Source organism: Lissotriton helveticus, chromosome 3_1 (assembly GCF_964261635.1).
Source record: "Lissotriton helveticus chromosome 3_1, aLisHel1.1, whole genome shotgun sequence".
Classification (NCBI taxonomy): domain Eukaryota; kingdom Metazoa; phylum Chordata; class Amphibia; order Caudata; family Salamandridae; genus Lissotriton; species Lissotriton helveticus.
In genome coordinates, this window is record NC_136061.1 from 1,752,567,093 (window position 1) to 1,752,711,271 (window position 144,179).

At 43.5% G+C, this 144,179-nt stretch overlaps 1 protein-coding gene across 2 annotated transcripts; it reads left to right on the top strand.

The window, feature by feature from the left end:
- Window positions 1-52,186: 52,186 nt before the first annotated feature.
- Window positions 52,187-115,257, top strand: LOC144823754 (uncharacterized). 2 transcript variants are annotated; one of them, XM_078682557.1, is made up of 4 exons: window positions 52,187-52,655; window positions 88,333-88,514; window positions 90,882-91,030; window positions 111,908-115,257. In XM_078682557.1, exons 2-4 carry the CDS (start codon window positions 88,348-88,350, stop codon window positions 113,917-113,919), a joined length of 2,328 nt encoding a protein of 775 aa, XP_078538683.1. In that variant the 5' UTR covers window positions 52,187-52,655; window positions 88,333-88,347; the 3' UTR covers window positions 113,920-115,257. The 2 variants fall into 2 exon arrangements, with proteins under 2 accessions (XP_078538683.1, XP_078538684.1); XM_078682558.1 differs by having other exon boundaries at window positions 52,220-52,651.
- Window positions 115,258-144,179: the final 28,922 nt, after the last annotated feature.

The window sequence follows — 144,179 nt, forward strand, 5'->3', positions numbered from 1 at the left end:
GACAGTCCAGACAGATCGCTTTCAAACAGGAGATGAAACAAATAGGGAATGCATTGACGAAACCTAGGATCTTCTGCATACAATCGTAAAGTACGGTATTCAGAAGCAGGAATTTGATCAGGTCGCTCATCATATCTTCCTCCTTCACCTGTTGGAAATAGCTGTGGGAAACACAGAGCTTCCAAACTTTCCTCCCAAACACTAATGGGACTCCCTTTGGCTTGTTTCATTTGAAACAACTCAATAGCATTCCCCATGACTTCCTTGGAATGCAAAGGATGAACACTATAATGTTCATATATTCCTTCATTTTTAGAGGCTTCTACTTTCTCAATTTGACCAGCACACAAATCGCTATCCTCTTCTTCACTTACTTCCTCTTCTGCAACATATACATTCTTATAGTACTTATTTTTTTTCTTCAAATACAATGTTGCCTTTTTGACTTTCCTAACATCCACTAAATCTTGCCATATTTTCTTACTCTTTGTCGGAACCCCATTAACTAAGATAACCAGAGGTTCCTCTTCCACTTTCTCTACTCCAATTGTATTAATGTTTTTCTTCAAATCTAGAGGCAAATAAACAACTCTTCCCTTTAATCCTCTCTGTAAATCTGATGGAGGCAATTTCCCTGTCTTTGGCTCCATTCGTACAATAGCCTGAAAGGGATGAACACTTTGAATCAAAATAGATTCATAAGTATTTAAATCCTTCAATTCAGAAGGAATCTCAACCAATTCCAGATTATTATGAACCGCTCTAGCAGGCATCCGGTTTTGATTTAATTTGTTACAACAATAAGTACACACACGTTGATCCAATCCCAAATCAAAACAATTTTCTACCATCAAGTATGTTGCGAAATCCTTCCATTCACTATTATTTTCTCTTTCACTTTTTGCATATAAATCCACTAACTTAGTCTGATTCTTATAATAAGTGCGTCGACAACACACACAAGTGAAATTAGGCCTCTCACTTGATTTCACCTGAAACGTGGCAATTTCCTTCTGAAAATTATCTGTACACTCTCTTCCACATTACCTTCTTCTTCTGGGTCAATTTCAACATTCTCCTCTTTACTTGCAAAGTAACAAAACTCAATTTCTGCACAAATATTCTTCACATCTACTTCTGAACCATGCAAAAGAGCAGTGCATAATTGTTTAAGCATAATTGCTGGACTCTTAGCATAATACAACATTCTAACTAATTTCCTCACTTTATTATGATGCACTGCTAGCATCCTGAAATGATGAAAAACACTCTGGCATACTCTCCTGGAAAGACAAGCCAATGAATGACCATGCAAACCTGTCAGTTCTCTCAATCTGCAAGGATCTAAGTCTTGCAACAACTTAATTTTTTGTTTCAGACTTTTCTTACTATATGTACGCAAGAAATTACAAAACAAATCAATTGATTCCTGTCGCACACTGCAAATACTACTACACTCCCAGGTGTACACTGGACCCTTGGGACGTCTCCCTAAAACTTCATCACCTAACACCTCTTCTGCCTCTGTTGTCACAAGTTTTTCTTTTTCAACCACACATCCATCTTTCACCTCATATGCTCGACCACTGGTGTCAACTGCATGCACCAAATCATTATCCTGGAAATAACTCTCCTCATTAAAAAATGCCTCACAACTTGAACTATGCATCCATTCTCCTGAAAAAACTTCACAAAAATTACTACGATTAACTGTTCTCTTCCATCTACTATTTGATTTGAAATCATAAATTGCCTTGTTTAGTTTCCTAATTCTATTGATTATCAAAATAAATAACTTTCGCTTAATTTCGAAAGCCTGATCAATAATTTTCTCTACATCTTTCTTTCTCTTATAAAAAGCCACTTTCTGTTGACTTTTCTTAATATTTTTTAACAAATTGCCAATTATCCTATTGCGGAACATTCGTCTACGAATGTCCCAAAACTGATTTTTCCTTCTACTACCATGCACAGAGTTATCTCCTGCTCTAGCAGTAACATTTTTGAGTGGCCTTTCCTTCCCATTTAAATTGGCTCTCTTTTTCTGGACTAAAACATGTTCTGTACTGATACTTTTTCGTCTGCAAATGTTTCTTAAAAAAGATTTCGTTGTCTTACCCGGAGCTTTCTTGGTGACTTGACAAGTTTTTATTGTAGAGGACTGCTGCAAGCATTTAGTAAGCTGCTGTGTTTGACGTTTTGTAGCCTTTTTCCTCCTGTCCTTCGAAGGCATCGTATAATTTTGAAATGATCTGCAGTTGAATCTGTGGTAAAATATAATAAAAATGTTATTAACCACTACTACCAAACAGTAAATCAATAACAGTCGTCAAAAAATTAACAGACTAGTTGTCAATTCTACATACAATAATTTTTAGTGCATTAGCAAATTTAAAACTCACAAATAGTAGCAAAGAAATGGAATGCTTCTACATTTGACCTGTGCTCTTTTATATGTGAATCTGAACTAATTTTATTAGCATATTTCACTATTTTAATAAAGACACTTCACACAATCTGTTTTTGAAGTTGTATTTAATTTTAAATGAAACGGTTTACATGGTTACTTTTCATTTCGAGTAACTTACATTTATTTTTAAAAGTCTTTATAGGTTAATAGGCTCGAGCAGGTCAGCTGCCCACCCTATGTCATACAATTCTGACAAATCAGCATCCTCATCATATTCTTCCTCATCCACAGGATATAAATCATCCAAGGGATCTACTTCCACTGACGTTTCAATAACAAGTTCAATGATAAGATCGAGATCAACAGATTGCTCATTATCACTCATGCTTGATGTTGTCGTGATCTTTAAAAAAAGAGAACAACAATGAGATGTTGCAGAGTAAGAGACAAATCTCAGAGACTATAATAGTAAAATTGTTTAACAAGAGTAACATTTTGCAGATATTATTTAACCATGTCCAGCGATGCTGAGGAGATGAGGCCTATGTCCAAGTTTTCAGTGAACAGGACTCATCTCTTCTTAACCTTGGATAAGCCTCACCAACACTGTGTCCCCTGCTAATACTTAAATTTAAAGGAGCAGATTTATGTTAACTGGCGCATCCCCAGGGATGCACAAGTTAAGGGGCGCCACTGCTCTGCCACCCATGATGTGCCGCATTTACAATGCAGAGCACCATTGAGCAAAAACAGCACAGATGCGTCACGCATCTGTTCCACAAAAACGGCGCATTGCAGGAATCACGTCATAAGCGCGACATATCTACTGCAATGCACAGGGGCAAGCCACACATTGCATGGTGCATCACTCCTTATGCCTGTTTCAAACAGGCGTAAGGATTTGATTGAGCAATGCCATAAAGGTGACTCAGTGAAATCTTCCTAATTTTACTGTGTTAGTTTTACAGGGCTTTCATGCAAATGACTGCCCACCCTACAACAAAACACTCACATGAAACCTGACGCAGGTTTCATGTGGCACAGGACTTTACAGCATGACACATCTGCCTAGATGCATCAAGTTGTAAATATGTCACAACATAGCACATCTTTTGCACCGCCGCTGCGTCACAAAAGTGACGCACAGCGGTGCAAAAGAGACACACAGCTATCATAAATCTGTCCCTAACATTTTAAATGATTGATTCAGGATGACGATAAGGTGTGGACTATTCAGAGGTTTGTTTGAGGTGAGGCCTACTCAGGGTTGCAGATGAAATTTACGTTTGTTGAAGAGTACAGAGGAGATAATAAATGTGCAGGCCTACCAATGAAGTGAGTCATGTCCACTGCACTCTTGAACAAAGGCCAGACCTCTTCTGTGTCCCTGGACAGGCCTAAACCTCATCTGCACAATGTGATTCATAATGTTAGGAAACACAGGTGATGTAATTGAAAAATGTGGAATTTCTTTTCCTCATTTCACAATCACATCACCTGTGTTTCCTTTGCTTAGGTATCTCATTGTGCAGATGAAGTCTAGCATATCAAAGAGTACGCTGAAGTTGAGCACTGTATGCAACAATTTTGACATTTACAGAAGATTCAGCTTCTCCATGCCCCCTACACAGTCCTAAATGTTTACAGTTTAAACTGACGGTATCTTGTTGGAGATGAAGTGAGGCCTATCTTGCAACATGGTGCATCTTTTGCATCACTGCTGCATCACAAAAGTGACGCAACAGCGGCACAAAAGAGGCGCACGGCCATCATAAATCTGCCCCTAACATTTTAAATGATTGATTCAGGATGACGATAAGGTGTGGACTATCCAGAGGTTTGTTTGAGGTGAGGCCTACTCAGGGTTGCAGATGAAATTTAGGCTTGTTGAAGAGTACAGAGGAGATAATACATGTGCAGGCCTACCAATGAAGTGAGTCATGTCCACTGCACTCTTGAACAAAGGCCAGACCTCTTCTGTGTCCCTGGACAGGCCTAAACCTCATCTGCACAGTGTGATTCGTAATGTTAGGAAACACAGGTGATGTAATTGAAAAATGTGGAATTTCTTTTGCTCATTTCACAATCACATCACCTGTGTTTTCTTTGCTTAGATATCTCATTGTGCAGATGGAGTCTAGCATATCAAAGACTACGCAGAAGGTGAGCACTGTATGGAACAATTTTGATATTTACAGAAGATTCAGCTTCTCCATGCCCCCTACACAGTCCTAAATGTTTACAGTTTAAACTGACGATATCTTGTTGGAGATGAAGTGAGGCCTATCTTGCAACATGGTGCATCTTTTGCATCACTGCTGCATCACAAAAGTGACGCAACAGCGGCACAAAAGAGGCGCACGGCCATCAAAAATGTGCCCCTAACATTTTAAATGATTGTTTCAAGATGACGATAAGGTGTGGCCTATCCAGAGGTTTATTTGAGGTGAGGCCTACTCAGGGTTGCAGATGAAATTTAGGCTTATTGAAGAGTACAGACAAGATAATACATGTGCAGGCCTAACAATAAAGTGAGTCATGTCCACTGCACTCTTGAACAAAGGCCAGACCTCTTCTGTGTCCCTGGACAGGCCTAAACCTCATCTGCACAATGTGATTCGTAATGTTAGGAAACACAGGTGATGTAATTGAAAAATGTGGAATTTCTTTTGCTCATTTCACAATCACATCACATGTGTTTCCTCAGCTTAGTTATCTCATTGTGCAGATGTAGTCTAGCATATCCAAGAGTACACAGAAGATGAGGACTGTATACAACAGAGCAATGTACATTACTCACCTCTCTTGACACTTACAGAAGCCTCAGTTTAATATTTCTCAGTTCAATATTTATTTAAAGAAGCAGACACCAATATGACCTTCTCATAAATGTGAAAAGTGTTTTTAAAAAAAAAAAAAAACGATTTTCTTGTCATAATTTGAAAACACAACACAGGTCCTATGTAGAAGCACACCCTATCAGTACTTAAATTAGCCAAGCACACATGGGGGCTTATTTACAAGGACCTTGCACCACGGGGAAATGTCTTAAATTAAAATGGGAAAAATAACATCAAAGGGACTCAAAGGCCTTGTAAATATGCCCCAAGCAACCTATGAAACTCTAGCAGTACATATGAAGAAACCTAATTGATTTCAAAAAACGTTTTTAAACACATCATGTTAAGCAATTATATACCTACATTCATGGGGAAGTGACTTAAAATGCCCTAAGACACATGAAAGCGTTTTTTAAGGCCCTTGCACCATTTTAGCGTCACTTTTAACATGGCTATGTAACTCAAAGAATCAAAATCTAAATTTGCCAAGCACACATGGGGGCGTATTTACAAGGACCTTGCACCACGGGGAAATGTCTTAAATTAAAATGGGAAAAATAACATCAAAGGAACTCAAAGGCCTTGTAAATATGCCCCAAGCAACCTATGAAACTCTAGCAGTACATATGAAGAAACCTAATTGATTTCAAAAAACGTTTTTAAACACATCATGTTAAGCAATTATATACCTACATTCATGGGGAAGTGACTTAAAATGCCCTAAGACACATGAAAACGTTTTTTAAGGCCCTTGCACCATTTTAGCGTCACTTTTAACATGGCTATGTAACTCAAAGAATCAAAATCTAAATTTGCCAAGCACACATGGGGGGTATTTACAAGGACCTTGCACCACGGGGAAATGTCTTAAATTAAAATGGGAAAAATAACATCAAAGGAACTCAAAGGCCTTGTAAATATGCCCCAAGCAACCTATGAAACTCTAGCAGTACATATCAAGAAACCTAATTGATTTCAAAAAACGTTTTTAAACACATCATGTTAAGCAATTATATACCTACATTCATGGGGAAGTCACTTTTAACATGGCTATGTAACTCAAAGAAACCAAATCTATTTGTAAAACACTTGACACAAAGCAACATTTTAAATACACAACTTTCTTCATAATTTTCTCCTTAAAGCATACTAATCTCTATTTAAATTAAATGAATCTTTTCTCACCTTAGCAAATACTTTTTGAGTTTCAAAACAGTCTCAGACACACACCAATTTGTCTTCAGCAGAACAAAGGGTATGCACTCCAGAGGCTGCAACCAACAATGGCACAGAAATGCTGTAATTCATCACACATATCTCTCATGTCACCCAATCAAAACTCTTCCCTCACTTTTTTCAAATCAACACCCTTCCCGCATCTGCCCTTTCTGCCTTTTTTCCATAGCAACCACCTCCTGAAAGACCTCTCATGTTTGCAACTTCACACAACAATGTTTCAATTGAACTCTGAACTCTCAGTACACCTGCGTATCCAGTGCAATCTTTCATAAAATTATTTTTTCTTGACCATTCAAATTACATCTTTCAAAGAACTCATCCAAGAACCCTAACTTTCTGTTTCCAGCAATCAAAATCCACCAATCACTGCTACTGATTCATTAGCACAGAAACTCCACAGTTTTTTTCATTACATACTCCTACTGTTTCAACTGCCATTTCATTACCACACTTCATCTGACTGCAGCAGAACCTCCTCTCACTATGTTTTCTGTCTGGATTGTTGGACATAGTTATATCCATTGGGCTCAAAGGTATGCTGATAACAGAAATTTACACAACCTCAATTTACAAAATGTGGAAATCAACTGGATTGGCCACAGAGGATTAAGATGTCACCAATTGATACCATTGGTGAAAACCTTTTTGCATTTGCCAAAACCTGACCTGTTAATTGTGCACTGTGGAGGAAATGATTTGGGCACTTTGACTGGGGTAGGTCTGGAAATGCTTTTAAAGGACACCTTTGAACAATTTATGGCACTTTTTCCTCAAACTGCCTTGGTATATTCAAATATATGCCAAAGACAGAAATGGAGGTGGTCCAAGCAATTTTCTCCACAAATTGAGAAATCGAGGAAGCATGTAAATAAGTCTGTTTCAGCTTACATGAGAGACCATGGAATGGGCTCCATCTACAACAATAACTTGCGTTACTACATGCAAGATATCTACAGAGAAGATGGAGTTCACTTCTCAGATGAGGGGAACAGAGTTTTCATCCTGAATTTAAGACTATGTATTGGTACCTACTTATAAGTACCTAAATCTACCACAGACCCAAAAGCTCTTCTCAGAGCTACCCTAACTATGATCACTATAAACAAATTTTAAATGTAACTTTTTTTTTACTAATTTTCACAATTTACGCTTTCCGGAGCGCTACCCGGTACGCGCACCGGACGCTAACCGCGCGAAAATTTTTAAAAAACTGTTTTTTTTTCGCACATATTTTTTTTCCTCAGCCACCCTCAGAAAACCTAGGGGGTCAGGATACATCTACCGTGCCCCCTTCTACCCATTCTGAACATTATTTGCCCTCCATCTTGTATCTCAATTCTACCGAAACACAAAATGGAGGACTCCCGTAAAGCGGGGCGCGCACCGGGAAGCGCTCGCTGAAAAAAGGTGGGAAAGTAATTCACAGAAAAACCACTGGAGACACTTTCACCAAATATAGATTAGCTCATACTACATACCAATCCCTACCATTTTCACAAATTTGATTGGAATTCCATTTAGCCATTTAGCCTGTAGACCTCTCTAAATACCCTGAGGTAAATTACTTCACAAAACACATCTGAAGTGTTGGAATTGACAACCAATTAAAATGTTACTTTCATTTTCTACTTTTTTTACCTGACATTTGATTGGTTATGTACCTGAATATATATAAAGAAAGAGAGAGAAACACAGCCATTTTGACTACTACTTCCTGAAGTACATTGCAAGAGCATTTTCACTGACAACTTAAACTTGTTTTTAAAAGGTAAGATGTTATTTTGAAAACTAAAGTATATTGTGCACTTTAAGTTAATATGGAAAACTTTTTCTGATAGTTATATACTATCCCTCTGTAATAGTTATAGATTTAGATAGATTTTTCTGTTATAGTTATGGATGGATTTAGGCTTGTCTTGTATAATTATGAATTTACTAAGGTTTCATCACATACACATTTTTATATTTCTACTACCAGTCTGATACTATACACTGCCCAAAGATAAATTCACTGTTAAATTAATCCCAACAGTGCCCTATCTCTACTGATATATATATTTTTTTATGCAAATTTCAGGCAAAATGGAAGAACAAAAAGTGTCATTTGAAATTGTCCTTGAAGAGACCAATCAAGAAAACATTGAACCAAATGACATTGAATTCATGGATAAATCACAGGACCATGAACTACTACAATGTGTACAATCTGTAGATTTCCTCCTTCAAAATGAGGACATTTCAGACACTCAAATGTTGCAAGTTATGTTCACTCAAAATAAGGCCATTTCGGACACTCAAATGTTGGAAGTTATGTTCACTGAAAATGACGACATTTCGGACAGTCAAATGTTAGACGTTCTATTAAATTTTGAAAAACAATCACAAAAATTGAAAAAAAAAAAACAACAAAACGAACAATCAATAAACATACAATATTTGAAAAGTCTATCATTCTTTTTTCCTCATAGTACGCTCCCCGACCGCTTCCCGGTGCGCGTACCGGGCGCTCCCCACGCAAAAAAAACCGCTTTTTTTTTTTTGGCCCCGCGGGGCCCTTTTCAAGCCTCCACATCAAACCTAGGGGGTCAGGGAGGATCTACTATGCCCCCTTATGGTCATTTCCCCCTTTGTTTTGGCCTCCTCTTGTCTCTCGATCCTACCGAGAGACAAGATGGCGGCCGCTCCGGACTGTTTAGAATGTTGACAGACACCGGAGAGCCAATCAGCTTCGCTTCGCGAAGTTCCGTTACGCGTCAAGTACGCGAACCGGGGCGCTAACCGGGGCGCGCTTACAGATATATATTTTTTTTAACGTTAATTTATCAAAATCCACTGGAGCACATATATTGAGACCTAGCAAAGGCACATCGGGCAAACAATATCTACAATTTTGCCAAGTTTCGTGGAAATCCATTCAGCCGTTCGAGCTAAAAGTGAGTCCAACCGCCCTATGGAAAATTGCATGGGAAAAACGCGTTTTGGGACCCCCCTTTTTTCTCGCCCCCCCCTTGACGAAACCCCCCCAAATTTTCAGGGGCTGCTCAGAAACAAAATGTTCCATTTTCCTGAAAATTTCAGCCAATTCCGTCCTCAAACGCCAACGTTATTTGACATAGAATCTTCAAAAATCCCACAGGAAAAAAATCCTAACTATATATACCTACTGGCGACCGCCAGTAGGTAATATATATATATATATATATATCTCCACCGATTTGGCTCCGTTACACAATCCTCTGGCGCTCTCTCCACCGGTGCAAAGACTCCTAAGCAGAGCCCCGCTTTCACAATATTTTATCCAACTCCCTTTCATCAAAGGAATGAGTCCGCACTCCCGGAATTAAGTATTCCCAAGTTCTTTATTTCAAATCGTCAAAGCTCCAAACACCAGCACAAAACCAACGCGTTTCGCAACAACAGTCGCTTGCTCACGGTCAATTAGCAATGTGTTTACTCCTCCTATATTTCGAGGAACCCGCCATGATTTGTGATCTCACTTCCTGTTAGTATACAGGAAGCGAGATGGGAAATGTAGTTTTCTTTCATTTCATAGATCGTGCTTTATACAATTGGTGAGATTTTAGCGATCACAAGTTTAAACATAATTGTCGGTGAACTAATTCTTAACAAGGCTCATTATATTGCTAAATTATTTGTGTGGATATTTACATTTCAAAAAAATATTCCGCATTGATTAGTCAAATAATTATTTAACTAAGGAGAAGTCGAGTTCTTGCCCTCTGGTGGGCGAGTTGGATATATACACTCTTAATGACTCTCTCATTTGATCTACATTAAGGCCCTCTGGTGGGCATATTTGTATATATAGTTATATTAATCCATTCAACTCTCCGTAATAATGAATCCATTTTCAAAAATCACATTACTTATATTATTATCACTTGTAAATGATCCCATTTGTTTCATCTCCCACTAGGGGTATCTATTTACCTTTTCATCATGAAAATTAACATTTATCTCATACCATTATATTTCTCATTATTGTATTACTTTTTCACTCCAATTTTTATATAAAAAGTTTTTGTTTAGTCTATGTTGCTTGCTCTCAATTTCGACAAAGTATCAACTTCACAATATTCCATCTGTCTTTTATAGGTGTACATATAATTCTTCGCTCTGGTTTAATCCCCAAGGGGTCATTGTTCGGAAATTTAGGATTTGTCTGGATTCTCTACATCTTAATTGTCTTTCCTGATCTCCACCCCTTTCATGTGGCAATATACATTCCAGTGCATAAGTTTTGAGCAATTTCCAATCACTGTTGTGTGCCAATTCCATATGTTTCGCGACTGCATTACTACGATCTTTGTTTGCAGTTGCTCTTATATGTTCCAAGATTCGTTGTTTGAATTCTTTTTTGGTGCTCCCAATGTATTTGAGTGAGCACGGGCACTCAATTACATACACTACGTGTGTGCTCTTGCAGTCAATCAATTGTTTTATTTGCCACATCTTTTTATTTGGTAACATCACTTCCTTTATATTGATCGCAATCTGGCAAACCTTACAATGTTGGCACTTTATGAATCCTTTGGTATTCAACCATTGTATTCCTTTTTTCTTTTTTGTGTGATCTTTATGGTGACTTTGGATAAGTCTGTCCTTTAAATTCCTAGCTCTTCTGAATGTGACCAATGGGTGTTTGCCCATTATTTTTCCAGTTGTCTGGTCAAGGTGTAGTAATTTCCAGTTTTTTCTTAGGATATTCATGATTTGTTTAGATTCTCTGCTGTAGTTGAGAATTAGTCTGATTTCTCTTTCGGAACTTGTACCATTCACTATTTTCTTAGTGGTTTCTTTTTTGGATGTTAAGGCATCCCTTCGTGTCTTCAAATTTGCTGTTTGCCATCCCTTCATTATGATCTTATTGTTGTATCCTCTATGTTTGAACCTACGGTCCATTTCTTTGCTAGTTTTTTTCCATTGTTCCTCCTCCGAACAGATTCTCCTCAGCCTGAGGAATTCCCCGTACGGTATATTTTCCTTTACCGACGGTTTGTGAAAGCTATCAAAGTTCAACGTGGAGTTCGTAGCAGTCTCTTTTCTATGTAATGTGGTCTCAACTCGGTTGTTCCGGATATATATTTCGGTGTCAAGAAAAATGGCTTTGTTGCTGCTAATGTTGTACGTGAATTTGATGTTGGCAGTAGAGGAATTAAGTATCTGGAAGTAACTTTCAAATTCTTCGGTTGTTCCTTCCCATATGATTAACAGGTCATCTATATACCTTATCCATTTTGCAATTTTTTCCACATAGAGGTCATTTTCGGGGTGCCAGGCCACTTGTTGTTCCCACCACCCCATTGTGAGGCAGGCGTATGCAGGACTGAAAGAAAAACCCATGGCACAGCCACAAGTTTGTTGATAAATTTCCTCTCCAAATAAGAATACATTTTGTGTCAGGCACATCTCCACCATGTCCATCAACATTTGATTGTGTCTGTTGTACTGGATGCCTCGTTTTTTTAGAAAAAAAGCTGTTGCATTCAGGCCAATATCATTGTCTATATTTGTATACAACGATACAACATCCATAGTCACCAATAAATAATTCGGCTGCCATGATAAATCCTCAAGATGTTTCAGTAGGTCTGTTGTGTCTCTTAGGTATGAACTTAAGTTGGTTACGAACGGCATAAGAAAAAAGTCTAAATAGTTCGCCACAGGTTCCATCAGAGATCCCTTTGATGACACTATAGGTCTACCTGGTGGTCTTAGTGGGTTTTTATGTAGCTTAGGTAGAAAATAAATAGTAGCTGTTACTGGGTGTTCCGTACTGAGGAATTTCATTTCATCTAGATCAATTAGATTGTTATTGTTCCAGACTTTAAGTTTTTGATCTAGTTTTTCCTTAAATATCTTGGTAGGATTACTTTGCAGTTTGTTATAGTATTTTTTATTGTCCAACTGAAGATGTGCCTCAGTTACATAATCCGTTGTGTTTAAAATTACGATGTTTCCACCTTTGTCTGCTGTTTTTAACGTGATAGTTTTGACATCCATTAGCTTTTTTAGGGCATTCCTTTCTTCCTTGGTTAGGTTGTCTTTGTAATTGGATCTTTTGATTTGATAAATATCCTTTATAACTGCTTCCTGGAATAGGTCAATTTTATTACCTTGAGGTAATTGTGGGTAATATTTAGATGATGCTTTCATCCCGCTTAAGCCTGCTCCTTCTTGGGGAATCACTCCTGAAACAGAGATGGTTTCCTCATCATTGTTTGTGTCTAGGTTTGTCAGTGCTACCAAGGTTGGTAGGTCCGCTGATGTTAACTCTTCTCCCACTGGGGTATTCTCCATACGTGTTTTCTTTCTATTTTTTGCATAATTGGCCATAGTTTCATTTTCTTCAAAGGTCTTCGCTAACTTTATTTTTCTGATATATTTGTATATATCAATTCTAGTTTGTGCCATATCCATACATTCGGTCGGGCAGAAATTTATTCCTTTTTCCAATAGGGATGTTTCACTTATGCTCATGTCTCGGTTGGACAGATTTACAACTAGAGATTTCCCTTCTTTTGCACAATTCATTTCTGTTTCTTCTGACGCATGGCTCTCGTTTCGGTTCCCACTTTTTCTGAGCCATCTTTTTCTTTGCCCTCTCCTTGTTGTTTTTTTGGGGGTATTCCTGATCTGGGCACCCATCTGCGTCCTCGTCCTCTTCCTCTTGTTGTTTGGTTTTGATTGAATTCCCAGGATCGTTGTTGGAGGACTAGCCTCATATCCCCTAAAAAATCCTTGCTGGTTTGATTTATGGATTCTACTCCTTCCTCACTTGTTCCAGTCGATGTTAATGATGTGACACTTGACGCACTTTGATAGTTTGGCCCTTTATTTTCCCGTTTTTTGAAAATGTCATATTTTCTGGCATATGTGAAGATACACCCTTGTGTGTAATCTTCCTCGTCACGTTGGAATTTTGATTGCTTGCGGTTTCTTACTACCTCCTCGTGCTTGCTCACATATTTGGCCAGATCCTCCTTTAGTTTAATTTGTTCCAGGTTTAGTACCAAGGTTGCTAATTCTTTTTCTAATTCACCCAATTCTTCCTTTATTTTCACCAAGGCAATCTCCAGATGTTTTATTAAAATCTTGATTAAACCCAATGATGATTCTAGCACATATTCTCCCCATTCACGTAATAAATCATCAGACACATCTTGTTGACTCGGCATTAAGGAAATTCTCAATCCCCTAGGAACTCGTTGTACTTCCACATACTTTTTCAGAGTTATTAGTTCCCACCATTTATTGATTTCTTTCTTGCTTAGTTTTTCCCACAGCTTAAGTTTGCTTTTCGTATCTGTTTTATGATTATCATCTTTACTTTTACTTTTAGTAGTTGTAGTTGACCTTTGTTCAAAAAACCGAGAGTCTAGCAATTCGGTTCTCTCTGCATCTCTTTTGTCCATTATTTTGTTCACTAATTGTGCTGACAGTTTGGAGACCTTATTTTTATTGGATTCGACAGTTATAATAGTGTACAAATCTCCCTCACTGTGTCAATTTAGAGATTTGTATCTTTTGGGAAAATTTTCATCTGTGCGCTTCGTCGATTGCAATAAGGTTACTATTCAGCCTTAATCCGCTTGGTTATATCTTCAACACAATTGCGGTAATTTTGCCAGTACCTTCGAATCGCTTACTGTCACGCAATGTAACCAAAGTCTTAAGATTCTCACACAGCTTATTTGGTAGCAGTCACAGGGTAACGCAACACGCTCCTCCGTGCTTACCTCCACCTTCCGATGTAAGTCCGCCGGGTCGCGTCCACGTCTCCTGTCTGCCGCTTCCTGAAATCAGCTGTTTAATCACAAGTTTGGCGTTCACCAGGATTGTATCTTACATCCACCGATTTGGCTCCGTTACACAATCCTCTGGTGCTCTCTCCACCGGTGCAAAGACTCCTAAGCAGAGCCCCGCTTTCACAATATTTTATCCAACTCCCTTTCATCAAAGGAATGAGTCCGCACTCCCGGAATTAAGTATTCCCAAGTTCTTTATTTCAAATCGTCAAAGCTCCACACACCAGCACAAAACCAACGCGTTTCGCAACAACAGTCGCTTGCTCACGGTCAATTAGCAATGTGTTTACTCCTCCTATATTTCGAGGAACCCGCCATGATTTGTGATCTCACTTCCTGTTAGTATACAGGAAGCGAGATGGGAAATGTAGTTTTCTTTCATTTCATAGATCGTGCTTTATACAATTGCTGAGATTTTAGCGATCACAAGTTTAAACATAATTGTCGGTGAACTAATTCTTAACAAGACTCATTATATTGCTAAATTATTTGTGTGGATATTTACATTTCAAAAAACTATTCCGCATTGATTAGTCAAATAATTATTTAACTAAGGAGAAGGCCTTAATGTAGATCAAATGAGAGAGTCATTAAGAGTGTATATATCCAACTCGCCCACCAGAGGGCAAGAACTCGACTTCTCCTTAGTTAAATAATTATTTGACTAATCAATGCGGAATATTTTTTTGAAATGTAAATATCCACACAAATAATTTAGCAATATAATGAGTCTTGTTAAGAATTAGTTCACCGACAATTATGTTTAAACTTGTGATCGCTAAAATCTCACCAATTGTATAAAGCACGATCTATGAAATGAAAGAAAACTACATTTCCCATCTCGCTTCCTGTATACTAACAGGAAGTGAGATCACAAATCATGGCGGGTTCCTTGAAATATAGGAGGAGTAAACACATTGCTAATTGACCGTGAGCAAGCGACTGTTGTTGCGAAACGCGTTGGTTTTGTGCTGGTGTTTGGAGCTTTGACGATTTGAAATAAAGAACTTGGGAATACTTAATTCCGGGAGTGCGGACTCATTCCTTTGATGAAAGGGAGTTGGATAAAATATTGTGAAAGCGGGGCTCTGCTTAGGAGTCTTTGCACCGGTGGAGAGAGCGCCAGAGGATTGTGTAACGGAGCCAAATCGGTGGATGTAAGATACAATCCTGGTGAACGCCAAACTTGTGATTAAACAGCTGATTTCAGGAAGCGGCAGACAGGAGACGTGGACGCGACCCGGCGGACTTACATCGGAAGGTGGAGGTAAGCACGGAGGAGCGTGTTACGTTACCCTGTGACTGCTACCGAATAAGCTGTGTGAGAATCTTAAGACTTTGGTTACATTGCGCGACAGTAAGCGATTCGAAGGTACTGGCAAAATTACCGCAATTGTGTTGAAGATATAACCAAGCGGATTAAGGCTGAATAGTAACCTTATTGCAATCGACGAAGCGCACGGATGAAAATTTTCCCAAAAGATACAAATCTCAAAATTGACACAGTGAGGGAGATTTGTACACTATTATAACTGTCGAATCCAATAAAAATAAGGTCTCCAAACTGTCAGCACAATTAGTGAACAAAATAATGGACAAAAGAGATGCAGAGAGAACCGAATTGCTAGACTCTCGGTTTTTTGAACAAAGGTCAACTACAACTACTAAAAGTAAAAGTAAAGATGATAATCATAAAACAGATACGAAAAGCAAACTTAAGCTCTCGGAAAAACTAAGTAAGAAAGAAATCAATAAATGGTGGGAACTAATAACTCTGAAAAAGTATGTGGAAGTACAACGAGTTCCTAGGGGATTGAGAATTTCCTTAATGCCGAGTCAACAAGATGTGTCTGATGATTTATTACGTGAATGGGGAGAATATGTGCTAGAATCATCATTGGGTTTAATCAAGATTTTAATAAAACATCTGGAGATTGCCTTGGTGAAAATAAAGGAAGAATTGGGTGAATTAGAAAAAGAATTAGCAACCTTGGTACTAAACCTGGAACAAATTAAACTAAAGGAGGATCTGGAAAAATATGTGAGCAAGCACGAGGAGGTAGTAAGAAACCGCAAGCAATCAAAATTCCAACGTGACGAGGAAGATTACACACAAGGGTGTATCTTCACAAATGCCAGAAAATATGACATTTTCAAAAAACGGGAAAATAAAGGGCCAAACTATCAAAGTGCGTCAAGTGTCACATCATTAACATCGACTGGAACAAGTGAGGAAGGAGTAGACTCCATAAATCAAACCAGCAAGGATTTTTTAGGGGATATGAGGCTAGTCCTCCAACAACGATCCTGGGAATTCAATCAAAACCAAACAACAAGAGGAAGAGGACGAGGACGCAGATGGGTGCCCAGATCAGGAATACCCCCAAAAAAACAACAAGGAGAGGGCAAAGAAAAAGATGGCTCAGAAAAAGTGGGAACCGAAACGAGAGCCATGCGTCAGAAGAAACAGAAATGAATTGTGCAAAAGAAGGGAAATCTCTACTTGTAAATCTGTCCAACCGAGACATGAGCACAAGTGAAACATCCCTATTGGAAAAAGGAATACATTTCTGCCCGACCGAATGTATGGATATGGCACAAACTAGAATTGATATATACAAATATATCAGAAAAATAAAGTTAGCGAAGACCTTTGAAGAAAATGAAACTATGGCCAAGTATGCAAAAAATAGCAAGAAAACACGTATGGAGAATACCCCAGTGGGAGAAGAGTTAACATCAGCGGACCTACCAACCTTGGTAGCACTGACAAACCTAGACACAAACAATGATGAGGAAACCATCTCTGTTTCAGGAGTGATTCCCCAAGAAGGAGCAGGCTTAAGCGGGATGAAAGCATCATCTAAATATTACCCACAATTACCTCAAGGTAATAAAATTGACCTATTCCAGGAAGCAGTCATAAAGGATATTTATCAAATCAAAAGATCCAATTACAAAGACAACCTAACCAAGGAATAAAGGAATGCCCTAAAAAAGCTAATGGATGACAAAACTATCACGTTAAAAACAGCATACAAAGGTGGAAACATCGTAATTTTAAACACAACGGATTATGTAACTGAGGCACATCTTCAGTTGGACAATAAAAAATACTATAACAAACTGCAAAGTAATCCTACCAAGATATTTAAGGAAAAACTAGATCAAAAACTTAAAGTCTGGAACAATAACAATCTAATTGATCTAGATGAAATGAAATTCCTCAGTACGGAACAGCCAGTAACAGCTACTATTTATTTTCTACCTAAGCTACATAAAAATCCACTAAGACCACCAGGTAGACCTATAGTGTCATCAAAGGGATCTCTGATGGAACCTGTGGCGAACTATTTAGACTTTTTTCTTATGCCCTTCGTAACCAACTTAAGTTCATACCTAAGAGACACAACAGACCTACTGAAACATCTTGAGGATTTATCATGGCAGCCGAATTATTTATTGGTGACTATGGATGTTGTATCGTTGTATACAAATATAGACATTGATATTGGCCTGAATGCAACAGCTTTTTTTCTAAAAAAACGAGGCATCCAGTACAACAGACACAATCAAATGTTGATGGACATGGTGCAGATGTGCCTGACACAAAATGTATTCTTATTTGGAGAGGAAATTTATCAACAAACTCGTGGCTGTGCCATGGGTTTTTCCTTTCAGTCCTGCATACGCCTGCCTCACAATGGGGTGGTGGGAACAACAAGTGGCCTGGCACCCAGAAAATGACCTCTATGTGGAAAAAATTGCAAAATGGATAAGGTATATAGATGACCTGTTAATCATATGGGAAGGAACAACCGAAGAATTTGAAAGTTACTTCCAGATACTTAATTCCTCTACTGTCAACATCAAATTCACGTACAACATTAGCAGCAACAAAGCCATTTTTCTTGACACCGAAATCTATATCCGGAACAACCGAGTTGAGACCACATTACATAGAAAAGAGACTGCTACGAACTCCACGTTGAACTTTGATAGCTTTCACAAACCGTCGGAAAAGGAAAATATACCATACGGGGAATTCCTCAGGCTGAGGAGAATCTGTTCGGAGGAGGAACAATGGGAAAAAACTAGCAAAGAAATGGCCCATAGGTTCAAACATAGAGGATACAACAATAAGATCATAATGAAGGGATGGCAAACAGCAAATTTGAAGACACGAAGGGATGCCTCAACATCCAAAAAAGAAACCACTAAGAAAATAGTGAATGGTACAAGTTCCGAAAGAGAAATCAGACTAATTCTCAACTACAGCAGAGAATCTAAACAAATCATGAATATCCTAAGAAAAAACTGGAAATTACTACACCTTGACCAGACAACTGGAAAAATAATGGGCAAACACCCATTGGTCACATTCAGAAGAGCTAGGAATTTAAAGGACTGACTTATCCAAAGTCACCATAAAGATCACACAAAAAAGAAAAAAGGAATACAATGGTTGAATACCAAAGGATTCATAAAGTGCCAACATTGTAAGGTTTGCCAGATTGCGATCAACATAAAGGAAGTGATGTTACCAAATAAAAAGATGTGGCAAATAAAACAATTGATTGACTGCAAGAGCACACACGTAGTGTATGTAATTGAGTGCCCGTGCTCACTCAAATACATTGGGAGCACCAAAAAAGAATTCAAACAACGAATCTTGGAACATATAAGAGCAACTGCAAACAAAGATCGTAGTAATGCAGTCGCGAAACATATGGAATTGGCACACAACAGTGATTGGAAATTGCTCAAAACTTATGCACTGGAATGTATATTGCCACATGAAAGGGGTGGAGATCAGGAAAGACAATTAAGATGTAGAGAATCCAGACAAATCCTAAATTTCCGAACAATTACCCCTTGGGGATTAAACCAGAGCGAAGAATTATATGTACACCTATAAAAGACAGATGGAATATTGTGAAGTTGATACTTTGTCGAAATTGAGAGCAAGCAACATAGACTAAACAAAAACTTTTTATATAAAAATTGTAGTGAAAAAGTAATTCAATAATGAGAAATATAATGGTATGAGATAAATGTTAATTTTCATGATGAAAAGGTAAATAGATACCCCTAGTGGGAGATGAAACAAATGTGATCATTTACAAGTGATAATAATATAAGTAATGTGATTTTTGAAAATGGATTCATTATTACGGAGAGTTGAATGGATTAATATAACTATATATACAAATATGCCCACCAGAGGGCCGTAATGTAGATCAAATGAGAGACTCATTAAGAGTGTATATATCCAACTCGCCCACCAGAGGGCAAGAACTCGACTTCTCCTTAGTTAAATAATTATTTGACTAATCAATGCGGAATATTTTTTTGAAATGTAAATATCCACACAAAGAATTTAGCAATATAATGAGTCTTGTTAAGAATTAGTTCACCGACAATTATGTTTAAACTTGTGATCGCTAAAATCTCACCAATTGTATAAAGCACGATCTATGAAATGAAAGAAAACTACATTTCCCATCTCGCTTCCTGTATACTAACAGGAAGTGAGATCACAAATCATGGCGGGTTCCTCGAAATATAGGAGGAGTAAACACATTGCTAATTGACCGTGAGCAAGCGACTGTTGTTGCGAAACGCGTTGGTTTTGTGCTGGTGTTTGGAGCTTTGACGATTTGAAATAAAGAACTTGGGAATACTTAATTCCGGGAGTGCGGACTCATTCCTTTGATGAAAGGGAGTTGGATAAAAAAAAAATATATATATATATATATATATCGCCCCATTCTTAAAAAATGCTAGAAGATATATGAATTATTAACGTTTTCAATCGGAATAGCACCACGAAGCATACAGTGCCAATGATAGTCAATTGTCACAGCCGACCAGGACCTAGGCATCATTTAACGGTGACTGCGATGGAGCACGGGTTGGATCCACCAACCAGGTTCGCCTTGGTCTAAGATTTTACCTTCTGACTTTGTCACTTTAGGTCCCAATATCCCGCGGGGATACACTTTGAAATCCTTCAAGTCCTCAGGGTTGTCGCAGTCCCACTCACCTGAATTCCAGGCACTCCAGAAACGCAGGTAGTCTGTCCTCTTATCTCAGGACTAACCCTCCACGCTGACTGGAAAACAGCCATGGGAGATTAGCCGTAAGGAGAAAGGAAGGAAAAGTAATATAGGAAAGAAACCTCCTGATGTGATGACACTCACTCAAGGTACAGAAATATAAGGGAGGTACCCTAATACTTAGAGAAGGGACGGGTCTATGAAGCACAAAACAAAGAAATCCCTTTTCAAAGAGATAAAAAATAAATAATAACTGAGGTGTTTGTACGAGTAAATGCTATAACCAACCAAAAATCAGGATCATGTGGTATAAGTACTTAGTGCAAGGGATATGGCAAAGGTGAAGCTACTACAATGACCACAACCGTAAGTTAAAAGAAACGTATACGTTTGCAAGTTGCTGTAATGTGTTACAAAGATACTCAAAATTCAAACTTATAATCAACTTTATATTAATTTTATTTAAAAACACTGTTAATTTAAAAACAAGTTGTTTTGAAATTCTTGAAGTGCAAATTCATGGAATACAAATTCATATGCTCACCAGCATATCTCAAAACAGTAATTTCCTTAATATATTGGTATCATTACCTATATCCACTTCATTCTTTCAAAAAGGCAGATAACAAATACAAGTTTAAAAAATACAACATTAAAAAGACAGAAAAACTGTCAATGCAGCGTTTAGGCGAAAGTTTGATAGTTCTTCGCCTTCTTCAGGACAACTTTCTTTTAGTTTATCTGAATGACAATAAAAACATTTATTATCAAAACTATAAATTCATAGAAAACATTATGCATTTGCAACACATTACCTAATAGAGCAACACTAAATTTGCCCCTAACTTAACACACATTCCAGTAACCTAATTCTCAATTATTAAATGTACAGCAACAATTTGATCTGTATGGACTGGCTCCCCAATAATTGTGTGTATATCACATGAACCATGTGGTTTTATGTTTGCTTGTTTACATTAACAGCCTCTAGATAAAAAGAACTAGATAAAAAGAACCTTACCAAATCATATTATATTGAGACCCTAGAAAAGTCGTCTCCTGCTTACAATGTCATAACACCCAGAGGAAGAGATCTGTATTATTCTCCCCTGATGCAATAATTGTGGTGTTCTATCATGAAATTGAAAGCTATTACGTTTTTGCATAAGTAATAACATATGCACCTTAATTAAACTTAGAAAACCCATCTATGTGGTCGTCTGTGGATTTTGAGCGACACACGATTTAATGTCGTTAGTAGATTTTGGACGATGCACGATTTATTGTTGTTAGTTCAAATAAGTGTGGTAGCGTGTAGAGAATATCTAAGAAAGGCACAGTTTAAGATATTTGCCCAAACGTGGTGAAACTACCAATCTCATCTTGAACGGAAACTCACCAATAATAAAAAGCTAAAAAAGACAGCTTATTTGTTGAAATGGTGCCTTCATTCAAATGACCATAATGTTCTTCACAATTGACCTTCCCTGTTATAAATAAAAGTGGAAGCATATTTAGTCGGAATGCTCAAATGATTTTATGAAAAACAATTTTCAGGTAGATAAAATTCTTACCTGGCAATTCGATCGGTATTGCTAAATTTCCACTTGGCTTTTGTGTATTGCAATGTGGTTGGATTACAGGTAGCAGAGTTAGATGGTCATTGGACTCTAGACTGACCCTGCACCCGAGAAGAATATATACCAGACTTTTGTGTATTAATGTGTATAGGTTCAGAGCGTCCTCATTATATCAGCACAGAAGGGAGAAAACACAGCTGCTTGGTATAACATGGTATTTTATATTTTGTATATCATAGTATATGGTAGAATGGAGCAACACTACTCAATAAATCACACTTTTGTATATAGTCTATCTCAAAGTTTAATGCCTTCTCATTGGTTTATACTATATAGACAGTGCTAGAGCTTAATATTGTGGTCTTATTTAAACATCAATATTTCCTAGGCCATAGGTCAAAAGCCAATATTCAATATATCATAGTCTACATCTCCTGATGTTGTAGATAAGTGACAATGACATGCTACAATAGACAGAAAATAGTTTTGGTTTTTTTGGAGCAATTATAATAAGTGCAACAACATGATGTTCTATATATTAAATGTTAATATATATTTGAATATGCTCTAAGAGTGATATGTAAAATATGTTTACTTGTAGATACAAGATTTATCGTGGTTGCTGCTAAGGTTAGCTTGGAGCCATACTTATCAACAACTTAAGAAACAGCACTACAATAAGGTATGATTGCGCTGATCACATTTGATGTTTTTCTACGAATTGTTCAATGTTTTGAGGCCAAACTGTAGTTCATCTAATATTGGCTTTTGATCTATGGCCTAGGAAATATTGATGTTTAAAAAAGACCACGATATTAAGCTCTAGCACTGTCTATATAGTATAAACCAATGAGAAGGCCTTAAACTTGGAGATAGACTATATACAAAAGTGTGATTTATTGAGTAGTGTTGCTCCATTCTCCCGTATACTATGATATACAAAATATAAAATACCATGTTATATCAAGCAGCTGTGTTTTCTCCCTTCTGTGCTGATAAAATGAGGACGCTCTGAACCTATACACATTAATACACAAAAGTCTGATGTGTCAAGTAGCTATGCTCCCCCCCACTCTGTTTATAAAATGTGTGATGTGTATATACACATTGTGTAAATGGCTTCCCTGTGCATTAACCTAAGGGAAAAAAAGACAATCATTGTGCCTAATGTTCTATATGCAGTCATAGAATATTGTTTAAATACATGATATTATTCTACCATGTATTTGTTACCAATTTAATATTTTTAACATGTATATACGGTAAATAGTGCTTTGTAATTGCCTCTGGCCCTGAAGAAGTCCCAAGAGGGATGAAACGTGTTGGCGGCAAAGCAATTGTGTGATGTTTTTAAAATCAAGAAAAAGGAGAATAATTGAATTTCAATAAAGGATTTGATATAACTAAATCAAGACATATGACTGCTTAATACTTTGTTTGGGAGGTCTTTTCTGTTTGTGACAATTTCTTCCATTAACTAACACATAGTGAACTACATCAGCTATACTAATAGGAATATATTCTTCTCGGGTGCAGGGTCAGTCTAGAGCTCAGAAACGGGGGTATTTTCTTACCGCCAAAGTGGGATGGATGTGTGTCACATCCCAAACCCATTGCACCGAGGTTAGGAACCAACCTAATAGGCCGATTTAGTAGTGACGACTGTTGCTGGAATCTTTAAAAGCTTTGGCCCTGATTCTCTATAACTATATTTAGATGATCATTGGACTCTGAACAATAAAAAGATGAACATTTTTCTTGAGTTTGTAGTTATATGGCTAAAGTGTGCCCTCAATATTTATACGTTTTGGGGTCTCCTGCTATATCGGGGCACCTCTCTTGCCTCTTTCTGCGCCTTTGTTTCTCTTTCTGCACGTCTTACCTATCTAGGTGTAGTTGGAATTTAGAATTTAAAACAACATTAGAAATCATTAGAAATCTTCTACAGTCTGATTGAATCTATTCCTTAATAATCAGATGAATTAAAGGTGAATTGTCTCTAAACATACCCCCAACAAATCACCATGAGCACATATTGAGATAATTAGGTTCAGACACTAAGACCTTCCTTAGTCTGCTTGATTTTTGTTGTGCTCTTAAATGGGTCTTAAGGGTTTCACACTGTGCATGTTTGTAGAATTGTCTCCGATCTGTGGCTGGAGCTTTACTAAGTCATGGTGACATTACTTTTCATGTCTGTTGAACACCAGATTGTTGTATGGTGTCACAATGGCCTGTTTTCATTTGTTTACTTAGCCTTGAAAAAGTCGCGAGACGATATCCCTTTGTGGCGACGAAACACGTGTTGGCTGGCTAAGAATTCCACACAGCAACAAGAATAAAAAAAAAAGAGTATTGCAACAACTTTCTTCTAATTTTGTGTATACACTATCAGATTCGATATTGTTTTACCGTGTGGACCTGTGCTGGGGATTGTGTATATTAGTTTGTGTTGGCCTAGGCGACATCATAGGGAGATTAGTGGTTCTCTCTACCCGACAGCACCGTCATCCAATACCTGTTAGCACAAATATATGTGTGTTTTCTCCAGAGTGGCGCCATCATACCTATAACATACCACTGACTTGCATTACTTCTATGATTGGAATCTACCTGCGTAGGGTAGGGGAATAAAGGAAGGTGTCAGCTAACAGTTGTCTGTGAGAGTGGAGACCTCTTTAAAGTGCACCCCATGTGTTATATGTAAAACCCAACCAGACCAATCAAGCAGGATTTGACATTCAAGCTGGATTTGACACAGGGATGCCCAAAAGATTCTCACAGCCCCACCCTGCATATTCTGTCAAGTTGTGAGAGTTCACTCTCTGCCCATTCATGTCAGCCTATTGTTTGCTCTTGGGAAGCACTCCACAACCAATCACACTGATTCAAATGCTAATTACTGGCTGGCAGAAGCAGAGGGTAAATCCAAATGTGAATCCAGATGCTTTAGGCCGGAAAAAGGTAACTTTGTAAAAGTACCTTTTCTGGAATATTTATAATAAACCTGTCTTCACCACTGAATTGGATTTTTATTAACTATTCAGCAAAGTTGTTTCATTCTTTTTTTAGTTGGTTCGAAACCAAAATTAGCATTAATAAATGTGATAGTGTAACCCAGTATTTTCCTATGGATACCATATGACAATAGGTTTGAGGGTTTTCCCTGTAAGGTTTTGTTTAACATTAAAGTCCTATATGTGTTTCTTTTAAATTAGATGCACCCTGCCTCATTGCCTACATAGTGGTGTGTAAGGAGTCTCTCCTTACCTTATGCATGCATGCGGGCTCTCTTGAGGCAGCTGTTGTCCTCCTCAGCTGCCACACATCTCCTCTCCCGACATGTTCACTGCACTGATTTGTCCTATAGTGAGGGCACAATGGCATCCTCTCTGGCGGCTATCTTAGGATCAGGCACTAGTGCAGTGGGGGTTTAGAGAGCTGGTAGTAGAAACTCCAAAGGCAATGATAATGGGACCACCTCAAAATTAAGTACGGCCAGGGAACAGAGGGGAATAAGGAAGGTACAACAACGAGAACAATGTTCCCTCAATGGCCAAAGAAAAAAGAACTGAGTCTAAATTGGCAGAAACATCCTGCCAATTTGCAGGTCTCAGGGTACTTTTATGAGACCCCGCACTTGGTTGACGCGCGTTTCGGCGGCGCAAGGCCACCTTCTTCAGGACCTCTTCCAGACACCCAAACCCATATATCCAGGGGACCTAAAATATATATAAAAAACACTGATGTTTCTGCCAATTTAGACTCAGTTCTTTTTTCAGATGTTGTGGTTATGAATGTAGTGAGGGTATGATTGTGTGTGACTGCTGAAATAGATTGTGAGTTACCAGGGGTATGATTGGGATGAATTGTTTTTGTGTTTATAGTTATTGTCATATTTACTTTACTATCTGTTATCTTTTTTGTATGAACCATGAAACTATTTATGAAATTTACATTGTCAAAATGTTTTTTATGAACTAAGTAATTATGAAAAAACATAAAAATAAATAAGCAATGATAAATTGAAAATAAAAAATTCTACATCTTTTGAAGAAAATAAATAAGACTATTTTTGCATTTGTCACCTGTACCATATCAGGAATGGGATATATACCGACATTGTAATACTGTGGCCATTGAGGGAACATTGTTCTCGTTGTAGTAGAAACTCCAAATACTTACATGAATTTATTTGAATAAGACATATACAAGAGGTTTAATATGATCTTCTTTATTGAAGCAAAAGTTATGTTACATATTCTTACTCATTTCCCTATTCAAAATGGCCAAACCTTTTTACTCCTAGAGTTATGTCATATCCTGTTATCTGCTCTATAAAGGCTCAATTTTCTGTTTCTGTACCACTGCTCGGTCACTGGACCTGTGTTCTCTTCAATTCCTGGGGTCTATACTCCTTGCACCTCTCTGATTGGCCTGGACAGTCTGAAGACCTTTTTGGCTTCCAGTAGTTTCCCTTCTTATTGATTTATTTTCTGGAGCATTGCAAGACTTCCTGTTGTAACCTGGCATCTGACACTTCCTCTGAGGATAAGAGGCCTTTTCTTTCAGCTAAATAGACACTACAAGCGTCGCCCAGAAGACCTTAACTTGACAGGGTGACTTAAAAATATTTAAAAGAAAGATTTTGAGCTCTGAAAAGGGTTATATTAACAGGTTACATTTGCAGTTTTAAACTGCAACAGCCAGTCATGTTTGCACCGTCACATTAGTGGATTGCACAATGGGTGCTGAAGTCCACAACTGACATTTAACTTGCAGGCCCTAGCTACACTTTGTACCATATACTAGGGACTTATAGGTAAGTTAAATATATCAATTAGGAATAGGCAAATTCAACCATGTTTAACGGGAGAGCAAAGGCACTTTATCACTGGTTAGCCGGGGTAAAGTGCATGGAGTTGTACAGCCAACAAACATGTAGTCCAGCAAACAGCAACAGAATGGTGACCCTGCAGAAAGCGAACATTTCAGACAAGTGCGGATTATGAAAGCAAGGGGTGCATCCAAGCGGTCAGAGAGTGCAAAGGACATACCGAAGAATCAGGGAGCAACATGAGACTTCTTTGGGGAAGGTCAAGTTGTGGGGGAGGCACTTGAGAAACACAGTGGCTAAACTCTCCCTTTAACCCCGAAGCAATGTAACTGTATAATAAAAGGATGCAATTACAGACTTGCACCCTGTTGTCACCAAGGAACTGGGCTTTTGATCCAAATGACTGGAAAAAGAAACATAACACGATTCAAAAGTCCAGGTACAGACTAATGCGGCCTTTTGTAATAGGCCTTAAGTCAGGTGAACACAATGATTCTGGAACACCGTTCTCGTTTGTGTTTTTCTTTTATTACAGTGCTGTTGTTTCTTGAGATGAAAATTGAAACAACAAATTACCATAAGTGATTGTTTGAGTTATCAAGCACTAGTAAGCAGGCACACAAATAACCAGGATGATCCTTCCACTAAGTTAGTAGTTCTGAGCGGAGTTCTATAAGCATGGTACCCTTTTGGGTGAAGCTGGAAATGGTGCAACAAACAAAATGAAAATTGTGTATTGTGCGTCTCCCTTCTATCCAGCTGTCCAACCCTCCAAAAAACAAAAGGGCTGAATTTGGTGGTCCCAGCTGCAATCTGGCTCTTGCTGACTCGTGCTGGTGGTGCACAGGTGTCACTTTCTACATTTATGGGTACATTGAAGGTGCAGTTATATTTGGATAGATCATAGGCAAACTGTTTGGCTTTTTTATTTTTTAAGTAAGAGGTGATCACGACTAACTAAAGTTAAAGGGGATATCCCACCTAAAAGGGATATCCCAGAAAAACGGCCTGGTTAATTATCTCTACGAACCTGATAATCTAGAGATCCAATATGCAGATATAGCATCCCATGTCCCTTTGCATTCCCCACCAGCATGTCCCCCTCCTGTCCAGTAATAAACACCTGTAATAAGACACCACAGACGTGCCGTGAGATAAGTTAGACACAGCTTGGCCAATGAGCACACAGCATGCTCCTCCTTTTATCTATCATTGGGTATGACTACCAGTATATTCGACAATCCTGCCCCCTTGCCCAGTATCTGAAATCACTCTAAAAACTTACCACATGATAAATATGGGCTGCAGACCGTGTAATGTTTGCTGCCTCAATTTGCATATGGTTATTTAATAGAGGGGTTTTCAAGTTCTCCTGTGGGAGTTATCAAATGCACTTTGTAAGAGTGGGCTGCCAGTGTCTCTTTCAGGGTTGCCTCCAGCCAGTTTTTGCAATATCTGAAACGACACCCCAGTATTGGTCGTCCACGCATTTCGAACCTCTCGTTTGTTTTGGGTTCTCATTAGGACCCTGAGTGGTTGATTCTGTAGGATAATGAATAAAGTTGGTGTTGGGTACCCATTTGTACTTCTGTGATTTTGTGGTTGGGCTGTAGTATCTGGTCTTGTGAATTATGACAAAGCATTGTTTAATTTGTAGCATTTAAAGCCCAGAGTAATAAACTACAATCAGCAACTTCGAGTGACACTGCATTTATGTTCTTCCTCCCATCATATTGTAAAATGCTCTGATATCCTTCGGGATCTTGTTTGCGCTATATAAAACTTTATAAATAAATGAAATAAAAATCAAGGAAACAAAACAGCATCATGTGTATGTATAAATTATTTACATTTTTCAATTATTAAAAAAACCTTCTTTCCTTCCCAGCCCTTCTCCCTCTGACTCATCCCAAACCTTCTGAGTACTTTGAACTCCAAAACATCCTTTTCAATCTTCCCCCTCCTTTTAAAATCGTGCTACTCAACTAACAAGCACACATGACCATTACTTACAAAACAACTTACTGCTTCTCCTTTTCAAATCCACTCCTATCATTCTATCCCTACCCCAAACTCTGCTAAACACACAAGAAATCAAGAGCACAATTCTAACACAGCTAACACAAAAGAAAAAACAATACACACATTTGACTAACCTACTAATTACTAATCTTGGGTTCCGGAGTAGGTAGCATGCTACTCACTGCAAAAATTGCTTCAATGTCTCGTCAGGGGTCGTAAGCACTATATAAATACATTTACAATGTACAAATGGTCCACTAAACTGTAGTAAGAAAAGAAACTGGGTGTGGTGTTCTGTACCTTCTTTTCAGTCACAGATTCCTGGTTCTAGAATGTGGTGAAGGTTGCCTAGCACTGTTTGAACTGTGAGAGCAGTTTTTTTTTTTTTACATATTTTTATTGACATTTTGCATTTACTGTGACATTTTGCATCATGTAACGAGTCATCAAACCACATATCCTGGTCATTAAGACATAATGCGTTGTTAATCGCACAGTTTTTAGTCCAGTGTTTTGTCACTGTGGAAGTGTTTCTGTAGGGAATTTCTGAGCATAACTGGGGTGAAGAAAAACTGGGGGGGGGGGGGTGTTCATGGAAACTTGGTCACAGGTGTTGTCTGAAGTCGCTGAGTGGCAGCTGCCCTGGTGGATGGTGAGTCCACATATTTCTAGGGGCGGGAAGCTGGGGGAAGGGGGGACCATGGTTGATCCGGCTCCGAGGTCTGGCCGTCTACCGAGGCATATAACGTAGCGCTTAAGAACTAATGGCTTTCTATACACGTTGCGGGAGGAGATCAGGCATCCATGGTCGTGGTCTGTGTCTGTAGTTGTGCGTCTTGTGGCGTATGGGGGACACCTTGCGAGTCGTCATGGGTCAGTGGTTGTTTGAATTGGTTTAGTAGGATAGCCCAGTCCAGTGATATGGGGTGTTTGCGCATTCCTTTTACCTCTTCTTCCTGTAATGTCTCTTCCTCCGCTAATGCCCATTTCGGAAACGCCCCTACCCAAGCAGCGGCCGGGGGGCCTGGAGGAGACCCCCAGTGCATGGCAATGTTGCATTTGGCCAGTAAAATGGCTAGTGAGGCAAATCTGAGGGACACTTTGTGTTGTTTTCTTTTCTGATGAATACCCAGTGCACAGGCTTCCCATGTATTTAAGTATGTGAGTCCAGTAAGATCTCTGAGTGACTTATGTATGTATTGCCAGTATGAATGTAGTTTGGGGCAGCTCCAGAACATGTGCTGGAAGTCTGCTGCTCGTGAGCGACACCTGGGGCATAGGAACTGGTGTCGGGATAAAAGCGTTGGCGGCGCGCTGATGTCAAATATGCTCTATGTAAGATGTAGAATTGTATAGTTTTGAAATGCGCATTACGCGACACCTAGAGACCTGTGAGAGCAGTTATCCCTGACTAGCTGCTGGATGGGGTCTCAAAGCTTCTTCTTGCTTGAATAAAGTCTACTCACTTTATCTACCTTAGCTTGGACCTTTTATTGTGAGAGACATACTTCTACATTTTGGCAACAATTTACCTACACAAATTCAGAGACCCCAACAGCCTATTTCTAAAGAAGACAGCTCTAAAATGTACTACTTGTAACGACTACCTCTCCTACCTCCCGGTGGGCCGATATTTATCTTCTTGTTCATCTGATGAAGAGGGGAAGGTTCCTATGGTTTCCAGCATCCTTCTACAGCGGCGGCCATCTTGGGTATCTCATACTAGCCTGACTTCCTGTGTGGCCTTATTCTTGTTGACTGGCCCCAACGTTGTCATGTACATACGCGGCGGCAATTTTCTGCTTGCCGTTGCCCCACATTATATCAAGTAAACGCAGCAGCCATCTTCGAGGGATCTTCCTGTTTGGACTGACAGTTGTAAAGTTGTGCGCTGACACGCACGGCTGATATTTCATTTCTTCAGTGCGGTGTCACTTTCAAGTAATGTTTCCACCTCCGCGCTGATGCGCACAGCTTGTACTCTTTCATCATTTGTTGTGCGCTGATACGCGCAGCTCTTTTCATCTGGCATCACCACTTCAGAGATCATGTAGTGGCACGTTCCATTATACACACTTCAGAATTCCATGTTGACAACTTCACTCATGAGCTGATGTGCACAGTCTGTTCTTTTATTTCATGCACATTAAGCACTGATTGGCAGTGTTTTTTAGGTCTCGCCTGAGCTAATGCGCTTGCGCATTGCTACGGCGAGATTATAGTAAGCGGAAAAGAAAAGTCTACCAAAACGGCTGCGGATCGCATACAGTTCATGTGATCTATGCGCGTGCACAGGACCAGCCACATAACACACCACCATTTGTGCCCCCCATCAGACTTGAAAGGAAGCCGCTCGCACACCACCATTTGTCTGAGCCTCGGCATCAGACTTCAAAGGAAGCCGCTCCCCCGCTCCCCCGCCCCCTATCAGACTTCAAAGGAATGCGCTCACGCTCACGCGCCATGCAATGCCGAGAGCTTTATTTTTTATTTTTAGCTTCAGTCTCTGTGCTGCTGCACCACTCTCCTCCCCCCGCCCTCACACTTTTTCTCTCCTTCACCCTGACTAGCATATTACTTTGTTGCATTCCACACGAAGGTTTCTGATTTTCAAACATGTCAACACCACAGTAATCTTGGGTGCCGGCACAATATCCTTACATCGCTTTCCGATGCGTTCTTTTCGTGTGCATTGCTTTATCCATTAGTTTCTTTTTCATGCCCTGTATTTTGCCTAGGAGCCATGCCGACTGCGGAAACCTCGCCGCATCAGGCCGTTTCCTACATTCCTGACGTTCCATCACACGCAGGATAACTAGCTGAGAGCGATACCTTCCGATGGATGAACGCCCCCTTGAGTCTCTCTTTCCACGTCTGTTCGGTGCGCGTTCTTTACTTGTTTAAGCTTTTCGTCATCACTCGTGTTGTTTACTGACGAACGTGCACTTTGCTCCAGCAAACATCATGCATGTATCGTGTGTGGGTGCGGTCCTCCCTGTTTTGTGACATTTCACGGTGGACTAGTTGCTTCCACTGTTGCCTTGACAATTGCACACCTGTTGTTGCCCGTATGCACTTAGCTTGTGGTATATACGTAGCCGCCTGACCAGAATACGCGTAACCTGGTGCACTGCACATCACTCAGGGACACCACCACATCACTCAGGGACACCACCACATCACTCAGGGACACCACCACATCACTCAGGGGCACCACTCAGGGGCACCACCCCATCACTCAGGGACACCACCACATCACTCAGGGACACCACCACATCACTCAGGAACAACACCACATCACTCAGGGACACCACCACATCACTCAGGACACCACCACATCACTCAGGAACACCACCACATCACTCAGGGGCACCACCACATCACTCAGGGGCACCACTCAGGGGCACCACCACATCACTCAGGGACACCACCACATCACTCAGGGACACCACCACATCACTCAGGAACACCACCACATCACTCAGGGACACCACCACATCACTCATGGGCACCACTCAGGGGCACCACCACATCACACAGGGACACCACCAAATCACTCAGGGACACCACACATCACTCAGGGACACCACCACATCACTCAGGGACACCACCACATCACTCTGGGGCACCACCACATGACTCAGGGACACCACCACATCACTCAGGGACACCAAAACAACACTCAGGGGCACCACTCAGGGGCACCACCACATCACTCAGGGACACCACCACATCACTCAGGGACACCACCACATCACTCAGGAACACCACCACATCACTCAGGGACACCACCACATCACTCTGGAACACCACCACATCACTCAGGGGCACCACCACATCGATCAGGGGCACCACCACATCACTTAGGGACACCACCACATCACTCAGGAACACCACCACATCACTTGGGGACACCACCACATCACTCGGGGACATCACCACATCACTCGGGGACATCACCACATCACTCAGGGGCACCACCACATCACTCAGGGGCACCACTCAGGGGCACCACCACATCACTTGGGGACACCACCACATCACTCGGGGACATCACCACATCACTCGGGGACATCACCACATCACTCGGGGACACCACCACATCACTCAGGGACACCACCACATCCCTCAGGGACACCACCACATCACTCGGGGACACCACCACATCACTCAAGGACACCACCACATCACTCAGGGACACCACCACATCACTGGGGGACACCACCACATCACTCAGGGACACCACCACATCACTCTGGGACACCACCACATCACTCTGGGACACCACCACATCCCTCTAATACACCACCACATCACTCTAATACACCACCACATCACCCAGCCCAACCACATCACCACTCAGCACCACAACAGCACTGTCCTTGCTTGCTACCAACAAGCATTGCCATAGCCAATAGGACTCGCATTAGGAAAGTGTAAGCTATTGGCTTCGTGAATAACAATGCTAATAATTTATATATTTTCAAAACCAACACATATTTAAAAAATTGTCATTTACAATACCAATAGCTCACACTTTCCTAATGCGAGACCTATTGCATTGCAAATGCTTGATATTATTTATGCTTGTTACTCACTTTAGCTGTGTTTCTGCCACTCTGTGTTTCTGCCACTGAGCTATTATAATAAGTCTTTCCTCAAATAGATGTGGGTCAATCTCGCTGATGCACACAGCATATTACTTTCTGACTCTCATTTTATGTGATAGTACAACATTAAAAGGATAATGCAAAATGTTCCAGCACCACCTTTTTTCTCTCTTCCCCAGGAGTACTTCCAATACTCTGGCTAAAGTAGAAGAAGGTGTTTTCTCACTATGCTCGAGTCTGTGGTACCTCCGTCAGTGCAGATAGGAAAACTTCTCTGCTAATGCACTGCCTAGGTTCTGAGAGACAGGAAGTATTTGAGCACCTACCTGATCTCACTGATAGTGATTCTGCATCGCTTAATAGTACGAAATTTGTATCAAAAAGCTTGATTTAAAATTCATGACACTATGCATAGGGTTTTGGGGGTCTCTTTGCTGGAGGTGAGGAGGTGCCTCCTAAATATATGGGAGCCAACCAACCTAAACTCTGCGCAGACACAGTGGGCTACACTGCGCTTTATGATAGCAAAAATAAATATCGCCCAACTTTGAGGAGCCACACAACCTCCCACCTTGGAAATATGGGAAAACAACGTAGACTGGTGTATGTTTAGGGAAAAAACTGTTTACCTGGCGAGGGGGCGCCCCAAAAAATGGGCGTTGGTATGGGGACCCTGGAATCGTTACAGAGGAGAGATTTGTGTACCACCCCAAAATGTTGAATTCGATGTACCCTCTTCCCCATGAAGTCCCTTATCATGTGGTTATGTCATTTTCTATTACCATCTGATGAGATACCGATTGTATGACATTACCTCTGTACTTTGATTGTCTGCTGACACTTTTTTAATAAAAAGAAATATTAAAAAAAGCTTGATTTAAACTACCTTCCTAAAATAAGTACTGTGCTTGAACGCTATCATTTTGGTAGAAGGATGCAGAGGCAGGATGAGTCGGTGGAGCAGTACATAACAATTGTGCACAAGTTAGCCTCAACCTCAACCCCGCAGTGCATGTAATTATAGCGCCGCCCGCCCTGCTTTGCATCTAGCTGTGTTTGCCTTCTTCTGCGCTTCTGCCAGCAACTTAAAACATTATTTTAGTCTTCTTTTCGGTGTCTCAGGCGATTTGCTACCCCTGCCTCGCCTCCCCTTTGAACTCCATTTTGTTTGCTGTTGTTGTTGTTCCCAGCCCCTCCTCCCCGCTACCGCCTCCCAGCTGCTGACCCTCCCACCCACGTTCACAGAGCTTACCTCCTCCTCTCAGCCCCTGTGACCGCCCGGACTCGCTCCTGACCGGTTGCTCCCTCCTCGCTCCTCTCCCAGTACTGCTGGTGCCTGCCTGGTGTTCTTCGCACTGCTCATTGGACTTCACGGTATCGCCTGCACTTAATTAATTAGCGGTATCGCCTGCATTTAATTAATTAGCGCTGTGGTATCTGAAAGCTGCTCACTGTAACGCTGTCCCCGCAGTGCATGTAATTATAGCGCCGCCCGCCCTGCTTTGCATCTAGCTGTGTTTGCCTTCTTCTGCGCTTCTGCCAGCAACTTAAAACATTATTTTAGTCTTCTTTTCGGTGTCTCAGGCGATTTGCTACCCCTGCCTCGCCTCCCCTTTGAACTCCATTTTGTTTGCTGTTGTTGTTGTTCCCAGCCCCTCCTCCCCGCTACCGCCTCCCAGCTGCTGACCCTCCCACGCTCCGCCCCCTCCACCATCCATTTATGGCCAATGCCCCCACGCGCAGCGTCCACGCGCTTCGGCCACGCCGAAGGTGCGCCAAAGGTAAGCCCGTCTACGCCCGTCCGCGCCTGGACCGCTCCCAGCGCCAGACCCCCTGCCCCTCGCGCTGCCCAGCCCTCCCGCATTACCTACGATGCCTCCACCCTCCTAGCCCTTAACCCCGGCCGCTCCCCCAACTGCGTCCAAGCCGCTCCTGGACACACCCATGGACCTTTCTCCTGCTACTCCTGCAAATTCATCGGCACCGTCTACAACTCCGCTACGGTCACACCTCAGATTCCCGACCCCAACCACCTACAATGCATCTTGCTCAACACCCGTTCGGTCCACAGGCACGCCATTGACCTATGGAACCTACTAGACACCATCTCTCCAGACGTCGCCTTCCTAACAGAAACATGGATGAACGCCTCCTCCGCCCCAGACATCACCATCGCCATCCCTGAAGACTATAAGATCACACGCAAGGACCGTACCGGCCACATAGGAGGAGGAATCGCTATCGTCCATAAAAAATCTATCCGCATCTCAACCAGCTCCGACGCCAACCTCGCCAACTCCGAACACCTTCACTTCCAGATCCACATCGACCCCAAGACCACTCTCAGAGGCACCCTCCTTTACAGGCCACCAGGACTTCGCGCAAAATTCAGTGAAGACATCACGGACTTCATCACTCCACACGCGCTCCCCTCCAAAGACTACATCCTTCTGGGAGACCTCAACTTTCACCTTGAAAAGATCAACGACCGCAACACCACCACCCTCTTGGACAACCTCGCCAACCTCGGACTTAAACAACTGGTCACTTCCCCCACCCACATCGCAGGTCACACACTCGACCCCATCTTCACCTCCAGCAATCATGTCTCCTTCAGCCACACTACGGATCTCCTCTGGACTGACCACAGCTGCGTTCACTTCACCTACAACAAGCCAAAACCCATCAACCACCTCCAACCAACTCTGCAAAGAAACTGGAACAAAATCACCATCGACCAGATCTCCTCATCGCTCCTTCTAAACACCCCAGCCCACTCTTCTAACCCAAACCAAGCCGCCGCCAACTTCACCCTATGGTTATCCAACACCGCCGACACCTTAGCACCACTGAAAAAACATCAAAGCAAACCTGGCAGCAAGAAGACCTCATGGTTCAACGATGATCTAAAGAAGTCCAAGAAACTCTGCCGCTCCCTTGAAAAGGCCTGGAAAAAAGACCCAACCACTAGCACCAAGGACGCCTTCAAAAACGCCACCCGCACACACCACCAACTAATCCGAAAGGCCAAGAAAACAGCATTCAAGGATCGACTTGACAACAACGCCCACAACAGCAAGGAACTTTTCAACATCGTCAAGGAATTTACCAATCCCTCGGCCAACTCCAACAACATCACCCCCTCTCAAGCCCTCTGCGACTCCCTAGCCTCATTCTTCCACAACAAAATTGCTGACATCCACAACAGCTTCGACAACCAACCCGGAGACCCACCCACCCAACCATATGCTGAACATTCTCCCCCCCTGAACACCCTCAACGACTGGAACCCAATCTCCACTGAGGACACCATCCGCCTGATGAACTCCATCCACTCAGGATCCCCCACAGACCCATGTCCTCACCACATCTTCAACAAAGCAGACTCCGTCATAGCACCGCACCTCCGAGATGTCATCAACTGCTCCTTCAACTCCGCCACCTTCCCGGAAAGCTGGAAACACGCCGAACTCACCGCCCTTCTGAAAAAACCCACAGCGGACCCCACCGAACTCAAAAATTACCGCCCCATCTCGCTCCTTCCATTCCCGGCCAAAGTAATCGAGAAAGCTGTCAACAACCAGCTCGCCGCTTTCCTCGAAGCCAACAAATCCCTCGACTCCTCACAATCTGGCTTCCGAGCAAAACACAGCACTGAGACCGCCCTCATCGCAGCAACAGACGACATTCGAACTCTACTGGACAATGGAGACACAGTCGCCCTCATCCTCCTCGACCTCTCTGCAGCCTTCGACACAGTCTGCCACAGCACCCTTTTACAACGCCTCAGAAACATCGGAATACAAGGAAAAGCACTTGAATGGATCACCTCGTTCCTCACCGGAAGAACCCAGAGAGTCCGCCTTCCACCATTCAAGTCCGAGGCCACTGAAGTCATCTGTGGCGTACCACAAGGATCCTCACTCAGTCCCACCCTCTTCAACGTATACATGAGCCCCCTCGCGGCCATCGCCCGCCAACACAACCTCAACATCATCTCCTACGCGGATGACACTCAACTGATCCTTTCTCTCACCAATGACCCCAGCACCGCCAAAACTAACCTACATGAAGGAATGAAAGAAGTTGCCGAATGGATGAAACACAGCCGTCTGAAACTGAACTCAGATAAAACAGAAGTCCTCATCTTAGGTACATCCCCCTCTGCATGGGACGACTCTTGGTGGCCGGAAGCCCTTGGAAAAGCACCCATCCCGACAGACCACGCACGGAACCTAGGCGTTATCCTGGATTCTTCACTCTCAATGAACAGACAAGTCAACGCCGTATCCTCATCCTGCTTCAACATTCTCCACATGCTCAAAAAAACATTTCGCTGGATCCCCACCGAAACCAGAAAAACAGTCACCCACGCTCTTGTCACGAGCCGACTGGACTACGGAAACACCCTCTACGCAGGTACTACCGCTAAACTCCAGAAGAAACTCCAACGAATCCAAAACGCCTCAGCCAGGATCATATTAGACATCCCGCGCAACGAACACATCTCTGGCCACCTGAAAGACCTCCACTGGCTACCCGTCAATAAGAGGATCACTTTCCGACTGCTAACCCACGCACACAAATCACTCTACGACATCGGACCAGAATGCCTCAACTCACGACTGTCCTTCTACACCCCCTCCCGCCAACTACGTTCTTCCAGCCAAGCCTTCGCCACTGTACCTCGCATCAACAAGACCACCATGGGAGGCAGATCCTTCTCATACCTGGCTGCTAAAACTTGGAACTCACTCCCCACTCACCTTCGCCTTACCCAGAACCACCTAGCATTCAGAAAGCAACTTAAAACGTGGATATTTGACAAGTAATCCTCCTCCCCTCCCTAAGCGCCTTGAAACCCTCTGGGTATGTAGTGCGCTATATAAATTCTTTGACTTGACTTGACTTGAACCTGTAACTTTGGTGCCACATTGGAGGAACGCCTGAGGGATCAGTTTATGTTGGGTTGTGTTCAAGACAAGACTAGGGATGCTCTATGGCAAACGAACGATCCCTCTCTAAAAGAGGTTATTACCATCGCAAAGAGCCATGAACATTCGAAAGCATGTGTTGACATCATAAAGAAAGAATGTTCTTGTGATAAGAACGATTACTCTGAGGTCAAGGTTGTTTCTGATAAGTCCATTAAATCTAAAAGTGTCTTAGATCAAAAACCTTCTTATCATCCTCAAAGAACCTCTTACCAAAATCAAAGGCCTTCTTATCAAGGTCAGAGATATTTTAATCCAAAGCAATTTAAGGCAAGTGTTAAAGGCGTGGTGACTCTGGTCACATGGCTGATTTTAAGAACTGTCCAGGTTGGAAAGTCATTTGCAAAATTTGTGGTGAGAAAGGTCATGTTTCCAAATGATGTAGATCTGGTAAAGATCACAAGCCTGTCAAAGAAGTTGATGTGTATGATGACAATGCTGAAGCAGTTATTATTTGTCAGGTTTCAAGGAATAAGCCTGATGGTCCTTATGAGGATGTTTTAGTTAATGATGCATCTGTCAAAATGCTGTTCGACTCTGGGGCCAAGATTACACTTGTCCCAAAGTCTTTCATGAGAGTAATTCACAAGATAAAGTTGTCCTTAAAAAACCTGACATCAGACCAAAAGGATATGGTGGAGTCACCATTGACATACTTGGTTACTTGTGGGGGTCAATTAATTTCAAGGGAAGCGTGATCTCTGGAAAAATTTATTTGTCAATGAAAGGTGACTCACTCATAAGTTGATTTCACCAAAGAGATCTGCATGTATTTCTTGACCCCAACGAAGATCCTCAGGTCTGTCTGAAAGAGTTGCCGCCTGTTAGGGTGGTTGACTATTTGGTTCATGATTTGATTAGAGCAGTGCTTAATTTGTAAAATATGAAGTCCAGGTGCTCAAATGTTTGTCAGAGGCCTCACCTACTTTCCCCCGGCTCCACCCACTTCCTCCACTGGCTCCCACAATTAACCATACGTATGTAAATCAACAAATAGGAAATGTTACATAAGACAGTCCCAGAGGACTACAAGGTGTTGGAGTGACATATCATCCGTATGGGTAGGCAGTAGATATTTAAGACTGCTTGGTCTGGTGTAGCACAACGTCTAAATTGAAAATGGAACACCATAATTGGGGGTTGTCTTTAATAATAAAACTTGATTTCTACCAAAATTAACCCTTTTTGCAACATGAATCTATGCTCTAACCTATACTTTGCACTGTGCATGCAGTTCTTTGACAAAAGTTAATAATTCACTGTTCTAAATTAGGATTTTTAACATATAAACAGTAACAAAAGGATGTCTCTTAGAAAAACTCTGACCTATTCACATTATGTGCACTTTTTATCTGCATGGTACACATTCTTTACAACAGGCATATAAACCCTCTGCGCTACCTACTGATGAGTCAAAACCTCTATTAGACACAGCTCCCATCGCTCTCCATGGCATGAAGAACATTAATCATGGAGTTATCTTGACATCTTTATTGTTGATTGGAAATTGCTGGAGGCAAGGATCTGAAACACTGCGCTCCCTGAAGCCAGCACCCAGTTTGGTGATACCGGTTGACCTATCCTAGAGCCCGCAATGAAACCAATTTAATACTGGGGTCACAGTGCTACCTCACCGTGGCACAGAGAGGGTGCAACACTGCCAGTAAACCCAAATTCACCTATGCAGCAGGCACTGCGTGTGTAGATTGTGTTGTGGAAGGACTTCAACGAAGACAAGGGACGAAATAAAATGAAAACATGCCCACAGCGTTTTGCTGAAACCAACAGCATTCACAGGGACTCGGTACAGAGATTGGTTTGGCTGCTGGCACAACACGTATTTCGACCTACATCATACATGAAAAAAGTAAATACAGAGTGAATTCTGTATGGGGTGTGCGCCAGTGCCAGCAAACAAATACAGCTGAGCTATGGGGTGTGTGTCATGCCCTCACAATGGAGGTTCCATGTGCTCACTAGAATGTAAAGCCTCACTCTAGTACCAGGGGTGAAGAATGCACTCCGTACCCAAAGCAACCACACCACTGCACAAACAACCTGGGCCACGAGGCTTGATGAGATTGAAAATAAACTTTCAACTGGAGCACTGGGGAGAATAGGTATTAAAATACCAAAAACAATGTCTATACGAAAGAGATATACACCACGGAAAAACAGCATTTCATGCAAGATAACTATGTCTACGATGAGACAGAAAAGGGTTAAGGCTGGCAATAAGACAAGGCCCTGCCCTGCGGCCACTAGGCCCAGAACATTCCACACGGTGCTGGCAGTATGATTGCTCGGACTCGAAGTCTAACAAACGGTGATTGTCACACCCGCTCAATAAAAAAATCAGCGTTTGTGTGGGTACTTACTGCTGGCACTGCCTTTGTTAAGCCGGCTGCTGCACACACACTGCTGCACGACATTGGCGTCTTCAAAAACTACAATACATCCTGCTGAACTGGCGGAGACTCGCGCAGTGCGTGGGTGCAGGCATCGCAATTTTGAAAAAAAGGTCCCGGAGACGCACGCACGCTGCTGCCGCTCCTACCCCACCGGCGACAGTGAACTGAAGGCAACCACGAATATGGATTTAGTATCGGCTCAGCACTGCAGCACTTTTCACCAGGGACTCACTCGGGAGACTGTGATAGAGAGTGAACTTCACCGCAGTGAGTCAAACATATAATGTGACATATCACGTGCAGTTGAGTCCTTCATGTGAATGGGATGTTAGGGATGTTACAAGATGCGAGACTCACCCTTCCAGCTGACAAATGTAAGTTCAATGTCAAGGAAATTGAGTACCTTGGACATTTTGTTTCAACAGCCGCCTGAAACTGAACTCGGACAAGACGGAAGTCCTCATCCTGGGATCCTCACCCTCCGCCTGGGACGACTCCTGATGGCCCCCCGCCCTGGGCAGCGCACCCAAACCAACAGACAACGCACGCAACCTGGGCTTCATCCTGGACTCCTCCCTCTCCATGACCAGACAAGTCAACGCCGTCTCCTCGTCGTGCTTCAACATCCTGCGCATGCTTCGTAAGATCTTCCGGTGGATCCCCACCGAGACCAGGAAGACGGTCACCCAGGCCCTCGTCACCAGCCGACTGGACTAGGTTCAGTGATCACGTTACCGTTGTCAGGAATGGATGTACTGCAGTTATTAGGCACAAGAACAACAGGATCAAGAGTCTGGTTCTCAGAGCCAAAAGAGTCAAACAAGGGAGCAGAAGATGCATCATTTTGATCACACAAAGTCTTAGCAGTGGTAAAATCATTATAAGAGGATGGTACAGAGTAGGATTCCACATTAGAAGGATTCGAACCTTTACACAAAGAAACCCTTCTGAAATTCCATATTTTCCCATCCTCAACTCTCACAGCCTTTGAAAATACTTCAACAACCTTGCAAGGATCCGACCACTTACTCCACTTATGGTCAAAAGCTCTGCCTAATTTCACACGGACGAAATCACCCACCCTGACCTTCTGACCGGAGCTTTTGGTAGACAAAAAGTTGGCTTTCATTTTTTCCTGATATTTCAAAACTCTGTCTTTGACACAAGCAGGGTCTACAGAGGGATCAACCGGTAATTTAACTTTCATCCACCAAGGCAAGAGTTTGGAGCCAGGCTTCCTGCCTCTAAGCAATTCAAAAGGTGAAAACCCGGTAACAGAGTTGGGTGAAGTGCGGTAAGACAGTAAGGTGGAACGCAAGGTTTTTTTCCAGTCTAGGTTGCTTTTAACAGCCAGTTGAATGGACTCTTTAATGACACGGTTAAAGCGTTCCGTTTGACCGTTAGCTTGTGGGTTATAATTCGACACCCTTTTGTGCACGATGCCGCACCTCTGGATGAATGACAGAAATTCTTTGCTTATAAATTGTGGGCCATTGTCCGACACTATCTCCGCGGGAATCCCTTCCCTGCAGAAAACTTCATCAAGAAATTGGATGATTTGAGTGGAACCAACCTTGTCGACAATTTTTAGTTCTGGCCACTTAGAAAAATAATCGATGAGGACCAGGCCAAATACATTTTGCTGGGAAGACAAATTAAGGGGTCCAATTATGTCAATGCCCAATTTCTTCCAGGGGCAAGAGGCAAATTCAATGGGAGTAGTGGTAACAGACAAGGGTTTGACGGTTTTGTCACTTTTGTCGCAAGGGGGGCATGAGCGAACCCATTTGTCAACCATTCTGTCAACACCAGGCCACCAGTAGAACTCGCGTATGCGCCTTTTTGTGCCAGACATGCCCATATGGCCTTCATGGGCCATGGAAATAATTCTTTCCCTCAAAGAAGTGGGGGGAATAATTTTGTCGCTACGAAACACGAAACCTTGATCAAACATGAGTTCGTCATTTACCTTAAAAAGGGAGAGAATGTCTCCAGATAAGTACCGCTCACGAGGCCAACCATATTGTAAGTACCTGGTTAAGGAAGCAAGGTCAGAATCATTCGCCATGGCTTCCCTCCAGTCAATTTCAGATATGCTAGGCGAAACGCCAGTTGGACCACACTCGTTGACATCGTCGATGTTAGAAACGACATCAGACTCATTGTTCCAACTAACAGAAAAAATAGAATTTACTAAGGGCAACCTGGACATGCAGTCGGCGTGCACATTTAACCGTCCAGGGACATATTCTACAGTACATTGAAATTCTTGCAATTTGGCTGCAAGACGTGCTAAGCGCGCTGTTAAGGTCCTGCCACCACCAGCTGCCAGCATATTGATGAGGGGTTTATGGTCGGTTCTTAAACAGAACCTGGTTCCCCAGAGAAATTGCCTAAAATGTTCAGAGGCCCAGGTGCAAGCTAGTAGCTCTTTTTCAATTGTGGAGTAATTGAACTCAGCGCCTCGCAAGGTTCTTGAAGCATATGACACAACATACTCTTCGCCCTTGTCTTTTTGCATCAAGACAGAACCTAGGCCAACATTGCTCGCATCCACACACACTATGCATTCTTTTTCTAAATCAAAAGGTCTTAAGAAAGGAGCACTGATGATTTCTTGTTTAAGTAATTCGAAAGCATGTTGCTGATCGTTATTCCACAAAAACTTCACATCTTTCTTCAACAACATTCTGAGGGGGTGGACCTTGGAAGCATAATCTTTGACGAATTTGCTATAAAATTCTGTGAGACCAAGGAAGGAAACAAGTTGGTCTTTGTTCAAAGGAGCAGGGGCTTCGGATATACTCTTGACGTGATTGAGTTTGGGTTTAATTCCTAGCGCTGAAATCTCGTGGCCTAAGTATTCAACCTGACTTTGTCTGAATTTGCATTTAGACAGTTTAAGAGTGAGACCAAAATCCTGTACACTTTTTAAAACTTTAGCCAAATTTTTATCATGCTCCTCAAAATCTTTTCCATGTACCAATATGTCGTCCTGGAATGCAATTGCACCCTCACATCCTTCCAGAAGTGTCTTCATGAGGCGTTGGAATACGGAGGCTGCACTAGCTAGACCAAAGGGCATACGACGGTACTGAAACAAACCTTCAGGTGTAATAAAAGTGGTTAGAAATTTGGAGTCCTCATGTAAAATCACCTGATGGTAGGCGCTGGTTAGATCAAGTGTGGAAAAAACACAGGCGCCAGAGAGAGTGGAAATGAGCTCATGTATGTTGGGTAAAGGATGTCTGTCGATCCAGATCTCCTTGTTTAAGCTGCGGAGATCTACACACAGACGAAGCTCACCGTTGCTTTTCAGGGATAAAACAACGGGCGAAACCCAAGGGGATGACTCGACCGGTTCAATGATTTTTTTTGAAACTAAGTCAGATAAAATTAACTTTAATTTATCACGGTAGGCCAAGGGTACATTTCTGACCCTATGTCGGACAGGAACAGCTGATTCTTTAAGGATAATGCGGTGTTTAAAATTAGCAAACACACCCAAATTATCATTAAAAATGCACGGAAAATCTCTTTTTAGTTGGGAGACAAAGTCATTTTCAGGAGGAACTACATATACAGGAGGGGAGGCATTGGGATCAAGCTTGATCCCTAGATCGAACTGATGGGGCCAACATAAGATAGATGCTCCTTTAGAGGAGACGTAAACCTTCCCCTTGATAGTTCTATCTTTGAAGCTGATCTCTGCCCACATAAAACCTTCAAGGCCTATCTTCTTCCCAGTATACCCACCGGGATGTATGTCGGGTGGTGACAGTTCTTTTGGAGACCAAAACTTGTCGAAAACATCTTTGCCTATTATGGTGTACCAAGCACAAGAGTCAATGAGCATGGAGATTTCTACACCATTAATAAGAATGACGTCACTAGGAAAACCTTTGCACTCGGTATCACCAACACACAACATCGTGTTAATTTCAGAAGGTTGTTCGCAGTCATCATACTCATCATGTGATAAAAAATTTACTTTCTGTGTGGATTTGCACATTTTAGTAAAATGGCCTGACTTTTTGCATTTAACACAAATTTTGTTCCAAGCAGGACACCCTTTGTAATTTCCCACATGGTCATTAGCACCACATCTATAACAAATTATGGGAGACCTTCTTTGGAAATTTCTGTTGTCCCTGCTAAAGTTGTCCCTTCTATTGATATTAGAAGTAGGTTTTCTGTAATTTGGGGGGTTCCTGACTAATGAAACCTCCGGGATCGTTACTTTAGTTTTAATGTCATGGCCTCTTATTTCGTTAACAAATAATTCTGACTGCTCAATACCTTTTGCAATGTTTAGGACAGCGTTAAGAGAGGTCTCAGTGCCCATCCACAAACGTTCCTGTATCTTTTTACTTTTTGTACGCATCATGATTTGGTCCCTTAAAACTTGATCAAAGTCAATGGTTTCAAAGGAACAAGAACTAGCTAGAGTGCGTAGAGCAGCTACATATGTTTCTATGGATTCATCTTCTTTTTGAATTCTAGAGTAAAATTTAAAACGTTCCATCACGGTGTTGATTTTCCTGCCAAATCTAATGCTTAATTGCTTGACAACAACCTCAAATACATTTACATCACCAGCACCAGAGTTGTCAATAGGTGGAAGACTCTCTAGTTCTTTAAGACCGGCTCCACCTAGACAATTTCTAAGTAAGGCAAGTTTCCTTTTAGGAGAACAGCCGTCTTCTTCTACCACATCAACATAAGCTAAGAAAGTAGGATACCAAAGGTCCCATTCTACTTTGGGATCACCAGCTGAAGGTAGAAAATGTGCAGGTGAAATTACGTTGTTCGACATTTTTTTTTGAATATTGTTAAAAACACTCAAAGGAAAGAACAAAGGAAATGAAAATCACAGTTATTTTGGTTGGACGAATTGTCAAAAACACAGTAGTAATACAGTCAGAGTCTATGGTACCTTTTCTGCTTTCAATACAGTTTCTTCGTAACAAAACCATAAGCAGGAAACAGGCTGCAGAACATAATGGTCAAAATTAGGTAAATAAGTGTGGTAAATATCGATTGGTAAACGAATAACATAAATAATAGTGATGTTAAAAGAGTTAAGGAAACGGGACTCCGATCGGCGTTTGGTTGCTGTGGTGATCCAAGATGGCCGCTGGAACGCAGCGCTGTGCGTGAAAGTAGAGCGCTGACAGATGACGTGGATGCACGCAGGGAGAGCGTGTTGCGATGATGCGTCCGATCCAAAGAAGAATTCTGGCAGCGAGTGGAGCGCACGCGGGAGACTGGGTGAGTCTCGTGTGCTTTTCTTTTTTAAAAAATGCGCTTGGGAGATAAGGCTGTAGCAAATGCCCAAAAGTTCCACGGAGACACAGCAGATAGTAGATCTCACATGGAAATCAATCAAGTGAACATATGAGATGAAAATCTCAAGATTGTAGGCACAAATCGCCCAAAGTTTCAAATTAACATGGAAAACACGGAGAAACAGCCGCAGGTGCAATCAAGGCACGTTAAGTTAGGAATGCTGCCGCTGGTGTTATAATTTAACACATAAGAATCTTTTAAAGAGTACCTTTATAGAATTCACGCTGTAAACGCTGTAAACGAATTCACGCTGTAAACGCTGTAAACGGTGAACGCTGTCTCCGCACAGGATTTTCTTCTTCTTTTTCTTTTGTTGAGAAGCAAAAAAAAAACACGGGTTCTGTAGAGCTTCAGGCTTGATATCCCGATCGTCGCCAGAATATGTAGTAAATGGATAGAGGCTTCTTGAAGATAAATCCAGTTTATTATACAGAGACAGCTTACACAACCACCACGAACAGATGCACAGCTGTAACTGATCACACTAGAACATTAGAACAGATGCACAGCTGTAACTGATCACACTAGAACATTACACTCCCAAAGGTCCCTAAGAATCCTCAGGCAGTAAGAACCAAAACAATTCTAAATAGAGCACGGGAAGGGAAGTACACAGAATGGAATACTACAGTAAGATCTTCCGGTGGATCCCCACCGAGACCAGGAAGACGGTCACCCAGGCCCTCGTCACCAGCCGACTGGACTACGGCAAATCCCTCTACGCCGGTACCACCGCCAAACTCCAGAAGAGACTCCAGCGGATCCAGAACACCTCAGCACGACTCATCCTGGACATCCCCCGCCGCAGCCACATATCCGGACACCTGAGAGATCTGCACTGGCTCCCGGTCAACAAAAGAATCACCTTCTGGCTCGTCACACACGCACACAAAGCCCTACACAACCAAGGCCCAGGATACCTAAACAGCCGCCTCAACTTCTACGCTCCCAAACGCCAGCTTCGATCGACCAGCCACGCCCTCGCCGCCGTCCCCCGCATCCGAAGAGCCACCACAGGAGGAAGGTCCTTCTCCTACCTGGCCGCCAAGACTTGGAACTCCCTCCCGGCCCACCTCCGCCTGACCCAAGACCACCTCGCCTTCAGGAAGCAGCTCAAGACCTGGCTGTTCGAGCGGTAGTGGACCCCCTCCCCCCAGCGCCTTGAGACCCTCCGGGTGAGTAGTGCGCTATATAAATGTTTTGATTGATTGATTGATTGGCAGTGACCCTCAGTTGTAGACCCGGCCCTGAAAAATAAGTGCCGGTGCTAAGCACCGGAAAGCACCGGCACAAATTAAGCACTGGATTAGAGATTTTCCTGTTTTCGCAAGTGACTTAGTCTGTTTTAAAAAGTATGTACATCACATAAGACTTAAGCAAAATATTATCCCTAAGGTTGCCAAGGTTAGGAGTGTTCCTGTCTTAGTGAGAGAGAGCATGAAGTGTTAGCTGAACAAACTCCTGGCCAGGGGTATCATCCAAGAAGTTGAGGCAACAGAGTGGGTCTCTCCGGTAGTGATGGCACGTAAGGCCAATGGTGAGGCCCGACTCTGTGTGGACTTGAGGGAACTCAACAGAGCGGTGGTCGTTGACCACTACCCTCTACCCAATATTGCTGAAATTTTGTGTTCCCTTGAAGGGGCGAACCACTTTTCTTTATTGGACTTAACCTCTGCTTACCACCAGGTTAGGCACACTTCTTCTCAAGAATACACGACCTTTGTGACACCGTTTGGTACGTTTACGTTTCTAAGAATGCCATTTGGACTAATTTCGTTTGCCTCCATTTCTCAAAGGGTAATGGACGGCATTCTTGGAGATTTAAAGGGTGTGAAGGTGTATCTGGACGACGTGCTCATTTTTGGAGTTGATTTGGAACAACATGATTTGAGGTTGAAGTCTGTTTTAGGGATGTTACAAGATGCGAGACTCACCCTTCCAGCTGACAAATGTAAGTTCAATGTCAAGGAAATTGAGTACCTTGGACATTTTGTTTCAGCAGAAGGAATCAAACCCAAGAAAAGCTCTTGTGAATTCCACTCTCAATTTGGTTCACCCTGTACCAAGGATGAGCTTATAAAATGTTTGGGTATGGCTGAATTTGATCATAAATTCATCCAGAATTTTGCAGGAAAAACCTTGTCCCTAAGGTCATTGTTGAAGAAAGGGAGTGAATTTGAATGGTCAAAAGATTGTGAAAAGGAATTCATTGGTATTAAGAATCACCTCAACAATGCACCATGCCTGAGTAGTTTTGACCCTGCAAAATCGTCTTTTCTCATGACTGATGCCAGCTCAACTGGTCTTGGGGCAGTACTGTTAAAAAGGTAGATGGTTAGAAAAAACATATTGTTCATCTCCAGGCCTCTAAGAGGTGCAGAATGCAATTAATCTGTTATTGAGAAGGAGGCGCTGGGTGTGTTCTGGGCGGTGCGCAAGTTAAGAACATTTTTATGGGGTACAAGATTTAAGATTCTATCTGACCACAAACCGTTCAAAGAGGTTTTAACCAAGAAGGGCATAGATTTTGTCTCTCACCACATTCGCAAGTGGGTGGTTGCTCTTCAAGAATTTGATTTTGAATTATTGTATTTACCTGGTTCTAACAATGTTCTCGCAGACTGTCTTTCAAGACTTGGCTTTTTGGATGATGACACGATTGATGATATTGAGTGGTTTGCAGGAGAAGACTTGGAAGAGGGTGTGAATGTGTGTTTGATCAGTGAAGGTGTTGGTTCGGAAAATGAATGGATGGAACACCTTGTTGGTGATGTGACTCTACAAAAGGTCATCGCCATGGTGAAAGGTGGTTGGTGTGATAAGAGGGACTGTGATGATCTGCTCAAGGGTTTTTGGCATGTCAAGGAGGATTTGACTGTTGTAGATGGTTTACTTATGCATGGAAGTAAGCTTATTCCACCACTTGTTTTAAGGGAGAAATTGGTTGGGAGTGCTTATGCCTCTCACATGGGCAAGGAGAGAATCAGGGCCCACCATGGATGTTTTTGTAGAAAGACTTGTTCGGGAGTGTGCAGAGTGTGCTAATTGTGACAAGTCGTTCAAGTGTAGAACACAACCAATGGTGGTTAGAGAGCAGGCTGCTTCTCTTTGGTCTGACATTTCCATAGACATTTTAGGGGCCAGTGAAGTTGAGATCATAAGATCGTTGTGTCATTGTGTGCACTGACTTGTTTTCACGGTGGCCGGAGGTTAAGATTGTGAACTCAGTTGAGTCTGTTGTTGTTGTTGTAGAGTTTTTGGATGAACATTTTGAGCGAGAAGGCTTCCCACAAACCATTTTGTCTGATAATGGGGTTCAATTTACTTCTCGTTTCGTGGAGGATTTCTGCCTTCAAGGGGTATTAGACACAAGACATCTGCCCTGTATCACCCACAAAGTAATAGTGTGGTTGAAAGGTTTATCAAGGTTCTTAAGGAAGCTATGCAACAGGCTAGGTCTTGTGGTGATTGCTGGGAGGTTGCTGTAAGAACAAAGGTAAGAGAATATCGTTTCACTCCCCATTCCTCAACAGGTGTAGCTCCCTTTCAGCTGTTTAAAGGTAGAATTGCGAATGTGGAAATGGCTCCCTCTTGGGTTTCTGCAAAGAGAGCGTTGGTTGATGAAAAGGTGGGTAGCACGGATGGTTGGAAGGATATAGAGAAAGGTAAGATGGATGAAAGGAAAATCCGTTATGATATGAGAAAGGCTGTGAAGAGTACGATAATTGAAGTTTGTGACTGGGTCAAGATCAAGTTGCCAAGGAAAAACTTCTGGTATGTCCAAATTCAGTCAGCCAATTCAGGTCATCAAGGTGTTTAAGAATGCCATAAAAACGAGTGATCACAGAATTTGGAATTTGGACAGAGTGGCAAAATACTGCTCACCACCTGTGTTCCCCACCACTGGTTCCTCTTCGCAGTTGGTGGAACAAGAATCTGAGGTTCCTGAGAGGTGTTTAAGACCGCTTCATTTGAAGTGTGTTACTCTTCGTTTTCAAGATTTTGTTTCTTAATGTATTTGTGTTTTGTACAACTTGTTTATTCCATGCCTTTCTTTATCTTTTTGGTTTAATTATCTTTATTGTTTTTCTGTTTGTTTATAAAGGGGGAGGTGATGTGATGTTCTGCACCTTCTTGTCAGCCACAGATTCCTGGTTCTAGAATGTGGTGAAGGTTGCCTAGCACTGTTTGAACTGTGAGAGCAGTTACGCCTGACTAGCTGCTGGATGGGGTCTCAAAGGTGATTCTTGCTTGAATAAAGTCTACTCACTTTATCAACTTTAGCTTGGACCTTTTATTGTGAGAGACCCACTTCTACATCTGGAGCATGCAAACTTTTCTAGTGAATTAAGCACCAAGGTGCCCTGGAGAAGCAGGGAGATGAAAACCACAAGAATGTGGCTACTTAAGGCGCTGTAGGAAATAGTAAACTAATCAAAAGGAACATGCACTTTCTTACAGGAGCACTTGAAGATATCACAAGTCTCATGGCAGTTCAAGAATGCAATATATGGAACAATGAGCCACACATACCCAAACTGCGGTCACAATTTGAAACCAGTAAATTATCTTGCAGACCGACCTATGTACTAACACGTTGGTACTAAAAGTAATGATTTGGAAGCGGTCCTGGAAAAACCTGCCTAATGAGTATTCATTAGGCAGTTAACGACTCCCTCTGATTAGCTGCAAAGAAGTCTTTATGGGAAGAAAAAGTATACAACTCTTCCCAAGCCAATTAAAAACACTATAGGGCAGCACTAAAGTGCTCCAGAGGTACCTTTTATGCATGGCCGTTCAACTACGCACAGCCAACTCATGAGAGGCCAACTCAACAAGCATCTCATGAGAGGCAAACACAATGGACAATAACTGCCTCATATTGTGCAGGGGAGACAATGGAGAAAGGGGTTCAACAGTTAAGGTGGATGCCCATTTCTGATGCTCCACTCAGCACCTCTAACAAGCGCTACTCACAGCAGACATTTAAACACAGTGTTTTGGACAGCTCCAATACCACTACAAGTGGTTGCACTCAGTCAAAGGTCTAGGAGGAAATGAAAAAGAAGGAAAATAATGTTTCTCTGCCGTGTAGTATGGTATGTAATTTAAGCATAAATTAGATTACAAAAGATAGGAAAGCAGAGGATATAGAAGGGAGGCATATGAGGGAAGATGCGGAGGCAGTAAGGGACAAATCACAAATGGGCGGGAGAAAGTGGCCAGGCTCTACGGAGTGGGAGTGCAGTAAGAGGCAGCGTCGAATTGGTAACGCGGGCACGAGGTGCCGGTATCTGAATTCCTACTGTGGGCTGCTTTTTTGGGCAGCCTGGGGGACCAATTTGGGAGGTGTCTGTGTTCGATGCCACCAGAGGCCCAGTGGATGCCTGAGTGGCCTTACTGGAGGCAGATGGGCGTCCATTACCTCCCTTTTACATTCTATCAACAGCAGAGGTGTCACTCCCTTTCTCTCGCTGGGCCGGCCCATTAATGCATGCATAGTGAGCGGGGCAGGGGGCCTGAGCAGACGTGGCCTCACTTATTTGCAGGTGTGTTTCACCAGTGCAAATTAATCCGTGCGTTTTTTTTAATCTCCCCCCTCCTTTTTTTAATAACATTTTGCAGAGACAGTGGTTTGGCAGAAGGGCAATATGCAAATGTGGGCCACTTTTTTTAGCGTGCCCGGGCCAATTTTTAATCCCAATCCGACTAAAGTAAGAGGTGAAGTAGAGGACTGAGAAATAAAGAGAAGAAACATAGCCGGGGCGAGCTAAACTGGTGTGGAAAAGGAGAAAGTAAGGTTATACTGACAGGAAAAGGATAAAACAGAGAAAGGACGGAATTAGGTTATAACGAGCACGGGAATGGAGGTAAAAAATTACGCGTGGTCAAAGTAAAGTCCAGCGCGGTGGTTTTAGCACGAAGAAAAGAGAAGGGGGCGTGCACCTCGAGAAGCGAGGAGCCTGGTTGGCCGGAGGGGTGGAGCTCTTCATGTCTCACTGATTAAGCGTGAGGGTGACGCTTCCGATAGATGGAGGCACTTCCTGTTTGCTTTCGGTGCGCGTGTCCGTTGTTAAATTCTGAGGCGGCCTCCGACAAACTGAAGAGCAGCAGGGTTGTTTCTCCGCCGCCCGAGTAGGCGAACGAGCGGTCCGTGCCACAGTGGGTGCGACACGGTGTGCCTGGCCCTGCCTACCCGGGGAGGGCATCGCCACACCGAGGAACTTGCAGCACGAGCTGCGAACTGAGGGAGGATATTCTCCTTACAGTGGGCGTCGCACTGAGAGTCTGCGCAGGTGACGGGATGCACCGAGGTCCCTCAACGCTGAAAAAAGTTGTGGGCACCACCTAGTGTCTGTTAACTCAGGACTGCTACTCTGGGGGGCTTTCAGTACTCGGGGTGCTGCACCCTGCTGTTTCACTTCACTTCACTGCACAGTCTCAGCTGCGCGACCCGCCTCCCCTGGGCTGGTGTGTGAGTATCTCATTCTTTCTCGCTTTGTGATAGATATACAGAACCGATATCGAATCAACAATTGTGTTTTGAAGAAATAGAGGATTTGACTACACTTGCACATTTTACCATGCAAGTTAAGCAGTGCTGTATTACATAGCTGCTTTTTACTATTTAATAATGCAGTTATGCTTTTTTTGCTAGAACTATTTTTACAAGTAGTGCCGAAGTACGTTTGTATTATAAATATCATTGCTTTGGGTTTCTGTACATACTGGAAGAAAGAGAAGGCACGTATCTGCTGTTGTGCAGCACAGATACGTTGTAAAGACCTTCAAGTCTGGGCACGATGTGTCTTTGCATAGAATCACACACCGAGCATCTAACAGAGGATGCGTGCAGGGATGCAGAGACGACTGCTGACAGACTGATCTAATATTGTAGCCTGTTATAGACCGGCAAGAATGTTTTGCTTTTGACTGATGGGCATAGACTACTGTTGAGGTGGTTCATACTTAAGCTGCTGCTGTCAGTCTGGGACAAGGTTCTGATGAAAGATACAGGCTGCTGTCAGGGTAGGACTGCGACAGAAAATAGACTAAAATAAGTGCCCACCATTAGTAAATTAAAAAACTTAAAAGTGTGCCGTGTTTGCAAAATGGGACAGGTTTGATCGTGTGGAGGCATGCTGTATAAGTGTTTTGCAAGGCACAGGAGATTGTGTGGATTTGAGCTTGCTGAAGGCAATGTTTTTTTTTAATACTCGTGAAATCAACAGTAACAAGCACTGGCGTTGCTAATAGGTCTCGTAATAGGAAAGTTGGAGCTATTGGTTTTGTAAATGACAAAGCCCTTTATGTTTTTAAAATGAACACAAAAATAAAAGGCATTGTTATTTGCAATTGTAATAGCTCCAACTTTCCTACTGCGAGACCTATTGGCAACGCCAGTGCTTTTTTTTTTAGGGCCAAAGGACCTAAATACTCGGTAATTTACGTCCTTAACGTCACAGGCAAAAAAAACACACTGTTCGATTTGCCAAAAACGACTGTAGAAATCCTTACGACAATGCATCTCAGGGATTGAGTTGCTGTTTAAATGTCACGTTTTACTTCTTCCATTGCTTAACGGTGTTTACTTTTCTACAGACGACGTACTTCTGAGTAGAGGCGTGCACAATTTTAATTTCTGTCTGGGTAATTACGTAAAATGATAAGTAGATTATACAAAATTGTGTGAAACGTAAATCTGGCATTAGTCCGCTTTTTTTCCTATTGTGAAGTGCACCTTACGTCTAAAATTGATGCAAGGGCGCGCTTCCGGTCAAAAAAGAGCAACAAAGACACACGTGCTGCCAACATGTGTCACTCCTGTTCTGTCTCCTTGCATGTTCTGGTGCTGCGGCGGTAGGATTTTTATTTTATCTGGGTGCCACCAATTACAGCATGTGGTGTAATGCAATGGCATAAATGCGTCAGTGGGTCATAAATGCTCATCCAATCCTTGGCCTCTCTGCAGAGTGCGCAGATTGATGGTCACTTGTGTGACAATTGCAAGTGCCATTTTTTGTGAAAGTGTGAGGTAGGTATGCACAGTTGTTGAGATGTTGATAACGCAAATGCTGTGTTTACAGTAGAGGGCGCATGTGTGAGAGGGAGGGGAGTGACGCAAGCCAGCAGAAGGACAAAGAGGAGACGCAGTGATGACGTTGAAGGAGATGATGTGTGAGAAATGCCCATAGAAGATTTCATATAGATGTGTTGGGCGGGGGGGGGGGGGGGGGGTGTATGAGAGAGTGAGACACCGTGGAGAACAGTCTTGTAAAAGGACAGCCTCAGAGTGGTTGTGTGATTCACATTAAACCCACATAAGGTGGCAGCAGGCATGCCTTGTGAAGAAGAAAACTCACACACGGCGGCACACTTTGTGAAGCACTCACAACACGTGTGCACAGGCCCTGCACTATACTGTCTTTACAGCACGCCACTGAGGAATGGTGACCCTGGGAAGGGCAGACGATTTAACATCTCTTTAACCAAGAAAACCCTAACGCTTTCGGAGAGTAGCTGTTTCCAGCCGCGGTCTGAAGGTGGTGATGACCTGACCACTCCGGCCACCGGAGGTTTCAGCGCCTCTCAGATGCGGTCTAGATGCTAGGAGGAGGCTCTCCTGCTCGGCAGGTTTATGCGCCTGCTGCCCACACGCCTGCGGATGGCAGACAACGCGAATGCAATCTGGGACAACCCTACCTTACTCAATGAGTAGCATTACAGTACTATCTGTTAGAATTACGCCAAGGGTTCGCATCGCTAGCACTAAATGAAATATTATTATTAAGCGGCCAGAATTATAGTACAATCACGGTTCACCCGCTTGGTCGCATTGTATGATCTTGGGCAAATGACTCCACGTCCGCGTAGCGAAGTTTCCATCCGAAAGCCAGTTTTCAGTGCTGTGCTAAACTCAACCTTTGCATTTATTCAGACCATGCAGCGGAACGCCAGGGCTGCCAGTTCTTTGGGAATCACAGAAACGCTCACAAACAAGCAACGGGCTGTGCGAAAGCAACTTGAGCACTGAGAAACAGAGGAAACAAGCACTGGTTAGGGAGATGCGTGGAGGGAAGCCGGATGGGGGCGGGAGAGCCTGGTGGGGGGGGCGGGAATGCCAGCGAAGGGAGGAGAAGTGTGGCAGGCAGAAAAGGCGCGGAGGGAAGCCGGAGATGTGTTGGGCGGGGGGGGGGGGAAGTGTATGAGAGAGTGAGACACCGTGGAGAACAATCTTGTAAAAGGACAGCCTCAGAGTGGTTGTGTGATTCACATTAAACCCAAAGTAATACAGAGGCAGCGGAGAAAGTGTGGGGAGGCAGGTGAAAGAACAATGAGAAAGACAACTCAGATAGAAGGGAACACAGGCGTTAGAGAGAGGCAGAGACAAGTTAGACTGAACTGTCTGTTCAGAGAGTGGGTTGGTGGGTAGGTAAACAAGACGGAGGGAAGGCAGAGAAGGGGAGGGGGGAGGAGAAATGCGACACGGTGTGAAGCAGCAGGGGCCTTTGAAGTGAAGCTAAGCTTCACTTCAAAGGTGTGGGAGGAGTGCTGCTACGGCCTGGGGGAAGCTGGCTGGGGAGGGGGAGGAGAAATGCAAGTTTATGGCCCAAAAGCGCGTGCCTGTGGCCACGTGAACGTAATGAAAACCGCAGCAAAAAGCCCGAGGTTTCACGAGGATTTTGAGCACTTGAATTCTCGATCCCTCAATGCGCTTGCGCGCATTGTAGGTCACGAGACCTAAAAACTGGACCTACAGACCATAAGCTCTGAATACAGTTTTCTAGATTTTCAATTTTTAGCATTAGTTTAGAACTTGCATCAAGTTTTGTGGTTTCTGACAACTCCTTTTTGGAACAGGGTCCACTCTGGTCTCTTCCTGTGATCTGAAAACTAGTCCGGTCATTAAAGTCCTTATGGGGATCTACTCTAAATGGAGCAATTTTACTGTAAAAGGTGATGTTCATCCTGCAAGCCACATAAAACTAGCTACCATACTCAGCAGCTAGTTGACGCTGTAATGCATCATTATTCCGAAATTGCATGGATACTATTTTCCTCGCCCATGAATCTCCCCTGAATGCTATAGTCCCCGTATTATCGTCCCATCCCATGGACGTAGTTTCTTGTCCCATCAAAGATAAATGGATTTCGTCTTAGTCTTTTACCTCGGAGACATTGTATTTCTCTCACCAGTGATTTATGCATGCCATCTACCTCCTATTCCAATGTATTTTTTCCCAATAATAATGTCCATGGATGTCATCGTCATTACATAGCAGAGTGTTTTGGGTGTTCTCTTAGTCCAATACTAATTTCCCAGGGTTGGCATAATCTCTAACTCCAGTGTCTGAAGGATGCCATCTCCCCCATACTTACTGCAGGAATGTTAATACCTGCTCATAAATCTTTCTTATGAAAGACATCACTTTCTTATACCAATATCCATGGTTGATGGAACTATGGCTATAGACCATTTAGAACTCAGCAGCTAGAATCACTCACAACCTCCCTTGCCGCACTCACTTCACCTGAATGAGCTCCACTGACTCCCCATTCACAAATGAGCACAAGTCGGACTTCTCACTCACACCTTCAAGGCTCTACATAACACTGGCCAAGCATAACTTAGCAATCACATCTGCTTTCACAAACCTTCCATAAACACACACTCGCCTGGAATCCTACTTGCACCAGTCCCACGCATATGGAAAACTAGATCTGGCTGTCAAGCCTTCTCCTACATCGTTCTTTAAGTGTGGAATGACCTGGCTCTACACATCATAGCCGCCTCCTCACTTCTTTAATTCCTCATGAAGCTGAAGTCCTGGCTTTTCGAGTAGTCCCACTAGGCCTTAAATTTCCCTGGGCTCACAGCTGGCCATCTCCAGTATATTGTCTTGGGGGATAGTGTGATATACAAATCTGCATAATATGCAGCAACGCAGGGCCACATTATGTAACAGTGTTGACAAAATTATACAGTAGGAAAGGGAAAATTTGGCGGCATAATGCTGTGCAATGTGTTACAGAATTGTATTGTTATTTTGTCATTTCTATGCATATTAATACTGTTTGGGCAAAGTTGCACATGCAGGAAGCACTAGAAGTTTTAGATTTGGCAACACAGAATTGGGGTCAAGAGGACATAACCTACCCGGGCATCAAGAAAGCAATCAATAAACAATGCTATCAATTGTCAAGAGAAAGTGATCTAGCACATTTTGAGAGTGTAAGTGGTCAATCTGGGCTGAACTCAGACAAGACGGAGGTCCTCATCCTCGGACCCACATCATCAGCCTGGGACGACTCCTGGTGGCCCACATCGCTAGGCGCAGCCCAGGAACCCACAGACCACGCACGCAACCTCGACTCCACCCTCTCCATGACTAGGCAAGTCAACGCCGTCTCCGCATCCTGCTTCAACACCCTCTGAATGTTCCGCAGAATCTTCAAATGGATCCCCACCTACAATAGAAAAACCGTCACTCAGGCCCTCATCACCAGCAGACTAGACTACGGGAACGCCCTCTACTCAGGAACTACAAACAAGCTCCTGAGACGACTATAACGAATCCAGAACGCCTCGGCTCGAATGATCCTCGACGTCCCCCGCCGCAGCCACATCACACCCCACCTGAGAGCCCTGCACTGGCTCCCCGTCAACAAGAGGATCACCTTCAAACTCCTCATCCACGCACACAAAGCACTACACAACACCGGACCCACCTACCTCAACAACCGACTCAGCTTCCACACCCCTACCCGAAGCCTCCGCTCAGCCAACCTCTCCCTCGCCACAGTCCCACAGCCGGCGGAAGATCCTTCTCCTACCTCGCCGCCAAGACCTGGAACACTCTCCCAACCAACCTACGACAGACTCAGGACCTACTGGCCTTCAGAAGACTCCTCAAGACCTGGCTCTTCGACCAGTAGCGCCCACCCCCCCAGCGCCTTGAGACCCTCACAGGTGTGTAGCGGGCTTTATAAATGTAATGATAGATTGAATGATTGATCGTTTCGTACATGGAGCACAAATCTCAGCCTTACTTACCTTCACCAAGCACTGGGGAGAAAGGCCCTAAAAACATTCAGGGGCCAGACTAGTGCCTCTCCCAATAAAATAACTAAATCCGGAGTGGAAAGCCAAAAAACACAAAATCAGCTGTAGAATCTGCAATTTCAAAACAGAATCATTACTACATCTGACGTGCTGCTGTCCGAGTCTGTTACAATCTTGTCTGAAGCTACTAAAGCCAATATGGCCACGCAAAGGTGTTCGGATAGTAAAAGAAGCTGTTGTGGCTTTATTTTCCTGCACTCTACCGACCGACCTCGCCAGTCTCAGAAGATATATGGAAGAAGTGCGTTCCAGACTTGTTAAAGAATAAGATCACATCAACCGCGAGAAAACAGACTCGCAGTGGACAGACGAAGACACTCTTTCCTCATAACGCTTTATACATAATTTAATTGATTAATTTTTGAATTTTCCATATTTTACTTGTACTTTCCATGGAATTAAATTGGGTATAATTGTAAATGAATTTCTCTTAATGTTCTGCTTTTAAATTACTCTGTTATATTGCAAATGGTTTTTAAGTAACTGTGCAATAAAATAAATATACAATAACTAGTGCCCATTTAACCCCAAAATACAGCAATCAGCAACTGAATGATCTTCAGTTTGTTTTTTTAAACTTTATTTATTATTTTCCAAAAGAAATGCAAAAATAAAGGTGAGCATACATGTTGAAAACATACAGATGATTCATAATGTGTCACTCTAGTCACATACATGTAGTATACAATAATCTGAACATGCTCAAATGTCATTCCTGGGCCAGGGTGAAAGGCACATAGAGGGACGCAATACCAATGGTAGACCTCGGAGGGAGCGGAACCCCACATTGGTATCAACTGGATATGAACATTGCCCGAGCCTCCCAATCAACTGGAAGAAATGGCTAAAAGAAACAGGGGTACCGTACAATGTGTTATACAAATCGAGTGACAAAGTTAGTGACCCTGCACAATCCTTCAACCAATCCCCTCGGGAACCACAGCATGAGTAGGGGAAGTCTGGCCCCCGGCCATGGCGCTGGTGATATATGAGCGGAACGGGCCCCAAATGTCGATGGGTCTGGATGTAGAGGGAACCATGGTGGAGTATTCCTCACTGTTGGCGTTGCAGTGCGCCATGCTCCGGAGCCAGGAACTGTGTAACGGGGGGCGCCAGTCACACCATCGCAATGCTACCTCGCGCTTAGCCAATAAAAAACTCAGCGCCGCTAGTCTACGCACCGCCCTCGGAAATTCGGCCATGTATCCCAAAAGGGCAATCTCAGGGATAGGAACCAGATTCAGGAATAGCATATCACTAAGTGTGCGGTGCACCCGGGACCAATAATCATGGAGCACTGGGCATGACCACGAAAGGTGCGCAAAGTCCGCAAATGGCCCACCGCACTTGGGGCAAGCGTGGGGTCTTGCTGGGTCTATTTTATGCAGTCGCGCTGGAGTGTAGTATAATCTACGTAAGAATTTAAAGTGTAGAAGCTTATGTTTACTATTGAGAGAGATGTCTTTGGTCGCCCTACAGCACCACTGCCACTGATCGTCTCAAATAGGGTAGCCCAAATCTGCCTCCCATGCGGCCCGCACCCCTTGATCCGGGGAAGGGAGAAGGTCGCAGCACATATGATATAACTTAGATACTAAATGATTGCCTGATGGGTGTTGAATAAGAAAGGTGAGGGGGTCATCTCCTCAGGAGGGAGGGGGAACGAGGGGAATGAGGCACGCAGTAAAGAGCGTAGTCTAGTTAGCACAAAGGAGTCCATAAACGTTCCCTCCGTAAAGCGATGATCCTCTGTAAGTGAGAAGGCATGGCCGTCAGGGAACAAGTCACCAACGGTGGAAATGTGGAATTTGGTTAATGTTTGCCGTACCACAGATTCCCCAGTTATTGGTAGCCAGGTGGGATTGGGCAATGGGAGGGCCGGGGAGTACAGCTGGGTAAGACCAATAAGTCGGCGCAGTCTTCCCCACGCCCAACAAGTCGATGAAACTGTTTGAATATCTCGTGGGTCTCTAGGAAAGCCCGACGGCAGAGTGGTGGATAGCGACCCCGGCAAAACCAAGTCGGCTTCCGGTTTCAAATAAATAATCCGGGCGTCAGGGTGGAACCATGGGTATGCGTAGGAACATTGTACTACCAAAAAATAAAGATAAAAATCAGGGACACCAAGTCCACCACGCTCATATGGGAGTGTCAACACGTGCCAAGACACACGTGGAGTCTTGTTTCTCCACACTAGCTTTAATAATAAGGAACGTAACTGAGTGAAAAAATTTTTTGTGAGGGGTACAGGTATATTATGGAACAAATATAAAAACCGTGGCAGTACTATCATTTTAATGATTGCGACGCGCCCGGCCATGGATAAAGGGAATCAATTCAATCGTTCAATCTGGCCCTCCAGGGCAGTCAGCGCGGTGCCGTAGTTTAGTCTGATGATGGATTCTGTATCTAAATGTACATGGACTCCCAAGTATTTCACCGAGTCCCGGTTCCACGTGAGGGGGAAGGGGCTGGGCCATTCAACTGTACTGGGTGTGAGTGGGAATATTACAGACTTATGCCAGTTTATACGTAGGCCCGAAAACTTGCCAAATCGGGTTATTTCCAAGATCAAAGGTTCAAGGTTGATCTGGGGCTACCTGACATAGAGGATGGTGTCATCGCATAAAGCGAAATCAAGAGTGGGCCTGTGCGAAACTGGAGGCCGCGGTGTAAATTCCTCTCCTGAAAATGTCGGACCAATGGGTCCATCGCTAAAATGTACAGTAGTGGCGACAGGGGGCAACCTTGACGAGTGCCACGCGTCAGGCGGAACTGGTTAGTGATAGTACCATTTAGGCGCAGCCTGGCCGTGGGAAGAGTATACAATAACTCCACTGTGTTCACTAAGCATTCAGGTATTCCCATACGGCGCATCACAGACATAATGAATGGCCACTCTAAAGAGTCAAACGCCTTCTCGGCATCTAGTAGAATCGCCACAGCCGGGGTGGCAGGGTCAACACGGTGCAGAATGGAAAAAAGGGTGCGGAGATTGAGTGAGGTGGAGCGATGCGGAACAAAGCCAGATTGGGCTGGGGATATAATGGACTCCATTAGTAGCGAAAGGCGGATGGCGATGACTTTCGCTAGGATCTTGTAGTCTAGGTTTAATAAAGATAGAGGGCGATAAGATCCACATAGAGTGGCGTCCTTTCCCGGCTTGGGCAAAAGCACAATGACCGCCTCCCTAAGAGTGGGGGGCAGACAACCCGTTTCGAGGGCTTCGGCATACACCTCCACCAAGCGGGGAGCCAACAGATCTTTATAGGCCTTGTAAAAATCGGCCGAAAAACCATCTAATCCAGGGGCTGAAGACCCTTTCATGGAGTCAATAGCCTCGATGATATTGTCCGGCGTGATAGGATCGGCCAGAAAGTCTTTCATCCAGTTATCCAAGTACACCATTGCTATCTCATTAAGGTAATTCCCTCGGTCAGTGGTGTCATCAGCTAACGTAGATGTGTACAAAGATGTGTAATAAGACAAAAAGGCATCACAGATTTCAGGTGTGGTGCGCAGAGTGTCCCCTGTCGGTCCTTTGAGTTCTGTGATGTAGGAAGATTTGTAAGGGGGGCGAAGTAAGTGTGCCAACAATTTGCCCGGTCGATCGCCCTCACCATGTTGCCTAGCCGTGTGTGACCGAACCAGAAATCTATGTTTCCTGTCGGCCTCCTCTCTAAACTCCACCATCAATTGTAAGCGCTTAATCTCCCTCTCCTTTGTATGTTGTCGAAGTTGTTCTGCATCTAGCATGGCTATGTCGCGTTCTATCCGGGACAGGGTCGCGCGAACATCGCGCAGCACGCAAGTATGTTTAGCGATGCACACTCCCCTGATCGTTGCCTTAAATCCCTTCCACAGGACAGCCCAGGTGTCAACCGTACCCGTGTTGAGCTCGAAATACTCCTCAATGGCCCCCCTAATTTCTTCCGTGAAAACTGGATCTGATAAAGATTTCCCGGGGAAGCGCCACTGTCTTTCATAACCACCCGTCCTGGGAATCTGCAGTCTCAGTACTATGGGAGAATGATCCGATAGGGTACGTGGGAGCGTAAGGAGGTCGTCAACCCACCCAACCACTTCCGGGGAAATCAGCCAATAGTCGATCCTGGTCCAGGTGTCATGAAACCCTGAGTAGTGTGAGTAAGCCGGTGAAGAGGCATGCAAATTCGCCTCGATGTCTATGAGGGAAAAGTGGGAGCATATATCAAGAAGGACTGGGCGTGAGTGGGGTTTAGTGTCTGGGGTAGATAATGTACAGTCTCTGGACGGATTAAGCAGCAGATTACAATCGCCACCGATTAGCAACAAACCTGGGTCCGAGTTCAGCAGATGTACCTGCAACTCATTGAAAAAAGCAGGAGTGTCTGTGTTAGGGCCATAGACTCCAACGAGTGTGATCTTGTGGCTCAAGAGGGTCCCCGCAACAATGACATATCTGCCCTCTTTGTCAATGTCTGTGTGAGTTAGCACAAAAGGTATCCGCTTATGTATACAAATAGCAACCACCCTGGAATATCTGCTATAGTGGGAGAAGAAGCGGTGTGTTCCCCAGCTTCTGGCAACTTGTGAAGCAGCATCCGATGATAAATGAGTTTCTTGCAGGAAGACTACGTCAATCCTATGTCTAGCAATGTAATTAAAAACTTGCTTACACTAACTGGCGTTGTTTAGTCCCCTAACATTCCAGGGCATCAACGAGAGTTCAGAGGGGCCCAGCTGTTACCCTAATCTGGCCATGAGTACAGGGAGAGGAAAGTTGACCTATGACATGAGCAGCTCAGCGCGAGAAGTGCAGTTGTGAAAACGTCGTGACACATTCTAAAAAAACCAAACCCCACTCCCACCCCCCACCCAACCTCTCACGAACCCCAAAGAGGAAAACCCAACCCTATGTGACGGTGAAATGTAACATTATGTGCAGTAAAAGTACATTGTAAACTAAGTCCACCGCAGTAAGTAAATCAACAAATACTCAGAAAATAAAGGCGGTCGCCATTGGGGGTAGCAACGCCACGCCATCCGGGTTAACCAATTCAAATATCCATGTAACAACCAAACCAGCGGACCTTCAGACAGTTCCCGAATTGTCCAAGCCATAAGAGGAGAATCATGGGCAAGAGTCTAAGTATCAGCCGGGGCCTGAGCTCGAAAACAGATCCACGCTGTGTTGGGAATCTCCCTGTGCCGGGGAGGGTGCTCTGGAGTTAGCAGCAGCCTGAGTGCCTCTGGACTTATAAGAGTGACAAAACTCCTGGACCTTCTTCGGGGTGTAAAAAATGCGGGCCCTGCCGGCTACTTCCACCCTTAGGCGCGCGGGGTAAAGCATACCATACTTAAGACCTAAATTACGTAGAGTAGCCCCAGTGTATTTTCGGCGTGCCTCTTGAGCCATAAGGGTGAAGTCTGGATAAAAGGACAGGGAATCGCCTTGCCATCGTATCTCCCCTTTCTCACTAGCCGCTCGGAGGGCAGCATCTCGATCCCTGAAGTTCATGATCCTGGCTAAGATGGGACGCGGCGGCTGACTCGGTTTTGGTCGGGGACCCAGGGACCGGTGGGCCCACTCCACCACAAACCCTGGGGTAAATTGATCCCTGCCGAACAGGTCTACGAGTAGTTTTTCCACAAAGACATCCATCCGACCAGTTTGGGTAGATTCCGCCACACCTAAAATACGAACGTTATTGCGTCGCCCGCGTGCTTCTAAGTCCTCATTTTTTATGGCCACTTCCTTTAGGATCTTTTCAACTCGCTCAAGTCGCTTCAGGGCTTTGGCGTCCGCGTCCTCAATATCGGAAACACGGGCTTCGACAACATCTAGGCGATGATCAACCCCCAAGCCGGACCGGAAGAAGCGAGCCCAAGCCCCCAGTGCCCCAAGCGAACGCGGGGTGAAAGGCAACGCGCCCCCGGCGCGGAACTCACCGGAAGGCCAGGCGCAGAAAGAGAGGACGCCGGTGGGGTGGCGCTCCGTATCCTCCGCCGAATAAACCCTTACGGGGCACCCCCGAGCCCAAGACAGATGTCGGATGGCGGCGAATCGCCGCTGCTACAGGATGGAGGTGCAGAGCGGGATCAGTTCTGGCTTAGGACCGCAGGATGGAGTATATTGGCCGCCCGGACGGCGGAGCTTCAGTCGAAAGCGGCCATCTTGGTCGCCTCCGTGGCCACGCCCCCGAAAGATCTTCAGTTAACCTTTTCAAAGGGTCTGCAAAGAGACAGAACCATAGTTTGGTGTTTTTTTTAGTAAGTTGATCTGTTTGAGCTACAAACATATTTTATGCATTTTTAGCAGCCTTGACTGAGCATTGTATCACATTACTCTTAGCATCGCACTACTCTTGTTCTGTCTCGCATCATGAGGTTTCTAAATTACCTTGATCTGGGTGTAAATATAACCAGTTATGCAGTTATGTTTTTAAAGGCGTCATTGATTACTTTCAAGATGTTAATTAAGTTACCTTTGTAATTTCTCACCTAACAGCTAAACATTAATTCATACTTGCATATTCTTAACAACACTTAAAATTGATGTTTCCTTAAAACAGCAAAAATCACTGTGAAGACTCATTTAGGCTAATCACCACAGCAGTGTGGGGTAGCTCGGTTTCCTATGAGGGAAGAATATATTGTTTAAGAGGTGTTAGTGAAAGTGAGACTCCGCCATGGAAAGGCATGCAGTAAATCTCCGCGGTTTTTGTCCGCCTGCCATTGTAATATGCCCCTATGTTTGTAGTAGACAAATGTTGAGCATGGTGTTCCTGGAAGTCATGTGAATAACACAATCGGTTTCTTCATGTGCCTGTCTCCTTTGCAGCATTCACTCTTGCGTAGTGCTTTTTTTTATTTACTTAAAGCATGTCTAAAAACATCTAAAAGCACATTTACCAACAATGGATATTTATGGGCCAGATGTACAACTCTTCCAATTCGTTTTGTCACTTGCAATTTGAGACTTGCAAAATGGAATTTACAACAGTGTGTCAGACACTGTTTGCAATTCCTAATGGGGTGCAAATTGCCTGCCTCATTTAAATTTATGTGGCAGTTGTAATTTATGACCCCATTGGGAATGGCTAGCACTTCCAGGAATAGAGTCAGAAGACTACCATGTCTGTGACTGATTTTTAAATAGTAGAAAAAAAAATGCAGCACGTTTTCCTTAAAGGAAAACAGGATCGGTTAAAAAAAAAACAAAAAAAAGTTTCTGTTTAATTTTTTAAGAGTAGGCAGTGGTCTGTGGGACCACTGCCTGCTCTTAAAAAATATTTTCACTGACCTGGGGACGCCTTCCCGTTTGGGAGTGGCTTACCACTCTTTTGAAATGGGTGGTAAACTGCCAATGTTTTGCAACCGCAATTGAGGTCGCAAAACATTTGTACATTGAAGTATGACCCCCCTATTAGGAAGGGACGTTTAATAGCCAGTGGCAAACCCTATTTTGCGAGTCGGTCATCGGATACCGACTCGCAAAATGGGGTTTGGACATAGGCAGGCCTATTTTGCGGTCGCAAGCGGGCTGATTGTCCATTTGCGACTGTAGAAAACGGTCGTACATCTGCCCCTAAGTGTTGTAGAGTGCTGAATGTCTAAAGGCTTATAATGTCCAAAATGTGAGACCTGTTGGCTGGGCCAGTGCTTGTTTTTATTGCACTGTGTTGCTGGCGAGGAGTTTTGCTTTTCACTGGTCAGCAATGCAGACATGAGTTTTGCTACGCGGAACTCCATGAAGTTACAAAAAAACTCAGCGAATTTCCGCAAGTGGCAGAGTGCAGTGCGAACTGCAGTTTGTGCTGGTATTCCTGACGCTCGGGTAGAAATTCTACCCAAGCGGCAGCTCACGCTCACAAACTTACCGTTCTCAATCACAAACTTACCGTTCACGTTTGCGAGCGGGGGAAATATTCCTCTGCACATAGCGAAGCAGAGTTTTCTGCGCTCCGGCATCGGAGGATCCTAATATGGATACAGTTGCTGATTGCGGCTGCTGTCTGGGATCTGATGTAGTGGTAGATGTGATTACTGCTGTAGTTCCTACTATAGATGCAAACCAACATCTCTGGGAGTGCCCAAACCCACATTTGAAAATACTTCTCATGCAAGAAGAAAAAGGCAACGTATATATTGAGACCTGTCCAAACAATCCCTTTTGACAGGCCAAAACCTTCCGATTAAATATTTAGAAGTCCCTCCTATGTAGACATTATTGCCCATAAGGCAGAGGGCATGGATTTAAAAGTAGAACATGTAAAAATGTATTGTTAAACATGTCCCTGCAGTTCAAAATGCAAAAAAATCGATCTTCACTGTGTAAAGGCTGGCTGTCCATAGGAAAACACTGGGTTACATTATTACATTTAATAATGCAAATTTTCGTTTGGAAAAATAATGATACAACTATATTTCATGATTATTAAAAAATCCAATAGTGAAGTTGGATTTTTGATAAATGTTTAGGGAAAGATACTTTTAGAAAGTTACCTTTTCCCTGCCTGAAGCCTCTGGAGGCCCCTTCGGATTTGGTCTGCCACTTCTGCCAGCCAGTATTTTGCATCTGAATAGGTGTAAATGTGTGTAAGTAGAACCCTGTACATCAGGCTTGATCTTCCGTAAAAGATTCCCTTCCTAACATCAATTTAGCAGAGTAGTAAATTAATAAGTAACTGGGACCACTCAATAACTGAGTTCTAGATCAAGAGAAAAAGTTAAATGGTTTTATTACAGAAATTTCAAAATCAAGCAATACAGAATAAATGTCACGAAGATTCAAATGCAGACTAATACAGAGCAATCCCAATCTTAAATAGTTCAAAGTGAACATCAAAATTAGAAGAGAAACGGCCTGCTGTGAAGTGGTCGGGGTGTCGGGATCTGCCAAGTGGGGGTTGGGTTGTGTGCTCGGGAGGTATTTCATGCATTGTTGTGTTGTGATGAAGCTCAACAAAAGGAATAAAAAACATTGGAAGAGAGAAGGACAGCATCCAGTGTAAGAAGTTCAAAAAGCTAATTTCTGTCACACTCCCAGAATCAAGGAGTTCTTAAACACAATTCTTGCCTAGAAAGTTAGCTAAAATCACAGCTACAGCATGGCATGATCCAATTTTCGTAGCAAACCAGAATAACTCATGTCAGTAACATTATACGTTAACCGTATCCCCTTTCTAAAAAAGCATCCTGCTTTTCCATGCCGCTGTCACCTTGAGATATTTAAACTAATGAAACATTCAGACCTTGAACCTTTGCACTGATGAATAAAACTAGGTTCAGCAATGGAACTACAGCATCAGGACCTTTGAAAGAAATGTTAAAGTTAGGAACACTAGAAAATTAATTCAGAGCACAACAGAATAATTACAACAACATGTCCTACTTATACAGAGCTGTGGGGAGAGAAGATGTGCCGGGGACCCTGATGGTGGGGGTGAATATAGCAGTGAAATCAGAGACAACAGAAGCATCCATTTTATCCTGTTAATAAACATACTTCTATTTGTTGCATTAAACTGATTCCATCTGTAATCCTATTAATTCAGTCTTTGCGTATTGGCTCCAGCGTAAAAATCATGAATACTTATTATTGTTGCCCAACAATATAAGTTTTTAAAAACATTCTAACAAATGGGCAGAGATTGCCCTCTTTATCTGACAGAATATGCAGGGAGGGCAGGGAGCCTTCTTTTTGCATCACATTGTCAAATTCCACTTTAATGTCAAATTCTGTTTGACAGGTCTGCAGTGGTTTTAAATATAACACTTGAGGCACACCTCCAAGAAGCATCTCCTGTCCCAGGCAAGTGTTTGCTGACACCTGGAAAGGGCCCATCCTTTGTTTCCCAGCCAAACAGTCTCCAATCACAATGGGCCTAATTGTTAAATTAGAGTATCAAATCCCGATTGACAGATCTGCTGGGGTTTTACCTATACACATTTGGGGCACACTTCAAAGGGTGAAGACAGAATACCAAAACAGTTCCTGTGTATCCACTGTGTGGTTGCTGAAACCCCTACTTTTTGTTTTAAAAGACTTCTGCCTTTGGGTTTTTTATTGACACAGTGACTTGCACCCCTGAAGTTACTCACAATAAAGAAGACACTTGTTTTAAAGATTCCTCTATGTCGTGGTGAATTCTGGCACTTGCCACAATCCCACACTGGGTTTTAGTGTTAGATGTGGTAAGACACTAAGATACCCATAGTATCAATAAGCAGGGCAGGAATGGGAACTGAAAGCAGCCCTGGCAAATCTTTCCAGAGCAGCCCCCATATGCCCCCCAAGAAAAATTTGGAAAAAGACAGACCGAAATGGTGCATTTTACAGCACATTTTTCATTACATATTTAATTGTATTAACTTTTAAAGCACAGTATATAGTAGATGATGACCTTAAAGAGCACCAAGTTATCCAGTCATATGTACCCATAGACATTCTTACAGAAATCACCAAAAATAGAGGTTTCAGCTTGCCATATGTAGCATTTTTATAATTTCAGCGTAATTATGAGTGACATTTCAAATATGTGATACAGCAGAGCACAGAAAATTGAGGTATTCGGCTGATGGAAAACCCTCAGTTTACTGCCCAGCGAGCCTTGGGCTTTAAATTCTTAAGGAAGCCCTTTCATCTCAGGTGGCCTGTCAGAGGCAGAATCAAGCTATGAGCCTCAAACTCTGCAGGGTGGCTGGAGGGTGACATCACTTGTTGTGTCACAAAAAAGCTCTCCATTCAGTTATTGTGCTAATTATTGCCATGGCCTCCTTATTGTGTCATAAATACCTTTGGATAGTGCCTAAAAAGCAGTCCTCAATCCTCAATGCAGACCAGCTAGTAAAAGACCTAAATACAAAATTAACAGGATGGCGCAATCAGGGTTTTGTCTTTGAGAAATGTTTTACAGTACAAGAAACACAACATGCATGGGCAATATTAGCTGTGAGGCAGTGTACCGTTCTCCCTAATTAATCTTGTCCAAATAGGTAGAGTAATGCTTAACTGTGAATGCACTAGACATTAAAACAGATGTAGAAAATCCTCACCCTGCTCTTTGACTGGTCTCAGTCTCCTATGGACCCCCAGTCAGTTTTTATGCTGTGAGCAGGGAGGGTGGGCTGCATTCGTAAATAATATATGGCTGTAAAAGTCCACATTTGTAAAGCGGACAATCACCCGTAAGGGTCTCTAGGCGCTGGGGGCCGTCGGGAAGATTAAGCGAGCTATTGCCCAGAGTCACATGGTGCTGGGCTAACCTGTAGATTGCATTAGGACCCTTAAAATCCTTTTCTTTTACTCACAACCTTTTTGCCTGATGCTTCAGAGCTGTTGCTTACTCCAAATTAATTTAAACCTATTTACACCTCACTCTAAACCTATAACTAGTGTCCGTGAATAGACCATATGGACCAGCTCAGTGAGGCAGGCTCCCATCTCTGAGGGCGATTTCTTCCCGGCCCGTTTCATACTTTTTGATCCTAATGTTTCATTAGTGAGTATGATTTTCCTCTGGTCAGCAGAGTAATGAAATAGGCAATTTTGAAAAAGACATTAAAAAAGGAGCAGGTGCTGTCGCGATAAATCGGACACATAGTAAGTTGAAAAAGATGTAGACTTTTGATTTGACTGAAAACAATGAAATGCACAGTTACACCACTGTGGGTGAAGTTGGGAGGTTATGTATGCTGCTTTTTAGGGCTCGTGCCTGCGTTGCAGTGCGCAGCATTGCTCGTGCAGCAAGATCACTTTTGTATGGGGTTCTGAAAGCTGCTCACATTCTCGTGCGTGTGATCAGGCTTTCGCCGACTCGCCATTCGCTTCAGCGTGTTTTAAAAAAAAAGAAAAGCACGCAATTGGGCAAAGGCGGGCGCATGTCCAGCCTTTGCAACGCCCATTCCTGTCCGTGGCTAGCACGCGCAGCAGCGCGCGTTTGCCTCGCTGCCACGCTCCCTCCCACCCGCTCCTCTGTGGTCCTCGCGCATTACTGTTTTTGTTGCTTACTTGTTAATCTAACTGCCGTAAACAGTGTCCTGTTTTCTATATCGTTCTTGCATATATTGCCTGAATAAGGCGGGGGGATGCAAACGCCTTTAACTAATTTTTACGTACGAAGCAGGGGAATAAATCGCAAAGCAACGTCTATTTCCAGTATTTACTAATTAGTACATTGCACACTTTACACAAATCTATTCATATTTTTTTTGTGAAGTGAGTTTTTTTTTTATAATTCTTTTTATTGAAGAAATAAAAAGGATAAACAATAACAGGTGGCTTACATCACGGAATGAAGGATCAATAATATACATACAGGGGATTTAGACGGAGAATCATCAATAAAGTCTGTACACCTGTTACAACTGGTATGTGGTCGCACTACAATCAGGATAGTCAAACGAAACGTCTACCACCACCCCCACCTCCCCAGGAAAACAGGATAAACATTGAGTAACAGGCCAGAGTAGAAGGGAGGGGGAAGGGTGCAGCAATAAGAAGGTTACAATGTTACATCCACATACCGAACACAGTGATAAATTAAGCAACAATTGGCTACCTCACGTAAGTAATATCTCCACCAGAACCCGTCTATCCCATTACGCGAATCCGCTACTCAGTAAGACCACCTATATCAGGATTTCGAAGGATTTCAAACATAAAACTAGAAATACTAACGAGACAAACACCCCTCCCCCCACCCTGCACCCCAGCATATGGCTTGTGCCCTATCCCCAACTAGCTGTGTGCCTGTCGCCCCATCTAACTAGGTACTAAATGTAGTAAAACTTGGAGGAGAACATCTCAGTATGGGCCCCCGGTCCCCCCTCGCCCCCCCCGCCAGAACCAAAAATCCCCGTAATAAACACTCAACTCCAATGAAAAGCAAATGTAAAACTAAACAGGGGGAAACAGTAGTCACCACCCTACCTCCCGTAAATACAATAGTAACGAATCCCACTTAAGAAAACCCATGGTGCCAAACCCCAACAATCAGTCTCATCCTTGACCCTTCCGATCAGTCGTGCAAGTCCCTTCCAGACAAGTTTTCGTCTCCGCAGGATAGTCGAAGTGTGAAAACAGTTCAGTAAAGTTCTGTATGAGGCGAAGCAAAGTTGTAGAGTCTCTGGGAACCCTATCGGCATCCACGATGACCCTCATCGACATGAGCTCCCAATGTCGTTGTTTCTGTGATGATGGTGAAAACGTCGAAGAGGGAAAAAACACTGAATCGTTCCATAGATAGTTCCCATTAAAAGTGTCCGGAAGGGGGGCAACAATTACATCACACTCATTAGGCGATGATGGTGGGCTTGGCAATCCGTAAAGCACGTCGAGTACACGGTTGTCGGCCATCACATTGCCATGAAGCTCCGACACCTCTCGTGGCACAGGGCCCACTGCCGTTACAAGAACCGCCGTGGGTGATATAAGCTGATCAGAATAATGAAACGGTGCAGGGTCCGGTCCCACTTGTCCAGGTCCATGTGCAACCGCAATCATTTTCCGGACAATGGACTCCACATGGGAATGGAGTGCCCCGATAGCTGCCAATACAGATCGTATCGACGGTTCAGACTCAGTCCGTCCCATCGAAGCTTGTTCCGAAACACCCATGTTCGTGTCCCCCGAGGCCCGGCCTACCCCGGGGGAATCGGCAAATTTTGGGACGGACTGTCGCGGAGGGAGACCGAGGACTTACCAAGGTCGCGATCCAGGCTCCGGTGCCATAAGCGTAGATCCCAACTCGGCAAACACCGGTGGAGGCAAACCGGGTCTCCGGGCCAGGGACCCACACCCACAGCGCACTGTCGTGCCTCATCAACCCTCCGTCGATTGTAAGCTGGAGCAACAACCGCCGTCGAAATCGGGCTTAAAATGTTTCCCACGTCTAAGGACCGGACGCTGATGATCACCCACAGCCGATGTTGTTCAACTGGAACCCGGCTGGGCCAGTACTCGAGTCCCCGGCTCACAAGCTGGTGTAGGCCCCGAACTAAAACTCGACGTAACTTCGTCCACAAAGCTGGGAGAGCTCCCGGTATCGCACCAAAATATAACGTAGCAGTTCACAAACCCAGAGGCAGTGTGGAAATTCAGGATCTGTAGCAGGATTATCCGGCGGAGGACGGAGGTTGGTGGAGCCGGGAGCCTGCATCTTGGTTGCAAGCGTAGCTCCTCCTCGAAGTGAGTTTTTTTAAACTACGTACCACCAGTAATTTTACCACAAATTGTATTTAATTTCTTGTTTTTTTGGCGGTGTTGCCCGTGCACTAGTGCCATGACAAATTATTTTACAAATGCAATCTCACATTCTGTGTGGGATGCAAGTCTTTGCTGCAAACGGAAGTCATCACACCCCTCCCGCTGTGCCCCCGCTGCTGGTGCTACACATCACAGGCCCCACGGAAAGAGGGAGGTTCTCACAGGAGCCCTGATGAGGGCAGCCATGTGGCAGGCAGATGTGGGCAGCGTCTGCAGTCCAAGACATGAAACACCTGGGGGTGGGGGCGGGGGTGTGAGGAAGGATGAAGTGATATGGGAGAGATGATTAGAAACCTGTGATTGGAGAAGACTAGTGACGGTTGGACCAAGAGATGCACAAACCTACGTGCTACACACACAATAATTAAAACACTGACAAGTAAACATAATCATCGGGATAAACACAATCACAGCAGCCCATACACATATGCACAACAAAAGACAAACACACTTCTAAACAAGCGTACACACATACAAACCCAGAGACGCCCCGCCCCATGTGTTGCTTTCCGAGGAACAGCATGCCTCCAGCACGCGACCCTGGAATTTAGTAATGCGCGTGCCTCTGCATGTGCGAATAAGACTGAAGGGATTGTGCAGTGCACACCTGTTTAGAATAAGTTAACAACTTAAACTTTATCTCCTTTGTTCTAGGGGCGTGCTGGGAGGGAAAGGAGGAAGCCAACCTCCTGTTAAATGATAAAGGAACACAAGTGACAGTAGTTACTTGACCCCACCCGCACAGCTATTGGCAGGCATCCGTCTGCCTAACTATAGTCATAGAAATTTGTAAGTTCAAAACTAACTCTCCACTGATAAACAGTTGCTCAAAACCAGTTTTCAATTTATTTTCATAAACAACAAATGAACATATGTCCTACACTAAACATAGACATTACTATCTAAATCAATTTCCTTCATAAATCATTACAAATCATAATATGACAGTTTGTTCTTGAATTAATGTTGAATGGTCCCAATGCATTTCGGGATGAACCCTTGGTCAGGGGAACTGAAAAAAAAATATATATATAGCGTATTAACTCAATGCAGCACATTTTATAGCAAATCAAGACACAAACAGCGTAGATTATGTGTAATTAGCACCTACACCACTATGTGCAAAAAGAGATGTGCCCAAAAACAACAACACAAACGACGTACACAACATGAAAAAAGAGAGAATGTAAAACAAGCTCGCCAGAGCTACTCGCCAAACTATTCTTCGTAGAAACTCGGCTGAATCACAGCGCAGGTGCCCTGTGAATCAGTGGAGTCGATAGTTAAGTATATGTACAACTCTACAAAAAGAAGAAACTGCAACAATCTGCGCATGGATACCATGACATGACATTCAGAGCATAGATAATCAATATACTACAATGACCCTAATACTGCGTTCACAATGGTTTCCCAAATGATGCTGCATACCTCTTAAGTGCCCCGTCCTGCCTCAGAGGGCACACTGCTATGCTGTTCTAATGCTGCACCGTCGATAAACATCCCATAGTTATTCTGTAAGAATAATGCTCAATATCACCCAATGCTCTGGGAAACAAGAGACTACTTCACAGAAAAAAATTCGCTGCAACTCTCATATGCTAGCTGTCAATTTACCTTCTAAATGAATGAGTGTACTTCCGAATAACCCAACTGTGTTAGACGCTCCTCTTGTGCGATGAATCTCACAATGAGTTAGTAACTCCTTCTCAGATGAGGTAATGAAACACCTGCAAGTGAGCATAAAACCCATATGAGGAAAAACGTTCTGAATATAAGCAACCTGTTCAATACCAACAAAGCCTAATGTCGTTAACTTATACATCCTGGTAACCTAACACCTAAACGCTTAAAATCATGGCGTACCCTTTTTATCACAAAACAAGCTCACCTCAAGCTATTGAATAGCCTATCCATGTACTTCGTATATCTCACAATTATAAACATACCGCTGTTAGTTACTGGAACCGAGTGGCTGAATCCAAAGTACTGATTGAACCACTAGTCGACCTAATACATCATTTTTAATGCGATTTAATGCACTGTTGACTTACCTAAAATACTCAGGCTGTCCTCCGCGACTCTCCACAACACAGCTAACGCTGCATCGACGATCGACGTACACGCCACGCTGTCCAAAAAATGAAAACGGACTAATATTCTGTTAACGACGTAGGCGCCATCTTAAGACAGCCTAATTTCTAAAGTCCTCTTTGAAACCGAATCGAAGGAAAACGTTCAAGGACAGACTAGTATAAACACTGGTAGTACCAAGTTACCATGGTCGCCATAATGAAAATGAGCTACGCGAACCTCGACTCAATCTCCCAAGTATACAGCAAGAACAGTATACACGCAGACATGCTGTTGTTACATACACTTAAACATGAAAGGACGTGATAGTGAAAACAAATAACACAGATACACTGAAAAACGATATGGATAAAAAAGTGATATCAACAAAAAAGTGAACACAAAAGACATGAATGCCAACAAGCAAAATTCACCATGAAAATTGAGTGATATATATGCTAATCACAATGAAAACACTACAAAATATACACTGCTGTACATATCATACAATCTGGAATACTGTTAAAAAAAGAACATATGTCAACCTTAATTGAAAGCATGCTCTCTAAGTTGAAATGAGATATCACTCATAAATAAATACTATCAGTAGTCACAAGAAAAATAGCATGTCTACTTTGTCATTAAGACCCTTTGGTGTTAAGGTTTCCAGAAAATTGATCCACCAAATTTCCCTTTTTGAAAGATTTTTGGCATTATCACAACCTGGTTTTAATTGAATTTGTTCTACAACTTGATAACGTAATTGAGGTATGGAATGATTCATCTCCATCCAATGTGTAACTAAACTTGATGTGGTAGTTTTATTGCGTATTCTACTCTTATGTTCTGTGATTCTCACTTTTACCTTTCGCTCTGTTTTGCCTATATAAAGTTTTCCACAAGGACATTTTATGCTGTAAATTACGTATTCAGAGTTGCAATCAGTCTGGCTTGTGAGTTTAATTTTTTTGCCTGTTTGTGGATGTAGGATAGTAGAGCCTTCTATTACATTATTACAATGCGTGCAATTGTAACATTTCCTCATTCGAGGGTTAGCAGATTGTGTACTGAGAGGTTTAATGCCTCTGGTGACTAGTTCCTTCAAATTCTTACTTCTTGTGTAAGCAAATAGAGGTTTACTCATAAATAATCCATGAAAGTCTTCTTCTTGTTGGAGTAACTCCCAACGTAAATTCAAAATGTTTTTAATTTGTGCAGATTGTGTTGAGTATTTGGAAACGAACACCAATCTTTCATTCTTAATTTTCGCCTTGTTTTGAATCAATTGTTGTCTAGTGATGGTTTCCATTCTCACCTCTGCAGATTGAATGACTTCAATTGGGTATCCTCGTTCCAAAAATCTTTGTTTCTGTGATTTGATTTCAGTTGTGAATAATAAGTCATTAGACGAAATGCGTTTAATGCGCAAAAATTGCGAATAAGGCAAGTTACGCAATAGAGATTTCGGGTGAAAACTGTTGTACCGTAATGCGTTGTTTCTGTCAGTAGGCTTGTGATATACTTCAGTTTCCACTTTATTGGTTGTAATTTTCACTAACACGTCTTAAAAAGGTATCTTTTCCTTATTCACCATGTGGGTTACTTGGATTCTCATGTTTTTGGAATTTAATTCGTTGATCTTTGAGATCAATTGTGCATCTGGACCTTTCCATAACAGGAAAATATCATCAATAAATCGCTTATAAAAAATCAGATGTTGATTCCAGCCATTGTCTGTTAGAATATGATCATTCTGAAATTTTGCCATGAAAGTATTGGCAAACGCTGGTGCCCCGGAAAAACCCATGGAGGTTCCACTGATTTGTAAAAAATATTGATCTTTCCATTTGAAGTATGAATGTCGTAGACAAAATTGTAGCAATTCCAGTATGAACACTTTGTTCGCTGCTACTTGGGGTGTTCTAAGTAGTGCCCATTTGCATGCTTCAAGTCCTTCTGCTAATGGGATTGATGTATATAGGGAAGTCACATCAATAGTGCAAAGAAGTACACTCATATTGTCGATGTTCACAGTTTCTAGTATTTGCAAGAAGTGGGCAGTATCTCTCACATACGTGTTCCACCCGTGTACAAATATTTGCAAGAATTCATCAATATACCGTCCAAGGGGTTTGAAAATAGATCCACAACCGCTCACTACAGGTCTTAAAGGAGGGTTTTGTATGCTTTTGTGAATTTTTGGAAGCATATATAATACTGGACATCTCGGGTATGAAGTGGTTAGAAAAGATTTAGTGTTTGCAATAATCCAACCCATTTCCAATGCTTTATTCAATATTTCTTCCAGTGTCTTAGAAATTTCCATCACAGGGTCTCCCGTTAGACTCAAATATGTTGATTCTTCATTGATGTGTTCACTGACTTTAGTTTCATAAAACGTAGTGTCCATAATCACGAGTGCTCCCCCTTTGTCAGCTTTCTGTATGGTGATAGTAGAATCATTAGCTAAATTCTTAATGATGTTATATTCATGCTTATTCAAGTTGATCCTGACTGGTTTTTTCCAATTCACTTTTTGTAAATCTTGCTTGACTAATACTTCAAATGTATCCAGTATCTTGTGAGACATCGGTTGCATATACGTACTGGGTGCTTTAAATTCCTTGTACTCACTGACTTCTTTTTGTTGTGAGAATTCTGGTAATTAAGGTACTATGTTGGTGAAAAAATGCCGTAATCTCAATGTGCTCATGAACTTGAATAAATAAACTTCTGTCTCCAATTTATTGGTTTGATATGTAGGTACAAAAGATGTTCCCTTTTCAAGCACTTGCAATTGTTGTGTGTTGAATCGTTTAGACGAAATATTGATGACTAGGGTTTGTTTTTGCTCCGCAGGTTCGCGCTGACTGTTTCTTTTTCCATGACGTTTTTTTTGGAACTTGATGATTCTGGAGGTTTCCCTGTTGTTGGGCCCCTTTCTAAAAAAACAGGCTTTTGAATTGCTGTGGTGCTCATTGCCTGTACTCCACTACTTTCCGTACTTGTCTGAGCCAATTCTGTTGTTACTGGTTGTCTTGACACCGATAAATTCTGGTCGGAGACCACACTCTCCTGTGAAGATGTAGCAAATATTGGAGGAGGTCTTCCCCTGGCATACACCTCAGCCCAGGTGTAGACTTCATTTAACTTGTAGTCTATGGTGTCACGCTTATATTTCCTGAGTTTCCTGTCTTGTGTTTCTTTTCCATATTTATCCAATTTCTCATTGAGTTCTTTAAGAGTCGCTTCTAGTTCTGTTGTCTAGATATTTCATCATTTAGAATTTCCATTTCCTCCTCCAGTTCTTTGATTGTTTTTGACAGTTCTTCTACTAACAATAAAATTAAGTCTAGGGAACATTTGTTTAATATTGAGTACCACTTGTCCATGAAATGTTTGTTGAATTGATATTTGAATAACATAGGTTTTATTGACATCCGTAAACCTCTGGGGATTCTTTGAACTTTATGGTACTGAATTAAGGTTGATGCATGCAATTTCTGGTTAGGAATCCTCCTGGAAACGAATTCAAGCTGGCGCAATTGTTGTGTGATTGATCCGCGTCTTGTGCTGAAGGTTTGTATTTCAGAAATTAAAGAATATATGTCTGAAGCTTGAGCCGTAGTATATGTTTTGTTCTCTGCTCTGTTGTCCGTAATGTTGGATATGCTATCAAATGACATGATTGTACTCACTATTTGGGTGCTTCTGCACTGGTAGCTAAATGTAACAAATAAGACTGAAGGGATTGTGCCGTGCACACCTGTTTAGAATAAGTTAACAACTTAAACTTTATCTCCTTTGTTCTAGGGGCGTGCTGGGAGGGAAAGGAGGAAGCCAACCTCCTGTTAAATGATAAAGGAACGCAAGTGACAGTAGTTACTTGACCCCACCCGCACAGCTATTGGCAGGCATCCGTCTGCCTAACTATAGCGAGGCACACGCACTATTAAATTCAACCCAACTACTGCACCGCAGCACCTCTCGGTAAAAAGCACCACGACTGCCGTTCGTGAGTGAGAGGCAGGAGTGCACACTGCGCTCAGGGCACTGTGCAGTCGAGCAGCACAGACGCCGGACGCACGCAGGCCTGGCAGCAGGCCGGCCATCTGATTTTGTTGCTGGGGGCCGATGTTTTAAAAATCGGCCCCAGTAACCAAACCGGCCCCCACCCCTTCCGGCCTCCCGGGGAATTGCCCGGTGCCCGGTATTACCAGTCTGGCCTTGTCAATAAGTTCACCCTATTCATACTTACACTCCAAGTTGCTGTGAGACCCCTCGAGAAGCTCCAGTTTCTGCTACTGCTAATATAGTTCCAGAAAAATCCTCTGTTCTGATGGACATTAAGGAACACAAACACACACCACTGCCCAACCTCAGAGGCAAAGTTTAGCGTGCCCAAATACTTTTGCCGGACACTATCTCAGTGCACCAGGCCATGTTCTGTGCAGGTATGATGTAACATTATGGAAGAGTAAACACTAGTGCGGACATTTTCTCCATGTATCTCTGAAACCTGGTTCATGACTATCACTTGTTTACACTACAGATGATAATGTGCTTTGAATGAAATATTGATTGAATATACAATAAACAGAATTTGAGTAAAACAAAGACTTTTGCCATCTTGAAAATGCCCAAAGAGGGTAGGGTTGGCCCTGGGACCTTTTATTGCGTTGCTTAGGCCATACCACGGAGTCACTCTCACCCCCTAGCTGGTGCAATGCATAAATGGAACATCTCCAGGCACCCACTTCATAACACTCCTTGAGTGTGAAAGATCAGAAGAGGACTGAACCCGCTGCCTGAAACCTGAAAATAGCATCAAAGACTGGACCGTCTCTCCCTCTTATACCAAGAAGAAAGAAGTGGACTCCAAGGGTTATGAGGCAGACCTCCTGTTACAGCTACAGGGACACAAGAGGCCTTTGCTTGCAACTGCTCGTAACCAGTAGCAACTAGACCTGGACCATACCCTGTTGTTAACCCTCTGACTGCCACCCTGTGAGTCTCTAAGTGTCCCCCTGAGGTCCTTGGAGAGCTTAAGAAGAGTACTCCTGTTGGATTGGGACTGAACAGACTAAAGTCAGAAAGTAAAATCTTTGACCAGCATGAGACTGGTTGATGTATCAGAGTCACACTCACGCTCCATAGCAGTCGCCATCAAATTTCACCTAGGTCCTGATCTACCTTGACCATTGACTATCATTGGCACTTTGTGCTTCGTGGTACTATTTTTTTACTTAAACCTTTAAAAAATCATATCTCCCATTTCCCTTCGTGAATCTTTCTTTTGGTTTTCTTTTGTTTATTAAATCTCAGCCTATTTTGCCTAATTTGGTTCGTGATTTTTATTTTGTTGTATTTTGACTTTATTACAGTTTTGGTACTGCATAAATACTTTACACATCACTTCTAAGTTAATCCTGTTGCCCTGTGCCAGAACTACTAGTGTGTTGATCTTGGGTTTATTTATTGACTTTGAATGTTCATCCTGACACAGGCTGCGATTGTTCTTTGAGGTGAGTAGTCACCCAGCCCAAATAATAAACCTGTTTCTTACAATGTACATCATGCTAAACTGCATTGGTGATCAGGAATATTCACTGAATGTGAAGGGACTGATTGATCTCCTGACCTACAGAGGCTATGATAAGAAGAAACTCTAGTCAACAGCATAGGATGTCAAAGATAGAAATGGAATTGTTCTGTTGTATGCCAAATATACTAAGCAGAACAACAGAAACATACCTCTTACAGTTATTATTCAATTTTTTGGGAGCATAAACACCTCAGCAAAACACACCAGAATATGTGGATAGTTCTAAACTAAGATATCAGTCCATGAAAGACCATCAATGGGATGCAGACGAGCAAGGAACTTAAGAGACAACATTTGCAGAGCATAGGTTTGTGACCAAAGGGCATCTGGACTGAGGGGTTTTGCGACACCTTGGATTCCCAAATATATGTCACAATTACCTTATTTACAAGTTCTGTAGGAGCATACATTACTTTTCCAGTCTACATAGGGAAGAGTTACTTTGAAAAAGAAGGCTAGACTGAAAAACTACATGTGTTTTAAATCATCTCCTGCCCCAGTAACTTGTTTCATAAGAATCACAGTTTTCTCTCTGAAACAACAGTCAGGAACAGCACTGCAATTTACGTAAACCAAGCTCTGTTGTCAGAACACGACATCAGGTCCCAAAAAACAACCCCACCTTTATGTTCTTGGTGATTTACTCTATTAGAAAAACAACCAGCAGGCAGTTACAGAGAGCTGGTCCTTGGATAAAGAGAGTGAATCGATTGTTTGAATAAGCAGTGTCCAGAATGGACTAAACATAGATGCTGAAATGCATTACTGCTGCAGTAAATCCACCACAGTCCATCACAGTTCAATACTAAAAGGTATCTGCTTCAGTCCAGAGTCTTCTCCCAATTCATAAGTAGCCAACAAAATAACCTACACAAGCTTAGCAGACACTAAAAATTAGCTTTTTTTAAATGTGGGAGGAACACTCTTTGACCAATATTATGCCAGTTGGATCAAGAATATCCTGCATCAGTGGTTCTGAGGCCCATGGTCCGAGGACCCATGGTGAGCAGCGAGGCTTACTCTGGGTCCGAGGCTGCTTTACAAAATTACATAATACTAAAATGTAATAAAATTAATAAAGTATATGCAAATAAAGAAGCAACATTGGAATTGTAAAACCTTTTTCTATCTTTGGTTTGTGAAATACAATATATTTTAATGTTTGATCAATTGTTTGATGTATACTTGTTTTTGTGTGTTGGTTTGAGATTCAAATCCTAGAAATTGCCTAGGCCGGGGTTCCCCGATTTCTAATAATTACTCGGCGGATTCCAGTGAAGCGTCATTGTGGGTCCACAGAAATCAAAAGGTTAAGAACCACTGTTCTAGATGGTCCACCTGCAAATCAAAAACTGACATGAATATGGATAAGAACAAATCAAAGGAAAAGTTGTCAAATGCATATTAATATATGTAAAAACTGAAATGCCCAACTGATAATGATTTAAATGTACAGAATTATGAATGTTGTCGTCACATATGCAGAGAAGTTTTTAATCTTTTTTTCAATGAAAAATCTTCTAGACTACTTCTACTGTCACTAACTGTATGACAACATGACTTTATTATTAGAGTGCAATAACGATTTCAAACCTTTTTCATACAAACAAGATAATTGCTCTTATTGTGTACAGACAATATAAATACGCCTCTTCTATGTATTATATATCTCTCTGTGCTTACTGATGAACTGATTGGTATGGTACATAGATTGATGATACATCCAGTACTACTTTTATCCACCTCTTGAAACACTCACTTTCACCCTATATATCTTCATATGCCAGATATGCAGTCTTGCTGCTGTAGCTTGGGAAGTACAAGTGCAACAAAACTGCCCAACTTTAAATGGGCCTCCCACTTTCAATACTTTGTATTGGTTGGGCATTTTATGTACCTAACAATATCCATTAACCCCTAAACTGGAGAGGTCTCTCTTCATATCATAAAACCAAACTGTAGCACACAACTCTGATCGCTATCCATCTAACACAATACCTCGCTGACCTCGGCAAGGGATTGAGGTTGTCCATATATAACATGAAACAAAGGCCCTTATACCATATTGGCTGCAACAAGGATTCCACGTAGTATGGACATGTCAAACTGTTTCTGGCTAACCCAGTGCAAACTCCGAACACGTCTGAACACACACCATGTGATTTGCCCTCCCGCTTCTCCTTAAGTGGCATCCTCCACCGGATTATAAATAGGTACAAGATCGATAGACACAGAGGCCAAACCAGGCCACATTGAAAATCATTTCCTTGAGGAGACCTGAGGTAAGCATGCCACACACCTTTTCTGGGGCCTCAGTTCTTCTCTGAGTAGCAACAGCAATTTAAAGCTATACCTGGCTAAGGGCAAAACCGGTCCTGGGTTGCTTGTGTTCTGGTTCAGGGAGGATCTTTTCACAGTTATCTGAGGATTCTTCCCCCATTCTCTCTGCTTCCCTTTTTCATACTGATTTTCCAGTAGAACACAACGTATCTTGAATACTATCCAACCAGAGGCAAGCAATTTCTAGTGCTAGGACAAAGCCCTATAATGCCTTCCCTTCGCAGCGAACAGTGAATGTTCCTTTTTCTTACCAGAGAATAAACCTTGGACATTTTTTTCCACAATTGAATAAAACATCATACAACTATCTTTTCCTTTTCTGGAGCAGACCAACCAACATCTCTTTTGATCACAAAACAGAACAGCTCGGTATTCCCTCAACACCTAATAACGAACACAGGTTTCTCTTCACCACATACCTCTCTATAACTAAAAGACGTTGTCGAACCCATTAGGTCTGGCTTACAACTGAAAGTGCCTGAATACTTCAATCTATGCAGTCACCCATTCATCTGTACATTCACTTAGTCAAGATATTAGACTGTTAGATATGCTTTATGTACATCTTGACTATTCATGGGCCTTTATGTAAAACAAAATCCCTTCTGTTGGTTCATGTTTCAGATCCTGTAATGTACAACAAAATATATAGTTCTGTACTACTTCTAGAAAGTTCAGCTTTTGTACTTTTTTTAATCAAAGGTTGTTTTCCAAATATGGCAATATATTCTCGAATACTTCTCTGCCTGAAAGAGGAAAGGTAAACTGTCCAAGAGATATCTGCAAGAACTAGAATCAAGGTCCAGGCTGCAGCGACTAAGTATGTCACTACTATGTCCAGACATCGTGAACCTCCCATGGAATCATGGGAATAGTAGTTTTGCATTCAGACACTCACACATATGAGTCCTCTGTGTGCATAGTGTTTTACCAGGCACCTGTGATATTTTGTGGCCTCCTTCAGTCTTTTCTTCCTTTGAACGCTCTTGGTGCGAGCAAGTTTGAATTGTGACATTTGTGCTTTTGCCAAGTGCTACAAGTAGAGAGCCACAGATCATGACAAAGACACTTTCAAAATAGTTCCTACTGTATATATCACATCACCTGGTTATTTGCAGATAAACTGGTAAATAAAATAAAAATACACAAATAAACTCCGACTATAGCACACATTATTACTAGCATACTTACTTATTCTAGAGGGAAAATCCTTTATCTTCATTTAGCCCATTTGGCTGTAAAATTGATAACCATATAATGTTTGTCAGCTGATTTCCAATTAAAACAAATTCAACAATGAACACTATCAATGGTTTCCCAAACTTGTGCAGCTACTGCATATCAATCATCATTCCACCCGACAATACCAATGTTTTTCATGACCTGATATCGTAATTGGTATTTAATGCTATCCACATATTGAAGTCCATAAAGACACTGTAACGTTGTAAACAACAACCTATAAACAACATGTGGACTCTTACAATTAATGAAATATCTGACATCAAATTCTATTATGAAGTTGCATCTGCGTATAGCAAAATGATATATATTGCAATCTTCAAAATAATAAAATCCTTTGTTGTATAGTCATGTTCTTCTAGATTTATTAGGCCTAAACATACCTTTAGTCTTGTGCTCATTAATATACTCTGCCAGAAATATGATTTACTGGCCTTTGTGGTCGGATGGTACTTGAGTTTGACACCCCCAGATAACCCACATCAATTATTTTGACTATTTGGTCTGAAAACCTGTTTTGTTTGTTCCGTACTACATCTTTATTCTTATTACTTAAATGAACTTACCAATTTCTAAGATTAAGTTTACCTCTTTCTAATACATGGTCCTTATTTTTTAATCTAACAAACATTTTATCAAATACAGGAATGTACTCGTCATTGGACAAAAGTTTATTTTAGTTCTTATAAACTTGTCTGCATTGTGGATGGCAAGTTCGTGCCAAGCGGACCGATTTAGATGTCGTTAAGTTCCTGTAGAAGGAAGTATTCACTTAATTATGCTGATCTGTAAGTTGAGATATTGTATGCTGTAGAGCAGCTTTTGACTCAGTAAACTTCAAACCCCCAAGAACTGTTATTCAAAATTTCAATATGTGCTACAAATCTTTCTTTGGCATTCCATAGGATAACTAGGCCTTCAAAGTGCTCGATCCCAATGTGGATATCAGGATGGAATTCATCCTGGGTCCTTCCTTACGACTTTAAAAAAAACACAAAAAAAGGAAGTTCAGGTCTCCCAGCAGAATTAAGTCTTTGGAGCGGCTGGCGGGGTGGGGGGGTGCAAATGAGGTTGGTGATGAGGTTGCTCACTTTGGTCCAAGGAGTCTGTATGCAGGAGTTCCTTTGATTTTGGTTATTTCGCCAGTCTGCAGCTTGAAGTACATGTGTTCCATGAAGCGGGTGTCGGGGTCTGTGAGTGTGGTGAACTTGATCCCGTTCTTGTGGATGATCACCAGTTCTCTGCCGGGTTGGTGGAGTTGGAAGTAGTTTGCAATCCTGTATCCGGTTGGCATGGCTGTGGCAATGTCTGGAGCCGATGCTGTTAAACCAGGTTTCGGTGAGGAAGAGGAGGTCTGGTCCGTGGGTGTCGATGAGGTCCCATATTTCGGTGATGTGTATACTGAGCGAGCGCGTGTTAAGGAGCATGCATGTGAGCTGTGGTGCAGGTGTTGTGCATGGTGTGCTTTGTGTGTGTGATGAGTGCGGGTTTGTGGTGCCAGGTGAAGTGGCAGTGAGTACAGACGAAAGGGCCTGCCGTGGAATGAGGTGTGGCGTGGCAGCAGCAGTTGTGGCGGGGTCTTGGGTTGAGCAGGCAGAGTGCAGCAGTGGTATAGCTGTGTGGGGGGGGCAGTTGGATGAGCGCAGATGGGCTTGCAGGGGAAGGACAGAGAAGGTGGTGGGAGCAGCAAAAGGGTCACAGGGTGGAACGGTGTAAAAAAGGAGAGTGAAAGGAGCGTGGAATGGAGATAAAGTAAAAGTGGATAAAAAGATAAGAAGTGGAGTCAAATGGGGCAAAAAGGTTCATGGTGGAACGAAGTATAAGGTAGAGACGAATCTAGAAAATAGTTAAGCAAAAGAGGCATAGGACGGAACAGCGGACAAAGTAATGACAAAAGGCGAGATGATGAACGTAAAATTAGATGGAGAGAGGGGTGTTAAGAGGCCATAGAGTCAAGAGGAAGCCTCGCAGGAGGAGCAAACAGAAAAGCAGGTAAAAGCAGTGGGAACCAGCTGGCATAGCAGCAGCAATGGCAGTGACAGAGGGGGCGAGGATCCGGTCAGACGGCCAGTTGCGTAGGTGAGAGCTGGGGTTCTATTTGCCTCCGGGTTACACCAGCAGACCCTCTTCTGCTATTTTAGGTGTGGGTCTGCATTAACAATTCCTCTGTTAGTTATGTGCAATTACACGGTTTCATTGACGGGCTAACATAACTTCTGCCCAATCAAATACAAAAAATAAAGGTGCAAATCCAAATCCCTTCTCTGCTTACTTCTTTTTAATATTTCTGTGACAACATTTATTTTGGCCAATACCGAAGTTCACACTAGCTAGACCAAAAAAGGGAAATGCCATTGCAAACCGAAATAAGACCCCATTACATTCCTACTAATGTTTGTCACAGAGAGGTGGATCCATCGCATATACCCACAGAAGAGACATTCACATAGAATTACTCTAAATGGAACTACTTAACATGATTGATGGGTGTCCTGAAATTTGGATGTAGACTAGCTCTTTCAATTAGCTAGTCTTTCGATCATAATGGCTTCTAACAACGGCCACAGTAAACTCGATCTAGTTTGGTTGATGAAGAAGACATGACAGGCGCCAGAGGTTCTCCATAATATGCACATTTTATTTTGAGACGTGAATAGAACATACACATCTGGCTGTGGAAATACTCACTGATCTTTTGGGCAGTAACTAAATTAAAATTCAATCCACCTTCCACTTTGTATCTGTGCATTGACACATTAGCACTGTTGCTCTTTGCATTTTAATGCCATCTATAGGAGACATTAATCACCTTCATTAATTGTGTGTCCCACAGTTACGGCCCAAGAGTGTGCATATTGAGGGAAAGGGAAATTAGCAGGTAATTATACCTTACAACTGGTCAGCAAACGGAAACATAGGGCACAAGGCAGGGTTCCCAAAGTAAACATTTAGTAGTCTTGATTGATAAATTACTCAGAGAGAACATCAGTTAGTAAAGCAGCAAAAGCTAATAGGTTTTACCTTAGCTAATTGGTGCAGTGGCATTATTTTTTATTCTCCTCAAAAATAAAAAAAAATACAACATCCCACCGCCTAAGTGTGGCCATTATATGCTTGCAATATAGATTTTAAACTTACAAAATGAATGGATTTTGCTGTTTTACTAGTGATGGATTTTTAAATTACAAGCCTTTCAGTCGCTCCATGTATTCTAATTTTTGTGAAAGGATGATTCACCACCAAACCAGCCATTCAAATCACGGCATCTAAAATTGTACAATGTTGGTTAAAGACTTTATAACACAACTTTGAAAAAGAGACGGAAAATAAATCACCATCTAACTGGGCACCCTAGATGTAAGCAAAATAAACAGCTGGCATTTAACTTTAATATGAAAATTAAATTAATACAAAGCCCACTTTGGACCACCCTTTTTACTTAAAAATGAACTATTTTGAGGCAGGTGTGAATAATGTGTATAGGCCTTTTACAATCACTCAAATTTGAAGGAAAATGTGAATTTAACAGGCACATGGTTAAAACCCGCTGACAATTATGTATGAATATTTTTTTTTTAAACAATAGTCTGCTTAGACAGCTAAAGCTAGTTCAAAGAGCAGACCTAAAAAGTTGGCCCGTGCAATCTTAGTATATGGGAAAATCATTTTGTTTTGCTTTCAGCTATCCTATGAAGTTAATACTATTTGGAAAAGGTGGTATTTAGCCATTCGGTATATATACAACATAAAAAGTTTAAAGAACGACACAGTGATGAGTGTGTGAAAAGGGTGAAGAGAAAAAGAAAAAAAAATACAGTAAAGTTCCCCAATAATGTAGTTATTCAGCTACAGTTCTATTTAGGTGCAGGATTCATTCTAAATTTCCTATGTTAGATATCTGTGCATATGTCTTATTCTCTTCATTTAATGATTTGCTTATTGCTGTTGTTTCACAGTTACAAATTTATCAAGATCACTACATGAATGAACCCTGTCTTGTGGATTGTCTGATTCATGCACTTGGCACTGAGCCTAGAATGCAAACACTATTAATTAAAGCCTGCATCCTGACTTGCTCAACTACTTGCAGCACTGCATAAAGGGTGTTATTTGGTATTAGTATGAGTGCGAGTATGTCTGCGGAATATTCATTTTAGATTATGTTTTGATATTTTCCGCACTTTTCATCAAATAAATATTTTTCTACTTTTGATATAAATACACAGTATTCGACATGTTCTGTTTTGTATTTGTTATTGTTTGATGATTTAATTTAGTCAATATTGTCATGTTCTGTGCCCACAATTTGTTTGTATATTCACTTGCTTAAGATATTTTCCTAGAAATCATTTACTATTTAGTATATAGAGTCTGGTACATTCAGACAATGAACTCCAAAGGTTAGAGGCCCATCATAGAAGCGGGTTTTATGTGTTTTACAGAGTAGTGTTTAGTTCTGCTTTATGTACTTTTAACGGATGTGTCTAAAGTAGATTATGGTGTTGTCGTGATTGCAGAGGGAGCTGGTGAGAATGGAGCCCAGCAGTGAAAGTGACTGTCAGATAGTGGAAACTATGCAGGAGGATGAAGACCAGCGAAACCGTTCAAAGAAAACTGAAAGTTGTGTCAATGAAAAGGAAATCCCACAGTCTAAAGAAATTCAGCCACAACAGTCACCAGAACCCACCAGTTGCGCTGAGTGAGTTATCGGTTATGTAGCAGGGACTATGATGATTCAGCTTTATTTAAAATGTGCTTGCACATTGTGTTTTATGTACTGAATTAGTATACTGTGTGTGAAAACAATATTTCGTATCCAAAACAATAAATGTTAAATGTTGCCCTGAGTCTCAGAATATCACATACGTAGGAGGTAAGACTGTGCTGATTTTATTAATCTATGAGCAGCCTTAGACACAGTTCTTCACTCTAGGCTCATTTCCCACCTTCAGAGCATTGGAATCGATGGGATTGCACTGTCAGTTTTGGAGGACAGAGGGCAGGAAGTCTGCACTCCCCTATTCTCTTCTGGGTCAAAAGAACTTACAGTCTGGTACCGCAGGGCTCAACTCAAGAGTCCCACATTGTTTAACATCTACCTGACCCCGCTGGCTCCATTGGTGGAATCCTGTGTTGTCAAAATAATCTCCTACAGGGATGACACACAGCTCCTCTTCTCATTCAGTAAAGGAGGAGATATAACATTGGATTCTATAAAACCTTGACTAGCTGCTGTCTCCCAATAAATGCGCAGTAACCAGTTGAAGTGTAAGACAAATGAGACCACGGTTCTCTGCTTCGGCTGCAACTCTTCATTAGGCTTGCAGACTTCCTAGCCGGACGGAGGCCCCCCTGCTAAGTCCGCAGTCTTGAGGTGGTCAGAAATCTTCGAGTGAAATTCGACAACCAGTTAGTTGTCTTTTCAACAATTCAAAAGCTGTGGTTGGGACCTGCCACGGGCTGCTACATACTGCAAAAACGTTCTTGCACTGCCTTTTCCTTCCAGGAAAGCAGGAATTCTAGCACTTATCACACCCCGGTTAGATTATGCAAATGAAGTATAATGTGGCCTCACTCAGTACCTAGTAAACAAGCTATAAGTAGTACAGAATGCAGCTGCAGGCCTGCTTCTTAAGCTTCTGCTGAGAGCTCATATTTCCTCTTATCTCCACTCCTTACACTGGCTTCCAGTAAGTAAACGCATCTTGTTTAAAACTCTGGTACTTACCTACAGAGCTCTGCACCACACCTGTCCCAATTACCTCTCGTCTAGGATACATTCTTACCTTCCAAACAGGAAGTTGCGTTCCTCCAACAGTTCTCTGGCCCTGGTACCTAGGATCCACCGTTCTAGAGCGGGTGCCTGTCCTTTCTCTTATTTGGGCCCTTCGGCCTGGCACAAACGCCCCTTGACGTTCGTCAAACTGAATCTGAACAGCGGTTTAAAAACAAGCTGAGAGCTTGGCAGTTTTCTCAAACTTAATGGCCTTTTCCCTTCCATCAGCGCCGGGACACTCCTCGGAGTAACTGCGCTCCACAAATATCAGTTCATCATATTCCTACTTTCTGTGAGATATGCATGTTATTTTGGGCTGCATGCCACAATATCGTTAGCAAAAATATTGTGACAGAAATATTGTGTCCTCAATATCAATTCCAAAAGTCTTGGCCCACTGGTCATAAAATGGCCATCATTAACTTAGCAGATTGGATCACTCAGTTGGTTATGCTTTTGGTGTGATCAACCTTGAAAGTAATAATTTAGATTCCATTTCTTTGTGTAATGCAGCAATTTCATGGCTTAAGTCAATGTGTACTAAGCGGTGAGTGCCAAGCTGTTTTAGCCTCGGTTAAAGTATCGATCCAGATACTTCTGGATGTTGAAATAAAAGCTAATTTGAATTATGCATGTGAATGTCAATCTTTATAGGCAGATTTGAAATATAGACTATATCCTATTCATGTTTTTGTTGTAGCTCAAAATTCACAAACTTAAATATCAAGTAAAGATATTGGTGAGCACCTCCTTGTGGCACATTACTGATGAAGCCTCAGATTGCTATATATCAGGCCACTCTGGGTAAAAGCAGGGCTAGACTGCTTTGGTTGTGGTATACACCCTTTGTTTTTCTAGTGGGCATATTGGACTTATTGTAGGGAGTAAAATGTCTGTACACTTAATAAGTGGTACGTTGACTCTGACCCCACTTCTAGGGTTCATTCATATCCAGCTCTTTATTTAAAGTCTTGTTCTATCCAGTTGTGGTAGAGGTTGAACGGTGGTGCCCTGAGTTAGAACCCTTTTAAAGATTTTTTTTAAACTTGCGCAACATGAAAAAACGCTTATTAATGACCTTGACTGTGTATAAAAATATGCCTGGTTAGATTTTAGAGGTATCTAGCATATTCATTTATGAGAGGAAAATGTTCTGCTAGTCCTTCGTCAAGTTGTGCTGAAGTGGTAATAAATGCACCATAACAAAGTTTTAGTTTTATTCGTGAAACGTTTGTGTCTCAAACATAATAACTACAATCAACTTTTGCAATTCAACTTCTTTTTTGGCAGGGAAATTTCGGATACAGAAAAACGCATTTGTAGTTCCTTGGAGAGTACGTCGAAGAAGGGAAAAGCGCCTAGTTTGCCAAAGAAATGCAGAACAAAATATTACAAGTCAAAATTTGACGTGACCTGGATCCAAACTGGCCCATTTAAAGGTACCTATTGATTCAACAAACAGTGCCATGCTCCCTGGTCACTGCAGCAAATGGTGGTTGTCCTTCTCTTAAAGGGGTTACATGTTCGGGTATGGCTCGACTGGAAAGTTGTCAGAGGTTCTTTAGCAGCGCCCAATGTTGATTACTTTGAATACAGATATATATTTTTCAGAAATGTGGTACTTCACTGAAATAGAGTGATTGGATTGCACTTTTTTGCCTAGTGGGAAAGCTTATGATCAACATGACTGGCTCTAGATGCTTATAATGAAAAGCTGTTTATCAAGGATATAGGCCTGATCTGTTTATTTTGCAGTTATGGCAAAGGCAGTAGGGCTGACTTAGTTATTGTAAAATATATATATATATAAAGCCAGTGAGCTTTTAAGGGTAGAATGTCATTACACTATGTTAAAGCTTCTAGTCAGGTGTTTTGTTACAGGGAATGCTGCACATTGTTAAGGTTTTTGGTGTTGGTTACCCAAAGTGAAAAATTCTAAGGGATAAAAAATGTGAACATCATTTGAATCCGTGTTATACCATTGTATGAAGGCTTGAATATTGTTTTGCCAACTGTAATTCTGTATATTGACCTTTTTTTTTTACTGTATACTGGTGATTGCCTTGTGGGAAAGCTTAAGCAGATTACAGCAAGCCTTAGTTATGGTGACAAGCCAGTGATAAAGGCTATAGGCTAGGCCGGTTCATTAGAAAACAATGTGTCAGGGGCAATACATCTAGGACCAGATGCATCAATCAAAAAACAGGTCGCAAAGGGGCAGATTCTCAGAATCTGCCCCTTCGCGACCGGTATTTTTGCATTTGGGATGCATCATCCCAAATGCAAAAATCGCAAATTGAGAATTCGTTAAATTGCAGTTATTTGCATTTAAGGAATCTCAAATTGAGATTCCTTAAATGCAATGCATTAAAGTTAAAAAATTAGTGAATTCGCTAATAGGGGGCGCAAATTACCATGAAGTTGAACTTCATGGTAATTTGCAAAAACTTTGAAAAATGCATTAAAGTGCATTTTTCAAAGTTTCATGTTGCGCACACACAGTCTCCCCGACCCGCTTTTTTTCATCGTGCTGTGAGTGCTACAGCGCTCTGCGCTCCATACTGCCTGACACCTGTGTGCTGTGCTTCTGCACATTTTAAATTGTGATTGCTACTTTTTAAAATATTGTGTTTTAACTTCTGTCAATACTCTGTTGGTGCACCGGGGTCTCATTGGGGCTTCCTGCATCTAGAGGGCCTGTGCTCGTTTCTTCCCCTGCCCCGCCCCGTTCCGACGCGGCAACCAGTGCCGTTTGAGCGGAGGGCGGGACAGGAAGAGCCAGTCACCCCACCCAGCCTCTCGCGCGGTTAGCGCTCTAGTTTTAGCAGCAGGCAGGGCATTTAAGCCCTCTCGTCGCCCAAGCGCGCAGCGGTTGCGCGCAGGTGTGCGCCTTAGACGCGCCTGAGACGAGCCAGAGAGGAGCCCGTCTGTGCCCGTCCGTGACCGAACGGGGCCAGGGGCCATGAACCCTACTTCTGCTGCATCCACCTGTAGTGTAGTGGACAGAATAAGGTACTCCTCTAATGAACTACGCAATCTGTGGATTCTTCCCCACAAAGGCTGTGTACAGGACTCTGGGCCATGTCCCGGAGGCCCGTTTTCATGTAAATGCTGCCATTTCCAGTCATACCCCTGTAAATTCCCTTCTGACATTTTGTCATTTGAGGACCTTAGACCCAGGTCCCCTATGGGAAATAGTATACTTTGTAATATAAGATCTCTCTCGAAGCACCATTCAGAGGTTTGGGATTTGATTCACTCTGCCCTCCCTGACTACTGTTTCTGTACGGAGACCTGGCTCAAACCCCATTTGGTTCCTGCAATCACATTGGGGATCCCTTTGGGATACAAGATACTTAGGCTGGACCGCCCTGTTAAGACCGGCGGTGGGGTCGCCATTATTTACAAGGACGCCTTTACCGTCACCATTCCTGACCAATGCAGTACCAGGGACATTGAAATTCTGGTCTTTAAAATTGGTTCTAATTTGGAGGCCAGCTGGAAGGGGGCATTGGTGTATCGTCCCCCGGGCCCTTGCTCAGATGCTTCTACTATCCTTATGGAGACGCTGGCCCCACATATTAGTATAGGGACTAATTTTATACTCCTCGGAGATTTTAATATCCACAGCGAATTGGTCGATAATGTAGAAGCCCATACCTTGCTGGCTGACCTAGCAACTCTGGGCTTGAAACAGTGCAACCAGGGCCCGACTCATCGTGCTGGTCACACTCTTGACCTAATCTTGTCTAACTCGCACACTCTGACCTGTTACCCTCCCATACAGGTGGAGTGGACCGACCATTTTGTGATAAGCTTCTCCCTCCCTACCCTTACAGAGGAACGCCCTCAACCTGCTCCCCTCCCTTTATGGCGCAGGCAGTGGCACAAGGTGTCCACAGAAACTTTTAAAGATGCTTTTATCCCCCCGGACTTCTCTCCCTCGGATACCCCCGACATGGCCCTCTCTAAATACAATGTTGCCTTGAACACTGCTGTTAATTTCATTGCCCCTCTAAGACTTTGTAACCAGCGGTCTAACCGCAGGCAGGAACTATGGTACTCTGATTCACTGCGTGCTGAAAAGAAAGCATGTAGGAAGTTGGAGAAGGCCTGGAGAAGCTCTCAGAATGTAGTAGACAAATCTCGCTATCACTCGGCCTTGAGACTTTACCATAGAAATATCAGAGCTGCCCGCAAAAACCATATTGTCTCTCAATTATCTGAGGCAGGTAATGACCCTAAAATACTGTACCAGGTTCTTCGAACCTTTACTAAGCCCATCGCGTGTGACAGCCCAGAGACGGTGTCCCAAAAATTGTGTGATGATACTGCTGGGTTTTTTGCTAATAAAATCGACGCTATTTACCAAAATATTGCTCAATCCACCACTTTGGTCGATATTAAGGATTCCTTTCCTAGCCTTCAGCTCGGAACAGTTGGACTTGGCCCTTCTGTACTGTCCTCTATCCCCGAGATCAGTCTGGATGAAGTCAACTCTCTGATTGGGACGATTAAATCGGGCAGCCCGGCGGACCTTGTCCCCGCCCGAGTGATGCATCTTATAGGGAATGCTCTTAGTCCCACTATTCAGACGGTGATTAATCGCTCTCTTTCTGAAGGATTGGTCCCTCTGGAGTGGAAAAAGGCCCTGGTCAAGCCCATAAGGAAAAACACCTCCATCCCTTGGTCGGATATGACCAACTTGAGGCCTATCTCCCTTTTGCCGTTTGTCGGCAAATTGATGGAGAAACACGTCAATCTCCACCTCTCCAGCTTCATTGAGCAGACCGGCTGTCTGGACCACTCTCAGTCAGGGTTCAGACCTAGGTATAGTACCGAGACGGCTCTTCTTTCTGTCACGGATACTATACGTATGTCTCTGGACAGGGGTCTATCTGTGGTGTTGGTGCTGTTGGACTTGTCCGCAGCATTCGACACCATATCTCATACCATTCTCCTAACTAGATTAAAGGAGATCGGCATAGAGAAATCTGCCCTGGCGTGGTTCACCAGCTTTCTTGCAGAGCGTACCCAGCAGGTTAATATGGGCTCCTTCAGTTCCATCTCTACCAAAATTACCAGAGGAGTCCCGCAGGGCTCCTGTCTCAGCCCAACGTTGTTTAACGTTTATGTCTCCTCCCTGGCTGACATCATGAGGTCTTTCGGGTTTTTACCCATTTCATACGCTGATGATACTCAGCTGCTGTTTACCTTTAAAACCTTTACCCCTGAGATAAGGCAAGCTTTCTCGAACGGCATGACTGCGGTCGCCAGCTGGATGGCCAGGAACTTTCTCCAGTGCAATGTGGGAAAGTCGGAAGTCATGCTGTTCGGGGAAGCAAAAATCCTGTGGACCCCTGACTGGTGGCCTACAAGTCTGGGAGAGGCCCCCTCCCCTAAACAGGTGGTGAAAAATCTGGGGGTCCGTCTGGACCATGACCTCACTCTCGCATATCATGCCAACACCACGGTGGGGTCTTGCTTTTATGTCATCAGCCTCCTTCGGAAAGTGTTTCCTCTTCTCCCTGACAGCACAAGGAAGACCTTGGTCCAGGCCCTCGTATTGAGTCGCCTGGACTACTGCAATGGTCTACTCTTAGCGGCCAATGAAGGAGTGCTTAACAAACTTCAAGTGGTACAGAATACCGCGGCACGCCTGGTGACAAATGCCCCCCCCAGAACACCATCCCGGCCCCTTCTTAAACTGCTCCACTGGCTCCCTATCCGGAAACGGGTGGAATTTAAGACCTGCTGTGTGGTGCACAAGAGTCTCCATAACCTAGGGCCGCACTATCTGGCCGAAAAATTTGTCCATCATCGCCCCTCTCGTAACTTAAGGTCTAGTAATCAGCTGTTACTACAGATTCCCCGACATAACAAGACCAGACAGGGAGGTCGCGCTCTTTCTGTTATGGGTCCGCGTCTGTGGAACAACCTCCCCCTCTCCCTTAGACAGTGCTCTAGCCATCCAGCCTTCAGGAAAAGTCTTAAGACAACTTTATTTCAGTATTAGCGCCAGCCTGGACCTGTATCCCTCTACAGCACTGCGCGGAGATACACCTTCGGGTGTGATTCCGGCGCGTTACAAATCCATAAATAAATAAATAAATGTGTCCTTGTGTAACAAAACTGGTGCTCATGTAGAGCGCTCTGATACCCGAAGTCTCGGGTCTAGTTTGCGCTATATAAAACTCTATCAAAAAAAAGGGAGCTAAGTCCTCCTCTGTCATTGTGACCATCTGCTACTTTGCGCAGATCTAACCGAAGGTGGTTATTATCCATAGCCATCGACTCCATTTTGGCTTCTAGCGTGACTTTTGACCCTCTTCAGGTCTCCCGTATTTCTGCCGTGCCTGGTGTTTGCGCCCCACACAATGGCTGGGGTGCCACCCTATGGTCTGCTCCTGGGGGTCCCACTCCCAAGATGGTGTAATTTACAATCTTATTGGACTGTCCCCCACTATGGGGTTTGTTCTTCACTTTGTCCCCAGATGGGGGGCCTGGCTCAGTTCTGCTCCCAGTGTCCAGAGGGGTACAAGCCGCAGTGATATTCATCCCATTGGCCACCGTCCTGCGGTTTTAGGGTATGGCACCTCCCCCCGTATATTCTCGTCCACTGCCTCTGTCCCTGAATCTGAATTCCTCAGGGCTCTGCGCATGTCTTCCATTCTCCACAGGGACTACCCCACTGCATGGCTGCAGCTCTAGGTTGTTGTCTGGCAGCCCCAGCGGGCACAGCTTCAGCACGGCTGGGCCGTTCCCTCTTATATAGTGTTGTAGAGTCACTCGTGTCCACCAGGCCCTATTCGCCTCACTGTACAGGTACAGTTGTTTGTAGCTCTCTCTGCTCCTTCTGTATAGCATGGACTCCCCTCCTCTGGGGACTAAAAGCGTGTATTCCCCACGTCAGCGGTCCTGCCTCATTACTATGGGTCTGTCACTGTGGCCTTCAATGGGCAACCTCAGGAGGCCTCGAACAGCGACCCTTCCCATCAGAGCCCAGCTGCAGTTACCTCCGCTGTCCGAAAAACCACACTAGTATCTTGTTTCCCGGCCTTCCAAAGGTCTGCTGCTGTCCTCGTGGCCCGCTGGTTTGTCACTCTCCCGTAGGGACCACCACAGCTCAGCACTTCACAGCGGCCGACCGCTGCCCTCGCGGGCAGCTGAGCACAGGCGCCGCCAGCTCAAAGCTCGCGGCACCTCTTCCTCTGGCCATGCACTCAGCGCAATGGTCTCTCCATTCACCCCTACTCGAGGGCCGTCCGCCTCCTTATCACCCAGGCTCTGCCCCCCCATCGTGTTGCAGCCGTATGGCTTGCTGGCTATTTAGCAGGGGTCCGGGAACCTTAGTGGCGCAGCTTCTCTCTCTGCGGCAGCTGTCGCAGCCTCTAATCACTGCAGCGGCAGTGGGTCTGCGGCAGCTGGCAGGCCATCGGGCCTGATAACCGCTAGATCAGTGCAGCTCACTCCATCCGCTCCACCATATGTTGGGGTGGGGGATTATCTCATCAGAAGCAGCAGGTTTATGCGGCCGGGAGCTCGCCAAAGGCATGTCTAGTCGTCGATCTTGTTAGGCCATGCCCCCTGCACTGCCCATAATCCTTGTTAGAGCGTCATAAGAGTCGTTTTATATTATTTGGACTACTCCTAATTTGACCAGTATTTGTAATTTTGCTCACTGTTTGCCTGAAGCCTGCCTTGCAAGAAAGTCTATGCTCCATATAGTAGGCCTGAGTCAATGACAATGACAAGCGTATAATAAAGGTGAAAGGCCTGATTGGTTAAGTTGGGACAGTTCTATCAGATACTAAACGCAGAGTGAAGAAGAATATGGCTATTCTACACTATGTGTTTTTGATAAGAAGGACAGAAGAATAGGTCTTAAGGACCTCTCTCCCCTCTTGTGTTCAGTTATATCAGATTCCATAGCAATGATCTGTTTATTATAAAAAGTAAAGGCAGCAGGACTGAATTATTTTAATAGGCTTTAAGGGTGGATTGTTGTTACTTATACACTTTAGACTGGTATTTTGTTACATGTAATATCTCCGTCTGCATGCACCTGCCGCCCTCCCTCCAGCCCTCTGTTGTCAGCCAGCTGCCCCAGTTGGCCTGCCATGAACAATCACCCTAGAGCCTCCCTCCAGCCCTCTGTAATCAGATTACTTCCTCCTCCAGCCTGGCCTCTGAGGTCCGCTTGCAGGCCCTGCACCCACCACTTTCCTGCCTAACATTGAACTCTCACTTGTGCCACCAGCCACCCCCCTTGCACCAAGGGTGTTCCACCTAGCGAAGAGGGTCCACCCACAGCTTTACCTCCAACTAATGGCTGTCTCCCCACTCTCCCCCTCTCAGCTATCCTGACCACCAACCATAACTTCTTGCAACAAAAAAATGATAAAACTTGGGCTCACTTCCACTTTATCCCTGTAGAAGTCCCCAAATTATTTGCTTGCACGAAGCCGACATTGCACAGCTGCGACCCCCTCCCTACTACACTTGTCACTAATCTCAGTCACATCATCTCTCCTATGTGGACCAAAATCATTAACTCCTCACTATCGAGCGGCTCCATGCTGGCCCCCCTCACACTTGGCCAAGTTACCCTCCTCATCAAAAAGCCAGACCCCGACCAAAATTACCTTAATAATTACTGACCTATAACTAACCTCCTTCTACTTGCTAAAATCATTGAAAAATGTGTGCTTGCACAACTCAACAACCATGTTGAATAATACAACCTTCACAACGCCTTCCAATCTTGGTTCAGAAAAGGCTGCAGCACAGAGACTGCAATATATATATATTTTTTTAACTGTTCTTATTGACTTTTGAAGTAACAAAAAGGTAAATTACAACAAAACGATAAGCAGCAGATATACCCCTAATACTTTCTTTTCGTATATAATCCATAACAATTACAATTGATGGGATCATGGAGTGGACAAGATTGCATTCCACTATTTCCAGGTTACTCCCCATGTTCTTGCCCTCATAATGTCCCCTCCTGAAAAAGAGTGCAGTTCCTAGACCCCGTGCTCTACATCCGCCCTCGCCTATGAAATCAATTGCATTATGCCCGTGTCCCCATCCTCAAGCTCTAGCCCGTAGTATCTCAACCATGGTTGCCAAATCTTCCAAAATTTCTTGGGGCACCACTTTGACTGGTATTCTGTTCTTTCAGCCACCATGTACATATCCATGCCAGCCCTCCATTCTTTAATAGTTGGGGGAGTCTGCTCTTCCCCAATTCCTGGCTTTGTTGCATTTTGCCACTATGAGGCCAAGGTTAGTTAACAAAAGCTTATATCTAGGCAAGTCAACATCTGTATGTATACCCAACAGGACAGTTGTGTCTTAAGTATATTAGTTAGTTCTTGTATCACCCATGTCCAGTATCGGTGAATTATTTGGCATTCCCATAACGTATGAATGTAGGAGCCTGTGGTCGTGGGACCCCGAGACGGACCTCCCACCCCTCCTTTTAGGCATTTCAATCACACAAAGTTACTCTTTGGTGTCCTACTTTATTGCTCCGTGTATGTTAACAACAAATACGTCAAAATCAGTCTGTGGCCTTAACAGTGTATAAAAAAGAGGGGGTTGTAGCTGGTGGGGTCCTTGTCTTGCACTCCTCTGGTCTCTGTACTTCGGGTTTCTTCTCAGAGTGACAGGCGAGCATTGACCCAGAAAATAAAATAAACAAAAGAAAGGCTCAGACTACTGTTTGTACTTCTCAGGCAGTAACAGGGGAGGGGAAGCGTGCACCACCACCAGAGCCCTAGCGATGTGGGGTGCCTAGTGTAGGGAAAATATGTGCTCACTCACTGGTGCCCTTTAAGCGTGCCCACAGCCCCTTAACTAATACAGTGCATGTGCTTGGCACTTGCCTGCTCCCACGACTCTCCTGGGCCGTGGTGATGGGAGACCCAGCCTTCTCGCCATTGGGGAAAGCAGAGGTCCCGTGGGCAGTGCTCCTCGAGCGGTAGCTGTCTTTTCCTACTTCCACCCGATTGGTAGGATGGCCCCGCGTTGTTCCTCCTCTGCTACCGATGTCAATTTCTTCCTCGTCGTGGCACTTGGCGTTCGCTCTCCACCCTTCCTCCGGTCCCGGTCGTGTGGCATCCTCTCCTTCTCCCAAACTCTAGTCCGACACACCTGACGACCCTTTCGCCTCCCACCAGTCCTCTTCAACTGGCATGTCCGCCTCACATCGCAAGTTAGCTAGACCGCTGACTTCACTTCCTGGTTTCTCTGCAGCAGCCATGTTGGATTGGTCGTCGCCGTCTGATGGTCGCAAGCCATCACAGAGCCCGTCTCAGTTTTACATCGTAGGCATTCAGGTGTTTCAGTTCTGCCCATGGTGTGGAGTCTCGCCCTATCATAGTACACTCTGCGCAATATTTATATTGAATCAATCGGAGCCTGAGTTTTATTGCCACTTCTCTACGGTGCATTAGGGCCATCTCCCAATCTATGTCCTCTACCTCACCCATCGTGGCCTCCCACAAACGTCTCAATGCCAATAAGTTATTAGTCATATTATTGATGAGGGTCTTGTATGTCCACGAAATTGCCTTCTCAAGTATCTCCTCATGGAGGAGCCTATCTTCCAAAGTAGCATATTCGGGAAGATCGACAACGTTGGGTTTCAGCGATGCTCATGCATGGCGGAGCTGTATATATTTGTAATAGTGCATATTGCTTGCCTGACAGGTCATAGTCCTCTTGCAGTTGTGAAAAAGTCATCAAGTCTCCTTGTCTGACTATGTCTCCCAGGCTAGTTATCCCGATAATGTCCCATCCTCTAAACCCTTGCAGTTTCGCGATCTTCTGTAGGCGCCTTCCCTCCCACAAAGGGTTGGCCCTCGTGAACCGTCTATCCCATATCATCTGATGTTCTGCTTCATTCCATGCTTCTATTACTCTCCTTGTTACTGACAATAGGCCTTGCACTCCCCCCCTCCCCCTCCGTATATGTAATGTAGGTAAGAACGTTTTTGGAATTTGAGTCTCTCCAGTGCGTACGTAGGGTGATCTCCGGGTATATGCCCTCATTCATTGAGTACATTGATGTGAGCAGCCCTATAATATGCCATCATATCTGGCAACGCAATCCCCCCATTATATTGACTGCGTTGCAGTGTCTGGAGTGCAACCCGGGGGTGGCCTCCATCCCACAACAGTGTACGGACTTGGTCATTTATAGCCCTGAAAACTGTCTCTGTGATATTATGAAACGTATTTTGAAAAATATATAGGAGCTTTGGGAGAGTGATCATTTTGTACATGGCTCCCTTCCAAGCAACGTCAATGGGATACGCCGCCATCTGGCCACGTCCTATGGGAATTCTTGCAGGACACGTTGGATATTGTGGGTAAGACAGTCCATATCATTAAGGGAGATAAACAGTCCAAGATATTGAAAGCCCTTGGCTGCAGTCGAGAGACGGAGCGGTACAGATTATATGTCCGTGGGGCCGCCGATAGGGTAGATGGCAGATTTCCCCAAATTAATACTATATCCAGCTTGTTTACCGTACCGTGATTAGTTCGAAGACCACCGGTAGTGTTGTGTCCGGGCTTGCAATGTATAATAAGATATCATCTGCATAGAGGGAGAGATGTTCCTCCCTCACCTGCCCCTCTGCGTCTAGAAACCCCTTCAGCGCTGGATGTGCACTGATTAGACATGCTAAAGGCTCATGGATTAGTGCAAAGAGCAGAGGGGACGAGGGCAACCCTGTCGAGTCCATCGCTGGTGGAGAAAAATGGCTGATTTGACTCCGTTGACCTTAATTATGGTTGGTTAGTGTATAGTGAATCTATCGATGAACGAAAGTTATCCCCAAACCCAGTGTTTTGGAGCACAAGTCGCATGAAAGGCCAGTGGACCGTGTCAAATGCCTTTTCGGCATCAAGTGACAGGAGTGTCCAAGGCCTATCTCCTCTTTTGGCGTGTCCATCCAGTCTGCAAATCGGCGCAGGTTAAAGTGCGTAGAATGCCGGGGCATGAAGCCTGACTGGTCCTTATGAATCCATGACGTGATGACCATCAGCAACCGCGTAGCCAGGATGGAAGCCAGGATTTTGGTCTCAATGTTTAAAAGCGAGATTGGGCGGTAGGACCCGCAATCATCTGGGGTTTGCCAGGTTTTGGTATTACGACCACTGTGGCCAGACAGAGGTCTGGGGACAATGTTCTCTCGTTTTTGGGGTCCAGAAACATTCGGAGGATGTGTGGGGCCAGTAGACTACCATGTTGTTTGAAAAACTTGCTCGGTAGCCCATTAAGACCCCGGGTTTTCATGGATTTTTGCTTGGCAATGGCTGCCTGCACCTCCTCCAAAGTAAGGTCTGCTTCCAGGGCATCAGTATCCTTTTGACCCAGGGTGGCATGTCAATAGCACTGAGGTAATCGCCTATATCAGTCTCATCAGCAGTTATCTTTGCCTGGTAGAGATTAGTGTAGTATCGCTCAAACGCCCCAGCTATGCCTACTGCAGTGGTATGGTGTGTGTCTGAATGTCTGAATGCACAATCTGGCTTACCCAATTTGCCTCCCTCTCTTTCCGGCTCAGCCATGCTAAGAGTTTCCCTGCACTGTCACCTGACTCATAAAGTCTGTGTTGTGTTTGCAGTATTTGAGACTGACCTTCCCTTTCATTTAATGCACAGAGCTGCCGGCGGGTAACCTCCAGCTGTCTAAGTAGGATAGCCTCATTTTCGGGGGTGACATTTTGCTTGAGGTCGAGAAGTTGGCTTTCTACGGTTTCTACCTCAAGGGCTTCCGCTCTGCGTTTTCCTCGCTATTGTTTACTGTAGCCTGCCTCAAATAACTTCTTTGTAGGCTTTCCATAGGGTAACTGCGGAGGGGATCGAGCAATCGTTTTCTTGAAAGCACAAATCAGTGTCTTGTTTGATCACCCTCAACACAGCCACATCCTGAAGCTTGCATGCGGCCAGCCGCCAATCCGACGGTGCTCCACGTTGAGTCCCACCTATACCTAGTCTTAACAGTAAGTGATCAGAGATGCCTCTAGTCAGGTATTCTGCCTCCTCAACCGTCCGTACTTCCCCTGCAGGAGCGAACAAGTAGTCTAATCTTGAAAATGTATTATGTGTCCCGGGGAAGTATGAGTAGGTGCATGCAAGCATGTGTTGCCTACGCCACAAGTCCGTCAGCCCCATTGAGCGCACAAATACGGCCAGTGGGGTGGGGACTCGGGTCCCTTCTGTCATTCTGGACCGATCACTAGGCGAGTCCATAACATCATTAAAGTCACCCCGATAATGTGTATCGGGGAATCCGAGTCCAACAATATCTTAGCAACTGCTTCAAGCGTTCGGGGTTGTAGTTTAGGCAGAGCATATACACTAATCGGGGTGAGCTCCCTCCTTGCCCCCCACCCTGCCCCCCCCCCCTCCCCAGACCCTGCATAAGTGCCATTGGGATCCATCCAGGACCTTTCAATGTAAAATGGCAAGATTTTCCTGATCAGGATCGTGACCCCTTGGGCCCCGGGTGAGAATCCAGGGTGTGCTAGTGTGACATACGTCCCTCTATCTATAAATGTACACTGAGTGCCCTGGAGATGGGTTTCTTGAAGGAGAACCAGGTCAGCCATACTGTATGTGTTTGGCAGTGATACCGTACGAGTCAACCGGACCCCTCCCTCCCCCCAGCCCATCTGTCTCAATCATTTGTCATGGGATATTCTGTTGCATTTTAACTGAAGAACAACACTAATCCTTAATCCATGATTGCCCTCCCTCCCTATCCCGAACCACCCACCCCACTTACTCCCGCACAGTACGCCCATTCCCCAAAATGTCAACATGACAATTCTGCGTATGTGTCAATCGAGAAGTCTATCAATCCCGCACCTCACCTCTCCCCTAATTCCAAATTACCAACAAACCACAAAAGGATATATGGTGAAGGAGAGAAATGAGTTCAGTCTCTCAAATTTGCCATATCAGGGGTGCGGGCCTCCTCAGCAGTAATCCGTTGCCGTTCTGCTAACATTTCACACCCGTAGCTTAGTCCTTTTCACCATCCTCATCGTGTTGCATTTGGGGAACATCTTATTTCTCCTAAATCACAGCGCCCGATTTCTCCGCCTTGTTGATGGCCTTAAGTAACGAATGATCACTATTGGTGTCCGCGAGTGAAGCACCATCAGAGTGGACAGTCTCCGCATTGTCCCCTTGGTTAGAGTCCCCATCAGTGTCTCTGGTTCGGCCAGTGCCGTCCTCCGAGGCCACCCTCCGTCTCCCATACGCGGTGGTCGGGAACGCGGCACCACCGAGCTTCTTGAGTTTCCCCGTTAGCCGCTTCCTCAATTTTATTCTCTGCGGTCTAGGTTCCCACATGGGGGGAGGGGGGTCTCCCTGGACCGTGCCTCTGTCCCGCCTGTGTCTCGCTGCAGCCTTGGTCTTTCCTCGATCCATGCCCAGGCTTCCTCAGGTGTTTGAAAAAGTGGGCGGTTCCCTGGAATATGACCTTCAATTTAGCAGGAAAGAGGAGCTTGAAGTTTGCTTTTCACAGAGTCGAAGGTTCGCTGCATCTTCTGCACATCCCTGGAGTAGTCGGGGGAAATCATAATTTTGGCATTGGCCAGTTTGAGTTCCCCTACTTTCCTTTCCTCTCTGAGTATCATATCTCGATCTTGATAATTCAAGAATTTTGCAATCCGCACGCACAGCAGGCTCTGGAGGGGCTCACATTGGGCATCCTATATGCCCTTTCGATGATAAAACAGGCGGAGAACTGTGCCCTCGGGAGAGTATCTCGCAGCCACTTCGCCAGGAAGACGACCGGGTCGGATCCTTCCTGGCCCTCTGGAAACCCAATGAAGCAAAGATTATTTCTCCTGGCCCTATTTTCAGCATCGTCCACCCGCCAGGCCATTTCCCACATATCTGCTTGTAGTTCCTTAATGTCTTTTTAGAATGCATGTGACGTATCTGCCACTTCTGAGATTTGTGTTTCCGCCTGTGTTACTCGGTCCACAATATTGTGGACATGCTGCCACAGGAGGGTCACCTGATCTCAGCCATCCTGCCCTTGATGTGAGGCATGGAATGCCTGAAGAATGGCAGTGTTGTCCGGTGGGTCCGCCGCCACCTTGCCCGATTTGGCCTTCGGCGGGATTGCCTTGGTGAACTTGTCCATTTTCCCTTGCTTCAGTGTCTTGGGAGACATGTAAAGTGAGTCGCAACCTCCAAGGTGGGGGGATAGGGAGGGGGGGATAGGGGGGGGTATGGGGGGGGGGGGAATTCCAGGGCCAGCTCGGTTTCTTCTTCTGTCGCCGTCACACGTCGAGGGGCCCCCGTCCAACCCCGAGCATCCGCGGCCCCGCATAAACTCCCTCTATAGCGCTAGGGGAAAAGGCCGCATACGAGAACACAGACTTCACCCAATAAACACCTAAAAGTCCCCAATATGTCGCACAAACTCCACTGTCTTGCTCGGCACTCTAATGAAGTCGCGCGGGTATCCGAGAGCGCCAAGGAATCAGCTGCATAGGGGCCCACACGTCTTGGGTGCAGCCGTGGCTGGCCCTCAGGCTTCACAGCCCACCTCCTCTTCACTGCCATGTAGGGCCACAGCTGGGCTTTACCCTTTAAACAAATCAGGTCAGGAGTCTATCTGCCGGTAAGTGACCCGTAGCGTAGATTATTGAGCTCCCCGCGGGGCTCTTCTGACGTCACAGGGCGCCACGATTAAGGTCCTTGTCTCCGTCCCAGATTCGGAGTCATTGGCATGGGCCCCCACAGGCGCTCAATCCCGTGTATGGCACCGGAGTGTTGCGGGTCGAGGACGCTCCGGGTCCCTCCCGTCCCAGGGGTCAGCCAACAATCACGGTCCCAGTGCAGCTTTCCCCCCTCCACCAAAAGACGACAGAAATGGCGCTGCAAATGCCCCTCTTAACCAATATGGGCCACCAACACAGAGGCTGCAATCTTTCATGAGAGAACTTTACATTACCCCTCACAAGGCATGTTGAAGTTCAATATGGTCCTCTCCGGAGGCAGAAATAAATAAAAAAGGATGACTCCCTGATCGGGAGCACGACCCGCGCAGTTAATCATAACGGGAGATGGGGTATGGGGGCCCCAACGGGAGCAGACTACAACCCTCCACTCCCCAGGTCTCAGCACCAATAGGCTCCCTCAGCGCCACTGCCGTGTCACTGGAGGGAATCCTCAGCAGGGAAGGAGCTCAGATGCTGATACAGCCCACACAGGGCAGCCGCACACCTCACCTCCCGGGCGCTGGCAGCGTCCGCAGGCTCCCCAGGTCACGGACTTTCACCGGATCGTCTCTGTATCGCTCCAGGGCATCCAGATGATCACCACAGCAGGAGGGTGGGGAGGGGGACCTGGAGATGGGCAGACTCCACTTGTCTGGTCTGACATGGCAGAGGCGACGAATGCCGTCTCCAGCCCGCCGCAGCCGCACTCCCCCGGACACGACTCCTCACAGCGTCCGCCTACAATCGGGTATCAGGGCACCACACGACCTCTAGTCGTCGTCAGGGAGGGCTCACATGTTTCTCCTCCGCACCCTCCGCTCAGCCGGTCCCCGTGGGAAGCCCAGAAGAGGGTCTGCCTCACCAGTGGGTCTCATCGGCCATGTTGGGAGCCATGGCCCACTCCACCACCGCACAGATTCAGGTTCTTATAGACCAGGATTCGGCCTCAGGCAGTCTCCAGAGCAGAGTCAGGGCATCAGGAGGGCGCAGGTAATTAAATATTATACCAATGGTGTCTGGGTCTACAGGATAAAGTACAGGATTGATGACTGGCGGCCGGAGCTCCGTTGAGCGCGTCTATTCAGCCATGCTGTTGGCCACCCCCGAGACTGCAATATTGATCGTAGGCGACCTACACAGATCTCTGGCTGATGGTCAGGCCTGCCTCTTAGTCCTCTGGACCTCTCGGCTGCCTTTGATACTGTCAACCACGACATACTCCTAAAAATCCTCTCGCAGCGTGCAGGCACTAATGGCGCTATCTTCCAGTGATACGCTTCTTTCTTGTACCAATGCTCACAACTAATCAAACTCAAACTCGACCTCAAAAGTAACACCAGTCTCACAAGGAGTCCTTCATGGGTCAATACTGTCTCCAGCCCTATTTAACCTCTATATGAAACCCCTTGCAATGATCCTGAAACAAGCCAGAATTGCCTATCTTCTCTATGCAGATGATACTTAATTCTACATAAAAATTACATTAGTTAAAAACATCCAGCACCTAAATAGCACTCTCTCTACGGTTCAATCCTGGCTGACCATTAACCACCTTAAGCTCAATCCCAACAAAACTGAACCCCTCTTCATCCATCCAAAAGAAAAGTCTTTTCCCGTAGATATCTGGCTCAACAACCTCACTGCATTAATCTGCAACAAACTATCCATATCCAACTCTGTCAAATCTTTTGGGATTACACTTGACAGACACCTGAACATGAAAGAGCATATTAATGCCTCTGCTAAAAGTGCCTTATACACGTTGAATCAACTTTAAAAATTCAAACCCTTCATCCCCACCGAAAACCTAAAGACTGCAATGCAAGCCTTAATCCTCCCCAAGCTGGACTGCGGTAACCCAACAATAATGGTGCTCCAAAACTACTCTTGGCCGATGTGAAAGCTTCACTCCAAGCAGAAGCTAGGCTACTGTCGGGGAAGAGTCACTTCAACCACATCACTCCCTCTCTCAAGAAACTGAACTGGCTACCAGAAGAGGCAAGATCTATACTCAAAACTGCTTGCATAACCCACAAAGATCTCTACACGGAAAAACCAGTCTACCTCGCAAATCAAAAGCTGGCCAAAAGAGACCTCCTCAAAGTTCCAACAGTCTGCTCCTCATTCCGCCCTAAATTTAAGAAAGAAAGATCTCTCACCCAGAATCTGGAACTCACTGCCCAAGGAGTTGCGTTACAATCAATCATTCCCTGACTTCAGGAAGAAACAGAAACTTCTTCTCCTTAATAAACATCATAATAACCCTTCCCCTAAACCATCTGACTAGTCTGTTGTCGCACCCCTCAATCTCCAAAAATTATGAGCTTCACTACCTCGGGAGGGGGGGGCAACTGCGCCTCTACTCTCCCCACATTTGCAACACCCTTTCGTAGCTACCTCAAAACGATATCATCCGTTTATCCTACTGTCTATTGTTAACTTCCTTTATAACACTGTTATTATGTATTCTTACTTACTCCACTTGTAACTTGGTATTTGCTGCTGTGCCAACTCTGTAAAGCACTATGTATCCACCATGACTATATTGTCCACATATCCTACTGTCTATTGTATACTTATTTTACATACTGTTACTATTAATCTGCAGATCAGTCAAACTTGTCACGAACTTTGAGAACAAAAGGGATACTATCATATAAGTTTGAAAAAGAAAAAAAAACTATGAAGATAAAGATTATGCTGCTAATTTTAGAGTAAATAAGATTTAGTTCCCTCTTTTTAATGTCACGCAAGTCTTCCACCTGCCGCTTGTTCTTTGGTAGTCAACGGAAGATGAGTTCCACTCACCGTTCCTCAACAAGTAAATGGACAATATAAAATTGAATTGACTTGGCACTTGACGTCCCTTGTATGTAATCTTGTTTTTTTAATGTTGCTAAATTTAAACCATGGATGCTCGTTGATCATTCATTTTAAACCGCTGCTCCTTTTTCTACTTTTTGTAATGGTTTTAACTAACTATACAATAAAGCTTATTCATACTGTTACTATGTATGAATATTTACTCCATAGGTAACTCATGTAATTGCGGCTGTCCCTATTCTGTAAAGTGCTCTGATGCCTTCGGGTCAAGTTCTCACTATACAAAACTCAATAAGTTAAGTGTTCACATGTGAGTGATGACGACCAAGGTGTGGTTATTGTGTTAAGGGACACAGCACTTAGCAGTGTAATTGATGAAAATGTGTGACATAGAGGCATGTAGTTTGCTTTTTGCTTAAGCTGGAAGCTTTCTACAACTTTGCAGGTCCCTTTATAGTATTTTATAAGATCATAGTGTACTTAGCTGGTTAATGCACTGCAGTGGGTAGTCCATTCTGAGATATTTTATGTAAAGTGTATGAGCAGGCACAGGTTGGAAGGAGAAATAGTCGAGAGATTTGCATGGATGGACCTTAATACCATCCCATATCTGATTGTCATTGTGAGATGTCAAATAGCAGTCATGGTGTATTGCTTCTTGGGACCTGCAGTGGTAGGACCAAATTGAAGTCGTCCGTTGGCCAGGAGCGTGTGGCAGATCTTCAAAGTTATACCTTGTCTGTTCAATTTGTGATGGGTGGCTGATTGCTGTGGACTGGTAAAGTACTATGGATTGGCATGATCCATAGCAAGTTTGTCTTAATGTAAGTGTAAGAGTGTCAAGCAGTATATATGATTATGCAGCCTGTATGGACTACTGTCACCTTTTATTTAACACCATTGAGTGTTATGGTATTAGTGTGAGGCAGTAGGGTTATATATTTTATTGCAGTTGAATACATATAGCTCTTATTACCCATGATGAAGGAATTTACGCCAAATAGTGGCCAACTGACCTCGTAGTCTTGTCTATAATTCTGCAATAAAAACATATTCAAAAAACAACAACAACAAAAAAATGAAGGAATTTACGCCAAGCAGCATTCTGCTGTGGAATCAATGGTTAGTGTTTTTACCCATGTTATAATAGGTTATAGGGATTAGTTTTATGCACTAAAGAAACCATTCCATGCATTTATTCCAGTTTATATTTGGTAGATAACATTTATAGAAGCTAAGTGTGATCTTTAGTGGGGCAGAGGTCCATGCAAATGGTTGGCATTATTAATGTATAAGCTATAGGAGATTAGGTATTGTCAGGCTGCAGGGATACGTCTTGTAAAGGCAAGGTTACATCTTTGAAATGAGGTGTGGGAGATTTGCAGAAATAAAATGATAGGCGATACAGCAAACGTGTGTGACTTACACTAGGCTGTGATTAAAGGATGCAAAGAAAAGAGAGGTTCATTGGAAAGTAAAGGAGATGCAATAATTGGACGTTTTAAGTCCAAGGGGCATATGTATCAAAATCTGTTATTGCGATTCTCAAATAGCGATTTTTTGAGAATCGCTATTTGAGAATCACAAAACGGGATGTATTTAAAAATTCGCAAATATTTCGCGTTCTCCTGTTATTCCTTAATTGCGATTAGCAAATTGCGAAATCGCAATTAAGGAATACCTTCCCATTCATTCCTATGGGCCAGGAGGGGAAAGTCATTCTCAATTTGCGATTTGAAATTCGAGAATCGCAAATTGAGAATATTTTCAAGGGTGCAAGGGTGTCATAAGCACACCCCGATGCACCCCTGAAATGAGCATGTGTGCGCATATGGCGCACATACATGCCATAAGGGCATGTATGTGCACCACATGGCACTTTGAAAAATGCCAAAAAGTGCATTTTTCAAAGAAATCACAAATTACCACCAACTTGAAGTTGGTGGTTTTTGCGATATTTTGAAGAGAAATTGCACAACTTGGGTGCTTGTTACATAGCATTTAAGGAATCGCAATTTGCGATTCCTTTAAATGCTTACGCAAAATTAAGGAATCGCAAAATTAGCGATTCCTTAATAATGCGATGCAAAATTTGCTCATACATCGCGTTTTGCGATTTTGTATTTGCAAACGCTGTTTTTTTGCGAATTGCAGAGTTTGTGAATACAAAATCGTTTGATACATATGCCCCCTAGTCAATTTTCAAGCGACTACAGAGGATATTTTTTTGAGATTGCATGCAATCTTAGAATTCAAAACTGTAGAAAGAAACAAACATTTTTGCATGTGAGGCAGTGCTATATTGGGTAATTTTAATAAGCACCAGAATCGGGTGAACAATCTATCCCTGAAAGGCTATTGCTAGGGTGCCAATTTAGCAAGAACAGCTGGTCAGCGCAAGGGTTTTCAAAACATAGTACAATATCACCTCCGCCCTAAGATACTGAGGTGCCCATTAAAAAGATGTGAGCAAACATATTTATCATGAGAGGAGAACTGGAAAAGACTTTTCCTTACCTCCTCCCAAAATATTGTTTTTTAATGTCAGTCTGAATATAAAGTGGCACTAACAGGAGTACAAGCCACAATATGATCCCGTGTTCCGTCCTGACGAATGCCACAGACTCTTGTGAACCAAGAGGCAGAAACATGTTGATGGTCTAAGTGGGAGATGGGGTATTGGTTCCCCTAGTCTCCATACTGGTTTTTTAACACCAAGTGATATCTCGCTTAAATAAAAAGGTAGTTTTGATTTATCACATTGGTTTTTAACATACTTATATCACAGTTCAATAGTCAGGTAGAAGTGCCTCCTTTACTATTAAGTGTAGGCCCGTTCTTAATCAGAATGAGTTTTTGAAGAGCGAGGAAAGTCCTATGATGAAGCATGACACCTGGTGGGGTGTGAGGACATCCTGTCACGATTGTTTGTGTGTCCGTAGATAGACTTGAGGTGGAAAGTCACTAACAAAGGAACAAAGAAACATTTTCTCAGGGGGCGATTCTTGTGTTTAACATTTGCCATTGGAGGCCAGTTCACTCTAGAGACGCCATTGTCTCCTGTTCCCTACCTGGAGACTATACAAGGTTTTGTCGTTTGATGATTAGTACAATAGAGGCTCACTGGCCACACAGTGATATTAGTGGCCAACTTGGAATGGTATGGTGCATAATGTATCATTGTTTTTACTGCTCCAAGGTGATCAACACATTTGTTCTAAACACAGCAGCTATGATGGAACTTTAAAACAGTGATACACTATGTACAAGAGGATTGCCTGTTGCTATGTATAATTGTTTTTTACATTGCAACCATATGCCTACCAAGTTTAGGTGGCAACATTTTTATTTCTACATTTATTCTCACATGAATCTTCCATATGCTTGTTGAGTTTGTGTGTTTGTTTTATTGCAGGTGGTTAAATAGATGAATGGAAAAAAATTGGTGGATGAATAGATGTTTCAATGCAAGATGAGTGACCCAGTGCCTCTTTGATGACATATTGAGAGACTAAACTAATCCGTGGCAAAGTGCCACTCACAGTTATGAGCGAAACATAGTAGCATTACCAGAACTTCTTTAAATATTTCAATGTTAACAGATGCACTTATGTGAGAAATAGAAGCTTAGCATAAAAATCCCTTATGTATTAAAATCTGCTGACACTTTACTTAAAGGTTGCCACATATGAAAGAAATCTAATTTTGAAAATCCTTTTTACCTCCTAGGGATCATTGTTCCTGTCAAGAATGATTCCAGCTGCTTCCGTTGTTTGATTTGTGAAAAGAATGTATCCTGCGCTCATCAAGGTATATTTGATGTGAAACGCCATATTTCAGGTAAAGCACACAGGACTTTCGAAGAGAGGAAGTTAAAAAACAAGACAAGCACTGGGCCTTTAGCAGAGCAAGAGTCCACTGAAGAGTGGCTTGTGAGGCAAGCTGAATGGAAATTCACCAAATTTTTTGCTGAACACACAGTCCCTTTTGCTGCAGCAGATCACTTGGTTGGTATCATATCCCAAAGTTTTCCTGACTCTAAATTTGCCCGGTCCTTCACTTGTGATAAAACGCGAGCAGCCAGCATATTGAATGAAGCAATTGTACCAGAATTGTTGGCTAACTTAACAGATGACATGAAGGTATCAGTGTTCAGTCTTTGCATTGATGGAAGCAGGTATCAAGACCCTGAGCAAAAAGCATTTCCATTGACTGTACGTATTTTTGACTCTAAACAGGGCAGAGTATGCTGTAAATTTCTGGACATGTGCATAAGGAAGGATGACACAACTGAAGGTATATTTGATGCTGTTTGCAAATCTGTGCATAAACATTCCATTCCTTGGGAAAATTGTATTGGGTTTGGACTTGATAACACCTCATTTAATATGGGAAACCTAAACCCTATAAAAACTATTGCACACAATTATAATGAAAACATATATTTCATGGCATGCCCTAGTCAAGTGGCAGACAACTGTGCCTTGCAAGCCTCATCTGCTTTCTGCATCTTCCTAAAAGATTTTGATGCAGAGGATCTTCTTATTGATTTATACTTCTGGTTTGAACATGCATCGAAAATGACAAACTTGTGTGGTCGGTTTTGTAAGTTTGCAGACTCCGATTACTGTCAGACGCTGAAGGAAATTTCTGTCCGTTGGCTTGGAATGCTTACTTGTTTGGATCAACTGATTCTTAACTTTGACTCCCTCCGTTCTTATTTTTCGTCCACTATGGATATTGATGGAGCTAGTTGGAGCAGACTGCAGAGGCTGGGTCATTGCTTCAAGAACCCTATGACTGAGATCTATTGCCGGTTCCTTCAGTCTTCATTACCAGCCTTTGTGAATTTCAACCTCCTGCTGCAGAGAGAAGACCCAGTAATTCATCTGTTGTATGATGCCATTGTGGATCTTCTGGCATTACTATTAAATAGAGCTTATCTGGGCCAGGTTGTCCAATCGTTCATTAAAAATCCAGAAACCAACCTTCCAGATCTGAGCTCCTGTGACTACCAGATCCCCGAATCGAGCCTCTATGTAGGCATCTGTGTTCGTGGAAAGCTGAAGAGCATGCTTGAAAGAGGGATTATTGAAACTCAAGCCCAATCTAAATTCTTTGAAGCTGTGCGCTCTTTTCACCAGGAAGCAGTAAAATGGGCATTAGAAGTGCTCCCAGTTCATGACGAGGTGCTCAAACATGCTAGAGTCTTCAACTTTTTTGAAAAACATAAATATGGTTTTGAAAGTGTGCTCTTTATGGTTGAGCGGTTTAAAACCTATTTAAAATTCACAAAAAAAGAACTGACCTTCCTCAAGCAAGAGTTTGTCACTTACCAAGTTATTGATTTTGCAGATGTTCCTGCGAAAACCTGGGAAGATGCTACCATTAAAGTAAACTGTGCTAGTGGAGAGATTGATGCATATAGAATAGATGTTGTCTGGTTTCATCTTGAGCGGGATTTCATCTTTCGAAGCTCACACAGGAGCAAGTTATTTCTACTTTCTAAAATCGCAAGGCTTCTTTTTACTTTACCACACAGTAATGCAGATGAAGAACGTGTGTTCTCATGTGTAATAAAGAATAAAAGAAAGTCCAATCCAGGTTTGTGTGATGATAGGACTTCTTTGTCTAAGCTGATATTCCAAACAAATAGGCCACGTACTGAACCATATCCACCTTGCATCTTGCCGAAGGGGCAGAAACGAAAGCATTCTGCGGCAGAGTCAAGCCAGAACTGATATGTGTTTGCCTTAAATCCAACAGCTCAAAAAAGAGCAAAGAAATTAATGTTTCATAGTGTAACCATTTGATTAAAGTTTTGAAATATACATGAAGTCAAGCATTAATTCAGGTGGTGCTTGCTTAGATACACATTTTATTGTAGAGATCAGAATAATCCTGTTAACTCCTTACAGAAAACGCTGGCTCATGCCTGCCTTGTCTTATAAAAAAGCCTGAGCCAGACATTAGACTTGAGCCTAACATCAGGTGTCCAATGCACAGCTAGTTACAAAAGAGAAAACAAGTCAATAAACAAAACAGTGTTGTCAATCTTACTTTTTGTATGTTTGTGTTGTGATTTTGTCATGTTGGGAATTATACAACTTGCCCTCAATCACTTTGATGACATTGGAAGGGAAAATATCTAAAACTGGTTGAAGTTGCACAGTTGTTATCCACCTGCTGGTTTCCCCTGGCCCACTTCCCAGCACTGCAGGAAATGCCAATCTTTTGCGTAATGTTGGTTTATTGGGGGTTCAGTGGCTGCTTTAGACTGGATTTTGGTGTTACATGTGGGATAGTACTGGGGTTACCGTAGTACACTCCCCACATACACCTCCATCACTCAGAGCCCAGGTTTAGCATGGCTGAACACTTTCGCCAGCTTGAAAATGCCCAAAATAGCTAGGGTCTGAACTTTTACCCCATTGGTTAGGGCATGCCTTGGAGTCCTTTCCATCCACTGGCTTGTGCCAAGCATAATGGTAGCATCTCTAGGCACCCACTTCAGAACACTGCTGGACCTGAGGAAAAATAGAAGAGGGCTTGACCTGCTTCTGTGACCTGAGAGGAGCCATGAAGGACTGGATTTGCTCCCTCTTGTACTCGGGACAAAGGAGTGGACTCCAAGGGTAAAGGTCATAAGACTGGCCATCTGTCCAAGCTACAGAGCTACAACAAGCAACAAGAGGCCTTTCCGGCAACATCCATTGGCAGCTGGACCTCAACTGTACCCTACTGTTGTCATCTCCCTGACACCGAGCAAGTCTTTTTAAGTGCCACCCGTGAGGTCCTGGGGGGGCCTTACAAGTGTACTCTTGTGCTGGATTGGGACTTAACCCCTTGCATGCTCATGACGGCCCTCGCCCTTGGCCACAACAAACCTGGTTCCACTGCAGACATCCACAAATTGAGCTTAAATCACTTTTACTGCAACCGTTGACTATCATTGCCATTTTATGTTTCTTGGTGCTATTCCTACTTAAAATGTTTAAAATTCATATCTCAAGGTACCCCTTATTTTATTTTTGCCATTTTGTTATTATTTAGCTCATTAAAATGTACTTTTTTTCTAATTCCGTTTGGGATTTTCATTGTTTTGCATTTTGACTTAATTGTTCTTTTGGTACTGCATAAATCCTTTATACTTTGCTCTATGTTAGGCCTGTATGCTCTGTTTTGTTTTGTACGAGTGAAATGTCCAACTAACTATAACGCCCCTGAAACCTATGGTTGTTTTCGGTGAATTTCTAAGGTTTTTTAAATGCTAATTTCTAGCAATAATGTGCCTGAAACCGATGGTTTATTCAGTGAATTTCAAAGGTTTTTTAAATGCTAATTTCGAACTATAACATGCCTGAAACCTATGTTTTTTAAGTGAATTTCTAAAGTTTTTTAAATGCTAGTTTATAACTATGCCTACAGAGGTAGGACATGTGAAGAAAGAAGAAAAAACGCACAGAAAGAATCAAAAGAAATGCAGAAAGAAGTCCTCAAAGACGAGGAAAAGTGCAGGAAGAAGCAAGACGTGCAGAAAGAACAAACAGAGGAGCAGAAAGAGGCCTTGTTACAAAATCATCCTATGCCCTCAACTTTTTCAGACAGGTACTGGTGGTAACTGACTCTGACTAACCAGGCCTAGAGCCAGTGCTATGCTAAAAGACACTTAGAATACATTGTAAACACCTACATACACTAGGGAACACTATGTGTTGGGGTACCCCTGTGATTAGCATGACCTCTTCTGTAAGGCCCTGGTACATAATAGGGCAGGGGGATTAAAACTACCTCTAAGTTAGAGGTGCAGAAAGGCCCCGCCCCCTCCCTTCACCACTGTGCAAACATGCCCTGTGGCACATTTTAAGTTGGGGGATTAAGTCCCCTTGAATCCTGAGGGTCCCTGGGGTCTAGCTAGCCCACCAGGTAACTACAGTAAGGGCCAAGGAGCTGCATTGCAGAGAGGTGTAAAAAGGGGCGTGGCCTAGACCTCTCTACAACGCTGGCCTCTGGCGCTTTTTGGAGGTACCTGTTGGGCTAGTTGGCCCCCCGGGGTCATCAGGATTGAAGGGGAATTAATTCCCCAACTTAAAACGTGCCACAGGGCGTGTTTGCACACAGGTCACCTCAGGCCCCGCCCCCTCCCTTCATCACTGTGCAAACGCGCCCCGTGGCACGTTTTAAGTTGGGTGATTAAGTCCCCTTGAATCCTGAGGGTCCCTGGGGTTCAACTAGCCCACCAGGTACCTTCAGTAATGTTTTTTTTGGCCCTGGGGGTCCTTGTGGGACCCCCTGAGCAGGCCTAGGGGGTCAGGGTGTTTCTACCCCGCCCCCTTTTCTTGTTTTGCGCATTTCAGAACTGAGGCACAAGATGGCTGCCAACACTTCCTGGTTTGAAGTGTTGACAGCCAATTAGAATACAGCTCGTGGTCAGGAGGGTCCGCAGATCCTCTGTGCCTCTAAATATTGAAACTTTTTTTTTCTCGATTTTCTCAGCAACTACTGAACGGATTTACACCATTTAAGAAAAAGAGTTCTTTTTTAGGGCTACCTTTATGCCAAATGGAAATTAACATGGAGAAAACATGTTTTGATAACCCCCTTTTTTCTCGCCCCCCTGCTTGCCGAATCACCCCGAAACTTTCAAGATGGGAGCGGACCAGAGCGCCCCACTAGTTTTGAAAAATTCGCGAAGATTCGTCAACCGGCGCCAAAGTTAATGGAAAAAGAAAAAACACTTTTTGAATAGAAACAAGGTCCTAACTAGAACTACCTACTGGCGACTGTCATTAGGTAATGTATATATGTGTATGTGTGTATATATATATATATATATATATATTTTTTATTTTATTTTATTTTTTTACCATCAACTATTCGGACAATGGAAAGAAGAGGGCATGCTAAATCACGATGAATACCTCTTCCTACTTTGTGAAGAACCAACATTGCCTACATTCTACCATTTGCCCAAAGTTCATAAACACTATAGTAATCCACCTGGAAGACCTATAGTTGCTTCAAATAACAGTCTCCTAGAGAACACTGCAATTTATGTGGACTCTTTCTTATCTCCCTTTGTTAAGAACTTACCACCCTATATACAGGATACACAGGATTTCCTAAAACATGTAGAGGGAATTTGTTGGGAAGATAACCTGTTATTGATAACACTAGACATCACAAGTCTATACACCTGCATTTGCCACACGGATGGTCTGAAAGCTATCAGATGGTTTTTAGGTCAGAAGCATCCCAAATTCGCACAACACAACAACATGCTTCTACAGATGGTATCATATTGCCTTAATAACAACATCTTTGTCTTTGATGGACAACTGTACCTACAAAAACGGGGTACAGCGATGGGCACGTGCTTCGCCCCCAGCTATGCGAACCTTTTCGTAGGCTGGTGGGAGAAGCACGTGGCCTGGGGAGACGACAACGATCATTGGCTAGAAAACATTGTACTTTGGACAAGATATATTGACTATCTTTTTATTATCTGGAGAGGTGATCGGTCCTCTGCTGAGGAGTACGTTGCCACTCTGAATAATAATGAACTCAATTTAAGGTTCACAGGGAACATCAGTGATACCACAGTCAATCATCTGGACCTCCAGGTATATATTGAAGACAATGTCCTAGCCACTTGCCTTTTCAGAAAACCCACGGCAGGGAACGCAGTACTACATGCCGATAGCCACCATCCGAGTAGCCTCATTAAGAGCATACCGTATGGCGAGCTTTTGCGCCTTAAGCGCAATTGCTCTACCGATAAGAGCTATGACACGGCCAAAAAACAGGCTCTGCAGCGTTTCAAGAGCAGGGGCTATAAGAAAGGACATTTGCAAAATGCAGAACTCAAAGTACAGCAGATTGATAGAAGAACTCTATTATCCTCTGCAAGCAAAAACAGAATCAAACCTGAGGATAACACTGTACGTATGATTACCACATACAATGAGAAATCTGCCCAAATTGTCCAAATCTTTAAAAAGAATTGGCACATTCTTCAGACTGATTCTGTTTTGAAGAAGCATATCCCAGACCGTCCCGCAATCACATACAAAAGATGTTTATCAATTGGCGACCATCTTATACACAGTCATTTTACCAAACCAACAGCCACCAAAAACAAACTGGGAATTAATGGCTTTTTTCCTTGTAAGAAATGCAAGGCCTGTAAATTCAGTAAGAAAGTTGCACAGTTTGAGGGTGCTCCGGGAACTAGCAGACCAATGAAAACGATTAATAAGTTTTACAATTGTAATTCCGAATATACGGTTTATTGTCTCATCTGTCCCTGCAAAAAGAGATACATTGGTAGCACCAAAAATCCCACAAAGAAACGCATACTGGAACATATGCGGGCGATCTCTAATAAGGACCCTACCTACCCCGTCGCTAGACCTTTTGAGCTACATCATCAAAGCAATAGGGATCTATTGCAATTTTATTGTATCGATGGGGTAGATAAACATGAGAGAGGGGGAGACAGACTGAAAAAACTTAGAGCCAAAGAGTCCCGCTACATCATAGAACTCCAAAGCATGAGCCCGGTTGGACTCAATAGCGATGAAGAGCTTTGGGCACATCTGGATTAATGTACTTTCTTAAAAATGTGTTGTATAAGTATCCATCTAGCATGAAAATGTGAACTAAGATATGTAGGTTTATACAGTCAGAATGATACACATAGAAATTAGGTCTATTATTAAGTGACATGTATACCTACTTTTCTTTCCCTTTTTCCTCCAAAAGGCCCGGGATATAGGGGTCACCTTACAACAATTTACTGTTATTCAAGCAAGTATTTGTATCTGGACATATTTACAAGTATTATGTTGGGAGCTTCTTGCCCATACAGGGCTCAATTTTGTTAACTCAGTAGGTAGTTATACATGATAATATGGGGTTATACTGTTCTTATGAATTTTGGAACTTTTCCCTTTATCAGTCATGACATCTGCTGAGATTTTGAAAAATAATACAGGTCACGAAGAGAGTAAAGTATAAAGTTGTATAACTACAATCAATAGACCTGTTCTTCATGAATTAATATTAGGAGTGGATTTTGACTCTTTTTAACGCAATATTGCACAAATATTGTTTAAGCACTTGCACTTATAGATTGTTTTGTAATTATCACAACTTTTACCCAATATAAGATGGCCGCCGCTCTACGAATGTATAGTTGGTTGAATTCATGTCCGTCATTTGTTTCCATGGCCATGGAATTGAAGGTTGGGTTTATAATCATTGTAACACTGTGGGTTATTCGACATTGAAAAAGCCGCGAAGGCGAAACGCGTCTGTCGAACTGGAGGGGAGAGGATACTAAAAGCACCGATTAAAGCATTTTAGCTTTATAAATCTGACTCCGTGTGTGCCTCTTACATTGTCAGCAAACCGATTTGCTTGCTAAGTACAACTATATATATATATATATATATATATATATATATATATATATATATATATATATATATATAATGTATGTGTATACAGCTCGTCACTGTACGAGGAGCCGAGAATCATTGCATTTCGACTCGCAGCCCGCCTGGTTGCTGCAGGAGGGGCTGGAACGCCAGTGGGGACCAGAGGAAGTCAGACGACACAAATTCCAAATGTGGCCAGCCATCTCAATAACATTTACCTTTCCCCGTGAACATTGACTGTCACGTTGTCTTTCCCCACGCATTGCCTTCTCACAATGGTGCATCTTGGGTACTGTAGTCGAGAACAACGGACTTCAGTAGGCGTGCAAGCCAACAGCTGTGGGGTATTACTCTCTAATCAATAGGAGAGTAGGAGGAGATTTAAAGGCGGAGATGGACTGGTGCTGCATTCACGGAGGCATCTGATGAGGCGAATGGTCGCCGAAATACATCGTGTATCATGCCCAGTGTCAATAAAAGGCTTCCATCTGGATTCCCCCGTGTGGCCTCTTGCTTGTCTGTATTGGAGGAGCCTTGTTGGATGTTTATACACGCTGGCCAGTAGCGTGTTGCAGAGGCCCCGTTCCACTTTGAGGCCGGAGCGTTTTCTGGTACAGCTGCTGCTGATTTTTTCTACAACCAAGGGATTGGTAGCTCCGGCCCGCCTCGGACTGCAGGGAAGGGACAGGGTTGTTGCCAGGAGCAGCTCGTCACTGTACGAGGAGCCGAGAATCATTGCATTTCGACTCGCAGCCCGCCTGGTTGCTGCAGGAGGGGCTGGAACGCCAGTGGGGACCAGAGGAAGTCAGACGACACAAATTCCAAATGTGGCCAGCCATCTCAATAACATTTACCTTTCCCCGTGAACATTGACTGTCACGTTGTCTTTCCCCACGCATTGCCTTCTCACAATGGTGCATCTTGGGTACTGTAGTCGAGAACAACGGACTTCAGTAGGCGTGCAAGCCAACAGCTGTGGGGTATTACTCTCTAATCAATAGGAGAGTAGGAGGAGATTTAAAGGCGGAGATGGACTGGTGCTGCATTCACGGAGGCATCTGATGAGGCGAATGGTCGCCGAAATACATCGTGTATCATGCCCAGTGTCAATAAAAGGCTTCCATCTGGATTCCCCCGTGTGGCCTCTTGCTTGTCTGTATTGGAGGAGCCTTGTTGGATGTTTATACACGCTGGCCAGTAGCGTGTTGCAGAGGCCCCGTTCCACTTTGAGGCCGGAGCGTTTTCTGGTACAGCTGCTGCTGATTTTTTCTACAACCAAGGGATTGGTAGCTCCGGCCCGCCTCGGACTGCAGGGAAGGGACAGGGTTGTTGCCAGGAGCAGCTCGTCACTGTACGAGGAGCCGAGAATCATTGCATTTCGACTCGCAGCCCGCCTGGTTGCTGCAGGAGGGGCTGGAACGCCAGTGGGGACCAGAGGAAGTCAGACGACACAAATTCCAAATGTGGCCAGCCATCTCAATAACATTTACCTTTCCCCGTGAACATTGACTGTCACGTTGTCTTTCCCCACGCATTGCCTTCTCACAATGGTGCATCTTGGGTACTGTAGTCGAGAACAACGGACTTCAGTAGGCGTGCAAGCCAACAGCTGTGGGGTATTACTCTCTAATCAATAGGAGAGTAGGAGGAGATTTAAAGGCGGAGATGGACTGGTGCTGCATTCACGGAGGCATCTGATGAGGCGAATGGTCGCCGAAATACATCGTGTATCATGCCCAGTGTCAATAAAAGGCTTCCATCTGGATTCCCCCGTGTGGCCTCTTGCTTGTCTGTATTGGAGGAGCCTTGTTGGATGTTTATACACGCTGGCCAGTAGCGTGTTGCAGAGGCCCCGTTCCACTTTGAGGCCGGAGCGTTTTCTGGTACAGCTGCTGCTGATTTTTTCTACAACCAAGGGATTGGTAGCTCCGGCCCGCCTCGGACTGCAGGGAAGGGACAGGGTTGTTGCCAGGAGCAGCTCGTCACTGTACGAGGAGCCGAGAATCATTGCATTTCGACTCGCAGCCCGCCTGGTTGCTGCAGGAGGGGCTGGAACGCCAGTGGGGACCAGAGGAAGTCAGACGACACAAATTCCAAATGTGGCCAGCCATCTCAATAACATTTACCTTTCCCCGTGAACATTGACTGTCACGTTGTCTTTCCCCACGCATTGCCTTCTCACAATGGTGCATCTTGGGTACTGTAGTCGAGAACAACGGACTTCAGTAGGCGTGCAAGCCAACAGCTGTGGGGTATTACTCTCTAATCAATAGGAGAGTAGGAGGAGATTTAAAGGCGGAGATGGACTGGTGCTGCATTCACGGAGGCATCTGATGAGGCGAATGGTCGCCGAAATACATCGTGTATCATGCCCAGTGTCAATAAAAGGCTTCCATCTGGATTCCCCCGTGTGGCCTCTTGCTTGTCTGTATTGGAGGAGCCTTGTTGGATGTTTATACACGCTGGCCAGTAGCGTGTTGCAGAGGCCCCGTTCCACTTTGAGGCCGGAGCGTTTTCTGGTACAGCTGCTGCTGATTTTTTCTACAACCAAGGGATTGGTAGCTCCGGCCCGCCTCGGACTGCAGGGAAGGGACAGGGTTGTTGCCAGGAGCAGCTCGTCACTGTACGAGGAGCCGAGAATCATTGCATTTCGACTCGCAGCCCGCCTGGTTGCTGCAGGAGGGGCTGGAACGCCAGTGGGGACCAGAGGAAGTCAGACGACACAAATTCCAAATGTGGCCAGCCATCTCAATAACATTTACCTTTCCCCGTGAACATTGACTGTCACGTTGTCTTTCCCCACGCATTGCCTTCTCACAATGGTGCATCTTGGGTACTGTAGTCGAGAACAACGGACTTCAGTAGGCGTGCAAGCCAACAGCTGTGGGGTATTACTCTCTAATCAATAGGAGAGTAGGAGGAGATTTAAAGGCGGAGATGGACTGGTGCTGCATTCACGGAGGCATCTGATGAGGCGAATGGTCGCCGAAATACATCGTGTATCATGCCCAGTGTCAATAAAAGGCTTCCATCTGGATTCCCCCGTGTGGCCTCTTGCTTGTCTGTATTGGAGGAGCCTTGTTGGATGTTTATACACGCTGGCCAGTAGCGTGTTGCAGAGGCCCCGTTCCACTTTGAGGCCGGAGCGTTTTCTGGTACAGCTGCTGCTGATTTTTTCTACAACCAAGGGATTGGTAGCTCCGGCCCGCCTCGGACTGCAGGGAAGGGACAGGGTTGTTGCCAGGAGCAGCTCGTCACTGTACGAGGAGCCGAGAATCATTGCATTTCGACTCGCAGCCCGCCTGGTTGCTGCAGGAGGGGCTGGAACGCCAGTGGGGACCAGAGGAAGTCAGACGACACAAATTCCAAATGTGGCCAGCCATCTCAATAACATTTACCTTTCCCCGTGAACATTGACTGTCACGTTGTCTTTCCCCACGCATTGCCTTCTCACAATGGTGCATCTTGGGTACTGTAGTCGAGAACAACGGACTTCAGTAGGCGTGCAAGCCAACAGCTGTGGGGTATTACTCTCTAATCAATAGGAGAGTAGGAGGAGATTTAAAGGCGGAGATGGACTGGTGCTGCATTCACGGAGGCATCTGATGAGGCGAATGGTCGCCGAAATACATCGTGTATCATGCCCAGTGTCAATAAAAGGCTTCCATCTGGATTCCCCCGTGTGGCCTCTTGCTTGTCTGTATTGGAGGAGCCTTGTTGGATGTTTATACACGCTGGCCAGTAGCGTGTTGCAGAGGCCCCGTTCCACTTTGAGGCCGGAGCGTTTTCTGGTACAGCTGCTGCTGATTTTTTCTACAACCAAGGGATTGGTAGCTCCGGCCCGCCTCGGACTGCAGGGAAGGGACAGGGTTGTTGCCAGGAGCAGCTCGTCACTGTACGAGGAGCCGAGAATCATTGCATTTCGACTCGCAGCCCGCCTGGTTGCTGCAGGAGGGGCTGGAACGCCAGTGGGGACCAGAGGAAGTCAGACGACACAAATTCCAAATGTGGCCAGCCATCTCAATAACATTTACCTTTCCCCGTGAACATTGACTGTCACGTTGTCTTTCCCCACGCATTGCCTTCTCACAATGGTGCATCTTGGGTACTGTAGTCGAGAACAACGGACTTCAGTAGGCGTGCAAGCCAACAGCTGTGGGGTATTACTCTCTAATCAATAGGAGAGTAGGAGGAGATTTAAAGGCGGAGATGGACTGGTGCTGCATTCACGGAGGCATCTGATGAGGCGAATGGTCGCCGAAATACATCGTGTATCATGCCCAGTGTCAATAAAAGGCTTCCATCTGGATTCCCCCGTGTGGCCTCTTGCTTGTCTGTATTGGAGGAGCCTTGTTGGATGTTTATACACGCTGGCCAGTAGCGTGTTGCAGAGGCCCCGTTCCACTTTGAGGCCGGAGCGTTTTCTGGTACAGCTGCTGCTGATTTTTTCTACAACCAAGGGATTGGTAGCTCCGGCCCGCCTCGGACTGCAGGGAAGGGACAGGGTTGTTGCCAGGAGCAGCTCGTCACTGTACGAGGAGCCGAGAATCATTGCATTTCGACTCGCAGCCCGCCTGGTTGCTGCAGGAGGGGCTGGAACGCCAGTGGGGACCAGAGGAAGTCAGACGACACAAATTCCAAATGTGGCCAGCCATCTCAATAACATTTACCTTTCCCCGTGAACATTGACTGTCACGTTGTCTTTCCCCACGCATTGCCTTCTCACAATGGTGCATCTTGGGTACTGTAGTCGAGAACAACGGACTTCAGTAGGCGTGCAAGCCAACAGCTGTGGGGTATTACTCTCTAATCAATAGGAGAGTAGGAGGAGATTTAAAGGCGGAGATGGACTGGTGCTGCATTCACGGAGGCATCTGATGAGGCGAATGGTCGCCGAAATACATCGTGTATCATGCCCAGTGTCAATAAAAGGCTTCCATCTGGATTCCCCCGTGTGGCCTCTTGCTTGTCTGTATTGGAGGAGCCTTGTTGGATATATATATATATATATATATATATATATATATATATATATATATATCTTCAACAAAAAAACTCGCAAGGTTCCCACCATAGTTTCCACAGCACAGAGGGAGTCCACAACGTTTTCTCCTTTCTTCAGGTACTTTTATTTCATTATATTACACCGTGTGCAAACAAAACCGGACGGTCGACGCGTTTCGGCTGTTGCATTCGACTGGACCATAGAGTCCCAACGTCTAGACTGTCTATTTAAAAGTGACTAAGTGCAAGTGTAGTGTAGTTCCTATTTTCCCAATAGGCCCTGTGCATTGGAATAATATCTTCAATAGTATAGACGTAGGACTGTGGTTAACTAGGTCTTCTACTGACGATATTAGACTTAAAGTTATGTGTGCCAGCTAGCTCAGAGTTCACTAGAAACTTTCTCGAATAGGCAAGGAGGAGTTTAACCTCCCTGGATAGACAAGAAGGGATTTAGTTTCTGACAACTATAGAACATGACAACTTTGCTCCCCCTAATCAAGAGTATATCTCTAGAGTCGTGTGAAAACAAAAGACAACTTATTTTACTCAGTCAGTACGTGCATTCTTAGTTTCACCAAATTGTAGAGAAAAGGAAGAGACGGGCGTGTTCAATAAAAAGGTGTTATTTATTGATCAGTCTCTTTTCTCGTACAAGAGAAATGAATCGCTATTATTGCAATACTTATAGTTAAGTACAGTGCATACAGTAAAAGCAGAATTATAAAATAATACTGTAAAAGCATTGATATGGTTTCTTAGCCATATGATACTTTAAAATGGATAAAATAGATACATACATATATACATTGACTAATCGTACTCAAGTGGTGCTTCTAACTACGCCTACCCCAGTGTACCTGACCTAAGCCTAATACGTGGGCGGGAGTAGATAAGTAGCAGTTTAAGTTAAGTTTGCTTTGCCAAGAGTCTGACTCAAGAATTCTCTGTAAGGGGTTATTCAGTTCAGTACCTGGGATTTAGAAGGCTGGAGGGCTGGTATCTCTATCTCAGGACTTGATATCCCAGCTGCCTGCGAGGGCGGCTGGAAATGCCGGAGCTGGATTTCTCGGCAAGAGAAAAGGCAGCGTCTCTCTCTCAGCGCATCAAAAGGGAGGGGCAGCGTCCGTGGGCTTTTTCTGCATCAGCTGGGCTCCTCGGCAAGTCGCGCTGCTCCAATCTCGTCACCACCGTGTGTTTGCTTAGGGCAATGTCGGTATTATTTATACCTGAAAGGTGCCGAGATTGACGTAAGGATGGACATAATACGTCAATAAGGATGTCATAAGAACTGGTCGTTATAACATTCTTTACTGGAGTTCTTGGCTAAATCAAAACAATAGCTGCGGGGGATTTCCCAGGTTGCTGGAGGTTTGATTTGTTTTGAGAACTCGGTATGCTTTCTAGGGGGGCTGGAGGGATAGTGCTTGCCTAATGTGATAGCATGCGCTATGACCTAATCAGAAAACGGGTTTCTGTGCCGTTGTATGGCCACTAGTGATTTATTAACCGGACAAGGGTCAGAAACAGGAATATCGATACAGTTCCCATAGTAAATACATTACACCCACTCCACGGAATCTATGTCCATATTTACTAACCTAAGCATAGTAAACATAACTTAATAGTGTGAGTGTACACGAAACCACCCCAAAATACATTAATTTGTACCTAAAAAATGGTTTTGCGCAATACATGAAAATGAGTATAGCTACTGTATGCATTTAAGCAGTGTAATCATTCAAAGAGGATGCACATTATTATATCAGCATGAATGATTTGCGAAAATAACACATGAAATGGCTCTTAATACAGAAGAAAAATTGCGAGACCACTTCATCACATAAAATATAATTCTACTTGTAAACAACCTAGAGGTCGAGGTAATGTCTTCTAGAGTTCCCTAAAAATAGAAGTTTCTGTTCTCTAAGAATAGTTTTACTTTAAGCAGAAGATAAGTGCTCAAAAAAATGTAAATATTTTGGTCTTGGAGAAAAAGGTTCTTGTTTTCTTGAGAAAAACTGGAAAAACTTCTTAGTGGCTTTGTTTTCAAAGTTTGAAGGCCAAATTCAGAGTTCAGGGAACGCTGCTTAAAGTCATTCCTTTTGTTCTGGTGAAAACATCATATCATTAAGATGTTCGAAAAAACAGTCAACAGCTTCTGGTGAGAGTTCGACTAGGTTGGAAAATGATGCTACCATGCAGTCATGAGCATGATTGCTTTCAGTGATGGTTTGATCAGCATAGCTGACAGAAGGTCGTACCTGATCGATGCTGCGTTCATCTTGTACTTCACTACCCTTCAATCGTAGTGGTGAAGTCTCCACGAATGCCGTCATCAGGATAGGTAGCCGCTGGGGACAGCACAATGCATGAGCCTTAACTGGACTCAACAAAGTCTCTGCATCCAATGGCACTTCTGATTGTAGTGTGAGACAGGTGTCCAACACGCATTCCTCGCCGCACAGCATGCACCTTAATACAGGCATAACACAATTCTGCCACAAGGGTCTGAATGAAAGAAACCAGGTCATATTTAAATCTCGTAGCCGTGCTAATCCAAGGACTTTAGTTGTGCGGTCCCGGTAGCGGATAGCTAGGATCGTTTCTTCCATTGTTGCTGGAGTCATGTCTGTGACACGGTTTGCCATAGCGAAGCAAAAGTAGCAAAAATAGGACGCCTGCTACTAGTCCCAACAGGAGAGGAAGTCCGCCAAAGATGGAATGGACGAAGTTAGGAAAAATACCCAGGATGGCTTTGAATGGGGTCAAAGCTCCTGAAAAAACTGTCTTAAATACACTTGCGATACCACTTGTATCAGAAATATTTAAGATTTCGTTTAGCATTTCTGCGAAGTGTAGGGGGCTATTTGTTGATAACAGTGAATGAATCTCTGCCGTTGTCCTTGCAACTTGGAGATCATACGTTTCTTTTGATGACGTCAACTGGGTTGGCGTCTGTAGGAGCACAGTCTTCATTCTGCTTAAAGTATCAATTCGAATAGAAGAGATTTTCAAACTGGGCCATAACCTTGCCTCCCTGTCTGGAGCATCATTCGGGAACAATACTCTTTCACAGCACATGACCCTGGTAGTCACGCTTACGAGATAAGGTTTTCCTGGCAGCAGGCTGCAACATCTGTGATCTACAATTAGAATGTAACTCCTGTTCGAGAGTCTTCTAAAGAATGGTTCTATTTGTGTTGCAGGTGTGCCTAGCTGGTGACATGAAAGGTTATTTGAAGTCCCTTCACAGGCCCCATGCAAACTTATACCCTGACACAGAAGTATACCACTTAGTGATTTTGCACAATTATTGCCACTAAGAAATACACTCTGTCCTTTATTACTGACACATGTGTGTGTATAGGGCAAGTTCCATGTTGACTTAATGTATCCTTTACCCAACCTTTCATACTGGCCTGCCTGTATATATTTTTGGCAGTATTGAAACTGGAAAGTTGTTATCGGAATATTTATTATCCCATGTATTATCCATTCAATGACAGGTCATTCTGACATTGTCAATGGTAATCTCTCAAGTTTTTCAATGCTCAGAATTGTATAGTCAGCACCCTTCTGTGCCAAACTGATTTGTTTATCAGTAGGGTTAAAGATATTAAATAGTGACGTTGTGTTGATTAAACGCCAAGGCACATAGCCTGAACGCAGATTTTGTAACGTCCAGCCAAGCTGTACAATAGAACGTAATTGTGACTGACCGTGTTGTAACATCAGTAAGTCTTGCTCTATTATATCGATTGCTGAAGACACAATACTGTCCAGTGAATATATTCTGGAAGACAGAGTCATTAACCCATTGTCCACAACAGAAAGTGATTTTTCCAAATTAATACGGTCAATTTCCCGTATTTTTTCTGCTGTCTCAATTTGAGTTTCTTTCCAAGCTTTGTTATAAGCTGCATATATAGTGGCCGCTATGAAACGTTTTTGACGCTGTTTGCGTGGTCCCATAATGAAATCACGCAAGTCAGCACCTTCTTTAAGTAAAGTTAGGTGTTGCTTAATTTCTGCCAGTGTGGATGTATGTAGCCATTGAAGGCAGAGTTTTCCCACACTGTAAGTAGTTACAATCCCTGGATGTTGTCTCTGGGAGTATCTAGGGTCTGGCCTGGTCAATGTGAACCCGTGTATTTTGTTCAGGAATCTGTCTTGACAGTTATTTGTGTCTGTGGGCCAGATCAACCATTGTTTCTATTCAGGATGTGTTCTGTTTCGGTTTAAAATATGGGTTACGTCTATCTCAACATCCGTAGTGCTATTACTGTCCGTTGTTGGCTTTGGAATAGACGGTTTGTTTAAGTCTTTGATTTTGGCTAGGCCAAGACAGGTAGTCTGTTGAATCGTGTCATTCAAAAATATAATTTGTTCTGGGATCATGCAGGCTCTAAATAATGATTCTACACCTTGCACTTGCCAATATTTTGTCCCCCAGATCGTTTTTGTATCAATGTTATTGTTCCAGAACTCAAAACCAAATGTATTCATTTTTTCAAAAAATGAGTCTGAATATATCAATTTTGTGTTTGTAAGCATGGTTTTCACTCCTGTCTTATTTAACAATTTGAAATAGAATGTTTCTGCATTACTTGTGTTAAACCCTGAAAAGTATGAATATTTATCATAAAATGTTTTTGAACTGCCTTTTGGTGGAGTTGCACAATGTTCCCATTGGTTATAATTTAAAACATTTCTAGGTTGAGAAAATTTATGCAGATAATGGTAACCATAGTGGTTGTAGCAAAACATCTCATCATAATTAGATGAACCTTGCAAATAATCATGTTCTGTAAATTTAGCTGACATCACTAGATCAGACATCATATCATTAATACTTTCAAAGTCCCAATCATCAGCAAATGTGCTTGGTTTTACAAAGTCACTCAATGAAATCTTAAATTGGTGTGGATACTTCAGGATCTCAACCGGGCCATATATTTCGTATTCAATATTGTCCCATGCTACCCCGCCGGGTATAGGATTGGCTGTGAAGTTTACTGAAGAAAGTTCTCTTTTCTCGACGTGTGAAGACGTGTGTGGTTTAAGGACTAAATTGATATTCTGGCTTGCTGTGTCCATTTTAGCATATTTTCCCTCAATGAAATTTCCCAAGCATAGTACCATGATGAGCCAAAGTATGAGGACAAATGCACCTAGTGCCACCCAAATTTCAATCCATGGAGAAATCAGATAGGTTTCTTTGAGTTGATGAAAAAGTTCCTTTGCTTTGTCTTTAAAAGTTTTTGTTGTCGGCTGTACTTCTGGTTCACTTGGATCCTCAGAAAAATCATCGAAGTTGATGAAGTAGCCGGATGCTGTTCTGTCAATTGTTCCAATTGCTTCTGTGTTCCTTTTTGCTTTAGGAATTTGTTTTGTTTCAACTGAATAGTCTGTGGTTACATCACTGTAGAATGATATTTCTTGATGTAAAGCTTTGATTTGGATTTTAAGAGGTTCAAGTTCCATTGCTTTGTTGCATAGTCCTTGTTGATTCACTGTAGATTTTTCAAATGTGATTAGTCTTTCAGTTTTAACCTCTGTGGATGTAGCAAACTTTGGTGTTCTGCTACTTCTTGGGAGTCCACTTGGCCTACTACTTGTTATCGGCCACATGATTGTGGTTTAACCAGGTCGATGGATACAACTCGGTTCTCCTTTTTACCAGCAAGGGGCGGTAGTACTACTGATCTTGTCCCGTTGACAGACAAGACAGGAACTGCTTTTCTGTAAGAAGGCCCAAATTCCTTCTTTACCGCGATCTTCTCTCTGACCAGATCCCTGATCTTTGCAATCCAGACAGGCCTTGCTGGGACAGGTGGTTTCTCTTCAGTGGTTGTTGGCTGTTGTTTCAATTTTATGTTGCTCAGGTCTTTTCTTGTTTCATTTAAGTCCTGTAAAATAGCCAAACGATCTTTGATATCAAAGCATTTTTCTTTAACCACTGAAGTCTGACTATCAAGGTCCTGGACTTACATTCTAGTCCCAAACAATAGTTTGTACGGACTGAGACCTCTCAGAGAATTTCTTGGCAGATTATTAAGACTACGTTGGACACTTATTAAATGTTTGACCCACCCAGCTCCTGAACCTAATACCTTTGCTGTTATAGATTACTTTATGTCACGGTTTTTTCTTTCCACGATTCCGTTTCCCTCAGGATGAAAGGGACAAGAGTACCGCAATGCAATGCCCATGCTGGTCATGGCCTCCTTATAAGCTCAAGAGCTAAAAGCAGGACCCTGGTCAGAATGCAGCATGCCAATTGCGTATGTGCCGATAAAGACTCGCAAATCTTTTATAACAGTTCTGGCGTCCGCCGATCGCTGGGGCCACATCCATATGAATCTCGTGCATGAATCCACTGCGACCATGATATATTTATAGTTACCATCCCTTTGTAAGGGACCGCAGTGGTCCAGGTAAACACAGGCTAATGGTTTATCTGAGATTAGAAGGGGCGTCTGGGCTGGTCGTTTCACTGTTGATACCTTCATTCTTTGACATATTTCACATTCTAGAACATAGTTCCTAGTTTGTCTTCTCATTCTCGGCCACCAGTATCTCTGTTTTAATAATGATACTGTGGCTGAAACGCCAGCATGTACAGAAGCAAGCCCTTCGTGTGCCGCTATAATGAGTCCTAACCTATGTTCCATGTTTGGAATAGCCCTATCCCCCACTCCAGGGATTCGAGCAAATGGAACGTTATTCGCATCAGTTATGTATGAGTACTTTACTGGAAAGCCTTTCGGGAGTGTTTCTATCGCACCTTTTACCGTAGCGCAGACAGCCTGTAATATTTCGCTGTCTATTTTTGTTTTTGACCGAGTGATGGCAGCTACGGAAGCCGGTTGCACAGCTGCCTTCGCGGCCTCATCAGCCAATGAATTCCCTGAAACGTGAACGCCATCACGTTGATGACTCAGTGTATGTATCACGTGAGTCTTTTGTAGTTCTTTTTGTAAAAGAACTACTTGTTCCCAAAGCATTTTATGCTTGATTGTGCCACCTTTTGCATCTTTAAAACCGTTCTGAACCCAGATCTGCAAGTATTCATTGTAAGATTGAACGCAATAATACGAATCGCACACTATGAGTGTGGGGAATTCTCGATCGGTATTTTCAAGCGCCATCTTAAATGCTAGTAGTTCTGCTCGCTGAGCTGTACAATCTCCTAGAGATTGCGTTTTAGTGACCAGTGGTCTAAATTTTCCTTTGTGCCAGCGACCTTTAACAATCGCGCACGCAGCACTGTAAGCTTGTTTACCCCCCACTGCGGGTTGTGCTGATCCGTCCGTGTATATTATACAGCCGTAATGTTCTAGAGGCAGAATTTCGGTCGGCAGAGGACATTCAAATTCATATTGGAGAAATTCTTGTGTTTTTAAGTTAGGATCAAATTCGTATACCACGTCTGTTGCAGCAAGGGAATTGGCCCACTGTATCCATCTCGGATGTAGGGCTTTAGCATTCGGAATGCTTGCCTTTGTTACCGCCTCCAGGGCTGGTATTGGTGTCACGATGATTATTCGTTTACCGTGTGCTAAAGCTCTTTCTTTTGCTACAGCAGTTTGTACCGCGGTTAGAATTTTTTCCGTTGGACTAAATTTCATTTCAGCTTTTGTGTGCAAGTGTGATTTGTATGTTATTGGTACCGTTTCTCCCTCATTAGAGGTCAGGTATGTGAATCCGCATCTTCCTGGGATGACTCTAATCACAAGGTTGCGTGTGTTGTCGCGTGTTTGTAGTTTTGTTTTAACTAACATGTCTGTTTGTAAAGATCTCAAAATTTCTGTGTGTTTTTGAGTCCAGTTGATTCTTTTAAAATCTGGTTTTATTAGATGATAGAGGGGTTTGACCCTCTCTGCATAATTTATAATGTATGTTCTTCCGAAATTTAGGAAACCTAGAATTGGTTGTAAGTTTTTTAGTGTTCTGGGTGCTTGGATTACAGCACATTTCTCTAGGAAATTGTCGGCCAGGCTTTTGCCTTCACTTGATAGTTCATATCCTAAAAACAGGACAGTTAGATGGGCAATTCTTGACTTTTTAAAGTTGAATTTGTAACCCTCTGCTGCAAACCCAAGTATTATGGTGTTCACTCTTTTCAAGTGAGTATTCAAGTCATCATCTGTTAGATAGATGTCATCGACATAAGATAATGCCTCATCATCATATATTTGTAGTAACTCTGTTACTCTCGCTGAGAATAATCCTGGGCTGTTCTTGAACCCCTGTGGTAAACGACAGAAATTTTTTTGCGAGCCGTTTATTGAGAACGCGGTCAAATATCTGCTTTCTGGTGCTATATTTTGGCAAAAGAATCCATTAGAGATGTCTAATGTTGTTTTGTATTTTTTGCGCACGATGTTATTCATTAGTGCTGCACTGTGTGAGTTTTGCACTGCAAAAGTTTTGCAACATGAGTTCAAGTGTCTGTAGTCCAAAACAAGACGATATGAATCATCTGGTTTGGAGACAGGAAACAAAGGATTGTTCATTTGTGAGGTGCAAGTTTCAATCACCCCCTGGTATTCAAGTTGATCTAGGATCTCTTTTACCTGTTTTTAGCTTCTTGTTTAATTGGGTACTGCCTCTGTGCAGTAGGTTGTGATTTTAACTGGATTTTGTGAGGAGGAGAGTCCTCATCCCATCCCACATGGTTTTTATATAATGCAGGAGCTTGGGCTATTGCCCACTTTCTTGCAAGTGTATATTTTTTATGTATTGGAATATGATTTGAGAAGGCAGGCATAATTATTTCTTCGCCATGAGGGCACTCCCTGACAAACTCTGGTGGCCAGTCTTTTTCAGCTAGAAGGATGTCATAGCCCTTGGAGAGATTATCCCAAAATAGACCCCTTATTTTCCTAGTCTTATCCCCCTCTATACGCAATGTTATTTCATATATTTTATGAGGTTTGCTAACTCTGGTATCTGCAGTTTCCACCTGAATGTGGCAGTGTCTCCCGGACCCGCTGCTGCACCTGTGAGTGATTTGTGACTTTGCTACTTTTGCGTGGGCTGCGAGAAGCATCAGCGGACACATTATTTTTAAACCTTTTTAATCAGGACATTTTTACTTGCCTTCACTTGTCCCCCTAATTCTCTCCCCGCATCTTGCTGTCTGCCTGGGCTCGATATTGGAGCCTGCCCGCCTCGGTCCGACTCGGCAATTAGTGCCGTTGTGCGGAGGGCGGACAGGTAAGAGCCAGGCAGCACTTCCGGTTCTGCCGGAGTTGAGGTTATCGCTCTAGTGGCTACCTCACTCCGGGCTATTTAGGCCGGCCTGTCTCTCGGGCGCGCGCGGTAGGGAGACGGTGGCAGTGTCTCCCGGACCCGCTGCTGCACCTGTGAGTGATTTGTGACTTTGCTACTTTTGCGTGGGCTGCGAGAAGCATCAGCGGACACATTATTTTTAAACCTTTTTAATCAGGACATTTTTACTTGCCTTCACTTATCCCCCTAATTCTCTCCCCGCATCTTGCTGTCTGCCTGGGCTCGATATTGGAGCCTGCCCGCCTCGGTCCGACTCGGCAATTAGTGCCGTTGTGCGGAGGGCGGACAGGTAAGAGCCAGGCAGCACTTCCGGTTCTGCCGGAGTTGAGGTTAGCGCTCTAGTGGCTACCTCACTCAGGGCTATTTAGGCCGACCTGACTCTCGGGCGCGCGCGGTAGGGAGACGGTGGCAGTGTCTCCCGGACCCGCTGCTGCACCTGTGAGTGATTTGTGACTTTGCTACTTTTGCGTGGGCTGCGAGAAGCATCAGCGGACACATTATTTTTAAACCTTTTTAATCAGGACATTTTTACTTGCCTTCACTTGTCCCCCTAATTCTCTCCCCGCATCTTGCTGTCTGCCTGGGCTCGATATTGGAGCCTGCCCGCCTCGGTCCGACTCGGCAATTAGTGCCGTTGTGCGGAGGGCGGACAGGTAAGAGCCAGGCAGCACTTCCGGTTCTGCCGGAGTTGAGGTTAGCGCTCTAGTGGCTACCTCACTCCGGGCTATTTAGGCCGGCCTGACTCTCGGGCGCGCGCGGTAGGGAGACGGTGGCAGTGTCTCCCGGACCCGCTGCTGCACCTGTGAGTGATTTGTGACTTTGCTACTTTTGCGTGGGCTGCGAGAAGCATCAGCGGACACATTATTTTTAAACCTTTTTAATCAGGACATTTTTACTTGCCTTCACTTGTCCCCCTAATTCTCTCCCCGCATCTTGCTGTCTGCCTGGGCTCGATATTGGAGCCTGCCCGCCTCGGTCCGACTCGGCAATTAGTGCCGTTGTGCGGAGGGCGGACAGGTAAGAGCCAGGCAGCACTTCCGGTTCTGCCGGAGTTGAGGTTAGCGCTCTAGTGGCTACCTCACTCCGGGCTATTTAGGCCGGCCTGTCTCTCGGGCGCGCGCGGTAGGGAGACGGTGGCAGTGTCTCCCGGACCCGCTGCTGCACCTGTGAGTGATTTGTGACTTTGCTACTTTTGCGTGGGCTGCGAGAAGCATCAGCGGACACATTATTTTTAAACCTTTTTAATCAGGACATTTTTACTTGCCTTCACTTGTCCCCCTAATTCTCTCCCCGCATCTTGCTGTCTGCCTGGGCTCGATATTGGAGCCTGCCCGCCTCGGTCCGACTCGGCAATTAGTGCCGTTGTGCGGAGGGCGGACAGGTAAGAGCCAGGCAGCACTTCCGGTTCTGCCGGAGTTGAGGTTAGCGCTCTAGTGGCTACCTCACTCCGGGCTATTTAGCCACGCCCTTCGTTCAAGCGCGCAGCGGTTGCGCGCAGGGGGCGCCTTCGAGCGCGCCTAAGAAGCGCCAAAGAAAAGCCCGTCTGCGCCCGTCCGCGACAGGACGGGGCGAGGGGCGATGGACCCTGACACTGCCCAACGAGCCTCAACCGGTAAGGGTAACCGTATAATTACCTACTCTGGCCAAACGTTACTGAGCCTCAGACCATCTACGCGTTGTAACACCAAAATTGCATGGCACTATGTAGAAGGAGGCTTTTCCTGTTTACAATGTCGGCGTCTCTCCAAAAGCAGCACACCTCTTTCCGACTTAAATACCCTCCCACAGGGCTTGAAGAGCTTCCTTTTAAATGTGCGATCGTTACCCAAACACCAACATCAGGTTTGGGATTTAATAAACACCATTCAGCCAGATATATGTTTTCTTGTTGAAACATGGTTGAAACCCCACACAATAACTGCTACTGCAATGGGGATCCCATCCGGATTCAAGATCAAACATTTAGATCGAGAAATTAAAACAGGAGGTGGCCTGGCAATTATACACAAGGACCATATAAAAATCACTATAATTGAACAACATCTACACCCACAGTTAGAAATTATGATTTTCAAAATTACTTTAACTAGCCATATTACCTGGAAAGGTGCTTTGATTTACCGGCCTCCCAGACCTAACCCTAATTTTGCTCTCACCCTCCAGGAAATTTTAGCTCCCCACCTTAAATCCAAAGAAGACTTTATTCTTCTAGGAGATTTTAACACGCACGTAGATCTGCCTACACTGTCTGAATCTACTGCTCTGATCACGGACCTCTGTAACCTAGGCTTAGAACTACAAAACCATGGACCAACCCATAAAGGAGGACATATGCTTGATCTACTCTTCTGCAACTGTGCCAAAGTAATTTGCTCTCCGGCAAAAGATATACCATGGACAGATCACTCCATGTTGGAATTCTTATTAATGACTCCACCAAGATCTGTTAAAAGTGCTCCCCTCCCCCCTATCTGGCGACGACAATGGCACAAAGTGACTGCTAATACAGTACAGGAAGTTTGGACAAGTCCTGACATTTTGGCAACAGACACAGCAGACATGGCATTGGCTAAACTTAATGTCTCCATTAAGCAAGCCATTGATACCATAGCTCCTCTAAAAAGGCATAAGCAGTACCCTGCGTCCAAACAAGAAAACTGGTATACCCATGAACTGAGAGCAGGCAAACAAAAATGCAGACGAGCCGAGAAGGCATGGAGGAAAAGGAAAACTGAAGACAGTCGTGTAGTTTTCCTAGGTGCTCAATCAGAGTATTACAAAAATATTAAGTTAGCTAGGAAACAACACCTAACGCAACAGATTGCAGAAGCAGGTAACTGTTCTAAGGAACTCTTTAAAATCCTGCAAAATTTCATTAAACCAACTGCATGTGAGAGCTCTGATGACTTCTCGCAGGCTTTATGCGATGAAGTCTCACTATTCTTTGAGGACAAAATGAACACCATTTACGAAAGAATAGTAGCAGCTAAAAATACCACAGACGCGACCAATAAATTTCCTTTTCAGACCCCCCTAATATGCAACAAACCTTCTCTGACATCCTTCCCTCCAATTGATCATACAGAGCTTCTCTCCCTCTGTAGTCACATTAAATCAGGATCTCCCAGTGACCTCATTCCTGCCAAAACGGTTGGCCCTCTGATCTCTCTCCTTGGTCCTCCCATACTGGAGGTGATTAACACCTCCCTTATGAAAGGCCAGGTCCCAGCAGATTGGAAAAAGGCGGTGGTGAACCCGATAAGAAAGAAAGCAGCATCCCCCTGGACAGACCTATCCAACTTACGACCTATCTCCCTTTTACCCTATTTGGGTAAGGTTGCGGAAAAGCATGTGAACACCCATCTTTCTCAACATCTTGAAGCGACGGAAGGCCTGGACTATTCACAATCTGGGTTCAGGCCAAACCACAGCACAGAATCTGCTCTTCAAACAGTGACCAATAACATCAAAATGGCACTGGATGATGGCAGCTCTATGATTCTGGTGCTGTTGGATCTTTCCGCCGCTTTTGATACGGTGTCTCACGTGGTGCTTCTCAACCGCCTAAGGGAGGTAGGCGTGAGGGAGGGGCTCTGGCGTGGATGGAGAGCTTTCTTTCTGGTCGATTCCAAGAAGTGAGGCTGGGCTCCCACAAATCCATCCATAGGGAGCTCAACAGGGGAGTGCCACAAGGGTCTTGTCTGAGCCCTACACTTTTCAACGTGTATGTGGCCCCCCTAGCCAACTTAGCAAGATCTTTCGGGTTCATACCAGTGTCGTACGCTGACGACACCCAACTCCTTTTTCCCTTTAAAAAACTTACACCTGCAATAAAAAGATCTTTTGCAGATGGCATGAGAGCCATTGCAGAATGGATGTCATCAAACTATCTGCAGTGTAACGTTGGGAAAACCGAGGTCATGCTGTTCGGGCAAGCAGCAACACACTGGTCATCGGACTGGTGGCCCTTGGAGTTAGGCCCTGTCCCTATCCCCAAGAGTACGGTCAGGAACCTGTGCGTGCTACTTGATCAGCAACTTACATTTAAAGATCATGTAAATCAAGTTGCCGGTACCTGTTTTCGGGCTATTGGGATGCTTAGACGAGTCTTCCCCTATTTACCGGACCATCACAGGAAAACGCTGGTGCAGGCTCTTGTCATCAGCAGGGTGGATTACTGTAATGGTTTGCTCCTTGGAGCCAACGAGGAACAACTTAATAAATTACAGGTGATCCAAAATACAGCAGCGAGGATTGTCCTGAATGTTCCACCAAGGACCCCCTCCTGCCCCCTGCTGATTAGACTCCACTGGCTCCCAGTGAGGAAACAAGTCCAGTTTAAAACCTTATGTACCATCCACAAGTGTATGATAGGGGAAGGCCCTAAATACCTGGCTGAAATTTTTCAGCCTTACATCCCCGAGCGTTCCTTACGCTCCAGTAACCGGCAACTGTTGCAGATACCTAGAGTAAAGAAGACCAGACAGGGTGGCCGTGCGCTGGCCCATGCCGGACCAGTACTCTGGAACTCTCTGCCCCTCGAACTAAGATCACTTAACAGTCACCTGATTTTTCGGAAAACCTTAAAAACCTACCTGTATCCCAGTAACTAATGTTTGTCCTGCCTATATATCACCACTGCAGCACACCTTTCTCAGAACACCCTCTTTGCAGCAACAGCGCGGAGATACCCCTTCGGGGGTCTATTCTGGCGCTTTATAAGAGTATAAAATAAAATAAAAATAAAATAAATGTATTCATTCGTGTCCACTGTCTCCAGATGATTCATCAGGATCTTGCGAGCTATGCTGACTTTTGCTGCTCTGTCTAGCATTGTCTGAGCCCATTCTCCGTTTTTCAGCTGTGTCCTCAGTATTCTTGGCATGGTTGATTACTTTAATACTGGCTACCTTCTTCTTTGGAAATTGTAATTTTTTATTTTGATGAGCAGGTTCCTTGTCTTTGGACTTGACGTGCTCTTCCCTGTGTTCTGATCGTCCTCTTCTTTCAGATTTCTGCGAGGAAGTCTGAAAAGATCGAGAGGGACGTGTATCAATATCTTTATATCTATCAGGTTTCTTTATATTATCCCTATTTCTAAGGTTGTATTTTTTCCCAGAGGGCTCCCTTTGGGGAGACTTGTGTCCTTGGTCCGGAGATCTTTCTCTCCGCCGAGGAGACCTTCCTCTGGTTTGGAATCTTTTTTCCTTTGGAGTGGATTGTTTATTTCCATCCCAGCTCTTTTTTTGAGTGTTTAGATTATTTTTAATAAATACCTTTTCAGGATTTTCTATTAGTTGGGGTTTTACCGGTATTCCACCCAAACTATCTCTTCCTAGTTCTTCATAGGATTTTTCTATGATTCTGGCAATTTCAAATGGTTGGTCTGCTATATCTGTCTCTTTCAACCTCTGGCGGATCGCCACATTTGCTGCTTCTCCCTTTATATTGGCTAGTAATATTGCCGAGACCTGCTTGAAGTCTTTCAGTAATTTCATACCCAGAGTTAGGGCTGCTTCTGGACCGTATTCATCTTGAATCTGTTTTAGCACATCTGGTATTACTGACATGGATGGTACACCATGTGTTTTTGTGTAAACGGAAGCAAAGACTGTACCCCAAGTGTCACAGTCCTCCACATGTGGTGCGATTCCCATTGGAAGACAGATAGTCAGAATTCTGTGTTTCTCAACAGGGGTGGTATCTGGAAATACCGCCTCTATTTGAGTGATTTTTTGTGCTAACCAGAATGGAATTTGTTCCCGTTTTGTGGGTACTTTACCTAGACAGGACTGTATGTTCTGTGGTGTAATTTTATTTGTGTTTCCCTGATGAGAGGTCAGCTGTGGAATTTTAATAGCTGGTTCGACTGTTGAAGTCCGCATTACATATTGGACTAATTGTCTATGTATTTTAATTAGTTGTTTTAGCTGTGCTAAAAGATCTGGTGCAGACATTTCTTCAATGTCCGAATGTGGTGTGTATCCGGCTAGGACCGGCCACGTTGCTCCTGGTCTACCTAGTGGACCGAGCCTGGTGGTGTGATTATTATGTTTTAGGGCGCCATTAAACCAGAGCAGGTGCTCTTGGTATTTGAGTGATATCTCCACTTCCTCGAAAGGAGTGTACTCATTCGGAGGTTCCTCTATTTTGTAGTAGTGGAACTCCTTTGTTACAGCGTTTGCTGCTGGAAAGTTTATCCATGAGTAGAATACCTCTGTCTGCCGATATTCGTGTGCCTCAATTACGAATATTACTGTACCACCTCTCGGTGTCAGTCCATTTTCTATAAGTTTTAAAGTTATAGTTTTTCTTATGTTGACCGGGATTAGTATTGCCTCCGGGTCTTGCTGTAGGAGACTATTGTCATCCGCTAGGAGTTGAGCTGCTACTCTAGCTGTCTCCCTTCCTTCTTCACTGTCTGACATTTTACTGACAGGAAGGTTATTTTGTTTATTTGCAGATCAGGTTTCTACGGAAACAAAGATTAGATGCACAATATTTTGGAACAGTGTATCCTTCAACGTTGAATAAACCAAGAACCATACATAGGAGTCTCCTCCTACTAAGTTAGGCGGATTTAACCTTTCACCCACTCCAGACGTCTTTGGAGTTTTATGGGAAATAAAGGGGTCTGTGTGAAAAAGCACGACTGAGTTACTCTAATGCCTTGCGTTAGATTTATCGCCTATCCAAACAGTTGGGCGCCATGTAGTGTAGTTCCTATTTTCCCAATAGGCTCTGCGCATTGGAATAATATCTTCAATAGTATAGACGTAGGACTGTGGTTAACTAGGTCTTCTACTGACGATATTAGACTTAAAGTTATGTGTGCCAGCTAGCTCAGAGTTCACTAGAAACTTTCTCGAATAGGCAAGGAGGAGTTTAACCTCCCTGGATAGACAAGAAGGGATTTAGTTTCTGACAACCATAGAACATGACTACTTTGCTCCCCCTAATCAAGAGTATATCTCTAGAGTCGTGTGAAAACAAAAGACAACTTATTTTACTCAGTCAGTACGTGCATTCTTAGTTTCACCAGATTGTAGAGAAAAGGAAGAGACGGGCGTGTTCAATAAAAAGATGTTATTTATTGATCAGTCTCTTTTCTCGTACAAGAGAAATGAATCGCTATTATTGCAATACTTATAGTTAAGTACAGTGCATACAGTAAAAGCAGAATTATAAAATAATACTGTAAAAGCATTGATATGGTTTCTTAGCCATATGATACTTTAAAATGGATAAAATAGATACATACATATATACATTGACTAATCGTACTCAACTGGTGCTTCTAACTACGCCTACCCCAGTGTACCTGACCTAAGCCTAATACGTGGGCGGGAGTAGATAAGTAGCAGTTTAAGTTAAGTTTGCTTTGCCAAGGGTCTGACTCAAGAATTCTCTGTAAGGGGTTATTCAGTTCAGTACCTGGGATTTAGGAGGCTGGAGGGCTGGTATCTCTATCTCAGGACTTGATATCCCAGCTGCCTGCGAGGGCGGCTGGAAACGCCGGAGCTGGATTTCTCGGCAAGAGAAAAGGCAGCGTCTCTCTCTCAGCGCGTCAAAAGGGAGGGGCAGCGTCCGTGGGCTTTTTCTGCATCAGCTGGGCTCCTCGGCAAGTCGCGCTGCTCCAATCTCGTCACCACCGTGTGTTTGCTTAGGGCAATGTCGGTATTATTTATACCTGAAAGGTGCCGAGATTGACGTAAGGATGGACATAAATACGTCAATAAGGATGTCATAAGAACTGGTCGTTCTTACATTCTTTACTGGAGTTCTTGGCTAAATCAAAACAATAGCTGCGGGGGATTTCCCAGGTTGCTGGAGGTTTGATTTGTTTTGAGAACTTGGTATGCTTTCTAGGGGGGCTGGAGGGATAGTGCTTGCCTAATGTGATAGCATGCGCTATGACCTAATCAGAAAACGGGTTTCTGTGCCGTTGTATGGCCACTAGTGATTTATTAACCGGACAAGGGTCAGAAACAGGAATATCGATACAGTTCCCATAGTAAATACATTACACAAGGATCCCTCATTTGTGTTGATTAAAAAATAGACTAGACCAGTAACCCACAACAATGTTCTTGGCGAATAGTGGCCGCCATTTTTCCACTTCTAGTTATGTTTGTTAAGTACAATTTATTGTTTTCACATTTAAGCATTTTTAGATAAATGTTAAAAAACATTAAAAAACATAAAAAGACATTTTTTCACTTTAAAGTGCATGTTTTTCCTAATTTTCTTTGTTCTATTTTTTATATGTCAAATTTTACAGTTCATAAACAGTAAAGTACCTAGAAGTAATCAAATCTGGCGTGTTCGAAGCCCAGCAAGGTTCTCGCAGAATCCCCAATTCCAAAAAGTGCTTTGGTGCTAAGATAGGAGAGAGATATGAGAGAAAATAAAGGGAAATTGAGTGGAGTATGCATGTGAAAAAGGAGGAAGAGATTGGGATTGAGAAAGTTAGGGGGCAGTGTGTGTGGTGTATAGAATAGAAAAGCGTAGGACCGGATGAATTAAAATTCTATCTGTAAAGTACATTGTATCCATAATCAACACATGTCCAACCTCAGTAAAAACTAGAAGGTTAGCTCCTCGGTCATATATTAATAATACAATCATCAACATCTTCCCAACATATACTTTCTCTAGTGTAGTTATATCTTTATCTAGACGCAAGTTCCTGATATATCACATTTCTTAAGAGGCAAAAAAAGGGGGTGGGGTATATGTGTATATAAAGGCATAGCACTGGCTATTAAAAGTGACAAATCCATAATGCACAATTCCTAAAAGCTGTAAAAAAGAGATGCTAACAAGAGGTAAAAATGGTGAAAACGCAACGATGTTCATATGTTTCTTCACGTGTTCTAGCTGTTATTATATATTACATCATTTCGTCTCAGGTCTTTAGAAACACATCTATTTAACGTTGATGCATCATTTTATGCCAGAATTTAACTTCAAGTCTGTTATTGAGCTTTAAAAAAGGTTACATTACCATCCCTCTTTTTGGAGTCAGACTGATTTAAAGTGACTAGTGCATTGTGAAGATATAATGTGCAATTTTTAATCCATAAAAAATAAAACGGGGGGGGGTCTTTCTCCACTTGATCATTATTCTAGTCGATGGTTATTTGGTATTTTGCTGTTTTCTATATTTCCTTTGGGCTGTTGGGTTCTTTTTTAGTATTGGTAATTATATCATGCAATAATTTCTTGCAGTTTCAAACCATGGTCCCAGTTAGTTCATAGTTTTTATGAAAGATAAAGTGACTGGTGCATTGCGCCTTCTTGGTGCAACTCTTCTTGATTTAAAGAAATTAACAATTTAAAAGTTACATTTCAATTGCTAGTCTATATAGTGCCTTTATGATTTGGGAATTGGATGTTGGATTTCCTTAGACACCTAATTGGGCCTCTATGTTGATCTTCAGTATCATGAAATATATATTTTCCTCCTATATCTGTCTTTGGTGAAAGCTATCCACTTTACCATAGATAACTTCCTCTTATTCTCATATATTTCCCTTTTTCCCCCCACTCTATCCCTTTTGGGTCAGTTCATATGGTTCTTAGGTTCCACCTATATTTTCTTTCTTGATTCCTGAAAGTACTCAATAGGGTTTTCCGTCTCCTATGCTCCCAGTGTCTAATGCTCTATGTCAGTCCCATTTGTATTCACAGATGAACATGCAGCTCCGCATCCATATTGTGACCAAATGGTTTCTCTGTTCCCATTGCCAAAATTAATTTCGACTCCGCTCTTCTTAAGTCAAGGGTTCGATCTCCCCCTCTTTCATTCTATTTTACCAACTTGGCGCCAAAATATCTCAGTCCTCTGCTGTTACCCTGATGTTCTTCTGAGAAATGTTTGGCCATGGGGTACGCCAGATCCTTATTCTTTATAGCTCGATGATGTTGGAGGATCCGTAATTTAAGTTTATTAATTGTACTCCCCACGTACATTTTCTTGCAGGGACATTCCAATACGTGAATTACGTATTTTGATTCACATGTGATGTGAGCAGTGATGTGTTCGCTCTTTCCGTTTAACAATGGGTATGTTGAAGTGTTATGTCCATGTTCACAAGTTTTACACTTGGAACATTTCCAGAATCCGGGAGTTGTTAGCCACATGCCTTTTTCTTTTTCTTTTCCACTTGCTTCCATGTGGCTGTGTGTCAAAAGGTCTCCTAATGATGCTGTTTTCTATAGGTGATCTTTGGAGTCAATGGTAAGCTTTTTCT

Excerpts from the sequence above, each read along its gene's own strand:
- LOC144823754 (XM_078682557.1), top strand. The coding sequence starts at position 88,348 with ATGGAGCCCAGCAGTGAAAGTGACTGTCAGATAGTGGAAACTATGCAG. Across the intron at positions 88,515-90,881 it reads GAACCCACCAGTTGCGCTGA|GGAAATTTCGGATACAGAAA; the intron begins GTGAGTTATCGG and ends CTTTTTTGGCAG. Across the intron at positions 91,031-111,907 it reads CCAAACTGGCCCATTTAAAG|GGATCATTGTTCCTGTCAAG; the intron begins GTACCTATTGAT and ends TTTACCTCCTAG.